This window comes from Puntigrus tetrazona, chromosome 22 (assembly GCF_018831695.1).
Source record: "Puntigrus tetrazona isolate hp1 chromosome 22, ASM1883169v1, whole genome shotgun sequence".
Lineage (NCBI taxonomy): Eukaryota > Metazoa > Chordata > Actinopteri > Cypriniformes > Cyprinidae > Puntigrus > Puntigrus tetrazona.
In genome coordinates, this window is record NC_056720.1 from 13,320,300 (window position 1) to 13,435,736 (window position 115,437).

Genomic DNA, 115,437 nt, shown 5'->3' on the forward strand with positions numbered 1-115,437 from the left:
TATTTATTATTATTTTACTCTAAATGTTAATATACTATTCTGTTTAACTAGGAATTATAATTGTTACTGATGATGGTGATGATAAGAATAATGTGTAATAAATATTTAGTTTTTATTATTGTTAATAGCAACAACAACAACAAACAATACAGTTAATATATAAATATTATAATAATTATTAAAATATAATAATCATTCTCACATCACAGTTCTTATGATTATTAATATAATAACCACCCCTACCACTACAAAAATCGTAACATGCAACACGCATATCCCACTGAAGAGCACATGCAAACCTTGTCAGCAGAAAAAAAAAATGTACAAGGGCAAGGGAGAGCGTGAGGGGAACAGACCATCAAGCACTGCGTTTGGCAGCACATACGGACTCTCAAAGTGTTCAATGAAGGATCTCATTTCAGACATTTCATAGTCATATTGACTACTGGCAAGCAGAAAGCCATGTGTGCGAGAATTCAAAGTCTCAATTTATGAGGCCAGTAGCACTGAGGTGTGAAGGGAAAATGGTTTGTTGATGTATACTGGCCAATCTGATTCATTTAACCCTCCATCAGTGCTTCATCCAAATGTACAGCGAGCGAATTACTCAATTGAAAGTGAAGGGTAAAGTCCCTCAACATTAAAGCATCTTTGTTTTAGTGTTCGCTATGAACGTCATCTTTGATTTCAAATGATCCTGGTGCTTCACCGACGCCTGTCTGTGCACCAGATTAATGGCCGACTCTTTCAGGAAGAGCTGACACATTTGGCCAACCCGACTGTCTTTATGTCACCATAAGGAAGAATCATTGGAACAAATTATCATCGACTCCTAAAAAGCATGTCGCTTCACCGCTAGGAATTACATGTACATCCAGACTGCAGGTCAAGGTTTCAACCACATCATTTGGACCCAAAAAACCATGTTTAACCATTGACATCCATTGAAAAGTAGCCATATATATTATTTTCTCTGCCCAAACCTACAGCATACGTCTTCATGAGGGACACCAAAGCCCGAGCATGTGTTTGCGAAGGGAGATGTTTTTCACTCATCCTGTTCGTCTCAAGAGGGAGTGTCATAATGAACAGACCAGATACTATCACAAGACATCAAGCTCAGTGAGCAAACCTTCAACAGGACACTTCTTTCAGGAACAGCGTGTACTGAGACGGAGGAAAGATGGAGAAAATTGATAACGTAAAACTGTAAAGACACAAAGCAAATCTTTTCAACAGAAACCTTCTGTTACTGCAGACACATCTGTCTGTAAAGTATCGGTCTTGTTTAGTCCCTTGAGAAAATAGGTATTGATAGTATTAATGTCCCTCAAATAAATTTAGACAAAATATCAGAGATGCACACAAGGTAATGGGGAAAAGTAAGAACAGGGGGAAGGCTCCACATGCATTTTATTTTATTATTATAATTTTTTTGCATCCCCAAAACTGCAATTTTCACACACACACACACACACACACACACATACATACATTTTACAAAATTTAAAGATTGAATATATTTGGTCAAAATCATTATATGTATATATATATATATATATATATATATATATATATATATATATATATATATATATATATATATATATATATAGCATTCTTTTTTTTACTTTGTCAGTAAGATGATAGTAAAATGCGATCTCTGTTACTATGTTGTGAATATATTTGGTCAACATCATATTATAAAAGTGCTATGCAGGCTATTTAAGAAAATAATGGCTGATTATATCTAAAATGCAAAATGTTTACGTTCTCTCTCTTCACCGATACAGCCTTTTACACCTCAAATGCATAAAATATCACCCTTTTTAGATAGTTTAGTAAAGAAAATACTATACAAAACTACAAAAATACAAATAAGACCAGCTATTCTATGAAGTTAGGTATTATTATGTTGTATTTTTACTTTGTTGGTAAGACAATATTTATATGTGAACCCTGTTACCATCATACCTTTGTCCTAAATTATTATTTAAATATAAAATAAAAAATAATAACACCATCATTGCTGCATAAAAAAAAAAGAAAAAACTTTCATTATTTAATTCTAAAAATGTTTACAAACAGTTAATTGTTATTTGGCTTGAAAATGCAATTTATTAGCACGATCTTCATCTCAAAAAATGCTTAAAGCCGCACGCAAAAATATGCAACCTTCTCAAACTAGAAAAGGCGACGTTTCATCACCCAACATATGTTTCTTCGGCTTGATTCTTTCCAAGGTACCGCAAGGCAAAACTTCCTTCCTGCTCCTCCTCCGTCCTTTTATCAGCTGCCAAAGAAAAGACGGGAGGACAGAGACAGAAAAACCTCAGTGAGCTGATTCAAATAATACTTTATACATATGCTAAGCCAGCACATTGTTAATTATGTACCTCGAGTTGATAGATACATTGGTTGTTTTTCCACTTGGCCAGCTGAATGTTTTTAACCAGGCCATTCAACCAAACACCTGCAGAATAAATTAGCTTTAAAAAGTGATATGCATTCATCGCCGTGTTTGTATATAGTGTTCGGATATGCAGCTACACCAACATGAATCAGCATTTTTACCGGCTGCACTGATTCAATTATGTTTTTAACTGCTCCAATTAAACACATCAATTTCGTTCTTAACGAACAAGTTCTGAATAACGAAGATACTGAAAAGACCCTAAAATGTATTTTTTACAGATTAATTTGGTCACTGGGACCTACAGTAGATGGAAAATAAACCGCATGGAAACTACATCTTACAATTGGCAAGAATATTAAAGCCTGGCAAAGGCAATATCGATTTCAAACTCAGAATGTACTTAATTATTAGCTATTTTAGTGAGTTAGCAGACACTTTCTTATCCAAACACTGGAATGAGAATATATCAGTCCCAGGCTTAATGCAGTATCTCTGTTACAGTAATATTGCAGTTCTGCCTCTGATATTAACCGGGTTTTCAGTAACTGCTATTGAGCTCTACTGTAAATTAGTGGCTAATATAGTAATACTAAATCAGATATCTTATAATTTCGTGAGAGAGTTCATTTTCAGCTTCTTGGTTGACCTCTGACTCGACATGCGACAAGGCTTACATCGAATAACATAAATTATGCTATTATTATGCTTTAGATTGTGCTAAATCGATCTTTTTTAGTGATATGCCATTTACACTAAGTCCTAATAGCTATAGATTCTATTATAATCTGTTAAAATAGAATTTTATTCTATTTATACTACTTATTGCAAATAGTGGCAATTATCTGCAAGTCAGTAATGCAGTAAATTATAAAACAGCATGCAATAATCCCTTATTGAGTGGAAATATTAATTTTAATTCAAATTTTTACTTTAATGCCACCTTAGTGCGACAACAAAGCCCTCTGTAAGCCTACCCTAACCCTACCTACCTACTTTATTTTCAACTTTTTAATTATTTCCTTCATTTTTATTGAAAATAAATGCTTTTCTGGTGTGATTAGAAATTTGAAAAGGTAGAAAAATGGATTATATGTTCATGTTTAAATTCACAGCTTTCATTTATACTGCAATGCTGAATGGCTATAATCAATGGTTAAATATTAGGGGAAAAAAATCTGTTTAATAAAGACACCGATATTAGTATCATACTCGCTTTTGATCATAAAATAGATGCCACTAAACAACTACAAAAACTATACTTTCTTTATGTATGCTGTTTCAGCATTCGTTTGAACATTGCATGTGGAATTAATGCAAAATAAATTGTATTTAAAAACTTCAAAATCTGTGAATAATCGGTTATTGTTTTTAATCGACTGACAATACTCAATACATTTTAAACAGCGTAGCTTGAAATCTGTATCCTGTAACATTTCCAAACTAACGCTGTCTGTAAACAAACGCTCTCGCAAAATTCAGACGCATAATGGAGCCCGAAACAAGAATATGTTTATGAAGTTTTATGAATGTTTACGAGTTTATGAAATACTCACCTCGACCACAGCACTATGGGGCTCCCGCAACCTCTGTGAACTTCGCCGAGCTGACATGGCCGTGAAGAATTGAAAACAGTCAGGATACAAGATGAAAGCAATTATAATCAGCATGGAATGAACCTCACGGTCATGGCAGGCAACAGTTGGAGAAAGCGGGCCAAACCCCGCCACAATTTCACCAAGAATTACTAAAAACCATCTCGACTTTGACAAGCCTGTCCAGTAATCAGACATTAGAACACATTGGACATGTGTTGTTTACAAAAGAATGACGTTATCTCGACCGAATAAGCTTTTTGGGTTCATTTTGATACTATAAATGACCCCTTAGCATTAGCGCTCTGTTTTTTCTGCTTCAGCTTCATATGTTTATACCTTTCAGAGTAGTTCTGCCGCAGAAACCACGCTGGCTTGGGTCCTGCCATCCGACTCTCTCCACATCGAGACTCTAGCTCATCAGAGCGCTTAGAAGGCATCGAATCGGACAGGAAAACTGTAAGACAAGAACCACAGTGTCATTGCTGGAACATCCAAAGTGTTTTGTGAAGACGAATAGGGTTTCCATTTGCATGTCAGGTACCAATCTTTGCAATTAATAGTTTTAAATGAATACGCTTTTAATCAGAGTCTTGATGTTGCGGGTTTGTTCTTGAGATCTCTCGAGACCACATTAATGTGACCGTGGCGTGGCTCTCATTACTCAGTGTCTTGGTCTGGATCTGGGTCTCGGCTTATGGTCTCGGACAAGACCGCAGGCTAATTCCAGCGTATTAAAGGTGAAAATTACCTCAACCGCAAGTCAGCGGGGTATCTTCATCATTCAGCAGGAGTCACTGAAGGTGTCTGGCACGCGGCCGTCCATTGTAAAAGCTAAAGTCCTCTTGATTTAAATCAGTGGTTCTCCATATTTTTTTTACTTTGTGACCCAGTTTTAGGCTCCAAAATTCTTATGCATCCTTCCTACTTTAAATTGCACACTTTAGGAACTCACGGGCACAAATTATGTCCTTAAGATTATTATTTATGATATTTTTTTGTAAACAATTTACTAAAATATAAACCAAAACAAAAAGTATTTGATATTATTTGATATATATATATATATATATATATATATATATATATATATATATATATATATATATATATATATATATATAAATAAATGTAAGACTTTTTAGCACAAGAGAAGCAGCTCATTAAGCAATTAACATTTCAGAATTACTAATAATAGTATTTTCAGATTGCAATAAAAAGTGTAAAATAAGAAATATGGGCAAATATTAACATACAGCATAATATACAACATTCAAAACTCAAATTATATATTTTGCAACACTAAGCAGGTTTCTTATTATTATTATTAGTATTATTATTACTTTTTCCATTTCAACCTTTATTAATTATTTTGTGTATGCTTTGTAATGTTAATTTTGTAATGAGAAATGTTTTAATTATAATACACATTATGTACAGTATCTTATATTTATTATACTACTGTTATTATATTATTATATTTTTATTATTACTATATTCCTTAAATATTAAATGTCAAAATTAAATATTAAATCAATTTTGCAGCAATTATCTTTAATATATGCTTAAATTATTATATTATATTGATATAGTGACTGTGAACATGGATTTTAAGATTTTATTTACATTATTTGGGTAAATTGCACCTATTGCACATTCATGTAAATGAAATGTGTACAATTTCAGCAGTCCAACACAAAAATATTAGTAAATATTCAAAAAAAAAAGAAAAATAAATGAATGTGTGAGTTTACAGTACAGCAGTTATTTTAAGTACAGAAAAAAACATTAATTGAAAATTAATGGGAGAGAAAAGGAACAACCTACGAAATGAACTGCTTTTTGTTTTACTTCAATAAAACTGACAGGTCTTGGTTTGGATCCGGTCCTTCAGTGTTTCAGTTCTGATATGGATCTGGGCCTCGAGGGCTCTAATATTGGTCTGGGTTTCGGAGGCTCCGCTTTTGGCTCCAACTTTGCTCTTTAGCCTACAGACGTCTCCAAAAAGCCCCTCAATGCACAGAGCGATGCTATCATGCTGGCTTGTGGCTAGTTTTACTCTCCTCAAGCTCTTACGCTATCAAAACCCACAGCTGTGTTGGGGTTTGACGGTAAGTTCATGCTGAAGGTGGGTTACGGTGGTCGGGCTGGCACAAGCTTTCTTCTTAAATACGCGGTTTACCTCAGAAAGCCTTCAGACGTATCAGATGAAAGTCTCAGCAGGGCTTCCTGGCCTCCTTAAAGATGACAAACACACCCTGGGGGATGAATAAAAAGAGAAGGAGGACATGGTTTGAGAAAGAGAGGAGTGAAAAACCACCTTTTCCTGTTTGCGGAGATAAATGGCCTGTCGACAGACGGCACTCTGGGAAAAACGTTGAGCTTTGCTGCTTACAGCATCGGCGAAAACAAACCTCTTTCGGTCCTTAAACGACCCTCTTAAATACGCTGTAAAAACTTATTTTTTTAAGTTGTAAATACAGATTATTGGAGTACGTTTTACGGGAAAATACTATTTCGGGTTTTCTGCTTCGAGACATCACGTTTAATTCAACGTGTCTTCGTAATTGTTTAGGAAATTTACTAGCCGTTTCTGAGCAAAAAAATTGATTCTGCGTCAATTTTTCTTTTTTTACAGCCCCTTCAGATTCAGCTTCGTTAGAGCAAAGCAAACGCCTCCAAATGTCTGTCATCTTTGTCGAGGTAACAAGCCCGAGTCTGTAAAAGAAGAAAGAGAGCCTCTCCAAAGCCATAAATTAACCAGGCAGATCTCAGAAGTCACATCAAATACGTCCCAAACAGCTAAAAAGTACCACCCCTGTTAAAAACAGTGACAAGCATCATAAACAAGTTTATACACTCGACGTACCTTCGGCCAAACAATGCAGGCAGCGTTTGCCACACCGGCCTCGTCTAATGAGGCATGCTGAATCAGGCTTTTATTACCAGGAGAAAACCTGGATGAAATATCATGTCCTTTTACCACAGCAATAGGCCTCTGAGACCCACGTAGGCCAAGGTAACTGGGAAAAAAACGTGGGCCTGAGGCTGTCCTGACCCTCCTGGTTTATGAGTACATTACTAGCTTGGCCTCAGACCCCATTCAAAACTCCTATAAATGAACAAACTGCTGCTATAACTTCATATGACTCGAACACCAGCAACGCCTCAAAATACGAAACCTCAAATGCTGGTTTTGTAATCGACATGTGATCCGCTGTCTGAGATTTTAGGGCTTAATCAGTGACATAAATGGAGTTTTTGGATAGGCTGTTATGGCTTTTTAATACTTGCTGGCTTTAATACTTTTTGTTTGGTCAGTTTAACTATACATTTTGAAATTATTATTATTATTATATTTTAAAATTAACATTTTATTTAACGATTCTTCATTAATGAGACTTTTTATAAAATTTAAATAATAATAACAGAACTCATTTATGTTTTTTTAATAAATTAAAATAGCTTTATACTCTTAATTGGACGCATCTTACGTGCTAAAAATAAAGATTTTAACAATATCATTTTCAAAAGTTTTGTGAAATGCTAAAACAATATCCTTTTATAAAGCTATTTTAATTTTATTTAAAAACTTAAAAATAAATATAAAAAAACATGAACAATTTGTAATAATATTTTAAGATATTTTTTATTTAAGATATTTTCTAAAGAGTTTTAAATAATTTATTTTAAATTGTTTATATGTTTTTCTATTTTTATATCGTTCAGATTACTATATTTTTTTAAAATAATATACTTAATATATACACTTAACTAGAACTTAATATGTACACATAATTAGAAAATTATACTTTTTACAATTTTACAACCTCACAAAAAAAATAATAAAAATACAATTCTGTACAAAATACAAACAAACATACACACACACACACACAAACGTATGTATGCAAGAATGTACATGCACTGGAACCCATTTTCCCTGCGGGCTCAGTTTGACAGATGCAGGATTGCAGTGGGGACCAGGAAATTAAACACCATCACTTGTCAGGTGGTTTTAGCCAAGGGAATCTCTCGGCTTTGGAGCCCTTCTCATCTTGCTGTGTTGATTAATACACAGCGAAACGCCGACTGACAAGATGCTAAACCAAACCAGAACACAAACAAAGCTCTAATTCTTCAGCTCCACCTGTAAATATCAGCGAGAACCAAAAGGAAACACAGCAAATGAAGTTAGAGCACTGTGATCCATTACTTTTCAGGAGCAGGAAATGAAATTAATTTCCAAGGCATGGTGAACCCTAGACCAGCTGTTACAGACGGGAAATGTCACTGCACGTGATATAATCCAGTGCTTCCCACCCTTTCTTCACTTATGGACCTCACAACCCTTCCAGTCTGGGAAAATAAATAAACATTTTTTTATTACACACACACACACACACATATATATATATATATATATATATATATATATATATATATCTGCTCACCAAGGCTGCATTTACTGCATTTAAGTTACAAATAAAAGATGAAATAACTGCTTTCTGGTTGAATTTACTTTTAAAATCAAGATCCTTTTTGCATTTTTAGCATCAGTACTCTAGTCTTCATTGTCACACGATCCTTCTGATTTGCCACTCAAGAAATAGTTATTATTATTATCAATGTTGAAATGCTAATGCTGCAAAATTTATTTAGTTTACATCGCTTTCTGTTTAGCCATGCCCACCGATTCTGTAGTGATTACGGGACAGATGAACATGCACGTCTACAAATCAACCAATCTATAAAGACAGCACAGACAACAACAAGCAAAGAAAAACTGATCCTTCTGATCCTAGTGTTAGGAAAGAGCAAATGAACTTGATTTCTGATGGAGACCCAGACTGCTTCAGTAAGAACCTAGTAAAAGAAATTTCTTTGCGTTTTACCATGGATTTGTTTGCAAACAAGGCACAATTTGATCAGGGATGCTGTGCTGAAAATCCTGATGTGTGAACAGAGTTGCCAGATTGTAAAATGTCCAAGTATCGTACCAAAAGGTCAAAACAAGAAAATTATCGTACGTGAGTCAAAAGCACCAATTGTCATAAGATTATGAAATGACTGCACATTATAGGATTTATTTCTGATCGTACTGAGGTCAAATTTATCAAACATGATAATTATTATATGTCTGGCATTGCTGAGTGTGACAAACTGTCTCCATTACGTGAACACTATTGCTTTGTCTCTTCTTACAGATTTTTTTGATATGCACTGCAGTTTTTTTAATGCATTTTTGACCTAAATCCATCTACATGCACTGTCAAACATACACAACTATTGGCTAATCATAGCAGTGGGCGTTTACTTCCTAGTCTGCACGCCTATTCAAACAAAGCAAAAAAAGAACAGAAAATGTATTTATTGCTTTGGTTCAATTTGCATGTACAGTAAATCAAAGCAAATGCTTAAGGTCAAAAATCTATAAATCCATTTCTGGGGAATTTGATTGCAAACACTGACCAGTACTTGATGTTATAGCCAAATTTACCCTGCCACCGAGACGTACCCCTGATCAGTGATGATTGATTGCGTTTAAACAGCACAACAACAGTCCTGGAGAACAGCTGTGTGCAATTATAGCAAATTGCTGCGTATCTACAGACCGATTCCTAGAATCACCTCCAACGTCCTTCAAGCTCGCAGGCACTACAAGAAAACAAGCAAACAACATTTATTACATTTTAATCTCCGACTCTCCCATCTTATTGCTTTACGAACAAATCAAAGCTAAATCTTTGCGCCCCGTCCAAAAAAACACAGAAAGATTGTGTCGGTTTCCAAAAGGGAAAAACTGAGAGAGAGAGAGGTTTATCATTAAGCTGAGCTAAGGAAACCTTCAGAGAGAAGAAGTATTGCTGCTCTCGGTTGATGGAGGAAGCAGAAATGCTGGCGGCAGGACGGTGTTGTGTGGTCTCGACTGTGGAGAAGGGCTTCGGAGCAAGGGGCGGCGTAGCATTACATCACATCCATAGGGAGCTCGTTCGCATCGCATCGTGAACAGAAGTGCTGACTATGTTTTGAAATTAGGAAGATGAGCCGCATGACGCCATATTCGCCTGTTTTTTGTTCAGACAATGGAAGTCAATAGGGTCTAAAACAACCCTAATGATCACATTTTGTCAAGCAAAAAATAAAAAAACAGCAAAGACATTTGCCAAAATATAATTATATAAATAATAATATAATATAAAGTGCTCGGCATAAATAGTTTAAGGCAAGGCATTATGCACAAAAAAAAATAATTTGGGAAAACGCTTTTTAACAACATTCTATTTGAATCTTTGGATTTTAGTGACAATACATGTATATTGTTTTATATAGCTTTTGTTTTTATGTGCTAATCACTCTCAAAATGTAAGCAAATTTATGTGACAGAATGCATATTTAATTATATAATGTCCCATTTTCTATTTGAAACCTAACATAATTAATTTAGAAAATAATGCTTAATATAATCAATCAACTAGGCAAGTGTAGTGAACTTAAATTATTATTATTATTTTTTTTCGTTTTAATGCTTAGTTTTTATTTATCCTTTGTAAAACGAAATTTTACTCTATTTATATGGGGTGTCTCGCCTAAAGGATGTTTGGGGAAAAAAACCACCAATGAAAAGAATGATTTCTGCGCAACCTCATTACAAAGACATGCTCTATGAGAGAAACATGTGTTTTGCAAACCCGGGTTTTGCGATCACATTTCATCATGTGGAATGCAGACGAAGAAATAATTACCTCCAAATAAATTTTACTTCTTCCCGTGACGAAGTACAACATAACATTTAGCTTAGGGCGCAGGTGACCTAGTCTGTTCATGTCAGGGGAAACCAGATGAAAGAGTGGACTAAACGTAGCTCTGCCAACAGATAAACAGGGCATAGGCTTCACACAATGCTACAGGTATCACGCGAACATAAACAGGTGGCTAATAACACATGCTAACTTGCTTTTACAACAAGAACAGACGGCCAGAACAATCCCACCTGCTGCCCATCTGGTAGAAAGGACCAGAAAAATTAAACAAGGCAATTTCGGTGTCTAAATTGTATATAGAACTGCATGGCTTCCAGAATATGATTGTTTTTTGAGTTATTATAGTTGATTCTTATGAAAAGATTCTGCAGAGACATTTGTAGTGTGCATTCGGGTCACTGCACATCGAGAACCACCGAGCGAGATGCCAGATTTTTGTGAAAAAACCCCCAAAAACAAACAAACAACGTTAGCATGCTACGATGCTAGCGATTCCACGCTGATTTCAAATACTTAACAGGTTACACAGCGTGTCTGCTAATGTGTCACACAAATTTCACTTCGAAAACTCATCTGACTCATCTTTACTGCCCGCCAAACTAGTCTTTAGAGGCTTTCTGAGCTGAAGAGCAGAAAACACAACCAGAGGTCTTATCAAGTGCACGCTCACATGTAGCGACAACGTGAGCTTCGTATGTTTGTTTTTCCTCGCATTGCCGTTGACATACACACAACTGAAGCAGCAGAAAAAAAGCTGAAAAACAGAAATCATGTACTGTGGTATGATGCTAGCGTTTAAATAGCTTTTTAATGTTTTACAATGTGTCTGGATCGTGTGCTACTGGAAGCGTCCTACTTCCCACTTCTTTAGTTTTAATTAGGAGTCTGTTGTGTTCAGCTGCTCTGTTGTTGGAAAGAACAGAAATCATGGTGGACAGTCTATGCCTGTTTCTTAGGAAAATGTTATTATAGCTAATAGGAATAGGGTTAGAAGATATTTAGTCAGTTTCCAACAGGTTTCGAGTAAAATGTAGCACGCATTCACTAATAAACATTCATAGATTTATTTAGATATTTACTGGCTGACGATTCCTAAATATCAATCAAGTAAATGCTATTTTGGCTGTTCAGTAGATGTGACAAATTAAAATTTTATGGATCGCCCAACTTGGAAACTCGGATATCAGAACCACTTCCGAAATAAACATTCGGTGTTAAATATTTGATTAAATATTGTTATAATATTGCTGTTAAATTGAGTTTCATGATTTTAATTAATTAGACATTATTTTAAATTAATTTCATAGAGAATCCTTACAGAGAGGACAACCGCACGATTAGCTGTGAAAACTCTGAGGTAATTCAGATGAATGAAAGAGCATTTGTTCTACCAAAAAAAGTCTATAAAACATGAAGAAGGCTATCTGTTAGCATTACCATTCATCTCTATGGCAGCTGCATGGCTGTTAATCAGCCATTTTTGCTTGTAGGACAACAAATCTTTGAGCCAATCATCTGAGCTGTAAATCCCATGTGATCATTCTGAAGCGGGAGAAAAATTACCTCATGACATTGATTTGCTGATGAGTACTAGATAATATAAATCAGCTTTTTTCTCTCTGACACACTTTTTGCTTTCTAAACAGAGATTTTCAGTTTCACATTTTTCCCTGTCTGACTGAAATACATCCACACATATATATGTATGAATTAATACAAATTTGCCTGATATTTAGGCCTATGTGCAGCGTATCATCACTGTGTATAATTGCTTTGCTGTTAGAAAACATCCAATGCCAGATTATGACGTTTAGAAAGCAATTTTGTTGCCAGTTTGGAAATTCACAATGATTATTCCCAAAATGCACATTCATTTAAGTCGTATTAGCTTCTGTAACAACTTTAAAAAGTCACGATTGCCTGGAAAGGAAATGTAGAAACTGAAGAATTGAATGCTTGCTTTATGGAATGCTCAACATAAAATAATCCTCGGAGATACTGTGCTCACTTCAAAATTACTGGCGAGCGACAGGGACGAAATCCAGATGGAAGCAGCTATACGACGAACAGGCTGAAGCTCCCTTGCGTCTTTTTCTACTTGCTCATCCATCTATATTTCCAACCTAATCCGCGGCTCTCCCCTGATGAACGATATGAACACATAAATATCACACAAACATCTGCTTTTCTGTGTCCGACTTCGGCATAACCAGCTAAAGCTTGGAAAATCTGCGTAGTCCTTAGGTTGACAGGAAAAGACGTCTGCGTTGTATCAAGGTTAGTAGTTTAATCCTCCCCTACATCATTTAACTAGAGCAAAATTGAATGGAAAACCTATTTCTGTCCTGGAGGCTTAAAGATAAAGATGTAAATAATAAAGTAATATGGATATATTATAGCCTATATGTGTCCATTATGGACAACATTCGTAGATTCGTAGATCTACGTAATAAACATCTTTTTAAAAAACTAAGCATATGAAAATACCAATCAATAGCAACATTTAACTAAATATTATTTCAGCTATTCAAAAGAGAAAACGCAAAACGCTGCCTGTCTGAATTAATTTTGTAAATTAGTTCGAATGAATCGATTCGCGACTTTCCAGTGCAACATATGCGGTAAAGGATGACTGATTATATGAAACCAGTTTGCAGTAATTAATTGATTCTTCCAATTAATTCCAAGATTCAACAAAAAAATTGCAAAACTTGTAGTTAGTAATATAATCTATTGGATTGGTCTGGAAATAAAGCTAAATATGAATTAATTAATTTAAAAAAAGGTAAATGTATTGTCTATCTGTGTAACATTTTTCTGCATAATTATAGTCATCTGACTGGTATATGCAGTTTCATAAAATTGGTCATTTCACAACAATTTGAGATTATATCTTGCAATTCTGAGTTAATTGAGTACCTCAGTATTGTGAAAAAAACTGAATTTTGGGATAAGTTGCAATTAGCCGTGGCTTAAACAAGCTTTAACATTCTGCATTTAAGATTTTTTTCCACTGATTTCAATATCAAATCGATCAAACCCGCCGTACCTTATTTGCTATTTTTCCGGTCATCATAATTATTAATATCTCTGGTAAATATAGTGATGTGATTGTGGTTGTTATCTGTAGATGATGTATACCTGTTCTGCAAGTCTTGGATTAGACCATCGGTCATTCATCATCTGCAAGACTGTCTGCCTCCGAGCTTCATGGAAAAAGCAAGAAAAAAATTGAGTTTCTGGCCGCTTCATCTATTTAAGTGAATACAATAAGACTCTGTGCCCGTTCATTGAAGCTTTTAGCAGTATCATAGAGAAAATGAGAGTGAAGTGAAGAGACTACAGGGCATGTATATGAGAAAACGAGAGAGATAAACAATACCTGCCAAGAATACTTTAACTCTTAGGAATCTTTTCCTTTAACCACAGAGAGCCGAGAGGACAGATTAATGGGCTTTATTTATTACCCAAAATTAACAACCCCCCTTTTTTTTAAATGCCAAGAGCACAGTACATCATTATTTATCCCTCACATCTCTCTTGTAGCTCTGTAGACCTGGATATATTTTTCTTCACTACACACCTGGATTATCTGCGAATGCTGACCTACTTCTGCTGGATGTCTCACATGATGCATCAAGAGCCAGTCTTCCGAAGGCCAATCTGGGTGTAAGGACAATGGTTTGCTTTCAAGACAGACACTTTTGAAGGATTCTGGGTCATGTTTTTTTTTTTTAATACCACTGTATTAATTAATATTTAGAAATACTTTTCTGATTTAATTTAATGTGTGTGAGTGTGTGTATGTGCGTGCACCTTTTTGCACCTTTATATATATATATATATATATATATATATATATATATATTTAGGTGGAACAATACATGTATACATATATATATATATATATATATATATATATATATATATATATATATATATATATATATAAATATAAATATATATCTAAATATATATATATATATATATATATATATATATATATATATATATATATATACTGTATATACATACACATGCATGTATGTTTGTGTGTATTAATTCATTAATTTATTTATTTTCCTACAGTCAATGTTTCTTATTTTTTTGCTTAACTATAAAAACGACAGTAGCCTCCTGGTCTTCATCCAAAATATCTTAAATTGTATTCCAAGGACGAACCAAGCTTTTATTGGTTTGCAACGACATGGAGGTAAGTGATTAATGACAAAATGTTCTTTTTGAGGTAGAGTAACCCTTTAACCTTATTCTTTTAAGAAATCCATCATCTGCGCAGCATTTCCTCAGATATAGACCTTGGAAATGCTGAGACGGCAATGTTTTGTCAGACACAGATGTTCTTTCACCTCTGCCACTTTGACACAACTCAGACCTCGAATATACACCACAACCTCAGGAGGAGACCACCGTGAGAAGGAAGACAAAGTTTATGGAGAATTTTGTTCCATCGGACTCACCATGGTAGTCTTGAGATTACGAAGGCAGGAAAGATCTATATTTCCTGTGGACCTGCATTCAGCTCTTACTACAGCGGCAAAAAAAGGTTACATTTTATCCCACATATGGCCGGCATGAGTCACGGATATTAAGAAAAGTGACTTTGAATCTACATTAAAACACATGTTAGAGCAACAATATCCCTCCAAATATTGTCAAAGCATAACAAAGTTGTCTGAACAGTTTCATATTGAGAGATGGTGTTGATTTGTAAAGGGTTTGCATTTTTCACTGCAGGTAAATTTCTTGAGTTGATAATAATTGCTCACAGACAAGTAATCTTAAAGCTAATTTCGGATTGATAATATTACTGGGGACAATACTCAAGATTGTTGTTGAAATTACAAAAAAAATGTAAATTTGCATTTTGAGCATTTTTGTCATCAGTTGATTTTGCATTGAGATCAATAGTAATAGTGCAATGGAGAGTCACTACAGATTGCATTGCATTTAATGGGAACATCGGGTGAGTCTATGAAATGTTTGCTGGTTAAAATTCCTCAGTGGTCTCAGACTGGATTCGTCAGAAATAAGAAAGTCACGTACACCTAGGATGCTTCAAAGGTGAGTAAAAGACGGAACAATTTTCATTTTTGAGTTAACTAACCCTTGTAAGGTCTTACTGGAAAAAAGCTCTCAGCTGTTTCTCAGCAGTTTAATTGTACTGTAAAATTGAGAAACAAAAATGTTGGAATACCTTATGCATTCAACTCTTGTAAAACTATTTGCCTCTATTTTTTAAAAACATCAAAGCCATATTTATAGACAGACTAGTAATATGGTTAAAAAAATAATTAAATTAAGAGTGCCAAAGAGGACCTCAATATTGCAACAATTCAAATAACTCAAAATTTCGCATCAAACTCGTTCAAGACCAAAGGAAGCTGATATCAACATTCACATGATAGTCATCATTTGCGACTATTTTTATATATCCTATAAAATGTAAGGAGAAACATTTAAAATGAAGTCACCTCTGAGCAGTAAAAGGTTCCTCTGGGCAACTCTTGTTGCAACTGCATCTTACTCTTCATTAAACACACTATATATTTGACCGGCAACCACAAATACACACTCTAACTATCGTTCGCATTTCATCACGGCTCAACACGACAAAGACGAGGCCATTAATCCACCTCACAGTGATGAAGCTCCTGCCGTCCAGCCCTACCTTTGTCAGGCACCCAACACAGTGGCCAGCCAAGTATTCGTTCACCTCATACCATATAATACATTCATGTCTAAAATAGCTTAACCAAACACATAAAAATAAACCTGAGCTTTAACCACAAAAGATGAGCTCAAGCAGGTGCAACAGAGTATCTGTGGCAACACATATATCTCTGCGCATAAACTAGCTTCTCGAATGTCTACGAGGCATTGAATAATGGAATATATTTTAAGAGACGTAGCATTTTTACTGAGCCAGAGCTTGTCTTTCACTGCACTGCACATGGCGTACTGAGTCCCAAAGGCTTTAACGTCAAATCAAGAGATGAAAATAAAGCGAGGGATGATCTATCATCTCAACAGTGCACAATGAAAGCACACCAAAGGGCTTAGAGAAGGCTAATATATGAAAATGGGCAGCAGTCCTTATCCGAAATACAACTGTCATACATTTCCACTTTTTTGGCCTTATGAGGTACTGTAAACCATGAGATTATGCTTTTCTTAAACAGACCTTGTCGAAGCTCACTGATCCTTGGAGGAGAGTCGCTCCTTCTACAGCCAGAGATGAAGATTTCTCTGTGTGTGGATTTGAATGAAAAGGCCAAAGATGGAGAATCAGCAGACTGTGAGAATTAACATTTTTGGTTATTTATCCTGCTAATGCAAATCAGTTGAGCAGTCATCCATCTCACAATGAGAAAAGTACCTTTTTTGTCTGTTCAATGGAAGAAAAAAACTCATACATATTTGCAACAACTTTAGGGTGAGTAAATGATAACAGAGTAGTTTAACTCCAAATGTTATCCAAAAATATATAGTCACGTTTTTTGTCATGAGATCATACTGTTGAGATCACATTGTTGCCATGAGACTGTTGTGCTTTTTGCACCGGATAAGCTTGATAGTTTTTTACAGAAGTGTCTGTTTTTGAGCATGAATGTGGCGACATCTATAACAGTCACAATCTGTAAAACCCAAAACATGCATGTTTTGTTTCACATTTCAGTGAATTGGTGCCAAAGAAACATCACAGCACTCAAAACAACTTTTAGAATCACAGCATGTCTGTGATATGGAGTTAATTTAAATTTCTTTTTTAATTCTTTAGGAATTAGGAATGCAGATGGTTAAAATTCTGTAAATACAGAAACAAAACTAGATCGCTCTTGGGAGGTCAGCGAATGTTCAGAACCAGAGTAAGCGTTCATTGTCATGTTTCGTGGAACTCAACAACTAAGAAGACCCAATTATCATGGCTTTCGGGGAATTATTATCAGTATTCAGACTCTAAGACTCCAGAGTCATATGGTTAATATCACTCCTCACTAGGCTGAGAGATCCGAGCAGTTTCTGTCTCTATCTTTCACTTTCTCCATTCCCTAATGTCTATCCGTGACATGCCATTCATCAGTCCATGCTCCGAGTGGAGGTCCGTTGGGACAGAAGCTCCAAACAGACCAAATGTATCACTATCTGGGACGAAGCAGGAGGACGTGTCAATCAGACCGTAGCCAATTGGGAATCAGCATGTGCTTGGCAACAGCATCCAATAATAACAAATCCAACACTTCATCATCTCTATTATTTTTAACATTTTATGTTTATGCGCAGAACAGCTGGTAAAACTGGAGTAAGCACGGGTGGTCTAATTTCAACGCGTGCAAAACGGAGAGCAGCAAACACTGCGTAAGTGGTGTTTTGGTTGCTTAAGACGCTAATGTTTTGCCTTCTCCACTAAGCTAGTTCGAACCAAGTTCTTCCTCAACCAATCAGCTTTGTAGAAACCAGTCTGAAAATGCATACTTGTCCAAGAAATTAGTCCATAAAAACTGGATAAAACATTAGCATTAGCATTGACATTCATCTCAATGGCAACTGAAGTTTTGCTCCAGGCCAGTTCCAACTTAAACTTTCATGAATATCTTATCAGTTCAAATCTCTCCCTCCCCCGGTGTCCAGACAGAGGTATGGTGGTCTCGCTCAGGCACGCACGTTTTGTCTCCTTAAGCACACGTGAGGTCATCTTCCCTCCACGTGCCGTCAACCTTTAACAAAGCTGTGTGCTACAAAAAGCGCTAAATGTCTGGGTCAAACCAAATTCCTTGGTAAACGTTTTCCTTTGCTATTTTACCACTCTTATTCTAATTTTAGCAAGAGGTTAGAAGTTGGTTGAAAGTAGAGAAAAGTACTGACAGATCAGGAAGTGGGAAGTAGTTGACCTGACAGCCTGAGGTAGGCCGCTTTAACAGTGAGGTAAACACACTTTGCCTGCTTAAATTACTCTAATATCAACTGCTAGCCACAGCTGAGACCTTTGCTTAGATTTCACTTGTACTACAATCTCGGGTCCATAACTTTGAGGTAAGAACCAAAGAGGGTGCAGCCAATAAACCACAATGATGCTCGTTTTATCATCTGGATGAGTTAATTTATGCAAAAGTGCATAAAAGACAGACTTTCATATATATATATATATATATATATATATATATATATATATATATATATATATATATATATATATATATATATGTGTGTGTGTGTGTGTGTGTGTGTGTGTGTGATTAACATGTAAACAAATCTGCACAAGACCTTTGCTTTTGGTTCTTTGACTCTTTAGTTTTTATCTTGGATCTTCATACTTGGAAACAAGTAGGAACGTCTCAACATGATGAGGAACATTGCGGAGATGTGGTCTGCTTCATCTAACTCTATGCAGACTGATGTCAAACAGCATCTGGCTGTTCCTGGCCTGTCATGAATTGTGACATGGGAAAAAGTGCACTGAATCATGGATTGTCAAACTTGCGGTTAACATACATTGCTTATTGAATAATTTATCAGATGGGAAAGGAGAAGAACAGCTAGGAAAAGAAAGACAACAAAGGTGGGGAACCTGAATAAATGCCAATATGGAACACTGCAGGAGAGTGTCTTCCCATACCTTCCCACTGATTCACAAGCTCGGTGGGCCACAAATCTCAGCAACAACATGCTGAACAACAGCCAAAACCACAAACACATGCATGCACGCAAACATATAGATCCAGACATTCCTGTAAACCCTAAATCTCACGATCTGGTTCTGAGCCCAGAACTGAACCCCCTGCTGAGCAACCAAAACAAACACTAGGATATTTGGCGAAGATGACTGAGTGACTCAGTTATGAAGACTTGTTCATTCTTTACACATGAACCATAGCAGACAAACGTAGCATTATTTATGCAGGTAAACGTAGCTTATGTACATGTGCGAAAACATGAATCTGAACTTCCATTAAATCCTCTTTCATTAAGCATATGAATGACTTGATTTGATATTGAATAATAAATTATAGCCATAAAATAAACCAAGTTCACTCACCTCTCATCCCCTCTGTTGCTATTGATTGGCTGAAACAATTTTTAAAGTTTTATTTTGACAAGTTGAGAGACTGCGAATTTTGCTTCTTTGGAGGGATTGACAGATTTATAGATTAAAGACTGTCAAAGCATCTCTGAACAAACCAGATCTAAAACAGACGTTTCCATCAATATTTCAGCAATAATTGAATTTGCATGATGATACAGACACCATAAGGGCTTTAATAAGGAACATGCCGATCATTATGTAACATAACCGGAAGTGACAAATTAAAATCAGCTGCAACTTCTGATCATCTGTGAAGTTTTAAAATCATATAATACATAATTCATAATAAAACCATTTTTAGCATGAAGCTATTTTCGTTTGGTTTTATTGTTAGAATGCCTTCTCTTAGTATTTTCACAGTTTAAAATATAAAGCATCTGTAGGCTGATTTACTCTCTAGAAGTGATCTATTTTGTTTGATTGGACCGGTCTAGCATAGACTAGCTCAGTGGCTCAGCCAATGACGTGCATTTACCGGAGCATCTCAATGAATAGTGGAAAAGTTAATTTATTTCAGTAATTCAACTCAAATTGTTAAACTTGTGTATTGAATTCAAAGTTCAAAGCACACAGACAGAAGTAGTTTAATTCTTTGATTCTTTTAATTTTGGCTCACATTTAACAAATGCCAATCAGCTAATCAACTCAAAATACCTGATTTCCTGAGCCTTCAAAATGGTCTCTCAGTTTGGTTCACTAGGCTACACAATCGTAGGGAAGACTGCTGATCTAACATGTGTCCAGAAGGCAATCATTAACGAGAAGCCTCAAATATTCATTGCCAAAGAAGCTGGCTGTTCAGAGTGCTGTATCTAAGCATGTTAACAGAAAGTTGAGTGGAAGAAAAAGATGCTCAACCAACCGAGAGAACTGCAGCCTTATGAGGGTTGTCAGGCAAAATTGATTAAAGAATTTGAGTAAACTTCACATGGACTGGACTGAGACTAGGGTCAAGGCATCAATAGCCACCACACACATATGTGTCAAGGAATTTGGCTACAGTTGTCATATTTTTAAGCCACTCCTGAACCACAGACAAAGTCAGAGGCGTTTTACCTGGGCTAAGAAGAAGAATTGACTGGCCTGTTGCCCAGTGATCCAAAGTCTCTTTTCAGATGAGAGCAAGTTTTGTATTTCATTTGGAAAGCAAGGTCCTAGAGAGCCGCATCCCTGCAGAGTGCAGCTCCAACCCTGATTAAAACTCACTTTTAATTTTAAGACCTTGATTAATTTGTTCAGGTGTGTTTGATTAGGGTTGAACAAAAACTCTGGGCTGCAGCTCTCCAGGACTGACATTGGACACCCCTGTCCTGGCCATCGACTGTCCTGCAAAATTTAAACTCTCATCAAATACAAATGCAATGTCATCTTGCTGGTATTGGTCCATTTTCTTTTTTTTTTTTTTTTTTTTTTGCTGATCAGCTCTTTGAAGATGCTGATTTCATTTTCCAGCAGGATTTGGCACCACTCCACACTGCCAAAAGCACCAAAAGTTGGTTAAAGGACCATTTCATCAGACCTGAACCCCATAGAAAGCAAAAGGAAAAACGAGATCAAAACATGCAGATGAGATAAAGGCCACTGTTAAAGAAATCTAGGCTTCCATACCACCTCAGCAGTGCCATAAACTGTTCCCCTTCATGTCATGCCAAGGCAGTAATTAAAGCAAAAGGAGCCCCTACCAAGTACTGAGTACATGTAAAATGAATGAATACACTTTCCAGAAGGCCAATAATTCACTAAAAATGTTTTTTTTTGGTATTATGAAGTATTCTAATTTGTTGAGATTTGTTGGGTTTTTGTTAAATGTGAGTCGAAAGCTAAAAGAACCAAAGACTTAAACTACTTCAGTCTGTGTGCATTAAATGTAATACACTAGTTTCACAATTTGAGTTGAATTACTGAAATAAATGAACTTTTTCTCAGCATTCAAATGTATTGAGATGCACCTGTACAGTTGTTTTTATAAAACTTTCTTTTCCAGTGTCCCAGTGTGCATACTATCCACCCTATCTGCCCTAAAAGGTATTGAAAATTACTAATAAAACATAGGATTTAGGTTTTTTTTAAATTACACAGAGTGTACAGTTGTACAGTTTGCCTACTTACCCTTCAAATATCAAGCTTAGAAATATTAATTTATGATAAAACCACGATTAGTTGTAAATAACTGCTAATGTGTTACTAATATCTAAGAAATAGTCATATGACCAGTCAGAATAACAATCTTTGTGACCCTAATCCAAGTCAGAATCATTAAAAAGACAGCCAAAAAGAACCACCATACTGACAGGAAATCCTCTGCCCTCTCATAAGCCGTCAAAATGTGTGCCAACACAAATCCCTCACACTGACAGAGGCCAGTATTTATTCAGACGAGCTGCACGTTTGACTGTTAAGCCTGAAACTAACGGGTCACTTACCGGCATCATTTGAGATCCCAGAGGCATACGATAGCCAGTAATTCCCAGAACACGATGCTCTCTTTCTGAGACACGTACGTTCACGAACGACACAGGACACAGAAATCTAATTACCTTTGCAGTAAATCGTGAAGTGTGAACAAAACAGGCCGAAAGTGAGTCGTCAGCTGTTTCTCGAAGCATTTTGGCAATATGCAGGCTACCCCAAAAGTGGTAAAACCAGTGGACCGGAACGGGGAACCGGTACTTTGTACTCACTTCCAGTCATCCTGAGCAGGATTTAATGCTAAACAAGTAGTACATAGAGTAATTGCCATTCTTAGCCAGTTGGCTCTTCAAAAAACAATCCTCAAAACTACAGGCTCGTGTGGCAGAAAAAAAAAGAGAAGGTCTGTTGTACGCAGTTTAAACTAAATGCATTTGTGTTTACCTGTTTATTCAGCATCACACCTGTGATGAATGTGTTCAAGTATTTATTTCATTTATATTATTTCTCCTTGTACTAGGTGCTGACTGAAAGGGAATGTGCGTGCCCTCTTGAGGCAAACGAGGGAAATACAATTGTTATAAAGTGACATTGTGACCAGGTCATTTCACCATTCACATTTTAACATACACATGCACAAGACTGAAGAGGTCAGAACCGCTACGATGGCAGCCATGAGGTCACCGTCTACAAAGGAAGAGAAAACGCCTTAGTCTTTGTGGACTACCAGCTATAAATATTGAATTATGAGTTGAACAGAACCATTTTATTTAAATGCTGAACTGTAGGACCGCGTTATATTCCAACGTGTGTCTATTTGAGGACAGAAAATAACAACCAGAGTGGTCTGGCACCTGCTCCAAAACCTCGCCACTTGCTAATAACAAAAATAACCTCACCATGTTTTTTCACCAGCATAGAATATTTGCATTTGGTAATGTTATTACGAATTTCTTTAGAACAAGGGTAATAAGGTCATCTTGTTTTGAATTTCTGTGGTCTCACATGCATTCAAGCTAATCTAACTTGTTTTACAGCTACATTTGAATAAATAAAAAGGTTGCAGGACTAAAGGATTAACCCTATATGTTTGACAGATCAAAGCAAAACAATATACAGATATTTATTTAATCCAAACTACAATTAATTACAGTTTTTGTATCTTCTACGTATCACAATTGTATTTTCTTGTAAATGGTTCCCCCTGGTGGAGACGCCCTGCTGACTTGGCTTTAGAAGTCTGGGGCCTTCTTTCAGAAATTAAATTTAATGACACGGTTAACACAGGATTCTGGATTTCAATTGAGTCATCAAATCAATCATTTAATTTTTATTTGTTAAGGAAATGTATAAACACATACATAAGATCTAGAAAATAAATTCAGACTTTATGTAATTTTATCAATGTTTAACATACATCAACAGTAAAATAAAAATGAAATTCAAACTCCTACAACTGGTGTGTTTACAGTACATTTATATTATTTTACAACAGAGCACAGTGAACAAGTCAGTGAACTTTCCAGTGCCCGAACTCGTGCACACCATCTACTTAAATTACGAACTCAGGAGCTGATTGAGACGCACACATAGTCTGAACATCTGATGAAAACATCACAATAATCCACAAGCAACGATGTTTTGAACAGCTGTTTGGATCTCTTTTTATGAAGAAATTAATTTCTTCGGTAGCCTAATGGTGAGCGAACACTGTAAATATTTTAGGGTGAACTCGAACTATGTGGCTTTAATTGTAATGCAGTCCTATAAAACAGTAAAAGTTAAAACCTAATTAGATTTGAGTGCAAGAAGCTTCTCAAGACAAGTGCACAGAACATAAAATTGAGCACAGTACTCAATCTGTACAAACACCAAGACCATTCTTAAAATATCTGACTCCATACGATATTCCTCCTCAGCTTTCACTGCATGATGTACATCTTTGCTGAGGTCAATGCAACAGTCTCACCAAACAATCCACACCGTCTCTGCAGAAGATTTGACAAGCAAAGGTCGGTTTGTGTATCGTATTTGTTTCGATATTATGGTCTTGGATGTATCATTACCTTTGATGGCCAGTCATGCTAAATCATCTGTGGATTTGTAGCTTTCTTTGCCTTCTGGCGCGTTGTTTTTCCATAAAAAAAACGATTTCTTGTGCAAGCCTATTTCCAGTCCATGCAGAGAGTTAAGAATAGCTGGATTCGAGTTTAAAAAAGGCCTCAGAGCAAATAAAATGAATATCTGAAGGCCCTTTGAAAATGGAAACAGAAAACTTGAATAAATGAATAAAGCAGAATTCGTGATTCCAGTTTTAATCCATTGGTAGGGCATTTTGGTGTAATGCGCATTAACCCACCTGTGTTGTGTTTAAGAGACAAAAAACCACACTGAGAATTAATCTGAGATTTTTTTCTTGGGTTATGAGCAAAATGTAGCCCGTGAGCCAAGACAAGCCAAGCATCACTGCGAGAGAGAAACTACTCAAAATCTTCTTCTTCAAAGGAGTTTTACGTGATCTAAACATCAACATTGTGTTATTGGTAAAATATATTCTTTTGTGCTGTCAAACAATTAATTGTGATTTATTGCATCTAAACTGGTATTTTTTGTTTACCTAATATGTGTATACTGTGTATTAATTAGGCATATATGTATAAATACAAACACATGCATGCATATATTTAAGAGAATATGTTGGGTTTGTATATTACATATATTTATATGCAATATAAAATCTGAACTTACATTGAAAAGGTTTCAATACAGTCAATCTTTTGTACCCTGTTTTTACATGGCTGTAGATATCAGATAGATAACGGATAGCAGCGTAATATACACATTCTGATTGGTCAGATCGCCTGTCAATCAAGCTCTTTGCGATACTGCTTTTCTGGTACTTACCTGTTTAAGTTAGGGTTGGTCCTGCAGATGTTGTAAGAGAAATGCAACAGTATTGCTGTGCTTGAGATTAGCATGAGCATTAACGGGAGAACAAATCCCCAAAGCATGGGTTTCTTTATACTGAACTTCTGTTTGTTGTCCAATAAAGCCAACCAGCAGCTGCAACAAAGAAGAGTGACAACTGAACCAGCATTTCCAAAGTGAAGTTAATCTTTAAATAAAGTTAAAAGTCAAAAATATTTGTTTCATACAACTCTTCTTGTCGATAACTTAAAGGCTCATCTACGCGGTAAGTGGAACCCAATGAGATAGCAACAATAACAGCAGGCAAACCTAAACAGGAAAAGCTTTTAGATACTGATGGCATTGAATAATGGAGACATTATTTCATTGTTAGGGTTTAGTCACGTTTGGACAAACTAAGTAATATTTTGCAATATTCCTAAAAATGTTATATAATAACAATTCACATTTTCTGAAAAGTAAATCATGAATTGCTTTTGTTTCAGTGTTTTTCCAGTGTTTTTGTGTTCAGTGTCTCCTACCCCATCCAACAGCCATGGAGACCTTTGGAAACCATGAAGGTGTTCCAGACACTGCAGAGTTTTTGAAGAGCAGGAACACATTAAGGCCATAGAGAGTGTTCCAAGTGAACGTAGCCAACACGAAGTACTGAAGCAGAGCTGTGAATGCCGTACAGGGCCCTTGATCTGGGTACTTGTGGTAGTCAGATTGAGGAATTATATTTTGGCCAGACACCTTTGCTACATTCGCATGTTGGACGGGGTTGTTTATGCCGAAGATGAAGAGAAGGTAGAAAACCATCATGCTTATGCAAACATTCACCACCAGCAGAGTGGGACTGAATCCTCTTGACTTCCTGTGACATGAGCATGAATATAAAAACTGCTTCACCACTGCAGAAAGCTGTACGCGTAAACTATAAACTTTTACCTGGTTATGATTTGGTACAATGCTGTGACACATAGTCCCACCACGGACATAGCACAGCCGGTGATGCTGAGCCAATGCAAGGCTTCAGAATACTGATAGTTGATATCATATGCCTGCAGAAAATGACACCTGCATTAAATTCTAGTGGAAATAATTCTGATTCTACTGATGCATTTCACTCACAAACACATCCTGATGCAAATATCATACCATCAGAATAGCAAAGTTTGCATTTTTTTGTCTTTCACACTTGCAAACTAAATGTCCCGAGGGGCTTTCGGTTTTAGTGCAACCTTCTGTGTTCCAGTCCTGTTTTTCATAACTCCAAAACACACATGCAAAGTCATTGATGGACAATGTGGAATCAGCCTGAAGGATCAACAATGTATTAGTCAACGTATATAACTATATATTCTCTGTACCTCTTGCAGAAATAAACACCAAGCACCCATTGCTGTGATTGGCATGTCAAGGCAGAAGAAATTAAAACATTACCACAATAACAACAAATGGCATTGTGTGAAGGGTTAATGATCATAACTAATAAGCTAATAAAATGTGCGACATAGTAAAAATATTCATCTCAAGCAAACATTCTGATATGGATATGGCCTGAGCTTATTATCAACATTTATAGGCTTTGGGTCTTTATCCATTTCTAGGAAGACTTGACGAGGAGTAAATCATAGGGTAGTTTTCATTTTTGGATGAACTATCTCTTTAAGGGGTGTCAAATCTGGGCGTTTCAGATGAGTAGAAACATATTTTAAACTGGGAAGTTGGTTAGTGGGTGCTGAAACATGCAATGTGTGTTTATTGTAGAGTATAACCTCCGATAATACATATGCAAATATTGATTCTCCATTTCGTGACCCTTTAAAAATACTTGGACTTGCTGCTTACCGAAGATGTGACTGCAAACTGAAACTGATCAGTTCCAGAACTTTCTTGAAGATTAGCTGATATCACTCTTCTCTTGGTATCCAGAGAAGGTTGAAAGCTTTTTGACTTGAAGAACTGATCGTTATCATAAAGGACAAACCCAACATCTTTATCAAATTCTACAGAAAAAGTGAAATATTAAAATGTCATTCTCAATTTGAGAAAAAATAGTTATGAAGCAGAATCTGAATCTAGCTTTACCTTTATTGAATGTGACATTCATTTCAAGGTCAACCACATTTTTGGAAACCTCACCTTCTGTTGTATAAAGTTTTATTCTGTCAGGTAAAAAAGTGTTACTGTAACCTGGAAAAATAAGGTCATCAAATAGTGATCATCAATATTGTATCAGCAATATTGTAAAATATTATACCAATATATAAAAGATGTTTTTTATTTTAATATAGTTTAAAATGAAATTTAAGCCTTTAATTTTAACCCTTCAGAAAATGTAATATGCTGAAGTGCTGCTTAAGAAACATTTCTCGTCACATTTTTCTCAACATTTCTCAACACTTGCCTTTAAAAGAGGTTAACTGCACTTGTTTTATTGGCGTTGCTCCCTTCAGTGACTGAACCGCCATATTCGGTTGCACTAACAGTGAATTTGGCATTTCACGCAGAGAGAGCTTCTGCAGAGTCTGTGTTAGTCTGATCAAACACAATCGTAAGTCAGACAAAAATACTGCTCGTGAATTTTGAATAATGTACTGTTGATGGTAATGTATGCATGTCAGTGGCGAGGCAGCGGGTTTGAAGCGTTTTCCTACTGAGAAGTTGCTTTATGGTCGACAGAAGAGTACTGCTCAGGACTTGCGCTCAGGAGCTGACTGACTATGGCGACGGCTGATATTGCAATATCCTGCAAAAAAAAAAAGAAAGAAAACGTTTCTCGAAGGCAACTGTGGAAATTATTTAGCATTGCATGACGTCACAATGTTCCATGCTATATCTGGATTAGTCAAATTAGTATATCTGTCTATTTCTGAAAGATTTGACACTGATATGCAGCGTTTACACTGCGTATGGAAATGACAGCATGCAAATTATAAAAAACATTTGGATATACGAGACGTGCGAAAAGAATGAAGACTAAATATTGACCTACTATATTTTCAAACTAATCATTTGCATTTAAAACCTATCCAATTCAGCAATATTACTGATGTATGGAGATATACGACTATAGAAAGTACAAATAAGTCTGCTGGATCAATGGCTAACCCATTAGCACCCGTGGGATCGGTGCCTATGATAACGATGACTTTACATGCATTCCACTTTCTGTGGACAAGTGTTTTACCAAACCTTAACACTCTTTATCACCTGTTAAGGGTTTTGTAGAGACAAGTTGAGCAAAACTTCCCATTAAAGATCGGGGTGTTAAAGGGTTACTCCACCCCAAAATGAAAATTTGGTCAGTAATTACTTTCCCCCGTACAAAAAGTATTCCTATCGCTTCATAGCGTTACAGTTGAACCAGTAGAAGTATTCTGACAATGTCTTTCACGTTTTTCTGCACTTGAAAGTCTTGCGAGTCAACAAGACACTCCAAAGCCTCATATCATATTTTGTTGGGAAAAGCTTTTACATGTTTGGGGTGTGATTAATGGCAAAACTTGGAGTAACTATTTAAGGAGCTCATACAGTTAAAGATGATGTTCAGATTAGTACACTTAAAGATATAGCAAAATAGTATACATCCGTTGAATGTAACCGAGGGTGTACTTATTTTTGCAACTGTTTTTTTAAACCAAATTGACTTATTGTATAGCTGTCATGACGCGTCTTTATCTTTTGTTATTTATATGTTTAATGCATTATCATCGTTCAGTTTTTTATAAATAGTAATATAAAATATGAATAATACAATTTTTACAAATGCGACCCTGGACCACTAAACCAGTCATAAGTCACAGTGGTTTTCTTTTGAGCCAAAAATGAATAAAATGTTAAGTCGGCATCATGTTATACTCATACGTCTATAGTATATATTGCATTTTTGTGCATTTTATATTTTGTATATTCGTATATAATTCTATTTTTATTATCTGTCTTGTCTGCACTGTAGAGCTTCTGGCACTAAAACAAATTCCTCGTACGTGTAAACATACCCGGCAGTAAAGTTGATTCCGATTCTGATTCTAAAGTTGATTCTGTTCCGTGAAGATATTTTGCGCTTCCTTAAATGTACCAAAACTTAATTTCGGATTACTAATCTGCATTACAGCTTCATTGGGATAACTTTAACTGTTATTTTCTCAATATCTAGATGTTTCGCACCCTCAAGATAGTAGATTTTCAAAAAGTTGCCAAAAATTCGAAATATCATGACTGGTTTTGCGGTCCATAAGCACAATGTGCTGGGTAGTAACTGGTTGCATGTAATATGGATTACATAAATTACTGAAATGAAGTATTCGTGATTATATTATGTTGTTTTTGAATGCTAATCTCTGATTAAGGTTAGTTAAGTACCATAGTTTGTGCAGTTTGTGTGTCAGTGAGCAGGGTGGTGGTTATCTGAGCTGCATGTGTTATATTGCTGGGTGTTAGCCGCTCCGTTATGGATGTGAGGATCTGGGTACTGGAGGCTAAGTTCTGTTTTTGTTCAGGGGTAGCTCCAGAAACCTTGATTTAAAAATAAACAAACAAAAATCTGATTACATACAGGAAATTAGTTATATATTACAATCATTAGGCATGGATCACATACCCATTCATTAATGGTGTCCAGGGTCAAACTACAATTCAGAATGTTTGGAGAACCAAAAAAGCGAGTATCTCTATTACAGAGAGCCGAAGCTTTGTGCATGCCAGCTAAAGAAAAAAACCAAAAAAACATTTATACTTTGAAAGCGTGTTGTCGTAAAAAGTAAGCAGGTATAGAGACTGGCGTACCATTCGCGGTTTCTGGTGGACATCGCTCTACGGAGGAAGCAAACTGGCCTAAGACGGTTTTGGGAAAGGTCAGCGTTAAAGTTGTTGTGACGGTCGCTTCAGGGCAGAAATTTGCTTTAAAAAAGAAACAAGAGTGTTAGGAAGCGCGGGAGCTTTCACAAGATTGTTCTGCTGCACGATGCAATGTTTTTAATGGGTTTTTACGAATGTTGCAGGCAGCTCCGGTCCAGTCATCTGGGCAGACGCAGATCCCGTTTTGTGTGAAACCGTTGTTTATGCACACCACATTGATCGGGGTCGCTGTACCGTTTTCGCTGTTGCTGGAATTATGTTGACACCAGGTCTGCTCAAAAACAGCTGTTTACGAAGACAAAACAGAGAGCGTGCGACGGTGACTTAAATAGCTTCGTGAAATTACGGTTGAATCACTCTTGTCACACTGATTATTTTAACGATGTCCTTGCTACGTTTCTCTACCTTGATCGTGTGAGGATCTTTGGAGGGTCAGAGAGCTCTCAGATTTCCAAAGTATCTTAATTTGATTCATACGTAAGTAGTTTTTGTTGATCAGTTATGTACTGTTACAGTTCATGCAAAATGTTCATTATTAGGAACAAGGAGACAGATGAGTTTTCAAATTTGAATGACATTTGGGATTTCATTCTATTTTATTTTTTTTTAGTTTAATAAAGTATCAATCAATCAATCACTCAATCACTTTTGTTTATATACGTGTATAACAATACATGTTGTAGTAAAGCACTGAACAGTATCAAATAGGAGAATAGAGTGGATATTAGAGATTAACACTTCATTGCTATTTTTTTAACGTTCTCCGTATGCCTAGAAATAAATGACCCCAACTAAGCAAGCCAGAGGCGACAGCAGCGAGGAATAAGCTAAAGTGAATTAATAAGAGCAAAGGAGCGTTGTGTGAACGATGTGCTTTATCTGATGCACATTATGTGCTGAGCTATTTATTATATATATATATATATATATATATATATATATATATATATATATATATATATATATATATATATATATATATATATATATTTCCTCACACTCATATCTTATCTCTCAGCTGAGTACTATTTTATAGTTGGTGCTGCTCGCATGTCGTTCAAAATTATTTGTTTTCAATGAAATGAATGTATAGTTTGATGTTTTTGTGTGTTTTTTTAGGTACTAAATTCTATTTATGTTATGAATAGTTATGAATTATTTATCATCTGTTTACCACCTTTTGAGCATAGGCCTGAAAATGACATTTCCAACTTAAGCCATGTTCCAAATTTGAGGTATACATTTGAGAAATATATATATAATAATATATATATACAGTATATATTATAAATATATATATATATATATATATATATATATATATATATATAACAAATGTAAGTTCAAATTCATAAGTAGTAAAAACTGTTAAATTATTAGTTTGGATGAGAGAGAATAACACTTTTTGACTTGTAAAGAATGTAAATAAAAAATAAATAAATAGAATGTTTTGTAAATGCAAGTACCAATTTCTTCATATACAATGAGAATTTTCATATGACACTACTGTTCTGGTAGTTCAGCGGTTACATGACATATTAAAAAATGTACATCTTCAGTGAGAAAATTGTGTATTTTTAAATAAATGTTTAGTTATGTTTTCCAAAGATTTTATTATTATCGCAAATTATAATTATCAATGCCGTTATCATCATCATCATTACATTATGGCACACTCTTTCCCCTATATAATGTTGATATGGATCTAGTAAATAACAAAAGAAAACAAAAAAGTTCCTTGCTGTACTCTGCCAACTATTTACATTATAGAAGCGCAACATTAAACTGACAATTTTAAACTTTTTTCAAAAATAAAAAGTTTTCATCTTCTTATTGTAAAGTACACTTTTTAAACAAGCGCGTTACTTTGTTTATTAGATAAAGTTACTAGCATTTTCCAAGACTTTAAAATAAATCCTACACCGATTTTGACACCTTACCTGAGGAAAAAATAAAGAGCGACAGATAGTAGTCCATTGCACGACATCTGGCTGCTCACTCACGAATCTATCTAGTTTGTAAAGCGGAGGCAGGGCTGGATCTTTGCCGGAGTGGGAAGTCCATCAGAAAAACAGCCATCCATTTACAGTACAATCAAACCAACGTCAATGAGAAACCAACAAGACAACAGCACTTAAAACGAATAGTATGTAACATATTTCCTTTAATTGAATTAATACAGCTCTGTAGGATACATTGTTATTATATGTTCCTCATATTCCATTGTCTGTAGACTCTAGTTTGTATATCAGTTGTGTTAAGGGTGAAATGTAAGACTTGTCAGCCTCCCAAAAGTGACCATTCGTGGGAGTTCGTTTAGCTGGAGAACCTGTAACATGTATTAAAATCAACGGCCTTCAATGTTCTGATTCTGGAAGGTTCTGACGTTCTGGAAGTTTAACTTGAGACAAAATGCGTCCAAACAACACATAGAGCCTCCGAGTGCCAGAAAACCCACAAGGTTTGCCTGAAAAATGGCGATTTCCACAGAAACTGAGCTCAGAGAACCTCACAAAGCAGACTGCTAAAACTATAAATCCAGTCGGGGCTCAACGTAAAACATGGTGATAAAACACCTGAGCAATTAATCGCGACTATTTCTCAGGTGTCTTCTCATCTATTTTGTGCAACCCCTGCATACCTTACTAACACGAAGGTTTTTTTTTAAATGACGATGAATTCGAGATTTGTAGGACTCGTCTTTGTTCCTTGACTTTTATTTGTTTATGTATTTTTGGGAAAGTGTAATACAGGAAGTACATTGAGAGGGGCTGGATCGGGAGAGGTCCTCAAACTCACGACTGGCGCCAAATCACTATTTATTTATTATCCTGATTACTCTGAAATGGTTCATTGTTTTCGAGTTTACTCATTTGAAGAGGATGAAAATAACATCGATATAAAAGGTGACGAACAGCGTGCCAGCAACTGTTTGTTCGCCAACATTTAACAAAATTTGTTATTAGTAGTAGAATTTGTATATCCTCTTTTTTTAGAAAAACCACCACCACCAGTCCTAATTCATTTAGCATAACAAATATGCATTCATACTTGGTAATTCTGATTACTAAAGATCTATCGTCACATAATGCTAAATTATAATAATATTATATTAGAATTTATTTCTGGCTTCTGCTACATGTCAGTGGATAAATAGATGAATGTACAATGTTTTATAATCGTAATGTATTATATTTATTTCATTAATTTAACATTTAATAGTAGGGGCATCCAAGTTTGCTATTTAAGTAACGCAATGGTTACTTTCCCTGGTAAGTTGTTACTTCAAAATTATGTAACTCAGTTAGTAACTATTTGTGAGAAGGAACTAGTAACTATAACTAATTATTTCTTCTAACTAATGTGCCCAACACTGACAAAAACCACATAAACAAAACTATGCAATTTACATTAAACTCAAATAATAAAAAAATGTCACAAGGCAAATGGTTTCCTATCACTAAAAATACAATTAATAATAATAATTATAATAATAATAATAAAGACTTATTCATCTTGTCTGTTGTCCTCTGCTTTTTGTGTCCATTTCTTAAGGCTCCGCCTTTGATTCAGTCTTAGAATCCAGTTTGTTTCTGGACCTTGTCTTTACAAAAGACAGCAGTGTGAAAAAAATAAAAATCTGAAGACCCTTTAAAAGGAGACAAAGCGACAAAGTGGTCAGTCGCCAACCAATTCAAGACACATAACATCTTAAAACATCGACTTGAAATCGTTTAACAAAATCTTTTCTGAATATGTCAGTGAATACAGTGTAATAACGCACCTGCGTCGTGTTGCAGAGACAGAAGACCACACTGAGAATGATGTAAAGTGTTTTCTCATGAGTAATAAGCACAAAATAGCCAACGACCCAGGACAAACCGAGCACCACGGCCAGAGAGAAACTGCTCAAAATCTTCTTCTTCATAGGAGTCCCCCGTGAGCTAAAGAATCCAAATTGTAACTATTACGGAAATGCTTCAAAGCTTCATTGCTTAGCGTTAAAGGAACGTTATCAACTGAATCAAATGCGTTTACATTATCCCTGAGTTTGTTTTAATCAAAGGTCGTTCGTTCAGTTGTACCTCTTGAGGTTGGGATTCGCACAGCAGATGGTTTGAGAGAAATAGACGAGCAGAGATGTGTTAAAACACAACATGACCGCTAGAGGGAGCAAGAAACCCCACAACATCGGCCGCTTCGGATCAAACCTTCCCGCCTTGTCCAGAGACGCCAACCAACAGCTACGACAATAAAGAGGAATGCGTGAGTAACGTTCTACGTTATATGTTTGCGGCTAATATTACAAATAAACATATTACATATTTTATTTTATTCATATTTTTATGTGGGGGTATTTTATACTTGAATGTGCGAGGCTTTCAGTGTTTAAACGGGTTTAAAATGACAAAGACAGTCCGTTATGCTGCTTGATGTATAACGACCTCGTATTTTAGCAAATTATCTTAATTCATTTTGGTAATCATAAACAATGTCGTATGTAGGTTTGTAGTGCAAACAGTTTTGCCATTTACTGCATGTGTTCATCTAGCCATTTAACTATAGCGGTTAATTAAGCGGAAGTCTCGCACATTCGCAGGAAATGGCTTACTAACGCGATGATAAGGGGGAGAAAGAGCAATATAAGATTTCTCACTTACAACGCCTCTTGTCGATAACCTAAAGGGTTCCTAAAGCTGTAGGTGGTGGACAGAGAGATACCAACAATAGCAGCAGGCAGACCTAGACATAGCAATATTTGATCAAACTTATTATTATTAAATGGTATTATTGTCCTCCTTAAGTCCTCCTTAAAGTTCATCTTTAATAATAAAAATAAATGAATAAATAGTTAAATGTCATCTTTAGCAAATTTCAAATAGAATATCCATTTCCATAGTATCACTGTATGACTGATTTCATAGTATCAGAATTTTACAATTAAATATAACATATGTAATACCGTATATTATTCATTCATGACTTTTAATATCAGTGTGTATATATGTACCCCAGCCGACAGTCATGGCGATGGTGCGGAAAGCTTTGGGCGGACCGTTGAGGGCATTTCTAATGAGGAAAAACACATGAGCCGCATACAAGATGTTCCAGGCAAACGTGGACAGCAGGAAGTACTGCAGCAGGGCTGTGATCGCCGTACAAGGACCCTGATCGACTGTCTCCTGCACATCTGAAGAAGGAATAACGTTCTTCTCTGAAACCGATGAGCTCTGGACCGGATTGTTGATCCCAAAAATGAAGAGAAGGTAGTAGGTGGTCATGCAGATACAGATGTTCACCAAGAGCATGGTGGAGATGGCTCCTCTTTGTTTCCTGTAGAAATTGTGAAAAAAATTTTTTAAATCTAAATACAATGTTGCCTGTTCCACAAACCAGCTCTATGAATTTAGCATTGGTTGCTGGACATCATGCAATAGAAATACATGATCTGCAAGAAATAAAAAAAACAGTATTGTATGTTTTCCAATTACTTGTTTTCCAATAAAAATATTACAAATACACAGATAATAAATTCTGGCTAGGATGGATACTGATAATTATTTTATTTTTATGGTCAATAACTCACACGTGCCTAATATTAATTTATTTATATTTTTTCCAAATAAATAAAAAAAGTTTAATAATTTTAAACGCTAAAGGTAAATTACATTACAATTATTATACTTAAAATATAAACAAATAAACAATGGACAAATATGCTTATTTTTCTATGAAAACATTTTATTCTGTTACATTTTACATTTTTATAATTTTTACATTTACTGTGATTAAGAATGTTTCAGTATTTTTACTGGAAAATAAGACAAAAATATTATTTAAAAGGTATATTTTGCTCAGCATATTAGTAGACGGAACTACCCTAAATATTGCAACATTTGAATATGGTTCATTTAACAGTATGAAACACTGCATAATGACATATTATTATTTTACCATGGTACAGTACAGTAAATGTCAATTTTTTCTTAAATATATCCATTACTGTTACCTGGTCTTAATTTGATAAACTGCAGTGAGGACCAAACCCACAATAGACAGACTGCATCCCACAATACTGATCCAGTTTAAAGCCTCAGAATAAGTGTAGTCTGCTCTAAAGCTCTGCAAAGAGAGAGACATCTTAAAAACAAATATGCTGTATACAGTTCACCTACGTTCACCAAGCATTAAAGTGCACAAAATCTTTACTAATGACCATATTAGGTAAGCTAACATAACAAATAAAGTTAGTTTAGCATCATGTTAATGGCAGATTTTCTTGAAATCAGTTAAAAGTCATGTTCTCTATGTCCTATAAGCAATTTACTGCATATATAGAGAGTTTCTACAGAAAATTATGTTGCATTATGCCGTCTATCTAGGCAGCTCTAGCGTTTAAAGCAGTTCTTGTTAAATATGTATGTGATACTAACCACAAGAACTGCAAAGTTGGTGGTGTGGTTACATTTGCAATGCACTCCATTGGCATCACGTATTTTGACGCAGCCCTCTGTTCTCCAGTCGCTATAAGCATAGTCCCAAAACACACATGCAAAGTCATAAGATGTTGAAATATTCTGAAAACATAAAGACATAACATATTACATACACAGAGCTTCGGAAAATCTGGCATTTCACAACATGGGAGACAGAACCTTGCTCCGATTACCAGACAAAACTTAGAGATGACTTAAAATTCCACACTAGAGAAATATTATAAAATCAAGTCATCAACCAAATCTATTAGTTCATTGGGTAGTTTAGATACAACAGCTTTTTGGTAACTATAAATAGTAAAAAAAAAAATAAAAGAGGGCCAAAGACAGAACCCTGAGGTACACCAGAACTTATGGAGTTGGTGGATGATTTGTGCTTCTGGTATGTAATTAATGGTTGCCTCCCTGTAAAATGACTGGAAAACCAGTCAACCAATTGCTGAAAAACCATGAGAGGAGTATCTCATGACAAATGGTGTCAAAAGCTGAGCTGAGGTCTAACAGAAGGAAAGATAGCCAGAATCAGGCAAAGAGAAGATAGCTAAGAACCTTAACCAAGGCTGTTTCAGTACTGTTTAATGGACAAAAGTCAGACTGGAATATGCTGTTAAGCAGTCCTTTAACTAGGAAGCAACAACTTTTTCTAATATCTTAAATAGAAAAGATCGTTTTGAAATTGGGGGTCAAAGTTAAATAATATGACAACTTGTCATACCTGATCCTCATGACCTTGACAGGGTTTATTTCGTATGTAGGTGTTTTATTGACTAATAACACGAGTGATTCAGGAGCTTCTGTATGTTATGTAATCATTACAAGATGATCATTTACCTCAGGCATGATGCTGAACTCCACGTTATCAAGCAAGCTTTTGTCCGTGAGGCTGGCAGACACCACTCTTCTCTTGGTATCGAGTTCACTCTTAAATTGTTTGGAGTTGAAAAATTGATCATTTTCATAAAGCACCACTCCAATACTGAGATTTCTGTTCCCTATGGGAAAAAAGAGGGGACAAAAAAACGTATATTCAAAACTTTGACTTTTAATTCTCTCCCGCAAAATGAGAACAGAAACACAAACGTTACCACTGTCGTTCTGGGAATCATTCTGCAGTTTGATATTTAACAGGAGATCATTGGAATTCTCTGACAGTCCTAGTGAAATGCATCTCAGTTTAGTTTAAGAAGTAGACAAGTGTTTCTAATATCAACAAATACGTAGAGTAATAACATTTGAAGCTTTACATGAGGTTTTGATACTGACCTGTTACATTGTAGAATTGCACTTGTTCATAGGTCCAGTTTGACAATTTGATGCTTTGCACCACTAGGTTTGGTTGCACTAGTACACCAGAGTTAATGTTAATCATGTTCAAAGCAAAATCCTCCAAAGTCTTTGTGAGACTACAGAAATAATACAAAAAGCAAACCTTAAACACATGTCCATGCTAACAGTAACGTTGAAGATGAACAACAATGATTAGAATTAGTGATTTAGTACTTTTCTCCAGTACAAAATCAAGAAGTAAAGTTTACCATGGTATCTATTTTTTCTGGAGCTGAAGTTGAGTTAATATATAAAAAATACAAATGTTATGGAAGGAAGAAATAAATAAATAATGCCCTCAGCCCGTACTTTTCGGTAACACTTTATTTTAAGGTGTCATAATACAAAGAAATTACCTAATTAGTTATTTAGTAGTAGCTGTGGTACTTACACGAAACATAACCATGTACTTACCATGTAACTAAGTTATGGAACAGTCTGTACTTACAGTTTGTAAGTATGTAGATGTAACAGGCAAAATATCTTACAGACCAAGTCTGTTAAACAGCTACTTTTACACTTAAGTACAAACTCTATACACTTTATTTTAAAGGCTCTTGTTGGTCACCATTGACTTCTATAGTATTTTTTTCCCTACTGTGGAAGTCAATGGTGAGCCAAAACAGTCTGGTTATGTACTTTCTTCAAAATATCTTCCTTTGTTGGTGTTCAGCAAAACAAAGAAATTCATTCAGGTTTGGAACTACTTGAGGGTGAGTACTCCTTTAAGTACAATCTTGATATACTTTAATTGAAGTAGCTTATGTTTGTGTACCTACATTTATAACTATGTTGTATTAAGTCTGCAACACACATGTGACGATCTTTTTGTTAAATAAGTAGCTGTGTAACAGACTTAGTTGCTTGCAGCTGTTTGTGAAATCTGCAGAGCTACAAAGCTCAAAGTCTTCCACATGACGATTTATTCTATATGAAAGACAATGCTGATCCAGACCCGGCTGAAATTCCTCATTAAAACAATATTTTTTTCCCTACTTTTTTGCTGTTACACCTGTCAGCTACACACACAGACACACGCACCCAATGTAAAAGCATTTCTTAAAGATCTCTTTATAATTAAGATATATATATTTTTTTTTTACATGTAATTGCTTTTGTTATTATAAGACATTTAGTGTTCAGTGTGGGACAGGTATGTTTGAAGTATAAATACCTCTCAAAAGCACCATAGGTGTCTTCAGAGTATTGGTTTTTATCAGTTTGCATGAGCTGACTGATGGTGCCCACCACTGATTCTGCAACTAACTGCAATAAAGATATATGTTTAATAATATTAGACTGATAGCACATTGCTACATCTACATTGGTTTATTCACACTGTAAGTTATACACACTAACAATTTTCTTGCCTGTACATTCTTACCTCATTTACCATGGTGCCAGACAGGAGATTAGTGATGATCGTAGCAGCTGAGGTGATGTTTTGGGACGTCAGCTGCTCGGGTTTGGACGCAATCATCTGGACACTGGAGGCAATGTTTATATTTTCTTCAAGAGTCCCCTAAACAAAACAATCATAGCCAATTTGTTCAAATCTATTGTCTTATCAAAGGCACTTTAAAATGCACTCAAAATGGCAGAGTTTAAACTGTTGACTCAATGATGACTCCAGCAAACCAAATAAAGTTGTAATAAGTTGTATGTATATATATATATATATATATATATATATATATATATATATATATATATATATATATATATATATATATAATATATATATGTATAATATGAATGTGATGTTAAATATGTCAGTCAATGCCTATATTAAACTTCATAGATGTAAATACGAACGTTAGCTTTGCTTTCAAACACTTCCAGATTCAAGCCACAGTCCAGAAGTTTAAGTCCGCCAAATGCATGGAAAAGTGTTAAGTTCAAACACTGAGCTGAACCCAAAGGAACACCAGCTACAGAAGACATAAAATACATAATTAAAGACATACCTAGACTCAAATAGTTGCAATTTGGCATATTCTAATATGTACTCCTGATGCAAATGAAGTTAAATAACTGTACTATAAATCCCTGCTACATTTCATTTGTGTATAGTTTAGCTATACAAGCTAGCTAAAGGATCTGAGATCTGATGGCTATATCCTTTTTTTATTACTTCCACCAATGCTTATATATAGTGTTTTTGTATTTATGATATGTTCATTTGTAATACTGCATACCACTGGCTGTTCCTGGAGGGCAAAGCTGAGTTGAAAAACTAATCTGACCGATCGCGGCGAGTGGGAAGGTCAAACCGTTGAGTGTTTCCTCTGGACAGGTATTACCTGCAACAAAGCTAATTTGTTAGCCGCATCCAAAACTTGAAAACTTCTTACTTATAGGCCAGAATTTAAGAAAACTCTTCTGAAATGCATACCTGTAGGTTGAGAAGTGGTTAAAAGTTGGTTAGGAGTGGTAGCTGATGCTGTCGAAGGGGTTAAAGTGGTAGTTGAGGGTGCTGGGGTGGTCATAGTACTTAATGCCGTGGTAGTAGGGATAATAGTAGTGGTAATAGGGGTGGTTGTAGACTGGGTATTAGTGGTCTGGGTAGTAGTGATAGTAGGGTTGGATGTGGTAACAGGGGTGGATATTGACTGGGTAGTAGTGGTAATAGTGGTAATAGTGGTAATAGTGGTGGGAATGGACTGGGTAGTAGTGGTAGTGGTAGCAGCGCCACCAGAGTTTAAACTCCCAAACAAAAGCTCATGTGTTAAATTTGTAAACACTGTAGCAGAAGAAATAAAATTAGTTTAGATGTGCACCGTATATATTTTTGTACAATATGACTTTGTATATTGTTTTTTAAACCACTTTAAATAATATGGGAAGCCCTTCCTCTCTATACTTCGTACAAAGGAAACGTTTCATATTACCTAGAATTATTATAAGTACCCACTTTTTTGCGGAACCCAGTAATGGTTTTAGTTCCCCCATTCGGACCATGCATTCCATCAGAAGGTCTTATCCCTCCAGAGCAAAAGCTTTGAATGGTTAAGGGGTGTACAGGACCAAACAACAAGTGTCTATCAGTTCTACCCTTCGATATCCTTTATTTCAAAGAGCACTTTATAGCGGCCAGTTTTGAGTTCTTCGGTTGGGAATGGTAGCAAATGGCAGCCATGATTGCTTTAATTTTGAAGTGCCTTTCGCAGAGCGATATATTCCATTTGAGTTCGGCAGAACTACCAGTGATGTAAGTGTACACTGATTGGCCAAATGCATATGACTCTGCATTTTTTAAAAGCCATGTAAAAATATTTACTGCATGAATATGGAAAGCAGCACTAACGGCATTTATTTGTTTTCTACAGCGTAGTGTTCTTTTCTAAGCATCCATGATATGTAACACTTAAAGTTGTTGAGATTTAGTCAGACTTCCATGTTTTTTTTTTTAATTCACATAAATTGTGCATTTAAATTTCATCTGTTATTACGAAACCCAAGACACACAATTAAAACAGCGCTGATCGCGTCCTCAATTCACTGGTTGTTGATATTTGTAAATGGTTTGAATAAAAACGTAGCTGTCGATCGCTTCTGAAAAGAATGGTTCTTAATTGATGCATTGATGGTTCAGTGAAGAACTTTTAACATCTCCAAAACCTTTTCATTGCACAAAAAGTTCTTTAAACTTTATATAAATGATAGGGACTACATATTTACACTCTTAAAAAATAACGGTTCCAAATAGAGGTTTTTGCAGCAATGCCATTATAGAACCTTTTTTGTTTCCGCAACCTTCAAAGAACATTTTTAGACTTTTTTTTTTATCTAAAGGATGGTCAAATATATATAAATTCATATCATCATATTGAAAAATTTATTTTACTACAAGGTTCACAAAAAAAAAAAACATAAGGATCGAAAACTATGTCTAAAGCTATATGTCTAATTAATTAAACAAACTAACAAAAAAACTCTGCCTTACATTTATTTTCCTGAAAGTTAATCTGTAATGTTACATTACCTGAAAGAAATATGAGCAGCAGCATGAAGTGATCCATCATCGTCCCATTAAAGATCCAGATCTTGTTCTCAAAAATGTCTGGTTATGACTTATGTAGGGGGATCTCAGATGTCGAAGTTGACATGACATATTTGCATTTTTAAGGGGGGAAAAAAAAGCTATGGAGACAGTAACACGCAATGTTTTGCAAAAACCAAAAATGACAAGAAACATGTTGGGTTGGGCAGGTTGTATCACTTTCCTGCACGTCTAATAAGTACATGTCTTGGCTTCATAACTAGTCTGAATAATGGTGTAGTTGTTATGGAAATGTAGGCTTTTAAAAAACAAGTGAATGTAACCCATAAAAATGGCTTTCTTTATTTAGATAAAAACACCTTCATACTTAGAAAGTCAATCTGTACATCCTTTGCATTTTAAGCCTTTCAATCTCTCAAATGTGCGTAGACGGATAATGATAGCATATGAATAATATGACATTTGTATACACAACCTAACATCTTTTTACATAAGAACAAATCTTTGTTGAATGTCCGGGAGAGATTCAAAGCAGGCACGCGCACTTGAATAATATCACAACGTGACTATGCGTGCTTGCACACTGTCATTGTGCCACTGTCAAACAAACTCATTTCAAGTCCAAATAAACACCGCATTGTGTAAAAGATTGGCGCGTGTCATCTATTTAAAGATAAAGTACTTTTCTCTCAACTTAATTTTGTTATTCAAAGCGAGCCTTTTATTAGATGCAAATAGCTTTACATCATCTCTACACGGTAATGCAATCTAATGGCCGAAAGCCCAAACTCCCAAAAGCAGAAAAACATTATGATTAAGAAATGCTTCTGCCTTTATATTGCAATATTTTAAGCAAAACTGTGCTACTACTCTGGTAATTACGCCTTCACGGTCTGCTCTTACTGGTGGAATGTTCAATCAATTTGAATCAATTCAAATGATTTTTTTAAAAAGGAGCAAATCAAATCAATCAATCAATCAATCATTTTTATTTATATAGCGCTTTTAACAACACAGGTTGCATCAAAGCACTGTACAGTATAATGTAGAAATGACTTTTGAGTGAATTAATGATTCAGATTCAGATTCAAAACAAAAACGGCATTCTTGACTATTAATGAGCTGAATTGGCTCAGACTTCTAGACATGAAGATTTATATGATACTCAACAGTGATGATAAATAATTTTTCATACTGGATTGCATGATTGTAGATATTCATACACTGCTTCTTGATGTCTGTGTGTGTTAAATATTTATATGCATTACATACATTTTAAATGAATTCATTCTAACTGTTAACCTGTTGGTTACATAAAACCTAAGCATACATACAAAAAATTTACTTTGATAGCACAGCTGATGATGGCTGCACTGATTTCTCTGCTTCTCAACAGAGAGAGGTCAAACATAATAAGTTTAAGGTTAAGAGTCTGTCACGAATGAGGGGTCTGAGGCGTGCGGATCCATGTGCAGGCTTTTATTGAGCAAAGGCATGGTCAAAACAGGCAGGCATCAAACAGGGCGAACAGGAGTATCAGAGGCAAGGCAACAACAAAATCCAAATACAGGCAGAGGTCGGGTCAAGCAGCAAACAATCACAGAATCAGAAGACAGGCAGGGTCAAAACCAAGGAATCTATAACTCGGGAAACACTCGGAAACTCAGGAACAACAATAGTACAGGCGAACAATGCAACCTGCAGGTGAGGGGCCTGCTACAGCATTTATAGTGTTCTAACAGGAAGTAGCAGCAGAGGGAGTGATCACAGATCACCCAGAGGTAAGAGCTTCCTCTGCTGGCTTGGTGACAGAGCCCAACTAAAACAAACACTGATCTCCATGATGGTGACATTATTTTAACCAAGAAAACATTATCGTCTGAACCAACAGGAGGTGTTCCTCACTAATAGACAATCATCATTTAATTAGTCACTTAATTATCTCATTAACTTTAAGTCTTTAACCTTTTAGAAGTCATCAGCAAAGTACTCAAAGGTAATAAGATGCTGTACTCATACCCAACACTGCAAGTTTAATGCAAGTGTCTAATGTGTCATTGACTGACTGGTTTCCGGTAATAAAGTGGATCTGGTAGTTTGTTGCCATTGTGGAGCTTGGTAATTTGAGCTGGCAGCAGAGTGAGAAGATACCTCCTTTCTGGAGTTGGTTGGGTGACACTCACCAGAGAATTCTTTGGACGAATTGGGCATGGCAAACGCATATGCCCACCAGCTGACAGGTGAATAAATCTTTCTGATCCATAACTGGAGAGACAGCTAAAATTTGGGGTTCCAAACCTTGTCGGTATGTCGTCATCAGCGACTTCTCAGTGAATATTCTTGGATTGTCATAGTACGTTGTGTGAGGTAGTACAGCTGTTCACCCACGACAGTATCCCCATCAGCTCTTCCAAACACCTCCTTGAAGTGAGAAATGATATTCTAAACAGATCATGTAGCCGGGCCAGCCTGGGCCTATATCATCCTTGCCTATTGGAATGCAGCTCCAGACAGTAGCGAGATCATATATACTTTCTTAGCTTGATCTGAAGGACACAGTTGAGATTGCATGGTGAAAACGAGCAAGCATTGCAGCGGAAACCCATTGCACTCATCCGCCTTACCAGAGTAGGGTGGCAGTTGGGCCATTGGACTGTTGAATGACGGTGGCAAAGAAGTGCTCAGTGCTGGCAGATTGCTGACAGGTGATTCCAGTGGTGATGTGGAGACTCGTGGATGCTGGAGCACTCTGCAAAGTAAATCCAAGCGTTCCTGGAATTAATCGACTGTACTCATACTGAGTCAGCATTGTTGGTCTGGTCTTCAGTTACAAAATGGACCTAGACACTGGTAGGTGAAATAATTAAAAGGTTTTATTGACACAGCTGAGAATAGTAGATGACGAGGAATGGACAGGAGGTGAGTATTGATGCTGAGAGTTAGTTTGTCTGGAGAATAATGAAACTTGACTTGGATATTTCTCATAACGGGATCATTGGAGCTTAGAACTGGACACGGATGATCTGGAGGATAAGGTAAGTTTTCAAGGCAAGAAGCAAACAGCTACTCAAACTCAATAGACCGTCAGCGAGGTCCACTTCCTGTATAATGAGACCAGACACTGAGGAAACTGTTGTGTGCTTGCATGCAGTGTCTTAATGATGATGTTATTCAGCTGTGGCTGGTTAGCACCCAGGTGACAGGGAGCATTGTGGTTGGCTGACAGTTGTGCTGGATGGTGGTTGGCTGGTGGAAGAGACTGGCAGATACCTAACAATGTCACAATACCGCGACTATTTTTGGCCAGGGACATGATGTTGTTGTCGGACCAATGTTTGCTGGTCCCTTACCATCCCTTCTGGATTATTAATTTTGTATATTATGTAAAACTTATCACGCAAATGAAATGTTAAAATTCTATACGTATTATAATTTTACGAACTAAATAATGCCAATTTGGCCAATCAGACTAAAGCAAGGTTTCATTTCTTATGCAAAGCAATGTTTTTTCTTTGGTTAAAATATGAAGACATTCTCCTGACATAATGTATTTGTGACTGTGAGGAGGAGAGACGTTCCAGATTGACTTCCAGATTAGCTGTTTATCAAAGGCTTTTAAAATGAGCACTTTACAAGTATATACTGTACTTAAATAGTGTTTTTGGACGCTTAATCGCATACTATTATGAAAATATATTATAAAATGTATAAAATGACATGTTACATGAGCTGAAAAAAGTCTTAAATAGAACTTAAAGGCATCATATTATTGCTTTTTTGTGTTTTTGAATATGGTTCAAGTGTGCTGCTAAATTTGATGACACTTTGGGTAAATTTACTATCTATTCTATTAAAACTTGAGTGTCATGTGTTTAAATACAATTGTTATAATATACTTAAGCATGACAGAAGATGTGGTATATATAATTAAGTTGAAAATTGGAAAACTCAATATAGCAATTTTAAGTAGTTAAGTTTTGACTTCCAGATTAAAGTCGGTCACCAATCGGCAAAGTCAATGCCTCGTCTTTACAAGAGTTCTTGCTCTCAACATCAGTGCATCTGCTGTTAAATGTTGCATATAGCATTTACTCTAGATTTTTGGCTTTATGGCTGATTGAATTCATTAAAATGTGAGTTTGGCAAGCAGTTTTGTTCTTATATAGTTTAGTAGAAACTGTACTTGCCTGGAAATGCATTTTCCTATCTGTCAGAAACTTTAAAATTGAAAGTTGCATTTATCCAAATGCTTGTTTTGCAGCAAAAATGTTGCATATTTGAAACAACGTCTTTATTTGTTACCACTTTTCAGGAACCTGGAATATTCGGCTGCTTACAAAGCTGCCCACAACATTGTTGAAAGATGGTGAAGAATGCATTGCAAATCTAGACAAAAGAAAATCGACGGATATTGGAGAAAGCGTTACAGCATCAGCTCTTTATTCTTCGAAAGTTAGAAACGAAAAGGTCAGTTAGAGGTAAGAACATTGTTTTATCTAAAGACATGCACACTGGCGAACGGGTTCACTCACTGTCGGTTTTTAGGCTTACGTATTTAAAAATGCTGTGTATTTACAGATATCCAGGGCATTTAGACTTCTTGTGGGAGAAAAACCCATGGTATGGCATTTGGTTCAGTTGTTTTGCACTTTACTCATTAACTGAGTGAATGTTTGTATTTTAAGCATTCCTCTTATTTGTTTTTTTAAATGAATATTTTTGAATTGTTTTCAATGTAAATGAACAACATGCGTTAATAAAGAGTTTTTAAAAATTAATAATTTTGTCTGGAACTCATGATCTCAAAATTTTAACGGCATATACCTCGCAAATAACATATTTTATACATTGTATTCACATCTGGATATTAAACTTAACAAATGTAATAAAGAAAAGGAGAAAAAAATCATCTAAATTACACGTTTAACAAAAAGTGGTACAAAACCAGACAAACCCCAATTTTTTCAACATAGATTTTATTACATTTATTAAAACAGGGACTTGCTGACACCTACTGGCAGTTTTACTGTCATATCTATTTATCAATGACAGACTTAAACCAGCACTAAAACACATTCAGTAAAATATCAGTTATCAGTATTGACCATGTATAAATAATAGTTCATTTAATAAGGCATATTGTTTTCATTGAATAGAAACCTTTTTGAAAAAAATTAGACAACAACATCCTCCTCCCTGAATTAAGTTTTACAATACGACCATTGATTACATCTGAAACTTTCTATCTACTTGTAAAATATAAGTACACAAGACACCAGACATAGAGTTTCCTTTCACTAAAAATACAGTGCTTTAAAATAAAACAAGAATTGATGTTCTTGTCTGTCGTCCTCTGCCTTCTGCTTCGGTTTTTAAGGTTCCCCCTTTGATTCAGTCTTAGAATCCAGTTTGTTTCTGGACCTTGTCTTTACAAAAGACAGCAGTGTGAAAAAAAGAAAAATCTGAAGACCCTTTAAAGGAGACAAAGCATAGTGGTCAGTCGCCAACCAATTCAAGACGTAATTTTTTAAAACATCGACTTGAAATCGTTTCACAAAATCTCTTCTGAATATGTCAGTGAATACAGTGTAATAACGCACCTGCGTCGTGTTGCAGAGACAGAAGACCACACTGAGAATGATGTAAAGTGTTTTCTCATGAGTAATAAGCACAAAATAGCCAACGACCCAGGACAAACCGAGCACCACGGCCAGAGAGAAACTGCTCAAAATCTTCTTCTTCATAGGAGTCCCCCGTGAGCTAAAGAATCAAAATTGTAACTATTACGGAAATGCTTCAAAGCTTCATTGCTTAGCGTTAAAGGAACGTTATCAACTGAATCAAACGCGTTTACATTATCCCAGAGTTTGTTTTAACCAAAGGTCGTTCGTTCAGTTGTACCTCTTGAGGTTGGGATTCGCACAGCAGATGGTTTGAGAGAAATAGACGAGAAGAGATGTGTTAAAACACAACATGACCGCTAGAGGGAGCAAGAAACCCCACAACATCGGCCGCTTCGGATCAAACCTTCCCGCCTTGTCCAGAGACGCCAACCAACAGCTACGACAATAAAGAGGAATGCGTGAGTAACGTTTCGCATTACAAATGAAATACCATTTATTTCGATTTATTACTGCAATCGTAAACAGTAGTTTTACCGCCTGTTATCTTTTAGCTATTTAACTATAGTAGATAACTGAGCGGAAGTCTCGCGCGTTCACAGGAAATAGCTTACTGATGAGGTGAAATATAAGGTGGATAAAGCAATGATAGTGATTTTATACTTACAACGCCTCTTGTCGATAACCTAAAGGGTCCCTAAAGCTGTAGGTGGTGGACAGAGAGATGCCAACAATAGCAGCAGGCAGACCTAGACATTTTATTATTATTATTATTATTATTATAAACGATACGATTATCCTCATGCTCATTTCCAATTAGTTAATTGTCATCTTTAGTAAATCTTAAAAAGAATATAAATTTCCATACTGTACATTATAATGTTGCGAAGATTAAATTAATATATCGCAATTAAAATGATTTATTCGCTTTTATAGAAGTTCACGACTAAATAGTAAACAATTAATATTAACGTACTACGACAATACATTAGTATCAGTCAGAGTTTTACTATTAAATACTAACGTCTGTTTTTTTTAATTTACTAGTTATGCAAACAGAATCAAACTGTGATGATTTCAGTATGTATAAATGTACCCCAGCCGACAGTCATGGCGATGGTGCGGAAAGCTTTGGGCGGACCGTTGAGGGCATTTCTAATGAGGAAAAACACATGAGCCGCATACAAGATGTTCCAGGCAAACGTGGACAGCAGGAAGTACTGCAGCAGGGCTGTGATCGCCGTACAAGGACCCTGATCGACTGTCTCCTGCACATCTGAAGAAGGAATAACATTCTTCTCTGAAACCGATGAGCTCTGGACCGGATTGTTGATCCCAAAAATGAAGAGAAGGTAGTAGGTGGTCATGCAGATACAGATGTTCACCAAGAGCATGGTGGAGAGGGCTCCTCTTTGTTTCCTGAAGAAATTGTGAAAAAATATATAAAAAATCAAGATGTTTAACCTAACACATTACTTAAAAATAAAACATTAAAAGTGAAATAATTTCACAGTATTATACTCTATAGTATGAATAATTTGCATTCATCGATTTGCTAAAAAAATGACATTTTACAGTGTTGTAAAATAGTATTTAAAAAAAAAAAAAAAAGTTCAATCATCCAGTATAGATAAGGTCCCAATATGCTTGATGAGGTCCCTAGAATACAGAATATATTTGTATTATTATAATTGTATTATGTAACTTTATCTTACACTATTACTCTACATATTTACCAGACAGCACGGTATATTAGAGGGATAGTTCACCTTCTTTTGGTCCCCACTGACTTGCATTTTTTTATTATTATTATTATTATGGAAAATGAGGACCAGTAAAACTGTGGGTGAATTATCCCTTTAAGATCCACTTATTCTTAAACACATCAATTACCTGGTCTTAATTTGATAAACCGCAGTGAGGACCAAACCCACGATAGACAGACTGCATCCCACAATACTGATCCAGTTTAAAGCCTCCGAATAAGTGTAGTCTGCTCTAAAGCTCTGCAAAGAGTAGAAACCAAGATTAACCGGTATGTTTTCTGAGAGTATGAAAGGTTTTAGACGCTGGGTTAATTAGAATAATGTAAAATAACAAACTGAATAATAAAAGACCACTAAAATCATTATCAAAATTGCTGTTTTCAAACCTACAGACCACTACAAGATATTTTTGATAGCTCACCCATAGAAATTGCTGTTTTAAGGCAAACCTGTATTGTTAAAATAGGATAGAAGAATTGTTGAATTTATTATCAAATCTTTAGTGAAATCCGAGAACTTTCTGGTCCTCCATTTCAGGGTGTTGATCATGAGACCCTTGCTGCAAGGCTACTATTACAAAAATATAAGGCAGCGAAAAATGTTACAGGTTTGGAACAACACGAGGGCAAGCTGTTTTTGTGTGAACAGCTAAAAATAGCTGGTAGCGAATGACAAGCTGTTTTGTACAGCTAAAAATAGACAAGTCGGGTTTGCAAATTGATGTTTGCAAATTGATGTGCCGCTCTTATTGGAAAAATAAGGTGGATAGGAAATCTCTAAGCAGCTCACTAGCTTTTAAAGTAGTTTATTGAAAACATGTATGTGATACTAACCACAAGAACTGCAAAGTTGGTGGTGTGGTTACATTTACATTGCACTCCATTGGGATTACGTATTTTGACGCAGCCCTCTGTTCTCCAGTCTCTACGAGCATAGTCCCAAAACACACATGCAAAGTCGGAAATGGAGCCAGACATATTCTGAAAACATACAGACAGCATGTATGGGTGTGTGTATATCCGTGCATGTTATTTTTACACACACACACACATATACCACAGTGCTGTTGAATGCTTGAATCTGATTGGCTGACGAACATTCTAAGTTCTGCAATTATTTTCCATAACAACGGAGCTGTTGGTGAAAACCAAACACTTTTGCACACACTCTCTTTCTTACTCTCTCTCACACACACACACACACACACACACACTCATAACTTAGCTATTAACTGCATTAGTCTGCTTATAAATGGCTCAAGTCTCCGTTACTAGGTCTACTAGCACTACTAGTACTACTACTAGGTTTTGAAATTAACAATGAAGGCGTTGAATGACATGCGCTTTCAAATAAACCAATTAAAATGAAAAACAAATACTGTCAGATTTTGTAATCTCATGCGAAACATGCATACAGACGCATCACTATTGAGGAGATGACCATTCAGCGTCGCTGATTTAATCTGACTAAACCAAAAAAAAGCACCAGTTTATCAAATTATTCAAATGTTAATGCAGTCTCCTTGCTGTTTTTGATGGACACATAATTATTACTTCCTCTGCCAGTGTGCTGTGGCAAGCTTTATGTGTCTACAAGTGTGATATTGCTTATATTAAAAATCTGAATAAGAAAATACAAAATGTCAATTATAATTAACTTGTTTTGCTCCAAATATTTTATGTCCTTATTACATATTTATTGCAATTATGATTTTAAATGTGTGTGCAGAATTTTTTCATTATTGCATATTAATTTATTTAAATATTCAGAAAAGTATATATATATATATATAGTTTTTATGATATTTATTATGTTGTGGTAATGACTGACTGTACGTTAATTCGTATGTAGGTGTTTTATTGACTAATAACACGAGTGATTCAGGAGCTTCTGTATGTTATGTAATCATTACAAGATGATCATTTACCTCAGGCATGATGCTGAACTCCACGTTATCAAGCAAGCTTTTGTCCGTGAGGCTGGCAGACACCACTCTTCTCTTGGTATCGAGTTCAGTCTTAAATTGTTTAGAGCTGAAAAAACGATCATTTTCATAAAGCACCACTCCAATACTGAGATTTCTGTTCCCTATGGGAAAAAAGAGGGGACAAAAAACGTATTCAAAACTTTGACTTTTAATTATGTGCCTCGAAATGAGAACAGAAACACAAACAGTACCCCAATCTTTCTGGGAATCATTCTGCAGTTTGATATTTAACAGGAGATCAGTGGGACTTCCTGAAGGGGATGTCATGTTAGCACCATCTGCAAGCAAACTGATTCTTTTGGGAGAATTCTCTGACAGTCCTAGTGAAATGCAGCTTAGTTTAGTTTTTCTGATATCATAAACAGATGTAACATCGTTACAGGTGAAGCATTTATATGTGAAGCATGTAAACGAGGTTTCGCTACGGACCTGTTATAGCGTAGAATTGCACTTGTGAGGTCCAGTTTGACAACCTGATGCTTTGCAGCGCTAGGTTTGGTTGCACCAGTACACTGGAGTTAATGCTACTCATGTTCAAAGCAAAATCCTCCAAAGCCTTTGTAAGACTACAGAAATGAGGCACGTGAAAAAGTATCCATATCATAATGCATCAACTAAATGCAATTGCTGTAAATGGACACATTAATTAATGCAGTCTGTCATTTTTTTTCAGTATGTTTTTAGCATAATAACATTTAATATTCATATTTTTTATATAAATAAAAACTACACAAAACGTTACACGATGTCATTTCTAAGTAATTAAAACATTTCTGTTGTTTATAACATTTAATAATTTAAAAAAAGAGTTTTTGTGCCTAAATAAAAATGTTTTGCACAAAAATATATATTTATTTATCATGGTAGGTACAGTTTATCTGACGTTTTGGTAAATAATTTGACAATAGAAAATTTAATTTAACACTGTAACTTTTTACATTTGTTTAAAAAAATATATATAATTAAATATTTATTTGTAACTGCCTTACCCAGAAATGTGTGATTTTTTTTGTTATTATAACACATTATAATGCGTGTTTGTGTGGGACAGGTATGTTTGAAGTATAAATACCTCTCAAAAGCATCATAGGTGTCTTCAGAGTATTGGTTTTTATCGGTTTGCATGAGTTGACTGATGGAAGCCACCACTGACTCTACAACCGACTGCAATGAAAATATATTATTAATATTAAAATATCAGTACATTTTTACGTTAATATGGTCTATTAATCCTGTCACATAAATATACCAGCGTATTTTACAGTCTGTGCATGCTTACCTCATTTAACACGGTGGCAGACAGCAGATTAGTGATGATCGTAGCAGCTGAGGTGATGTTGTAGGACGTCAGCTGCTCGGCTTTAGATGTAAGCATCTGGACACTGGAGGCAACGTCCATATTCCCTTCCAGGATTCCCTTTACAAAACAAAACCGTTGTGTCGAGTCTGTTTTCTAATCAAAAGCATGTTAAAATACACTCTAAAAGTTCACACCACGATGGCCTCAGTTAAACAGGATGTATATAATGTGCAGTTTTAATTATAAATTGATCACATAAAAATTTAAATGAAAATGGAATAATATAAACATCAAATATTCAAAATACTAATAAAAACTAAATAGTGCAAAGATGACACTCGCGTCAACATTGGTTTTTTGAAAGGGATAGTTCAGCCAAAAATGAAAATATGATGTTTATCTGCTTACCCCCAGGACATCCTGGGTGACTTTGTTTCTTCAGTAAAACACAAAGATTTTTAACTCAAACTTGTGCAGTCTGTCAGTAATATGATGGATGTCAGTGGGAAAAAAGCTAACAAACAAACACAGACGACAGTGTATGTTCACAAGCCGCAGGGTTTAATTTAGATTTTGTTTTGTGAGTCCCAGTGACTGCCATTATATGACTGACAGACTGCAACGGTTTGAGTTAAAAATCTGTTTGAAGAAACAAAGTCCACCGACATGATGGACGCCCTGGGGGTAAGCAGATAAACATCACATTTTCATTTTTGGCTGAACTATCCCTTTGTATATCAAAGATGTGAATACAGACATTGGCTTTGCTTTCGACCACCTCCAAGCCGCAGTCCAGCAATGTAATCCAATTAAATGTGGGAATGTGCAAAGTTGTTGAATTCAAACAATGAGCTGAGGCCATGGGAGTACCAGCTACAGAAGACATAAAGACACACAAGACCGGTTAGACGTGTTAACTTACAAAATACAAACCAAAACATGACATACCCAAACTCAAATAGTTGCTGAACGTATTTCTGACACAACTTAAGTTCAATTACTGCTCATTTATTTGTACGGTTTGTCAAGATAAAGGATCTATTTTGAAGCTACCTAGTTCCTCCTATTAATGCTTATGTCATGTTTTTGTATTTGTGAATGTTTGTATTTGTAATACTGCATACCACTGGCTGTTCCTGGAGGGCAAAGCTGTGTTGAATAACTAATCTGACCGATCGCAGCGAGTGGGAAGGTCAAACCGATGATTGTTTCCTCTGGACAGGTATTACCTGCAACAAAACCGTTTTTGGGAGCCGTCGTATCTTCAAGTCATTCTTCACCAAATCACAAAATGGTTTTACTTAAGCAAGCTAGAATTTAAGAGAACTCTTCAGAAATGCCTACCTGTAGATTGGGAAGCGGTTAAAAGTGGGTTAGGGCCAGAACTTGATTTTGACAAAGGAATCAAAGCAACTGTAGTGGAAGTAGGGGTGGTAGTGGTAGCAGCACTGGTGGTAGTAGAACTGGTAGTAGTAGAACTAGTAGTAGTTATAGTAGGGGTGGTAGTAGAACTGGTAGTAGTAGAACTAGTGGTAGTCATAATAGGGGTGGTAGTAGAACTGGTAGTAGCAGAACTAGTGGTAGTGATAATAGGGGTGGTAGTAGAACTGGTAGTAGTAGACTAGTGGTAGTTATAGGGGGTGGTAGTGATAATAGGGGTGGTAGTAGAACTGGTATTAGTAGAACTAGTGGTAGTGATAATAGGGGTGGTAGTAGAACTGGTAGTAGTAGAACTAGTGGTAGTTATAGTGGGGTGGTAGTGATAATAGGGGTGGTAGTAGAACTGGTATTAGTAGAACTAGTGGTAGTTATAATAGGGGTGGTAGTAGAACTGGTATTAGTAGAACTAGTGGTAGTGATAATAGGGGTGGTAGTAGAACTGGCAGTTGTGATATTAGGGTTGGTAATGAAGGTCCAAGTGGAAGGATCTCCATCAGGACTTGTTTGCAGTACCCCCTCATTTATAAATGCTGTTCAAACAGAAGGAAACAATTCCATTTAGATCAGTGCTATTTTAACCACTTCAAATAAATAAAAAGGGGCTTTGAAACGTCCATGAAATCTTTCCTTTTCACAAATGGTCCTTTATACCGGACAAGTGGAAATTATATCTGGAATATATCTGGAAAGTGCATAATTGAACCAAAAAAGTATATTCTAAGACTGTATTCTTTAGAGAAGACTGCATATTCTAAAACATCCTTTACACTAAGTGTGTGTGTGTGTGTGTGTGTGTATATATATATATATATATATATATATATATATATATATATATATATATATATATATATATATGTTCACTAGAGGATCTTCAGGAACCAAATAGTAAAAAATGAATAGTAATTGATTAACAAATTATGTAAAAACAAAACATAAAAGTGAAGTTATAAAGCCCCATATAAATCTGCTCATGCATGTAGAACTTGTTATATCTGAGTCACATTTAAGAACAAAATGGCTTCTGAAATGGTTTCCGAAACTGTCCTGGAGGAGCCCCTCATCTTATAGCCCTACATCTACATCAGTGGTCTAGTATCAGAGATACTACACAAATGTACCAGCAAATATTAAAAAAAAAAGTATGTAATTGAATGCAAAATTATCGCAATATAATTGTAAATGTAGTTTAAAACCGTGATTGATTTCAGAAAAAGAGATACATGCTTTTTTTCGATTAGTAACACTAATATATTAGTAATTAATAAAATAACGATTTCAAATAAATAAAGAGAATGGGGGGAGGGGTCACTGAAACTGCTTGAAAGTATAGACTGTGAAAGAAAAGTTAATCTGTAATAATCTCTTACCTGAAAGACATATGAGCAGCAGCATGAAGCGATCCATCATGACCCCACTGATGATCCAGATTTAGCTCTCATGAATGTCTGGTTATGACTTATGTATGATCTCAGATGTTGAGTTTGACATGACGTATTTGCATTTTTAAGTCGGAAAAGAGCTATGGACACGGTGATGCACAATGCTTTGCAAAAACCAAAAATGACTAGAAACATGTCGGGTCGGGCAGGTCATATAATTTTCCTACTTGGCATAACAGACAAATACACGCGTCTAGACTTTAATCACTAGTCTAAATGATAACAATATAGATTATTTTAAACGGTTAATCTACAAATTGGTGGCGTCCCAGATATAAACCGATTTCTTTATTAAAAAGGAAACAACCTTTGAATTTTTGGGGTGTTCTATGCCATTAATAATATCATAATAATAATAAAGAAAATACTTCAAGTCCAAATAAACACTGCATTGTGTGTAGGATTGGCGTGTGTCGCATGTTTAAAGATAAATTGCTTTTTTTCCTCGACTTCATTTTGTTATTCAAAGCGAGCCTTGTGTGAGATGCAAATAGCTGTCATTCACGCGTTTCAGACACACCATCGAAAAACAGGCAAATTAAGGCGGACTAATGGATAAAAGCCCGAACTCCATAGAGCAGAAAACCATTATGATAAAAAAAAAAACTATTCTGTATATTATATTAAATTAATATGTAGCAGCCTGTATGCAGCTGTGCACGTGTTGGACACTTGTTTACAATACAGACGGTCATTTGAAGGCTGGCAGGTCAGTGGGTTTTCCCTCCTGTCAGAACTGCTTAAGTCAAACGAAGCGTCGATTTCACTTTCTTCTTCTTCTTGTCGCTGCACTGTTAACGAGTTGACGCTGGTTCACGTCGAACCCAGGCGCTAACGTGAAATGGCGGTGACTGAAACGCACTGGAAGGTTATTAACGACCGTGTTTTTGGAACGAAGACGCAAACGTGCTGCGCAAGAACTTCCATAGGAAAGGAATAAAGCTGGGCGAGGAGCAAAAGGTTAAACACGTTAATCTTTGTAAGCTAATAAAGCTTTGGAACCCGATGAGAGTGATGGAGGATGCGCTTGACTAGAAACGTCTACTTCAGCTCAACCGTTTTGAACTGTCGTGCAATAACGGTTTTAATGTCTTTTACGCACTTTAATTTATGAGTTATTCTCTTAAAACGAGTACACTACAATGTAACGAAGCGTCTTAAAGATTCTTCTAAATAACTGACAACATCTATAGTTACGTATTGTGTCTTATAAGCAAACACACGTGGTAAAACCTGATGTCAGTCCTTAAAGGGATAGCTCACCTTACGCATTTTTTTTTCTGTTGAAAGAAAAATATTTTACATTTTTTGGCAAGCAAACACTCAACAGTGGCCATTGACCTCCATACATTTTCCCCATGTACTATGAGAGCAAATGGTTACCATCATTTTTTTTTCCGTTTGTGTCCAACAGAAGAACCCTTTTTGGGTGAACTGTTGCTTTAAGCAACTCACCAACCTTAAGTTAATTATCTGTGAAGCATTTCTATAAAACATCCCCCTTGGTTGCTTGATTCAGAGAAAGAAAAAGGAGGGGCATTATTACAAGCTTTAAAAAAAACTTTCTGTCTTTATGTTAAGCCAGACCAGAGAACTAATCCAAAGGGAATACAAAGGGACAGTGTTACATATTAACATATCAATTTACTTTATTATTATTAAATTATTTTTGGTTGTTTGATTTTGATGTACGTCGTTGCAAACAAACAAAAGCATGCTGATTTCATTCAAAACTGACAAAATAATTTCTGATAATTTTATTGAAAGCTGTTTAGTGGAAAAGAGCAGAATATCTGACGTACAATGTTTTAGTAAACAGACTCTTGCTTTGGCTCTTCACACATCGTCTGGTTCCTCATCGAGGTTACGATTCCCAGATGTGCCTTGTGAATACAACTTGAGATGTTAAACAGCACGTTGAATTGTGCTGGAGACATTACAAAGCCTGCAGTTCAAACCTAAGAGGAAACGGAAGATCAGTGACGTCTTGATCTGGGCAAAGAGCCAGTGGATGAGAAGATTGACACCGAACATCCTTTAACGAATCTGATCTCCTCATAAGCTCAAATTACTTAGTCAGGTAATCATAAAAACGTATGTGATCGAAGAGCCATCAGGAACAGAATAGAAAGACAAATAAGCAGCTGGGAAAAAAAAAACTATTATCCTCCAGCAGTCTCTTATTTCTTCTTTTTATCTTGCGTGTTGGTGAACCAGGCATCCAGCAGCTTTTTGCTATAGTAGATCTGCCAGCCATGAACTTGAAGCGAAATAATCAAAACTAAGTACATTATAGAGACAGCGGAAAAGCCAAAGATGAACCTATAAGCTTTGCCGTGCCGATAAAGCTGCTGAGCCACAGGGAACATCTCCATCCCTCCATAAAGAATAGGACCGACGCAAAAAAGCCCGGCGCTGATCATTGAGATGACCAGATAACTGATGTTGTTTTTTGGCAAAGACATGAAACTGAAGACCGTAGGTATGATGCTCAGAAGATAGGGGTATTCCCATTGGTACGGAGAGGCCACCACTTTATGGGAAACCAAGTTCAGCTGACTGACCACCACCTGGGCTGCTACAAGCAACCAGACCACTGCATGAGCGATGTTCAGCTTCTTGATCTCGGACTTCAGGGCCACACTGAGGAGATTGAGAAGGCTCAGTGCAACAGAATCAGACTTACTGCATTTGTAAAGTATCTTAAGGGGTTGTTTGCCATAATTTCTTAATATATTGCATATTTAGAAGGTGGTTTTTGTATTACAAGTTATAAGTCACTGTAAAACTAAGCAATGCTGCTGACGGGTCGCTGTATATATACAAGACACAAATATTATATTACTAATCATATTTTACATTAACATCAACACGCATACCTCATCTGATAGTGTGACGCCACGCGCTCGCGGTGCTGAAAGTCGCTTCCGTCTGTTCCCGTAGCTCGAGGTCCTGATCGTGATGCCATGGCAACCCTCCACCGTCTTAAACCTGAGGTAAAAAGCAAACTTAAACTTACCCGTGTTAAGTTACCTCAACTCTTCAGTGTAGAAAGTTATAGGAGGCAAACGGTAGCCTACAATTGCGTTAGGGTTCAACAAGCTTATATGATGTAAGTACATCAATTATAACCAACGCTTAGGTTATACACCGCTAGAAAGCAGAATAGTTAGCCTAAAACGAAAATCATGTCACAATTTACTCTCGCAAATAATGTAGAACTATACATATTTACTTCATCCAAACTACACCAAGCCAATCTATGAAGCCTCAATCTATTTTTTTTTTACTTTGCTGTATATTAGTTTTTGTTTGTTCACGACCTTGTACTAAAATGTAGTTACAGCTGGTTGATAATATAGTCACCGACCCGTAAAACGACTTAACTATTAGTTATTAGTTAATTTTTAGTTTACAATTAATCATTGACAATGTTTTTTTTTAATTCTAATGCAATTAATTTTCTTTTCACAGTAATAGTCACTCAATCCAACTTCTACGGCTTTTGCTGACTCCTACTACCGGTATAGTAACAGTACGATTTCTACTAGAGACAATACACGTTCATTCCCAATCGTAATTGACATAACAAATAAGAAGACGCGCATCATTATATATCATACTTATGAACGCTCATACTTTATACCTACCTTATTTCAACATGAACCAGCAAGCAACTTCTCACACATACAGTAGAAACGTGAGCAAAAGTAGCTCTTCTTCTACATGTGCGTTCGCATGGACATATTGCACTATCGCCCTCACTGGCGCGGAGTGGGAACAATGATTTGGAAACGAGTTCCTATAGATTTGATACAACGGATCAACATACTCGGTTATTAAATTGTGCATTATGTTTATTTTAGATTAATAGTATATTAAAAGTATTATTATTTTTATTATTATTAATCATTTGACATTGCTGCATAAACAACATAATAACATAAAGACTGAAAGCAGGGATTTTTATTTTTCGCGGAATTTCAAATCCACACAATTGTAGATGATTCAACAAATTTAAAAAAAAAACAACAATGACATGAGATACTTTACTTTATATTTGTAGAACAGTTTAGCACCATTGTCAAAATAACAAAGAATAAATTCCTTCTTTTTTGTGTCCCACCAACTTTTTGCACATATACAAATTTAGTCATTCAGTAGTAAAACTAAAAATAAATTACAGAGAGGTTCCTATTTGAATTTAACTTAGAGCAGGGGTGTCAAACTCAATTCCAGGAGGGCCGAAGCCCTGCAGAGTTTAGAGGCAACCCTAATTAAACACACCTGATCCAGCTAAACAAGTACTTCAATCATACATAGTATATGTGTTTTAGCAGGGTTGAACCTAAACTCTGCAGGGCTCCGGCCCTCCAGGAATTGAGTTTGACACCCCTGACTTAGAGTGTCCATGCGGCCTTATCAACTTGTGTATATACTGATATTGTACTTACTAACAATTACTCAGTACCCTTGAGTTTGTTTTGATAAGCAATGATCTGATCTACTCAAATGAGTTTGGTGTGAAAGAACTTAAATGTAAGATTCAGGACATTTCAGATACATATTTTACTGACATGTTTTAGTCAATAAGATCACTGAAAGCAAAATCGAAAAAACAACCATTATGTGCTCAAATACCTTTTTAAAGTTCATTAAAGATGGCACGATGAGAATCTAAGACAGCAGAAAAATAGTGCATATCCAACGATCTGAACATTCTTCATTATGTAAATATCACATCATTTTACATTGATATGTAGTCATTGTGACCTCATCTATATACAATCAATATACTGTCAAACAATAGGAAATATGCAAATAAATAATGTGATAGAACAAAGTGCTAACCATATGGATGAATGGATAATGTAAGATGCTGTAAGACTGTTTCAAATAATGTAATTATGTGTATGCATAAAACACAAAAACATTCTTTCCTATTCAAACTTGCTAAGTGGCTCTGTACTGATGGCACATACATATTACTTTAGAAAAACGTAGCATTGATTTTTATATGAGTGACCTTTTTTCACAAATTCACATGGGATATAACAAATATCCAGAGAAGGATGAGTGGACATATGGACCAGCATAAAGTCCTGCAGCTTGGTCTGATGGTAACTGGATATGAACAGTGTCCCCAACTTGTAAGGGCAGCACTGCACTCCCTGATGCCTGATCCAGGTAACTTTTTTTGTATTCATCATATGTATACATAACTGGCTCATTGTTCCTGTACAATGCCACCCATACATTGTTTCCTTTGCAGTTAACATGGTAGACAAAGTAATAAATTCCAGGTACTTTGCAAGTGAAGATGCCAGTTTGAGAGTTGTAATTCTGGTTGCCGTTATATAAAATCTTGTTGAAGACAACAGGTTGCCCAACTGGAGGAAATGGTGTTGTCAGCTGAGCTGTAAAAGCAGGCGTCTCTATGCCATTCCTACCAATAATGGCTCCTCCAGGCTTTTCTTTCTTATAACCACCTTTTGCCCCATCTAGCCCAGGACCTGTCTCAGGAAGGATTTGCCCAATAAACGGAGATTGAGCAGGAGGTCCTGGTAAGCCAGGTCGGCCAGGGGGACCAGGTATTCCAGGTTGACCTGGGGGCCCACCAGGTCCAGGTATACCAGGTGGCCCTATTGGGCCTGGAAGCCCAGGTTTTCCCTCGCCTGGCATTCCAGGCTTCCCTGGTGGTCCATATTCCCCTTTAGGGCCTGGTAGACCAGGTGGGCCTATTGGTCCTGCTGGACCCATTAAACCTGGGATTCCCATGGGCCCTGGATGACCTTTTTCTCCTGGGAATCCAACTTCTCCTTTCACACCAAGCTTTCCAGGGATTCCAGGTAGGCCAGGTAAGCCTTTATGTCCATTTTCACCTTTAGGACCTGTGGGGCCTGGTAAGCCTCTAGGTCCTGGTTGCCCCAATTCTCCTGGGAATCCTGGTTTGCCTGGAAGTCCTGGAGGCCCAGGTTCACCTTTTGGACCAAGTTGTCCTTTTGGTCCTACTGCACCTCCCTCTCCTTTTGGACCAGGAAACCCAATGCCTCCAGGTGGTCCCAAGTGACCTGGAGGGCCTGGAAGTCCACTTGGCCCTGGTTGTCCAATCATTCCAGGAAGACCACCATGACCCTTTTCACCTTTTGGGCCTTGGGGGCCAGGCAAACCACCATGCCCCGTTTCACCTTTAGGGCCAGGATATCCAGGTTTACCAAAACCAGGCAAGCCTGGGTTACCAGGTAAACCAGAGGGACCTGGCTCGCCCCTTCCACCTGGAAGACCTGGTTTCCCTGGCAAGCCATCCAGACCAGGTTTCCCAAAGCCTGGTAGTCCCTGTGACCCTGGTTGTCCTCTCTCCCCTGGGACTCCAGCCAGTCCTGGTTCTCCAGGTGCACCGGGTTTACCCTGCCCCCCAGGAGGCCCAGGCAGTCCATTTAGTCCTGGTTTGCCAACTCCTGGAAGTCCTACTTGACCCGGTGGTCCGGGAAGTCCAGGATGTCCCTTTACTCCTGGCAGTCCTGGGAGGCCATTCCCATTATCACCTTTTGGCCCTGGGACACCAGGGATCCCAGAGAAGCCCTTCTGTCCAGGTTCTCCACGAGGTCCAGGTTGTCCTGGAAGTCCTTGTGCACCTGGTTTTGACACGCCTGGTAAGCCATGTGGCCCGGGAAGACCTGGAGGTCCTGGCATTCCTATTGGTCCTTCACCACCAATTGGTCCCAACTCACCCCTTGGTCCTGGTAAACCTATGCCTCCAGGCTTTCCTGGTAAACCTGGCATTCCTGGCTTTCCAAATCCTGGAAGTCCTGGTGGACCTTGAGGACCAGGTTTACCTGTAGGTCCTGGGATACCATGACCAGGAAGTCCTGGAGGGCCCTGAGGCCCTGGAAGTCCCATTGGTCCAGACTCACCAGGAGGACCCTTTTCTCTTCTTGGAATGGTTTCACCTGAAAAAATTGTAAAATATAAAAAAGTAAATGAATGTATTTCTAGGTGTATTTCTTGGACCAAAATACATTTAATATGAATCAATTGTAACTATTTAACCTAAACAACACAAACACACAAATCTCTCTACAAAACCTCATTAAAATCTGTTAGCAGGTGTTTTCAAGAGTATAACTTATTAGACAGATTAAAATGCTTTCTATCAGCTTGCTTTTGTCAACATTGTAGCTTTAAGCCTAAGGTATACTTTGGCCATCCGTGTTCTGAACACGTGATTCTGTTCATGTGATGCACTTTCTATTATCAAAAGTGTCTGCAGATGTAAACACGCACTGTCCATGTCCAGCCCAATTTTTGTGACTGCATGGACGGTCCATGTACAGCAACACAGATGTCAACTGTGGTACACGGTGGTACTGCATGTGTCAAACTCATGAGTATCCTTTAAAAGCCGTGTGGACTGTGCATAAGACGCAACACAGAAAGTGAAGTATACCCAGGCCTTTACCTTTAATTTTAAACCTGTGGAGTGAATTGCAAGCAAATGAATAATTCATTAAGAAATTTGCTAAATAACAAACCTTTTCCTACAATAGGTTTACCCATATGCATGGGTATCTGTGGACGCTCTTTTGCATACTGTGGTAGCAAAGGCATCTCATTTCCATATGGTAAGTGCGGCTTGTCCTTTCCATGGTAATGGTGTTGGGTTATTTGTTGGGGTATCCCCTCATTGCCATGTGACAGAAGAGGTAACTGTGGCAAAGGCTGGTGCTGTTGGGGCAGTGGCTTGTGACCATAAAATGCCCCTGCATGGATATGTTGTAGCAGACAGAGGTGCTCCACCAGTACAAACAAGCAGGCAGAGAGGAGAGGCCCAGCCATGTCCTGTCAAACGGAGCACAGGAAAGAAGGTTAGTTGTCTTGGAAAAAGACAGGAAAGCTAACAGTGAACGTGTTTATATATATTAAGTACAAAAAAAACATATCCTTCTTCTAGCTGATATTGATTAGTCTAGAGACGTTTCCAAACAACTAGTAGGTGTTGTTAACAAAACTGCATAGTCATGTTTTCAGTCTGTTTCCACTAATGTTATGGAAGAACAAGCTGTTTTTGCAGCTGTTTTTCAGTAATTGGTCTTTTTTCACCTCAGCATTAACTAATATATGTTTTTATGATAAATAAAGTTTCATAACAATCATTTATTTCTGAAAACAAATTGTATTATTTTACCCTCTTACAGTGCTCATCCCACCCAATCTTTACTGAATCTTTCTCCAGTGTTATTGCAATCTACATTTTATATATGTGTGTGTCACTGACAGAAGAAAATTCTCCAGAAATATTACTATATATTACTTTCTCTTAGAAAAACAGTATAAATATATTAATTTACTGAAGACTTGAAATATCCATTTTCAGGTATAGATAGCGTCTTTTCATAATGATCAACTAATTGCACGTTAATCTATATTTTTTTCCAAATGGAGGCTAAAAATAATAATAATAATAATGAAAAAACTGCACACTGAAGTCAAACATTCAATTAAAAATAGTGATTTTGTTTGTAATAACGTAGACCTACTACACAAGTAATATACATAAGTAATACCTAAACATGACCATAAGAGGTCAGTAACTGCTCACATATGAATACTGTTTGGAAGTTTGTGTGTGGATCTTAACTACACATACACCATCTGCAAATAATCCTGAGCAAAAGCCTTTGAAATCAGTGAGAAAGTTAACAGTTTGCTTTCTCCAAAACAGAAGAAAAGGAAAGCTGTTACCATTTTTTCTTATCCCATTATTGAATGTTTTGTATTCACTGTTTTTTTGCAAACGTGATAAGCAGAAAATACCAAAATGTAGAGTAAAAAAAATGAGACTGCTATCACACGATGCCATCTTTACGAAACCTTACAATGTAAATAACACAGATGCACAAGCTTCACATATTATCATAACACCTAATTATCAAACAAGCAAAAAAGCCTATTTCTTACTTTTTTGCTCATTCTCTCTTCTCTTGAGAGCCACATCCTCTCAGGTCTGTCCCGAAACTGTGATGAATGGGAAACCTGTTTGCTTTTTAGAACCCAGCCAATAGCTGTTCTCAAATCCAAAACGTGAGCCTAAACCAAAGCCGACCCCTGATTGGAGGGGGCATCCTGCTTTGATTGAGCATGGAAAAATCTTAAAAGCTGGAATGCTTTTTAGGGAGTCAGTTTTGATTCTAATACACGCAGACATATTGGGATCAGTGTGTGGGTGGGATGCCAGAGCTTTGATTTCCTTTTGTGAGCTACTGTAAACGGAGATCTTGACTGATCTAGCACGAATAGTACAAAAATACAAAGTAACACATAAACCATTTTTCTTGGGATGCTGCCAGCCAGGTTGACTGTGACTCCAAAGATATTTTCACCTCTTTCAAATCTCTAAACCTACTCACGTATCATCTGTTCAATTCTTATTCTGTATTTATTTACTAAGGCAGAGTGTAGACCTTTTAAAGGTATTAATGTATGAATTTAAATAATAATAATAATGAAAAGAAAAAAAAAAACCTATCATGAAAGACCATTCACAGCATGTAATCATAATGATAAGAAAATAATTAGCTTTTTTTTCTTTTTTCTTTTGAAAAAATGGATTAAGCAAGCAACTAACCTAAGTTTTGTTTTTGTCGTTTGTAGTTAACCCCAAAATGAAAATTCTTATTTACTTACCTTCATGTTGTTCAAAACCTGTAAGACCTTTGTTCATCTTCAGAACACAAATTGAGTTATTTTTGATGAAATCAGAGAGCTACCTGACCCTCCACAGACAGGAACACAACTGAAATGATCCCAGGTCTGGAAACGTAGTAAATGCATAGATAAAACAGTCCATGTGTCATCAGTGGCTCAACAGCAATGCTATGAGAATACTTTTTTTTTTTTTAATGCAAAAAAAACAAAAATAACATCACTTACTCAACCTTACTCTTACTCATTTTTGTCCCCTGAGTTACGTCTTCCGCAATTTTGGAGATTACTTAAGAATGTATTTGATGCTTGGGGAGAAAGCGTTAATAATAATAATCATTATTTACACTTAGGAGAAAGTGTGCAAGTATGTGTTGTGATTCTCTCTAAAATGGCAAAAGATCAAATTCTGGGAAGAATTATATATATATAAAATTATATAAAATTATATTTGTGTAAAAAAAAGTATTCTCATAGCGTCACAACTAAAGTTGAGCCACTGATGTCACACAGACTATGTTACCTTTCTAGATCCGGTATAATTTCAATATCATAATTTGTGTTCTGAAGATGAACAAAGGTCTTAGAGGTTTGGAACGACATGAGGGTAAGCAATTAATGACGGGATTTTTATTTTGGGGTGAAGGGCATTGAAGGGCATTCTTTTCATATGCTACATTATATCCTTTGACATTCATTTATTATATCCCTCATTCATTGGGCACCGAACACAAACCAAACAATTCATTCCACAGAAATGAATTTCATTCCTCATGGCCTCCCTAATTTATGACTCCACCCAGAGATTTGTTTTCAGAGGATCTTGTGTCATTCTCAGTGCTGACTGTGTTCAGTCTAGAATTCTCTCACTTTGGAAAAACAACTCTTTCTCTGTTCGACTAGACTGGCAAGCCAAAGTGAACGTCCATCCAATGCTCTATATCCAAAAATCCTGTGGGCATCAAAACAGCCTCATTCCATTGGAACATTTCTCAATTACTGCTGGCCATGTCTGAAAAATATTAAGTGATACAGAATACCATAATCAATAGCTCTTATTTGCATTCATGGTACACACCCAGCATAAATCACCAAGGAGATGCCAAAACATTCTCAAGTGAAGCAGTTCAGGAGAGGTCATGGGAAAAAAAACATGGCTTCTACAAGCTTCCGTTTATTCTCAACCCAACAACTCACAACCTGGCCTGGTTGATTTTCCATGCTTATTTATCAGGCTCACGAGGCTCAAACAAGCTTGTTCCCCCCCGGCCTACATTTGGATGTTCAAGTATAGCTGAAAAAAAAATGCAGTACAGATTTCGGCGCTGAAGCCAAAGGTCAAACAAGAATTATGTTGACAGGCGAGGGTCAAAACCACAAGGACAAGCAACCGGCACAACAGCAACTCTACGCATCCAATGGAGAGAGCAGGAACCAATGTTTTCCTCCACTCTTTTGGCCAAAATTTATAACCACAGCGTTTGTCTGCTTGGTTTCATGCCACAGCTCTGTTATCGCCCTGCCCCGATTCTAATATAATCAAATTTCCATTCCTGCTTTTCTGACTGCTTCCAGATGTTTCAGTTCAATTCACAATAAACAAATAAAGAAGAGCATGCTGGGTGTCAACCATATAATCAATGCTGGGATGGTAAGTTTATATTCTCAGCCGTACATTATTTTGGAGCCTTTCTATGATTTTTGCTAGTAGTGTCTAATTAATTAAAAAGCGGAAACATAAGAATATAGAACATATCAAGTCTGGTAAATTAATACAAGTTAATTACTAAAACTTTTTATTTTGTGAATGTGTCTATAGAACAAACATTAATGTACTTCCCATGCTCTAAAATACTGAATTGTCTAAATATTGCTTATTGTAAAATGGGAAGAGTGTCAAACCCAACTGAAGGGATGAAAAAGTTAAACTGTCCATTAAGTCCCATTCCAGTATCAAGATGTTTGTCATATTTTTGGAGGGAAAAGTATAAATAAGTTTAAACTGACATATGATGGAAGTCACTTTAAAATGATCTAGTAGATTACAAATAAATAGAAAGGCCATGGAAAAGTCGTGTGAAATCCAGCCAAAAGGGAACCCTGCATTTTTTCCCCAGGTTGTTCAGGGGTGATAGTCATTGAAATAAAATGATCAGAAGACACTTTGGATAAAAAGCACCTGTAAGGTGCCAAGTGAAACCCAATGGGATGAAACGGACACAAAAGAAACCCTTTTCAAGTAGTAATGAACATTTTGTACAGATACATTCCTGTAGTTCAAACTGTAGATCATTGCAAAGCAAAATAAAAAGTCACGGGTTTCAATTCTCAGGTAATGTTTGAACTGATAAAATGCATCCCTAATGTAAATTGCTTTCGATGAACTTAATGTGTTGCTTTCCATTACGCTGCATTATTTTGGAGCCGCTGTTTTGCATTTGGCTACTGAATTTGAAGAACTTTACGGTTCTTTACGGTCAGTATGGCAGTGATAATAACGTGCCGACAGTAAACAGCAGAAGATGCCAAAATACACACACTCACCCACCCACGTACACCGCTCTGTGCTCCCACCCTACCAATTACTACAGGTCATGCTTTCTCTGGAAAGAGCAAGAGAAAGTTTTGAGATATTTCTCCCATGAAACAGATTCTCACACACCGATTCCAAGAGCATTTAACATCTATGGAACCTTTCAAACGAACAAAAGATTCTATACAGTGGAACAAACTGCTTTAGAATATTCAAATATACTTTATGCATTAAAAAAAATTATTTTAAGAACCGTTCACTGAATAGCTATTTAATGGCACAAAAAAGGTTCTACGGTATTGTTGTGAAAAGCCCTTTCCAAACCTTCACCCTCTCTTTTCCTTTCTGAGGAAATGAGCCGTCAATCTCCACCTGAAGTGCTGAGACCATCTTTCAAAAAAGCAGCTTAAGTCACACCTCTTCTGGAACGATCCACAAACTCTGCATTTCTTCTCTAGCTAGCTTCCTAATCTAGTTGTCAAATTGAACCTGGCATTGTATAAAATTAATATTGTTGGCTCACTTTGGATGAAAGCATCTACTGAATGCGCAATTGTAAATGTTTTGGAGTTTGGTGTGGTTCTTGCTGGTGCGATATTGCTGAAATACACCGAGGCTGAGTTGCAGTTATTCCACAGGACAGCGGAATGCAGAATCAGCTGACAGAACGGACCGCGAGCCAGAACTGCTGCCTGCTGTAAAACACATTCTCTCGCTCACTCAGTAACTCACACACTCGCTTTTCCCTATCAGGTCGAAGGGAAGTTTTTCATGTAACCATATGTTTTTGTCTGTGGGGAATAAGAGATTTTGGGCAGTATATAAACCATGATGAGGTAGCAGAGAGCCTTTCTGTCTGCTGTATAAAAATGGAATGGGTGTCATTTGTGTCTGGAAAGGTCAGGAAATAAAAAACAGTACCTTACAAAGGTTATGGCTGACCTTTCAAAGAAAATCAGATTTTCCATCTCAGCCAACTTGGTACTAAAATCTATTTTCATACATACTCAGGTAGTATCTTTAAGATCATCGTGTGCATTGTAATGAATAAAAAGCTATAATAAAATACATTTAATATAAATATTAAATATCTACTGTATATCAGGAATGTATGGGTTTTAATAATACACTACTATAGAATTTGTCAATATGTTTATAATGATATGGTTAATAGGTTTTGTTTTTATTACATTCTATTTATTTTTGCCGTTATATATATATATATATATATATATATATATATATATATATATATATATATATATATATATATATATATATATATATATATATATATATATATATATATATATATATATATATATATATATATATACACAAAAATAAGATACCTCAAAGTTATTTGTTTTTTGGTGTTAGTCTGGCACCTAGTCTGCTAATTTGTAATGATAATAATGATAATTTGTTACTTTTATACAGCACTTTTCTTGGCATTCAAACCACTCTACGTTATAAGAGGGGATCTTCTCATTCACCACCAGTGTGCAGAATACAACTTGAACCAGCTTACTGGTGAAGAGGAGACAGTGATGAATCAGTAGATAAGGGAATTGTTGGGAGGCCATAAGCTAGTGGGCAGTTTGGCCAAGATGCTGAGGTCACACCTGTACTCTTTTAGAAAGACATGGGATTTTTTGGTGACCACAGAGAGTCTGGACCTTGGTTTAATATCTCATCCAAACGATGCTGCAGTATAGTGTCACCGTCTCTCATTAGGACCCACTCATAACACAGGGTGAGCACACCCTGCTGGCTTCACTAACACCTAGGTTCTAGCATCAACCTAGTTTTTCCAGGAGATCTCCCATCTAAATATTGACCAGGCTCAACCCCGCTTAGCTTCAGTTGTCAACCAGTTTTGCGCTGAAGGGTAATACGACTGTAGCTTTAATTATATGACACACCCTATTAACAGGTCAGGTGACAAGGCTACTTTTACTCCGAAAAGATGCGCTAGCTGACGGGAGATTCATCAAAGTTGGCTAAAAGTCTTTGTCTGGCGTCTTTGAAACCGAATCTAAGAGACAAGCCAAACCTCTCTTTAACAGAGGATAACTGGTCCGCCACATTTCGGTGTTTCCGTTTCAGTATGATGCTGATTTGACATAAGAAAATACTGCCAGGGAAGACCTGTAATTCTATAGTTGACGATGAGGAGATTTGTACGGTACACAGCGTTTGGCCTTCAGATAGAGGTCAGGACAATAGCTGCATTCACGGGCCAAACTACAGTACGTGCTATTAAATAAAAAAATGTTTACGTTTTCCAAGTAAAACGTGTCACAAAACATTTCTAGGGATGTTGAAGCAAGCCAATCCACTCGGAATCCAACTAAATCCCAAGCAAGACTCGCCTTCCTTCGTTTTTCTTCGTTTCCTATTTGTATAAGAGTGCATGGCTTTCATTCAGATGAAAACACAGTTATAAAACACAGATCTGTTAATATCTGGAGGGAACCGAAGGAGGAACATTTACAGGTCGGTCTGCATCTGTGACACAGTTTAATGAATCAAGCTGCTCAGGAAAGATCCAAATAATAGAAGAAAGAGAGACAGCAGGGTTGCCAGGTTCATAAGGTTGTCGCCGAGAGATGCTCCAAAGCCTAAACAACTCAGAGAACGGAGAACTATAGTTCCAATTTTGATCAGGGTCCATTTGATTTCAAAATGAAAAAAAAAACCCAAAATAACACAACAAACCACTAGGAATGAATGCGTGTAATGATTTTATTCACTGACAGAATCAGAATCAGAATCAGTTAGAAAGGTTTTTCACTATAATTCGAAGTATATAATTGTGTTATTTGTATTTAAGGCTTATTTACATTGATGTTCATGTGCCAATGTATTAAATGAACTTGTTTAGAGCAGTATACAGTATATTATTATGAAGCTTGGGTAGGGGGTAAAGAAAACCTAATGTTCAAGAATATCAATAAAGCTGTTTAAGAGTAATTATTAATAACAAAAACACTTCTGATAACAAAACATCACCAAAATGGCTCTGGACAGAGTGCATTGAAAATGTAATCAATCAAGTTATCAATGTCTGGCCCGTAGTGGAAAGACATGCATTTTTTTCAAACCGTCTGGACTAGAGAAATGGATCAGGAAGAGGAACGAGAGAACAGAAGATGCCAAGCAACGCAGTTTTGTCTCAGAGCTGGTCATGTGCCCACATGAATAGATCCTCTGAACCCTGGAGACAAAACATCCAGCCCCCGAACGCTGTAGGATGCTGGGAAAATCACGCACAGCTGCCCTCTGGCTCGCAGTCATGCCCAGAGCCAGGGGAATCAAAGTGAAACTTAAGCGAATGTGGCTGTAGAAATATACAAAGAGAGCTGGATAAAGGCTCTAACACAACAGCAGCAGGTGTGCTAAGCAGCAGGATATGAATCAGCAAATCCAAAAACTGGTTTGGAAAGCCACTTGCATTCATTTAATACTAAAATAAATCAGAACTATATATATTAAATATTTAAAATAAAATGAACATAAAAACTAATTATCTGGTTTCACAACCTTTTAAATATTGTGCTTCTATGAATTGTACCAAACTTTTTTTTTTGTGACTAGAAAATATATTTTACAATAACTAGGGGAAAAAAAGGAAAATGAAGAGTTTATAATTTATCAAATTTTACTAAATACTCAAACATTTTCAGGCCTGGAAATCCCAATATTTAACTATTTTATTCAAAAAGTGTATACCAAAAATACATTTATTAATTTAGTGCACTAAAAATATAACCATTGTTTATTTTAGCTATTTATTTTTTTATTTTAAAAGGGAATAATGCAAGTTTCAATAATACTTTATTACAAACCCTATGCTTTATCACATTGTAAAATATTACATATAATATTATATAAATATTACAGTTTATAGCATACAGTTAGGACCTGTTATTGTTCAAATATTAAAAGAATAGTGATGAACTTATTAAAGAACTGGAGCTGGAATTGGAATGAATTGAATTATGAAAAAGCGATCATAATTAAAAAAAATCAACCTATATTGAAATGATCTCCAAAACATTTGAGCAGCTTCAAGCTTTCTGTTCTCCAAAATTGCTGGGAGATATTCATTAATATTTACATGTGTTTTCAGATTATGGGAACCCTGAAACAGCGTACACCTACTCCACAATACAGGCAAAACATTTTAAAGAAAGAAACAGGCTGCTTCGTCAAGGAACATCATCGTGTCCGTAATTAACGTCTAACATGATTTTCCTTTGCACTTACCATTCACGTCAATATCAATATTTAAAGCAACAGTCACTTATTTCATTTTTTTTTTCCTCCTGCAGCATACATTATGTATATGTACGGCACTCACCTCTCTCTCTCCTGGCCTCTCTCTGTCTCTGTCTTCGGGGTTATCTCTCTCTGAGTGAGAAGTGAAGGGAGAAGATCCAGAAGACAGAAGGAGAAATGTAGTTAAAGGCTTCAGGCAGCATGGTTTCCACTTTTATGGGCAGGTAGGAGGGGCAAGGCAACTCCTCAAAGGAGGTGGGCAGAAGGAAAAGAAAGGAAGGGAGAGAGAAAAGCGATCACGTAAGCCTCCACCCAGGGCATTTATGCGGTGGCTGTTAGCTTCCGTTACGACACTTAGCCACAGAAGCCTACAGTTCATTAATCAAGTCTTTTAAAAACTACGTTAAATAAATGAAAATAACTTGAAAAATTATTACTAAGCCGACTTGAGTCTTGAGTGTTTACTACCATAATTTACAAAATAACAGACTGAGATATTTACAAAGATATTTATAATATTAAAAACAAAAACCGGCTAAACCCGCATTATACTGTACCTTAGTCGGGTTAGAAGTCACAAAATGCAGATTCTGTCATTATTTAATAATTCTTCCAATCCTGTTAAGAGTTTCTTTCTTCTGTTGAACACAAAAGAAGTTATTTTGAAACACGTTAGTAATCAAACAGTCCCTGATCGTCACCGACACTCGAAAAAATGCTTTTTGAAAATGATTTTTGAAAACGATCTTTCATGCGGTGTGTAACGCGGCTGTAAGTGAATTAAAACATCCTGCAAAGTTTTCAACCTAAAAGTGGATAAAGCGTATTAAGTTACTGTCTCTCATAAGAAACAACTTCCTCTGAATCATTGAAATTAGTCTTTTTTTAAAACGAATCTGTTTTATGTTGGCGTTAACGTGAAACATTAGCATATCGTCCACCCACTTGTTGGTCTTTACACATTGGTCTGAATGAAAATGCATATTCATTCCGCTATTGTAGTGGTAAAAATATCGGTTTCCCCGATAACGCTCTACGCAAAGCAGAACCGAGCTCGCGAACGCTGCTTTATCAGGCATTACAGGCATGAGATGAAATTGAGAATTTGCCCACTTTTGCTTACGATAATATTTTTTGTTACTCACGTCGTGAGTAACAAAAGTAGTAGTAGTAGTAGTAAATGAAAATGGTGTTTTGAATAATATCGGTCAGTTTTGATATCGTGGCAGGTCACCACAAATACATAAATGTATGGAAAACATATCACACAGCACAGTAACCTGAGGCCAACTTCATTACTTATCATTAGCTGCATTTGTAGCTGGCGGCACTGACCAGACCGATAAATAAACACAGACCGGAAGTTAATTTAGGGCCAGGTTTGTGCGCCCGCTGAAAAATTTGTGGGTGCTTGTAACCATAAATTTTAAATACAAAATGTGATTAACTGCATTTTATTAGAGCTATATTTTAAAAGGACGGTAATCAAATCACAGTTATTTGTGAAATACCAAATACCGAACTGGTTTACTGAATTTTAATGAATAGGATAATGTATACATTTTCTTTAATCTGTTTTCCAGAAGACAAAATAAGTACAGTTTGATTATTGTGTGATATTGTGGAAAACTGATGTATTTAATTTCTAATGCAGCGAGTGTTTAAACAAATCGGTTGAGATTCGAATGATTTGTGACTTGGCTTAATTCGAACGAACACAGTGCCGTATTTAATAAGAGTAGAAGAACTGTTATGAGTTCAGTTAGCGATTTTTTTTTAGTTCCCGATCGAATCGGTATTCTTTCGGAAATCGTTCGTTTGCAAAATTGGTGACTCACTCATAAAAGTCGCCACCTACCGGTGCAGCTAAAGACGTACCCTAACAAAGCGTCATTACAAAATCCCCACATCCCTTTTGTGCTAATTTAAATATCACGGTTCTTACCTATATGTGCGTGCATGTCAATGCAGGTCTTGCCTGATCGGAGCTCCAGAGATTACGCTGTTTATTAATGTTCTGCTTCCTGCTGTGCGATGAAATGACTTTAATCTGTGAGATCGGCGGTTGAATCCGGTGACTCACGCCAGCAGGTGAATGCAAACCTTCAGCTATCCCTCTGTTCTTGCGCAGTTGGACAGTGTCAACGGACTGCTGAGAGGGCGTCTGGACTATTTCTGCCACACAACGGAACTTTTTTAAGAGGTCAAGGACAATTAGCGTGGCAAGAAACCTTGACATTTGTTCAAAAACAACTCAGACCGAAATTAAGCTTATTTATTTATCAATGCAAGAGCTGTTCGTCCTGGTCGTTTTTTTTTTTGCTCCCTCCATTCCTGAGACAAGAGAACACTGTTTCAAACACCAAACCATGTGTTTTCCAAAGCGTGGCAAAAATCGTCTTTTTGGCAAAACATAGCGCCAGATTTACAAGCAACAGCATTCCTTTTAAGCGGCTTATGCTATTGTGTTTTGGAATGTTGCCTTGTATGGCGGGATATTATTCTGCGTTGCCGCACACAGCCATACACAGCCAAACACCCACCACGTTAATCGTGTTGTTTGGATTCACAATGGCGTAAACGACGCAGTCTTGCACAGTGCTTCCATTAATACTTAACCGAACAAGTTATGAATCATTCTTATGTGCTGGAACCATTTTATGCTGACGTACAGTAAGGGTAGTCCGCATTCTCAAAATTCATAGAGAGCGCTGGCAATGCGACAAAACCGAGAAAAGTTTAACAGGTATATACGTAGAAAACCATGTTAGAAATTGTCGGAATTCAAGATACGATAGCTATGCATTTCTGGCGCAAAATGTTGATGACGTATTTTAGACTTGCCTGTTAATTTATCTATTTTGTCAGTAAAGATCATATTTTCCAATTACTCATCTCCACCCAAGAGTTGTTTAGTTTCTGTTTTGAACAAATCATCTGAGTAAATGAGAAAAGTTGAACAGAAAAAAACATATGTTAGAGAGAAAAGCATGTGAGAAATTCAAATTATGATCATTTGTATAAGCTATATACACACAGAATGTAGATTTTTAGTGGTGAGGAAAAATGATTCCTTGCTGAATTAGAATGATGTCTTCTTTTTAGCCATGCTGATTTAAATGTCAAAAGCTGTGTAGTCTACCAAAATTGCAAACTGGTTACATGTTGTGATGATTCCCTGTTGGATCTGAACAAATGTTCTCGTGCAATACTACGTTGAAAATATGAAAAAGAGTAGCTAATGAAACCGTAAAAAAAAAGGAACTGATCCTAAGGACCCGTCTATGCAGGTGTTCAGGCAAAAGCTGTTTATGAGAGTCTTGGAGGAGCAGCTAGGAGCCTCTGCCTGTGTTTTCATTCCAGTCTCACTCACTCATTTCCTTTCTGTCTTTTTATTGCTGATTCTTCATTTGGACACTTTTGAGAAAATAAAAATGGGTGTAATCACATATAATTAACAAAAAACGTCATTTAAAAGAATTTTTAAAAGGAAAACCAACAAACATAAAGTATTCCTAATTGAAAAATGACCCATCTAGTGTCAACCAACAACAATGCATCTTTACAGTTTGGCTGACCTACTGTACAGACACTTTCCGTTTACTCGTAAGTATACTTTTTATAAATGAAAACCGATTCCTTACCCCTTTCAAAGAGGCACACATTAGTCATATTTCCCAAACGCAGCCTCTTTCGGCTCAAAGGTCTCAGAATTGGAGTAAAAAGTCCAAGTATAAACAACTGCACAAAACCAGTCAGGAACAGTGTTCAGAAAACCTCTTTAAATCCATGCATGCAGTGCATATTATCTATATGTTATTAATAAAGTACTGGGATGGGCATTAAAATTCTTAACAGCCTTCATCTGCATCATGAAAAGAATTACTCAATGTGGTAACCCCCCCAAAAAAATCATGTTGTTTTCGGCACAGAGTCTCATTTCTGTTGAAAGGCCGTCGGTGTGAAAGCACAATGTGAGCCTGCTGTTGTAGTTACGCTGCAGGCCTTACTTTGGATACAGTGCAGCTGTGGAAATATTTGAGGTCATTTCCTAGTTCTAATTCTCGCAATTCTTGCTTTCTCAGCGCAAACACGGCACCTGAAGAAAGCCCATAAAACAGGCTCAGATAAAAACATCGTGACACTCTCAACTGGCTTTTCTGAAATATTGAGCCATATGTCTGAGACTGCAGCGGACTTTTCCAAGTCTGCAAGGCATTTGAATCTTTTCAAACGACTGTGAGAGTCACTCGTTCAAGACCTGGAGATGTAAACAGACAGCTATGAATGGGTAAGCTTAGCAGAAGAACAGCTGCTAGCAGCACAATATTACTCTGAGCAGTTGTTTTGTTTTGTTTTCCACGTACAGCCTTGTCACACTATTTCACTACTTTTTTTTTCGTGCTAGGACAGACCGCTTTAATGAAAAAGGAAAGAAACGCTTTGTTTTGTTTGTATTGAAAAAATAAACAAGATTAGTTAGCGTGGTCCCGTTAGCTTTTAACAGAGAGGTGCGCTTAAAAATATTAGCATTAGCATCCTCACATTTTTTTTTGTCCCTGGCTGGAGCTTGAGTGAATTAAAAAGTCCCCGTTTCGCAGCACGTGCAAAACAACATTCACTGTAAAAGTCCGACCAAAACAGGTAAATTGCAATTATGTTGTGATTATTTTCACCAACAGATGGCGCTGAGAGCTACATTGATTGTTGCTCAAGCTAATTTACTTTAGTCGTGAAAAAGGATGAGATCAGCTCTATTATCATCAATTATTAAAAAAAGAGGTACCAAGGTCAAAGTTACACTGTTCGTGTGCACTATATATCAAGGGGGAAAGGGTGTGGTACTGTTAAACATGAATAAAACAAAATAAAACTCAAAAAATAAAAATCGAAACAATTACGTTTTCTTCAATTACATTTGCAGAAAGTACATAGGCCTACTTCGTAGTAAAAAAGAGTAGTCAAAAATGAAAAATAAGAAGCCTAATTAGAGATAGAGTAGTAAAAATTCCATAAACATAAAATTACATTTAAAAAATAATTAATGTAGACTACACAAATAGAACATTTTAAATACCTTTAGAAAATGTTAAAATATTTGTTTTTGTAAGTGTTTTATCATACGTTCTCATATTTAATGTTCTATTATTGTTTATTAATGTTATATTAGAGTAATAATTTTGTTGCAATATTTAACTGTTAAGATACTAGGGTCAGTTTGGTCACAAGTGAGATTTTAATATTTTAACCAATGGTTTTCATTTCAGAAACTCTGTTGGGATATTATATATAGCGAAGGGATGGTCGTATTTATATCTAAAGGGAGATATTAAACAGATATTTTCCGCATTGTCCAACAATGTGTAAATACATCTATTTTAATGCTATAATGTATTTTTTGTTAGACCAGCATGCTAATGTCTTCACGTGACTGGCAAATGTCCACCACTTTTTATTTTAATCCAGTATATATTTCACAATTACAGCTAATGTTTTTTAAACAGCTTCAAATTATACTGCTGAAGAATGACGAAATAGGCTGAGACGGCGGCATTACATGACAAAGTGAGCAAAAGATGTAAAACAGGTCTCACTTTGTGAATGTGAAAAACCCATTTAGGCTTAATGTAACAAAGACAAGCTTTCATGCAGGTTTCCCTATTTATCCTAAGTCTGCAATTCTCTGAAGGCCAGTATTGGTTTTGTGGTGTTTGCTATCACGGTCAGCCTCTGGTTTACGTCCCAGCAGAGGATAAATCATGTGGAACATATTCAGGTGGTAATTTTAGTTTGAAAGGATGTGCCTGTCATCACCCTCTTACAGGCGACTCAAACTGTATGCTTATGATGTCATAGCAATGATTGACGGCTCTAAAAATCATACCGTGAACTACTGTACAAACATGACAGCATCGTTCTCGATTTGAGAAATAAATCAAATGCAATATTTGATATAATTACATTTAAAACATTTACGCTTACAGATTCAATTCAATCTGAGAACAAATAATAAAATTAATAAATAATATGCTAAAGCTAGTAAATATTAAATAGCCATCAATATGTACTACGCAAACACATGCTTAGTTTTTTAAGTAACATTTAAATTTGTTATTCGATTTTCTTTTTGAGGAGCAAAATTTGCACTCCACGCAAGGCCACAGACCGTGAATAATTACATTCTCACGGCAGACGGATTAATTTGTTATTTTTCGTTCGCTTATTCGGGTTCCAAAGCGCTCCTCCGAGACGAGCAATGTTGTGGGTGGACAATTCACGCTAGCCCAGCCTTAAGAATAATTCCATCTCAAATGCAAAAAGACACCCAAACTTCTCCCGAACACAAAACATGATGAGCGAACCTATTCTTCTTCTCCTCTCTGGGAAGTCATTCATCTCAGGAGGAGTTAAGACAGAGCAGCAGTCTTTTATCAAACCAAACATCCCTTGATGTCTAGATAGAAGTTTCCACACGATCCAGTTTGCAGAGCGAGAGGAGCATTCTTGCTGCGAAAAGACAGCCAGTAAACCACTAGGGGAGTCTTGGACAAGACTTGTCTGTGATGGAACAGGATCAGGGGCAGTTTGGGTTCGTCTGGGTCGGGCTGCACCTGACCGAACTTTCTTTACAAAAACAATTTCTCTCTGTGGTGGAGCACACGCGAATAAAGCTGCATCATTGATTAGTTCAATTAAAAGTGCGGTATGTAATATTGAGAACTAGCGGTTTAAAAGCGTACCGCAGTCCAAGTTCAAAATATCGCAGAGAGCCGTTTCTCCTGTCCTCTCCTCCACAAACTCACATTTGGGTTGCCAGATTGACATCCACGAACTTTTATTTATTTTCCTTCACTTTTGAGTGCCACGCCCACATCTCAAAATCCAATCGACAACCGATGCATTTGTCAATAATTAATAACAATTGGATCTATATCACAATACAGAAGAGCGTATTTGTCACTACTTACACTACATCATGAATTTAAAGGGTTTAAATGATGTTGCCATTATTTTGTGTATTTGGCGTAATGCGATGCGTTCATGGGGTTTAAGTTTCAAATATTATTTTCCGCAAACCGTACATTATTGTCGCTCCCCTAAACCCGGCTTCTAAAACTAATAGATTTGTACAAAGCTCATCATTCTGAGAAGTGAGGTGTGCTCTGATTGGCCGAGTATCCAGTGTGTCGTGATTGGCCGAATATCACAAGCACGCGACCGAAATGTTATGCCCCTTACTAAAGCGGACGCTATGACACAAAAACAATAAAAGCCACTATAAATGAGGCATTTGTTGCATCCAGTGAGGACATAATTGCTGAGGTGCGCTCAAATAAGACTTTTTATGGGGCTGTTGACAAGTCACAACTCTTAAAAAGAATATCTCTTCGGATTTGAAACTTTATTCTTTGCAGCTTTAGAGATCTTATCTATGCCCTAAACGCTTGTAACACCCCAAATAGAAAGGAAAACTTGACATCGCCTCATATGAACCCTTTAATTGGCAAAGTAATCGTTCCAGGTGTCTGAGATACAGAACAGGATAACCGTAGAAGGACCGTAACAAATCCTTACAAACGTAGCATGTCGCAAAAGCAAAAGTGGTATGACTGTAACATATGTAGCACCGAACATGATAGCCTCTGAGTAACGCTAGCCATGAACTTAGTTTAGCTGTAAATACTGTAAATCATTATTTTTTAAATCCCATTCGAAATTCCCCAGGAAAACAAGTCTGTTTTTCCAGACTTCACAGCTGTATTGAAGAGATGAAGCAGCAGCTTTGGAGAACACTGAATTATATTCAGATGTCATCAAACTGCAAAAATGTAATACTTCCACACAACCACCCAGCGTGAATGTGCTGTTTCAAATACGTCTCTTCTGAGATCGAAGACCTGTCTGACGGCTACAGAAAGTCTAGGATTTACGGGTCAAATAAATCACAGAGGCGTTCACATTCTGAATTCCTATAAATGCTCCCTTCCAGACGTCCACAACAAACATTAACGCGTCGGCGACAGGCCGTGTTTTTTCGTGAAAATGAGCTTAACTGCTTTCACAACATCCGTGTTTATTCTCCGTCGACCTGTCCGGCCTCTGAATCGCTCAGAGTAATAAAAGTCGTCACCACAGACCATTTCTGCTGAACTCATGAGCCGGTGCACGTGATGATAGACACGAAGGGTATAAAAACATTGCGAGATCACCGTGTTCAATTCATTAGCCACCGGAACGCCCTCCCTGCGGTGGATGAGGTTAGGAACGGGTGCAGGAAAGAATAAAACGGCATTTAAATCAAAGGAAACAGACTATTATCTAGCTATCAGCGGCGAACCGCAAATCTGTGGGGACTGCCGCCCCCTTTCTCATACTTTGAGACAGGCTCCACCCACAAGTAGCAATACTAAAGTCAGACAATTTTGTTATCATTTACTTTCCCTTTATCATTCCAAACCGATGACAAAACATGAAGATACTTTATGAAATGTTTTCCATACAATGACAAAATGACTTTGGACCCCATTGACTTTCATTGCGTGGACAAAAAAAGAGACACGATATATTTTGCATATGGACATTGTATTTGGATATTTTGGTACTTTCATCAATATTTTTGCATAAAGTGTACCCAGAACAGAAAATTACATTTGCCTTACCAAGCTTTTGGGAAATTTGACATTACCAATTGGAAATTAGTGGCTGTCAAAATGTTTTCTATTTTTCAAAATGATTTGTGTCCTGTTAAAGACAGGTAAAAGAAACCTGCATTGCGTGGATAAATGATGATGTATTTAATTTTTGGGTGAAGTCTCTAATGTGCTAGTTTTTCGCAAAGACGTAAATTTCCACATCTGCTGGAGCTAAGAAATTGACAGCTTGAAAACAGGTTTCTGTAAAATGAACGTTTGTGCAAATAAGCTTAAAAACATTTTCCAAGTTATGTAACGATTCCAGTTTAACTGCTTGTGGAGTAATTTCATTTTTAGCTGCGTTATACATATATCACGTAGAAGAAAATACTGATGTTTTTGGACATATACCAATCTAAATATTATAGGATATGAATATGGTAACATATTGCGGTACTAGGGTATATACAGTATCGATTACAACCTGATTTCATCACTGTATCGAAATACCACCAAAGTACTTTCTGTGAGTGATAGCCATGCATCGATCCAGACAGCACATTAGAACATGCCAAATGTTGTGCATAAAATTACTGTCGGAATCGTTTCTTTGTCTTGTTGCCGGGCAGAAGGACGTGTAAAGTCACGCTTATTTACGGAGGGAGAGTATTAAAACCGTTTTTTGTTCGAAACCCCTCGCTGAACCGAACTTTGCCAATTTTCTTGTCAGACACGCTTCAGTGGCTTTTGTCGGGAGAAAATTTTGGCCTGTTCCCCTCTGCTGTCATCCAACGCATAGTGAGCTGTTTGTAACCCAAAACAGGAAAACTTTTGGAAAACTACCGGTGACACATAATGGATTTTTAGAGAAGGTTCTCAATGGGCCATTATAAAAGCGAGTTGTAGCTTTCTTAGCATGAGGCCGCGTGGAGAAAACATGTAAGTAATGTCCACAGTGGCTCTCGTCCAAATTCGTCACAGATAATACGTCCATGTTTTTGTGCATTGTACTTTTTTCCATTCACTTTTCCCATAGCGATTTTTAAAAAGTCTTTAAAAAGGTTTTTTTTAAAAAAGCAAACCACCTGAGCAGTGAATCACAACAGTCCAAAATCTTTGGAAAATTAAACAAACGGGTTCTTAACAGCTTGAATGAAGCAAAGAACTACAATCCCATGAACCTTTACCAACTAAGAAGAAATATAAAACTATTAAGTTGATGATTGTAAACACAGAAACTATACATTTTAAGTTTATTGCAAAATATGGATGTATATTTTTGAATATTTAAATGTTTCGAGAGTTTCGAGAGGCGAGGTTTTTCACAGGAGTGGGCGGAGCTTATTCTCCTTTTGGCGCGATTCGCTCAATGCAGCTTTCTGATTGGTGGGATTTGGGTAATGTAGTTTCTCCCCAGACCTTCTGCTGTTAAACATGATTATTTAAATCATAAATTAAAACACAATATGAACTGATACGCAATTAAATAAAGCTTATCATTTAGTTTTGCTAAGCTGAGAACACGACACTAAGTACAATTCAACTTTCAATTCCAGTTAACTAATTTTTAATAAATATATTGTGCTAAATATATTTATAGCTAATCAACATTCAACTTTACTCACAGCCTTAGGTGGATTTTCACTGAGCGCAGCACAATGCTGAGGAGTCTTAGAAGTTAGCATAATGCAGATATTCCCCTTTAAGGCAGCTCACCAGGTTTTAAAACAGAGCCCATTTATGAGATCGCATATTTGCATAAACCTTCACAGGACACAGATCACCTCCACATTCACCAACCAGAACGTTATAGCTTTCTGTAGGTTTTTTTGTTGTACGCATCGGTTCCAAAACATGACTCGTAGTAGAATAAATGTCAACATTCCGGTAGTTTGTTTCATCGAGGATTGGAAGTTTGTGAAACAGAAGACGTTTTCACTCAAGAAGAAACATTTGCGGTTTCGTCGCAGCACCTGCGGGCCCTTCGGGTTGTTAAGTTAATGATAAAAGCAGACAAGGGCAGCGGGAGTGCAGGCATACGTCAGCTGTATACGATGAAGGTGAAATGAAAAATTATCTGGAAGATGCTGCGCTGCATCCAACCGAAGAAATACAACCAAAGCAGCAGCTCGCCTGGCTCGCGGTGAATGTACGGGGGTCGAGACAAGTCTATTACCGAAATGCACTCCCCTTTGGGCCTTTATATTTGAGATGGAGTGGCAGTTTAATGGCGGAAAGTCAACACAGATGGTGTTCAGAGAGTTGAGGGCGGCATCATTCAGGTCAGCCGACAGGAGAAGACGAGGAAGCGAGATATACAAGGACAAAGATAAAGTCATGAGGTCAGGCTGTCAGGTTCAACATGCTCGATCAAACCTGAGATATTTGATTTGAGAGTTAAACTATTAATTGTCAGTGTCACGTGTAAAAAAAACAGCATCTGTTACTAAGCTCAGAAACTCCCTCAGGCGTTTAGAAGCTCTTTTTGAAAGGGATAATTCAGTCAGACTTGATGTACTTTTTCTGACGTGGAACACAAAAAGAGATATTTTGCGGAATGTCCATGCTGCAATTTTCATACTGTGAAAGTGAATCTAAACTGGCATTTGATTAGCGCCATTATTTTATCTTAGTCCACATGACTACGCCAAAAACAAAACAGAACAAAACGTGCACACACACACACACACACACACACACACACACACACACACACAAAAGACAAAACAGAAAGCACAAAATGAAACGAAACAAATAAAGAACAAATAAACAAACAAAAAAACTAAACAAAGACAAAACACTAAATAAAGACATTTCTAGAATGTTTAAAATGCAATTGTCAGCAAACAGACAAACATATGGCAAAACAAAAAAACACAACAAAAATAAAAAATATTATTAAACTAAATTTTATATTATTAAACTAAATTCTACAAAACAAAAAAACAAACAAACACCCATAAGTAAACATAACGAAAAAGAGAACAAAAAACAATAGAACAAAAACAAAATGCTAAACAATAAAATAAACAAATATTTAAATAAAATATATAAAATAAAAAATGAAAAAGCACCATTTTAAGTTTAGAGTAGTGCATATGACTTGTCTAAAAGCAAACAGACAAACATACGGCAAAAAAAAAAAAAAAAAAAAACAAAAAAAGACACAAAACATAACTAAATTCTACAAAACAAAAACAAACAGACATAAGTAAACATAATGAAAAAAAGAACAAAAAACAACAGAACAAACAAAATGCCAAACAATAAAATAAACAAATATTTAAACAAAATATATAAAATAAAACATAGACTTGCAAGACAATATATTGTAGACCTGTAGTACAAAATATAGTCATACATATGATATTTTTTATATAAGCCAATTCATCTTTAGATGGATTAATATCATTTGACACCCAATTTATATAAATTATAAGCATAATATGCTCTTATAACAGTTAATAGCTTTGAATGATTAACAACCCTGAAGGTTAAATCTATATTTCAGATCACCGCTCGTCTTTGGCAATATATTATTTCCTCTGATTTGTGTGCTAAGGAAATAATTTATGGCAAATGCCATGGGAATATTGCCTTCATGCGATAATTGCAGTATTTATGCCAGACTACCATGGTATCCGTCAGGACTTTTCTCTATTAAATGTCTCTTATTTGTTTGGCTAGCTAATGCATGCTCGTCTCTTATTTCGCCGTGGTCTGGAAGCTGCAGCAGTGTGGGGTTATTTAGACTGGGGCTTCTTGTTCTTTAAAATCAAATGAATATTTGGAGGTGTTTGCTCCAGGACCCCATAAGGTCAACAGTCTCTGAGTCACTGTCTGGTCATTTTTGTGGCTGTCTGGCCAAGTGTCCTCAAATCATTTTGACCAACAGATTCGCACAGACAGTCACTTTTAAAGCAGGAAGAATTATCATTTCCATTCATTATCTTTTTTTTTTTTTTTTTTTTTTTTTACCTAATGTGTTTATGGTAATGAACATGATTGCTAGAGCAACTCTGAATGCAACAGGTTCTGAAATACAAGTGTTTCAGCTAAAATCCTTATTGTTGGGTTTTTTTATGTTGCATTTGACTTCAGTAAATGATTTTTTTGTCAAATATTTTTTAAAAAGTGTCACAATTCACATAATATTAAACCGCGCAATTTTTCAACTACTGTATTATATCTCACAGCTGTGAAGATTTGAGGTCCACAAGCTTTTTTCCTTTTATTAGGAAAAATGCATGAAATTAAATTTACTTCATTGTTGTATTTTAAATTTCGCTTTTTTTAATATATAAAAAAATATAAGCGTGTATGCTATATATAGATGTTTTTCATTAATCAATAAAACCTAAAAAGTATGAAGGTTTGCACAAAAATATTAAGCAGCACATTATTTCAACAATGATAATAAAAAGAAAATTCTTAGCATCTGATTTGCATAAAATATTACATTTGAACATAGAAATCTTGTAACAATTAAAAAAATATATTAAAAAAACATAGAAATGTAATTAACGATTAAATAACGTTTAAATAACATGAAATAAGCTAATACATTTTTTTTTAAATAGATGCTTTGACAAATGAAACATTAAAAACAATTCACAAACCACAAACTTTAGAATCATGATATATTATATTATTCCTTAAATGCTATGTTCAGTTTTTTCTCTTTGGTCCAAAAAAAAAAAACAACTAATTTAATTGCTGGTGCTAGAGGCACAGAAATTCAAAATTCATCTTTAAGTAGCTTGAGCCTTACCTCATCAATAAGCCATCAGCGATGAAGGCGTTTTCCAGCGCTGAACATGAGTTACAGCCGCAGCTCTTTAATCAGTCTGCAGCTTGCAAATGACCCTGTAAGCACACCTAAAACATCAGGCCCATCTGGAAACTTTCAGCAGACCAAATCAACCGAACCTACAATATCAAAGGTCAAAATATCTATGACGCGCCACAGGCCTGTAAACCTCTGCATGCATGCTTTTTTAACACGTCTCCTTTGCGAAAAAGAATTTATCATGGGTGGAAATTAAAACAAACTGCATCTGGATGAAGAACATACCTTAAAAAACATAATTGACTTTTATTAGAGCAAAGTACGCACTCTAATAAAACAACACTTTAGCGATCACCCAAAAAAACGAACATTTCTGGAATATAAGCTCTCCTTTACGTTTCTGTTGGCCTTGACTCAACTAATTTGCTCGTAATCACAGGAACTAGCTGTTTAAAGTAGTTTAGTGGAGGCTAGGACTTAACGCGATGTTATGCTCGAACTGATGGTGGGTTTCAGCTGGCAACGACTTCACAGAGATTGATAAGTATTTTCTTACTTCATCTGAATATCGCCGAGACGACGAAACGTTTATTTCTTTTATGCACTCGGGGCTCGGGCGTGTTTACGAACCACGAGCAGGATCCTTATCCTCGCGACATTCGCAGACAATTTCAAACATAAACACAAGCTTAACGTCTCCTCCAAAAAAACGAAACGCCAACCGCGTGCAGACTAATAAAAAACCGTGCGCAATTACTCTGCTTGTATCGATTGCGCAAACAAACCCTGTTTGAACCGGCCAAATACTGACGCCGAGCGGGGGGTTGCGTGTTTTCATACGCGTCAGTTCGTAAACCTCTGTTAAGTATCAGCCTTTTGAGCAAATGCGAGCGTTTAATGGTCCTAACAGATGTTGCTTTGATACCGAACCAAAGTCCTGTCACGTTGCCATGTAGAGTCGAGTTCCGAACGTCGGCCCAAAACTTCAAGCGCTTTTCGGTTCGGTATCACTGCCCGACTCCGTCTGAACAAATACGGCTCGTCGCGGTCCCAGTTTGACGATGTGTGTTTACACGAAATGTGGAAATTAGAGCGCTAATGCTCATTTCGCGGCCGGAGAAAGTGTAAGTGTGTTTATGTAGGAGTAAAAACAAGGGAGATGTCGTGAAAAAGGATCGCTGTCCACAAAAACGCAATGGCGAGCACTTTTTGGACCGTTGGTGTCCAAAACATGAAGGATGCCTCAGAAGCCGTGTGCTAAGGGAGTGCTGGTCATTTTCTAAGAAATCAAACATGGGATTTAAGACTGGCGAGCGAAATGTCTCCCAGCTGAGTCACTAGACCAGGCCGCACGTCATACAGAATTTTTTAATCATTGTTCAAATGGTATAATGAGGTGAAGTTCAAGATGTTGGCTTAAAATTGGATGAAAGGCTGTATCTTGGCGAAACTTTGATCTACTCAAACAAAACGATGTATTCTATGTATATTAGTATCGTAATCCCGCCAAATTTGGGAGCATTGCCACCTACTCGGTCAACACTAAATTTATTGCAAGTGCTGCAACTCAGTTTGAAGAACATTTCAAACAGAAATCGCTGTCACGGTTGTCGCCCTTATTTGGCCAGTAAAGCCCTAACCCTACTCAACACTTTATTTTCAACTTTTTGGTTATTTCCTTCATTATTATTGAACATAAATGCTTTTATGACGTGATTTAAAATTTAAAAAAGGAGAAAAACCTACGTTGATCGCCTCAAAATATAATGACCATATGTTTTACCATCTGAACCACTGAAAGCGGTATCAAACAGTCATCACATGATGGGCGGAGTTAATTAGCTACTGCCGACAAGGTGGGCTTTTATTAATTATATTTCATTGTTACAAATAAAGGACATTTATAGTGATGTTTAAAATGTTCTTCAATAAAACCAATATACAATAAAGTACTGTTTACTAAGATGCTTTAGGGAACCCAGAATGGTTAATCTATCAATGCAAAAAAAAAAGAGCGACTGCTCCTTTAAGAAAAGCGAAATTGTTGCTTAAACAATGCTAATCTTTTAAGTTCTATAAACAGAGGCAAATCCAAATAAACGTCTGTGTGAAAATAACATGGAATCAGCTTTTCACAATGACAATTAAACACTGTAAACATATGTTAACCGTCGTGTGAATGCATTCATATTCGTCCGAAGCTGGCTGAGAAATCGTGAAGGGAAAACGGATGATGTTAGCTTCTGCCTAGGAAGCTCTACGACACCCCAGGGACTCGTCTTCCATCATCGGGATCCTTCCCTCGTCCCAGACGAGCTTTGATTATCGTAAATCTCCCAGCCTGCAGCATAGCGCTCCTGCCAGGGTTGACAGATAGTAAGGAGCTGCACGGTGTGTACACTGGCACGCGGCTGCATGAGTATTTGTCCAATATGCGTTTGAAATATTTGCGGAGCTGTCTGAGACACTCATGGCCTTGGTATTCAAAAATAAACCGTTGTCAGAAGCGACCGAGCCGATAGGGGTGAGGGAATATTTGCATCTGTGACAGACTACGACATGTCTGGAAAGCCCACCAAAGATCCTCTGAAGGACTTTCAAGTCTGCTGATTGATGTGGCTGGAGGTTTGATTTGTCCGGATTGTGACCCTCCATGTTACGAAAATCGAAGCCTAATTCAGCTTCATCGGAAACTTGCTGTAATTCCTTGATTGAAATTTTTGGCAGTGTTTACATTGTTCACAGCTTGATTGAAAGACATTTCAGAATAATTAGGAGGTTATTTGGTTCTATAAAGTCTTAAATGGGAACTCGAAATAAAACGGGTTTGACATTGTGATCGTCTGCTTTTGCTTATAGTGTGTGTGTGTGTGTGTGTGATCTCCCAGTCGAGGCTGTCTGAGAGAAACACACATTCTGTCTCGTTCAAACTGCCAGGATAAACGTGTTGCATTGAGAGGTCGTGCAGGAAAAAAACCTAATGCATCACATGCCTCGTGTACTGTCTGATTCTAAAGCATTTCCTTCTGGAGACCACAGAAGGCAGTTCAGCTAAAATTACATTGCTGGAGTGTGATGACATCTGTGAGAGAGCATTCTTTTTTGAAATTGAAACAGTATATTTACAACTTTCACGCAAAATATTTTATTTGTATATTTTGTATATTTTATATAAAATACATTTAATATACAGTTGAGGTCAAAAGTTTACACCCCTTTCTGAATCAGCAAAATGTTAATTATTCCCAAATAAAGAGGGATCATACAAAATGCATGTTATTTTTATTTAGTCCTGACCCGAATAAGATATTTAACAAAAGATGTTGGCATATATATATATATATATATATATATATATATATATATATATATATATATCCACCACAAGAGAAAATAATAGTTGAATTTATAAAATGGCCCCATTCAAAAATGATCTAAATTTTGTGGAAAATTTTCTCTTGTGGACAATTTTCATTTTCTAAATTGACAAAAAAAAATCCCATGCACAATCGCATGCAAGTAAACAGTCAACTATAAACAGCTCTAATGGCTTATTGTTGGTTTTTTTGTTGCTATGGGCCAGGTGTGAAAGCAACCTGTTTTGGATCAGCAGTTCCAGAACTTAAAGTAGCTTTAAAATTATTTTACATTCTTTAACATAATTCATTGAATGTAATCCGCATGGCGCTGGTGATGATGCTAAAGCATTGGCACTAGAGATCCTAAAATTGATCAGATTACTATTCAAAACCACCACAATAAAGGTGCCAAATTTCACCATTTTTCCTCTATACGATTCATAGAGTTGACATACAATAAGTACACAAGGTAACACAGTATTTCCAAAACCCAGTGCATCGTGGGAGCACACCTCAGGACCACCAGTGCAGCGTCATCCAATATAGTTGACCACAACTATTGCATTCAAGTCCTCAGTTTACATCTGATATTAGGGTGATAAAGACTGCAGGGTTTGCAGATGATGCTTATTGAGTGTTCGTGATCCAATAGCCACCGAGGAACAATGTTTAATACAAACTAGTTTGTGTACCTCTAAAAGGCCAAGTGTTCAAATGTTTAGTCTGATAGCGGGTTTCAGGGCCTGGTATGTTACAATACATTTTTCCGGGAATAACTGGGAAGCAAATACTCCACAACACAACAAAACTCACCTCATGAATTTTCAAGCTGAGGATCTGAAGAATGCAGGGTCTCCGGGTTCCTCAGCTGGACCAGTTACTCCAGTCACCCTTTTCCTTCGCTGAACACCGTGTGTACTTAGACACTGTCCAAATGTTTAGTCTCGTGTGCTTTATTCTGCTGCCTTCCCTACAAATTGTTGCCAGTGCACATTCGACGCTTCGTTCAACACTCGTTTCCCCCTTCCTCCTGAAACCACTCTCTTCCTGAAAGCATTCCTCAAGGAGTAGTAAAACAAATGACTTCAGGCCTTTCCTGCTTCCTCGCTTTTAGGCCTTATATGCAAGCAAGCATAGATGAACATGATTTACTTACAATTTAAGTGGATAATTCACTCAAAAAGGCTCACCCAATTCTGCATTATTGTCTTTATTTAGTACAACCTGCAATGAGATGTTTGGGAGAATGTCCATGCTGCTCTTTTTCAACAAAAAAAGCACAATAAACATGATCCGTACATTTTCTAAAGCCACGCAACAGCTGAAAATCAACCTGAAAGGAAAAGGTGAGTAAATGATGGCAAAAAAGCTTATTTATGGGTGTACTATTCCTTTAAGTAAATAGTTATATAACTTAAAGCGTTTTATCATATTTTTTTGTGTGGATACAGTGTAAGTAATAAGTATTGTAAATGAAATATAATGATTTGTGATGGTGAGGAACATATAAACACTATTTCACATGTTCTCTATGGAGTATGTCATCATAAATGTGTTAGCCGTAGTGCTAGCTTCGTAACTCCCACAGCATAAAAACAGGGTTTATCTTGAAAAAGCAGATCTTTGTGTTGACATATCAGTAGGCCGGTTTCCTGTCATATAAATACTGGAGTTATAAATGTCCTGCAGGCTTACAATATTCCTTATAAACGCCTATTTTGATTTAAAGCAAAAATAAAACTCGCGCATGAGCAGCAATGAGAAAAATGTTTTCCATTGGTGGACTAGCCTGGATTTAAAGAGATAAGTTACCTTTCTGTTATTATACTCACCCCGTATTACTGGTTTTTGAAGAGTTCAGTGTGCTGAAAGTGGATGGAAATTGGTTCCAAAATTATTTGATACTTTTACGCGAGGAAACCAAATCAAATTTCACATCATGGAAGTCAATGGCTACTGGCAACTGTTTGGCTACCAGCATTATTATAAATATGCTCTTTTGTGTACAACAGAAGAAAGAAATTTATACAGGTTTGGGACCGCTTAAGAATGTGCAAATGGTGAGAGTTTTAATTTTTGTGTGAACTACCACTTTAAGATTGCACGATTCAGCTCGCTACCTTATTGATCCGGTAAAACATTTGCGAACAAGCGAGTCAAAGAAAACAATATCGTCAAGTTATTCTGCCTCACGGCACAAAGTCACTTGACTGTTTTGATCCATTTTGAGTATATTGCAAAATTCGTTTCCATCTCCCATTATCCGCATTAACCATTTTTCTCAGAAGTCAAAATCCACCTTAAGCAACTGTAAAAACTTATTAGAAATGTGGCATTTCCATCACTTGTTTCTCATGCGATACTTCAAAAAATGAGCATTAAGTCTTGGGTGATGGAAACAGGAGGTGGTAAACTCCTCTTTTAACATTGTCTCAATTTAACACCTGCAGTGTTTGGCTAGACTGAGACCATCAGAAGTCCATTCCAGTGGAATATTGCTTAGATTTTGGAGGAGAGTGTAAAAGACCATCAAATAGCGCCGTCGGACAGCTTCTCAAAACCAGGGCTTTCATTTCTGGGGTTGTATCAGGGCTGGCAGGGGCATCTGCATGGCTGGTTTCGCACTTCGCTTACTCGTAGAACCAGCTATGCATGCTTCACGCCGCCTGGCCAGACTTCACGCCACTGCCGCCACATTCTGAAGTTAAGCCCCTTCGTCCCGCTAATATGCTTTTATGAGATTTTTCTTGGCTTCGGGAGATGACTATAGATCGTCTCCAAACCAAACCAACAAACAGTACATGGGGAGACTGGCAGGCTTTTGCAGTGGTACGACTGGGCTAAAATGACGGGCATTGGCAAATCCGCCATCTTTAATGATAGCACAGATTTAAATTAACCTTTTAAGTGAACAAATTAAGAATTAACGTCAAGCAAAGTGAACACGCAAACTCCAAAATAAAGGAGGGGAAAATTATGTTGCTTAGCACTCTTTCTGGTAGGCTTTGTTCTGAGACTTATTTGTTAGAATTAGTTGAGAATGATTCATACCAATCAAAAACATGTCGTCCCCGAGAAATAGTCTCACAATCATAATATCTCTGAGAGAATTAAAATACATGATGAAGGCTCAGTTCTAATGTGTTTTTAGGCCAACCCAGAATTACCCTGGTTCCCTCAACTAAAAGCCAAAAGGATTTCCGTTTATTGTATATTATTGCAGAAAATAAGCTCTGTGATCTATAAGGCTTATGATTTGTACACATTTTGTTCATTAAGATTTTTTGATTTTTTAGAAGAATTTTAATTAATTCTGAAGCCTTAATACAATCAGAATTAAAAAGCTAAAAGTAGGCTAATAGACTATGACACAGTACTTTAATGTCATCACAATCTTTACTTAAAATCTACAAATTAGAAAGTTTGACTTAGAACAGTTTATAAGACTGCAATTATAAACATAGGCCGTACAAGTGAGTAGACATTTAATGTCTTCAGTAGCAACAGATGTCAACCTGTAGTCAAATTTAGTTATTTATTATTAACCGCCTACTTCAGGACCAGCAAAAGTTTTAAAAACAAATCATGAATGGGGCATTACTGATTTATTTTATGTTGTAGAATAAAATGTGGACATTTTTTGAGACCTTATTTCTGGCATTTATTTAAAACCCCACTGAAACAGCAGAAATAGCATAGCGTGCTAATCACTACAGAGACAGTAGGCAGGGAAAAATAGGTCTATTCCACATTTTTAAGAGGTCTCTAAAACAAATGGCACAATGGTAAAATGTAAGAGAGGGAAAACATCCACATCCCCAAATGCTAAATGTCTACTATTATAACAAAATAACAAATGTATGTTGCTTCCCAAAAATGTGCTTGCTTCTGAAAAATTCGACTTGGTGCTAACAGGGCAACTCTACCAAGCTGAACCTTGGCTGAATTATCAGACGTTTACACAGGTGCCATCTGGCACCACACTGACCTCTAGTGGTTGCAATGGGGTTTGGATAACTGGTTTGGATAACTAACATGTGAAATCCTTGAATGCAGTGAGTACAATTAAAGGATCGGTGTGTGTGTGTGTGATCAAAGTTGGGGTTGTTTTAATACAAGCGCCTATCTGTCTTGCTAGCCAAAACAAAGGAACATGCTTTATTTGGGCTGGAAGTAAATCACAGTCTGGCTGATTAATCAAGGACTGACCCTGAGTTCGTCGCCTCCATAATAAAGGAGTTAGTTTTAATGGCGCAATGGATTTTAAATGAGATCGGTGGTATCCTTTGGATCGGACGACACCCGGCTTTCTGAGGGCCTACAATCTCCTGCACTGACCTTGTTTAAGGACTCACCGCTAATACTAGGAAAACAGAAGCTAATCTCTTACACCAACATATGTGGCTTCCAGCTCGATGCATTTATCATCATAATAATAGGCTTTCATGAGGTCCTAGCATGCTAACAGCACCCTGAACCAGCTAGGCCTGATAAATGAAGTACTGTTGCAGACCAAAACAGACCGTTAAAGATATGAACGTACGCGGTGGTTCGCAATCACACGATTCCTCCATTTATTTCTCTTTGTCAATGAGCTAAATATGTTCCAGGTTCAACTGACTGGGAGCTAAAATTACATGAATAAAAAGCAAACATAAGGTCCTCCAGCTGAACGAGTCCAATACTGGCCATGTTTCAAGAATGTATTTATTTGTTCAGGTATTCCTCAGGTTCAGTACTAGGATAACGTGAAACCCACCAAGTAATGAAGTAATGAACTAAGCAGAAATCGAGAGCAAACCGTAAATCCTATTTTTCTCAAAATTGCTTGCAGCATATCTGCTCACCTATCAGCATTAAACGGTCATTTACACATTAACACTATAAAACTAACATTTTGGATATGCAAAAAATCCTGATTTTCGCAGCTACTGCCCAGAGAAAACTTTGTTATACACCAAACTTGTACTGGATCCTTGGAATTACAAAAAATCTTGAACTAGAACTTGTGTTTGATATAAACGACTATGACATACCAACCCCGAGAACTACAGCTGTGGTGGAGCCTTGGTTGCAGTATTTCAGGAAAGATGTCAGAGAAGTATTCTAATAACTTTTTATGAGGTTAAGCATAGATTTAAACAATGAAACCTGGGGAGGAAACAACAGATAAGTCACATTCACATCAGTGATATATTTACTACCTTCATGTATCTTAAATCTAGCAATACACCAATATAAAACAATAACATCACCTTAAGGTTAACTTGGATATTCAAAACGCTTGAGAAAGCCTAGCCAGAAAGTTGTAAAAGCTTTAGGTTTAGATTAGATTAGATAGATGTTGATAGCCTATACTGCTAGCATGATTTAATAAATTGCTAACATGACATTGCTGATGCAGCTAGCATTATTAGCATACTGCTTATGTTCTGGCATAATTGACGTCTTAACATGATAGCATATTGCTAGCATGTTTCTAACATGATTAACATGCCTTTAGCTATCATCATTAGCTGTTATTGCTAACGTGATTGAAAAAAAAAACGTAACCAGGTGATTTATCAAAAAAAACTGATTTAACACACACACACACACACAAATGGCAAGCCAACTTATGACAACAATTATCTAAAAAAATTTGTAGGAGTGTAAATTCCATATCCTGAATTTTTATGTGTTTGCTTTATTATGGGGAGCTGGATTTTATTACAGTAAGCCCCACACTGACCCTCAAGACCTGTCATAAACCCCAGGCTACGCTCTACACATGCAAAGACCGAGAATTCACCTTTTAACCGAGTCTGTCTTAACGCTCCATTGATGAAATCAGAGAAAGAATAGCAGATGGCTGTTCTCATGAAATCGAATGGGAACGGAATCTTTCCATCTTAACCATGAGGTCACGCGTGCCGCATTTGAGTTCGCTTTTGATTGAGACGTTGGCCAGAAGGAAACTTTGCAAAGACCACATCACCATGCTGGTTATATTAACGTGTGATTTAATGCCAGTGTGTTCCCACTGTCCCATCTCTATAAAGGCCGTGGATGAGTCTGGACAAAGGAAAACGCTTGTTGGTGCAGCTGGGCCGCTTGCATCTTTCACTTAAATATTTAAGAATCCTATCTTGGTCTGTCATGCAAAGGCTGTCTAATGTCTGTCTGTAAAAAGCAGACCAAGTAACCCCTTAAAGGTAAAGTGCATACATTTAGTATTAAAAAGATAAAAAGTTTGGCAATAATTACCCTTGTGCTGTTCATCTTTAGAACACAAAGCTACTTTTAATTAAACCTCAGGACTTTGACAGCTATGCAACTAACACTTTCAATACACAGAAAGGAAGTAAGAACATCATTAAAGTAGTTCATGTGATATCAGTTGTGGTTTATTGCGATTTTTTTATCATCTGTTCGGACTCTCATTTTGATAGCACCCATTCTCTGTAGATGATCTCTGTGATATAATGTATATATAAATAAATATTCTAAAAATACGTTCTGGCAAAGAAACTAACTCTTCTAAATCTTGGATGGCTTGATGGTGAGTAATTTTGATGGTTTATTACGATGGTTTATGTGCAAAAAAAATAAATAACTGATCAAAAGTGTTATGAAAAGTGGTTTGCAAAGTTTCATTTGGTAACATACTAATGGAATACAAACATGTCTTTACTCCGAAACACTGAAATAGTCTGAAACCAGTTAGGGTCTGGAAGACATTAGCGTTGTTGAGAAATCTTAAACAAAATTTCCAAAATCAACTGTTTTGAAAGTGTACCCAGCTTCAACACCGATTTTAACTGATCCAGCAGAAATCTGTTGATGTAAGCCCGGGGGAAGTTGTTCCTTGCTGTATGATATGTTAACCGCATTTGGACTCTCTCACGGTCTCTCATCCACTATTTCCAAGCCAACAATAACGGGTGACTCTAGTTGAGTCAGCGAAGCGTTAATGCGTTTCCTCTACAGACCTTCCATGTTCCAACCGTTCATGTGCATGTATGTATTATATTTGTGTAAAATTCCACTCTGTGGTAAAAAAAAGAATCACCACAAAATAATCAGTGTTAAATTATCTCCAACAACATTCATTTAAACCTAACTTTAGAAGAATGACTCAAGTTAGCACAAATCGAGGGGCTCTAACCTGATGAAAGCGGTTTCATGGCATGCTTTGCATTTGAGTCATTATTAGCAGTGTTTGCAAAGGGAATTTACTATCACCATTTTTCTAAACTTGTGCAACAAATGGTCAGATTTACTGTTTAAAGTTAAAATGGCTTGTACACGTAACTACACGTAAAACAAAAGGAATCACAAAGACTTGGCAATCATTTGGCAAAGTCCAAGAAACCACAAAGAATATAGCAGCAACCAAACAGTAACATGCTAACCCACTCAGAACCCATCCAAGTAATTAAATCACGTAGCGATGCACTGGCAAGTGGCAACCAGAAGAACCTAGAACATCCCATCAACGAAGACATGCCCAACATCAACCAACAAGAAAGCTTTAGCGATTGCATAGCAATGTCCCTGCACCCACACAGAACAGAAAATATATATTAAAAAAACATTGTTAATTGAAATATGTTATCATTTTCCAGATCCAAAAGGTTCTTTGTCTGACGACTATGTAGATAAACCAATAGTGGTAGACAAAGGCAGGCCCCTGCTGGAAAATCCAGTGTATCTGTGCCCCAAAAACCAGTACGAACGCTGTGAACTAGTATGTGTACTAGCTGTTTTTTGCAATTAGAGACTTGCCGAATGGAAATTTATCGGTGAGAGTCGTATGCAATATGACCAGTGTTGGGAAGGATACTTTGGTATTTAGTTATTTAAAATGTAACAAGTAGTAACTATTTCAGTTACTTTATTGATGTAACTGATTGATTTGAGTGCATTTATAATACATTTTTCTACTGTTATTATTTTGATACATTCAGAGCATGCAGGGTTAACCGTAGTATTTAACAGTAGTACTCAACACTGATTATTGTCAGATTTTTTATAAATCCTTCTTTACAAGATTATTATAATTTCATTTTTAATGCAACCACCCAAAAATCTTTAGTACCTTTTTTTACTTTGAAATTCATAAGAAATAGTAGCTATGATAGTTTCTGCATAGCTGTGAGAGGAAATACTGGCACTGACAACGCCTTGGGAAAAATAAAGTGCATTTGACCCTCTATATGAAAACCCTTTTTTTTCATTTTTTTTAGGACTTTTTTCTATAAAAGTAATCTTTGAAAAGCTAAAGAACATTCATTTGATCGAAACTGAAACTTAAGATAAATGTATCTCATTGCATTTTGAGACTTCAGCCTGAATTTCACAGGGAGGGCCACATATACTTAAATCAACCTAAACGGGAAATAAAACAGTTATCAAATAAGCATGTCCTAAACCCCTGAAATATTGGTGCGAATTTTATGAAGAATCGGGAAAGAAATCAATCAAATCTGTATGTGTGTGAAAATGTAACCTAACATTTTCTCAAGTAACTGAATTAGTTACATGTATTTTGTAAAACACTGATGTTTCTTCTACAACACACAACCCAGATAGTTTTATTAGCGGTTGAAAAAAATGTTTATTCATCTCCAAAGAAAAAAAAAAAAAACACTCTTAACGTGGAGTAATGGAAAAACTACATTAATGTGTAGTTTTACTATTAGACAGAATTGCATCTGATTTCCACCATTGAGTTTCCATTAATGCTCTAAATATCCACTAGAGGGTACCAAACTACTCCCTCCAAGTCTAAAAATCTACTGTAAACTACATCCTTGCAAATTAAAACTTTTTCAAAAAGAGATCTGTCCTAAATGAAACTGAGAACATATGAAGACAACGTCCTGAACTGGAAGAATGAACTGATCAGGAGCATTTCTGAGCAGATTCTTCACTATTTTTTTTTACCAGCAATTCTTTTAGAGCGCCGAAGCCCACTGACATCACCTTCCAGGGCTTCTGGGGTGGTGGTAGTTTTGGAGGCAGTCTGGGCTTTTAGGGTGGCAGGAGGTTTTGGCACAGAAGGAGCTTTGGAGGTTTTTGGAGCAGGAGGAGCTTTGGAGGTTTTTGGAGCAGGAGGAGCTTTGGAGGTTTTTGGAGCAGGAGGAGCTTTGGAGGTTTTTGGAGCAGGAGGAGCTTTGGAGGTTTTTGAAGCAGGAGGAGCTTTGGAGGTTTTTGGAGCAGGAGGAGCTTTGGAGGTTTTTGAAGCAGGAGGAGCTTTGGAGGTTTTTGCCGCAGGAGGGGAGGTAGGACGTTTGTGGTCTGAATGGGGTTTTGGGGATTTAGGAGCAGTAGAGGGTTGGGTGAATCTGTGGCCTTTTTGCCGTGGTTTATCTGACTGTGGCATCTCCTACACAAGTAAGAAAAAAATATATTTATTGACAAAAAAATCTGTAGGCCTGAATTAAAGGACTGTTCACACCAAAATCGATAACTATATTACCGTTCTCATAAACGGGATAATGTTTTGTTTATTATAAGCTGCCACTAGTTAAACAGTTTAAACTTTCAATGTTTTTTATTGTTTATTAGCTGGACAATAATATTCCACAAGTGTTTCCGACAGTATCAATTATGGTTGACAGTTACACTGTAGGGCTGGGAAAATAAATGGATGCACCGCGAAGATTCTGAGATTTTCCGAATGCGTCACTAATCTTTCTCGAGTCGAACCTGAGCTTAATTCTGAACAGCAGGTGGCGCAGCAGGCTTTAGAAACAGCCTTACTACGCTTGTTTCCAAATTCTTACATGCACTTGAACCTAAAATAAATATACATGAAATTCAAGAAAAAAAAACCCATCAGCAACATAGCAAACTATAACCAAAAGTGATCCACTAACCTCTTTAGCGGACAGCTGGGATTCCAGAGCAGATATTTCTGCTTTCATTGTATCTACGTTTACCTTCCCACACAAAAAAGGATCGCCTTAGGTGTGAAACTTTTAAACATTTCCAACAAAGACAGAGGATGTGCTCTTGCTAGCAGTTACCTTGATTTGCTTGATGTTCTCCTTATAGCTGTCAATGTCCTTAATGAGTTGCTCTTCCTTTCCTCTGCAAAAAACATTCATGTATATTAAATCACAAAAATGCACTGCTTTACAGACATACAACTCGGGACACAGAAGACTTGGAAACCACCCAGAACATCCTAGCAACCACATGGCAACATTTTAGCATCACGCTATTGGGTTTCGCATGAGTAAGTACCACTAGAAAAGCCCAACTTTCATTTTGTGCGAGCCGTCTGGTTAATACCTCGATACTTCTGCTTTTTTCAGCTCTGTCTTGAGTTTGCTGACCTCTGCCTTCTCCTCAGCAGTAGTGCAGAGCACATCAGCAACCTTTAGCTTGGCAACGAGAGCTTTAAGATCAAGCCCTTCCAGCTGACTAGAGCTCTGGGACCTCCTAAGTATTTCCATGGAAATCTGCTGTAAACTTTCACACGACGTGACCTCAAACACCAGAGCCACAAAGACTGAGATCAGACAGGTGTTTCACAGGCATTACATTATGAAAATGGTGCATGTCAAATGACAAAACGCATTATAAATGTGTCACGTCTTACCTTAGAAAGCTCCGTTTGTATTTTGTTGAGCGCAGCAAGACCCATGTCCCTCATTTGTTGCATGCTCTTCAAAGATTTCTGCAATTCGCTTAACTCTTGCTGTAAACCAAATTGTCATGAAAATGGTTCCATTTAATTCTCAAGATGATGTTAATGACATTTTTATGAGACGATAACTGGACACCCTTTGAAATAACTGGGATTGTTTAACACTATTTATATATGCATTCATTGACCTGCGCCTGTTGAACTCGCTTTTTCCATTTGGATTGATAGACAAACTCCAGGTCTGTGTCTGTCCATTTGTATCCCTGCATTCCCTGGATAAAGGTTTCAGGATCGGGATTCCCAAGGGCTGCTGGATAGTCATAAAAGTGACCATTAAAGCAATTAAATCATACTGAACAAGAAACAGTGATTATATGTTGCGTGGTACCATTACTTACAAAAAAAAGAACATAGAGAGGTGTGTGAACATGATTGCTTATGTCAGTGAGCATACGAAATCACCTGAAGCAGCTGTAGAACTAGACCCCCTGACCGACTTCCTCTCATCTTTAACTTTAGGGTGCAGGAGAACTTCATTTGATCCATTGCTAAGGGTTTTGGTTATTTCCTTGGAAACAGATTTGAGCTCATTAGGAACTTTTGTGAAGTGATTACTAAATATATGACAAATAAATTTTTAAAAAAACTAAGCAAAATTAATATGTTTACATTTTAGAAAGACCAGAGAGAGACGGAATTCTAGAGAGTGTCAAATTAATAAATTAAGTGAATTTGGTGGATTATTTGATTAATAATTAAACTCAATAATTCTTAAATTAAGTGAGAAATTTGTAGCCTAACAATTAAACAAGACCCCCAAAAATTGAAACGTTGAATAACATGAATAATTATGACTTTTAGTGCTGGGCAACGATTAATCGCAATGAATTGCATCCCAAATAAAAGTTGTTTATATAACATGTATGTACTTTGTATATTTATTCTGTATATACACATATGCATGTATAGATTTAAAAAATGTTAATACATTAAATTATTTATAATATAAATTATACAAATATAATTATATACGTAAATACTTTAAAAATATATACTGTAATGTGTGTCATTATATATATATATATATATATATATATATATATATATATATATATATATATATATATACACACACATTTTATTTAAAAACCACACACACATAAATATATACAGTACACACAACTACAAACAAAACTTTCATTTTGTAGATTAATCATGACTAAAATTACTAAATTAATATCAAATATTTAGACATAATATTTCTTTTCTTCTTCTTTTTTTTACCTCAGGTTCATTCATGACAGAATTTTGCTCATATGGGTTAAGCCTATCAATCCATTTGAGGCCAAAATATTCAGGACATTTGGACAGGCTAAAATATTCTCGTGATAAAAAGGGATAAACAAAAATAATTGTCTTTTCCACACATTTGCATTTGTATATTAACGACACGAATCACCCACTGCTAAAATACTACCATTGTTTGTTTGTTTGTTTGTTTACCTGGCCGCATGGCTCATCTTTGACCACTTGTTCTGATGTTGGAGAACCATCTGGTTTGCTGGGGGGCCTTGTTGTTACTCTTTCACTTTTAGATGGAGGTGTCCTCTCTAACTGTCGTCCGGCAGGTATAATATTTGGCTGCTCGTCGATTATTGATAGCGTTAGTGAAGGCGCATCACCAGACTCCAAATCTCGCACATTTTTGGTGCGTTTACTTCGGCTTCCCTTCGAGCTCATATGAGCTGCCGGTGATTTTTAACTCTTCGGTTGTTCAAAATATATTTTTTAAGGATAGTGCTACAATCTTGTCGCTCTCAAGCTGCAAACAATTTTAAAAGTGGCCTCAATCGAGGTGAAGCGGAGTCACTCCATGTGCTTGATCAGTTGTAATGGCATTTGGTGGCCACTAGGATAATAAACAGCAGTATAAGCTACTTGTAGCGCTCATTGAAGTTGTTAAACTCGTGACAGATGCAGTGCATCTTTTCGCTATTATAAAATGTATTTTCTCTGTGTTACATATACCTTCCATGCTCAATATAACAGTTCTGAATTGTAATGTTTCTTTAAACAGCTCAGACTGTTTCGGTGAAGGAAATGAACCGGCAGAGGGAGCTGTACCATTTCTCAGGTAAAAACTGACTGGCCACTCTTGAAATGTAAAATGCCGATCCAAATAGCCTGGCAAAATGGCATAAAAATTATTTTAGATACAGTATTTATAGATATTGTATCCTCTATTTTAATTGTGGCTTGCTGTGAGAGTTAGAATACATTGTGGGGCTATTTGTAGGCCTTGTATAAAAATAGTAGAAGAAGAATAGTAGAAGTCAACCCAAAATTTATCCTGACACGTTCAACGTTTCTCACATTATCACAATTTATTGGTAATGGTAATAAAATATGAATAGGATAAGGAGTTAAACTGTGTCAGAACAAATAATAACGTCAGGTAACTTTGATAGAAAGCTATGTAGTAATGAATTAGGTTAAATAGCTATCAGCGGTTACATTTAAGTACACAACTGGACCATACCACTTTCGGGTCAACCAGTCACTAAGCAATGCTAAATTTTTATTTAGTTTGTGATGTAAAAAGGTCGCATTAGCAATTGAAGAAACACTAGCAAAGCATGCTCAAGTCAAAGAGTTAATTTATAGCCCCAAATTTTAAAAAAAATCAATTTTACTGGTAGTGCACTGTATGAAGAACTGTTTGGGTGGCTATAATATGTCATATTTTTCTGTATTTTGCCATTCTCACTTATAATACACTGCAGTTTCCTGTACTCACTAGTGAAAAATATAAACAATTATATCTGGAGTGTGAATAATTTTTTGTTTGACTGTTTCTCTTAGTTGAAGTTAAAGGTTTTGTGTCATATGAAGAGCAGAAGTCATTTATATTCAGAACAAATGTAAAGTAAAACTTTATTGAAAACGTCAGAAAACACTTTATGAAAAAGTAAAGCACGAAACAATGTACAAATGATGTATTTAACTGTATAATAAGATAGATAACCACAGCAACAATACAGAAATATTACCATATCTGGTCGCTCAAACAAACTGATTAGGCCTATAAATTCTGTTTGTTGCCGCTAGCGGACAGGTAATTACATTCTACATCTTTAATATCTATATAAACCGTTCAAAACGAATACAGTATCATCTCACACTTTAATACTGACGTCCATGTACTGGATTGTAAAAGTTAAAAAGGCTCACGGGTGCTTCTTTCGATGCTGAAGGGAGTGCATCAAGAACTGATGGCTCCTAGATATCATCCAATCAGTTCCTGATGCAGTATCACCAACATCAGAAAGTTCTCACAGGTGAAGGGCTGGATTGTAGTTAAGGATTGGTGAACTAATAGTATTATAAATGGAAAAACAAACACTTCAAAAAGGGGCGTTTCAGCCTCGCCACGGATTCCAGAGCGAATCTGTTACACTTTGGCTTCTCTTCCACAGGTTGCTCTCTTCTGTCCGGTGGAGACCAGTGTCATTCGGTCACGGTGTGCGAGCGCTGTGTGCGACAGAACCCCAGCAGCGCCCGTGAGAGGGGTGACACTACTCACAGTTGCCAGCTGAGATTATGCCAAAACCCAGTCCTCCAGCAGGGGGCGCGCAGATGTTTGCGTCCCAGAGGTGGTAAATGCATTTTGCAAACTTCTTCAGCCCCTTCTCTACTGTATAAGATGCATCGCTCTCGTGTAAACAGCATATTCACATTTTAGCATTGAGAACAGTGCAGATGCGGTATTGAGATAAAAGGCATATTTGGCTGATGGCTGATAGTAGTTTTCTGTTTGGGGTGTAAACAGACTACTCAACCCCTACAGGTCAATGTGAGACTGTAATCACATCACAGTTGCCTGCAGAGATTACCCAGTCGGTCCATTGCGTCTTTGTTGCGATGCCGGTCGGTAACAAAGAGGTCGGGTTTAAACCGAGCATTATCGGTGGTTTTCAAATGGTGGATTGCGACCCAAAAGTGGGTCGCAGGTCAATTCTTATCAAACGTGGCAGAAACAAAACAAAACAAAACAACGCTAAATGCAAAATGCCGTATTTTTTTGGGAAGGAGAAGAAAAGGGCTTTGCATATCTTTTTTATGTTAAAGTCTCAGAAGTACAGGAACAGATCTTTTCTTCCTTTTTGTGCGCCGTCACGTTTAATAAACTAGAAAATACAGGGTTGGGGGAACTTGATATCCATCATTTGCTGATTGGACTGGAACTTGCCGAAGATTGTAAGAAAGAGACTGAATATAAGTGGACAGAATTTCTAATATTCTAATATTCACAATAATTGATAACATTTAAATAGAGTTAAAAGTCAAACTTAGCATTATTTCGGTAGGGATGCTAAAATGGACAGTTTGCATGAATTGCCCTCAATTTTCAAAAACCATTGATGAAATCTTTCAAGGTAAAATAAAAACATCGTAGAATATATTAAATATAGTCTGAGGATGAGAATCGTTTGCACAGGCTGTGTTACATTAAGCATGAATTATTAAATGTTGAGAGCGTGAAACTATCGAATTCATCAAATTCTTGTTCAGTTCGTGTCGTTATTGTCTAGGCTAATGTTGACGAATGTCAATGTTTGATTTTAAAGTCAGCATAAAATGTAAGTCGTTGACACAAACCCCCCAAAAAAGGTTTCTCAAATGAGAAAGAAAATGTTGATTTTGTCCATCGGGAACCAATTAGATCATCGTCGTTTGCAATCTCGTATGAATTACAGGTGGTCGGAATTACTGTTTCTCCCTTACAACAATAAATAAATTAATTTAATTTAATTTGGGGATTTTTTGGCATCTATTGATCCATAAGGAACCTTAACAGTCCATGGAATCTATCAATCTTTGGATTTTTAAAATGTTCTTTAAGTAAAAAAAAAAAAAGAAAAGCAAGCAAATTTTGCTAAAAGGTTCTTCGGGGAACCTAAAGGTTTTTTTTTTTTTAATTTTACTTAATATCGCATCACTGTGAAAGTCTTACTATTAAGAATGTAATAAGAGGTATTTATTAATAGTTTTATTTAATTTATAATAAAATACTTCAAGAACCATTTCGATTCGAGTGATAACTTTAAGAACATTTTTAATGTTTTTTTGTGTCACCGCGTCATATCTACTGTCAAATTTATCCTGTAACAAAACCGGCTGAAAAGTGTTATTTTATATTATTGTTGTTTTTGTGTTGGTGAGTGTATGATAGCCGGAGTGTGCCGTAAACAAACACGCTAATCCGTTAAGGCCAAAAACCGTCGCGTGAGGGGCAGTTTAGCCTCTCCCAGCTGGTGAGCTGAAGGGCGTCTCCCCAAGGCATCTGGCGTGTGTCCCCCAATAACCCCAAGCCCCCTTAACTACACACACACACATACACACCCTTCCTCTGCAAGACCGCGATCCCCGCTGCTGTCAGGGCCCACTGGTCGCCATGGCAAACTCACAGGAACCTGAGCCGGCATTGTCAGAGCGTCCGATGTGTATGTCCCACTCGCCGTCTCTTCTTTAGAGTCACAGCTCGGGTCCTTTGACACCCCTGAACACTGCAACAAATTGAGAAAGACGGAAGAAAGGAGTGAGCGAGAGGGAAAGAGGGAGGGAGAGAGAGAGTAGCCGTTGTGTGTTTGCTAGACTAAGTCGTGTAGGCCAGATCAAAGGCCAGTTCTTCCCAAACTAGCAGACCTTTTACAAAGCATGAGGGGGCTTAGCTTTTGTGGGAGTTGTATACTGACCATTTCGACTATTGCTGAGAAAGTGGTTTACTGACGAACACCTGATACCCACCAAAGAAATGGGAAAGGAAAACGTAAAAGCACTTCGGTATGATGCGGTTTATAGTTTTAATTCAACACGCCCCACAATGAATACAAACTAGGGTTGTAGATTAAAAATCAGTATCATTTTACTGTAGTTTTTAAGATATTGAAATAAATTAATAAAAATCTCCATCTATCTTTTAAGAAAGTGCATTGCCTGATTCGTGCTGTTCAACACAAATACTCAATTAATTAAATAATATATATGTATATATATATATATAATGTATATATATATATACACACAAAGAAATCTGATATGGCAAGTGTGTTGTTGTTGCAAAGTTCGCTCAGTCAATCCCAGTAAAAAAGCAACACATTTTAAATATATTTCTTTTATACTAAGTATATAGTTCATATCTGTTAACATGCTTACATATTGGTTGAGACTTGGTGATATAAAAATGATCATTAAACTTTACTTGTAGCGCTACTACTATTTCGTAATATTAAGCCTAAAATGTGTTTTAACATCAGTGTTAACGACGATCGTATAATCTTTGAATTGAAAGTATAATCTTTTAAGTGTACATGAAGTAAGCTTGCAATAGTTCCACACGCAATCAAATACACTTCAGTATTTCTTTAGCTGGACTTCAGTACTGCTTCTGCGAAATTAAAGAGCATTAAGTACAAAATTAGTTGATCCAATTTAACAGACATCAAGTACACTGGTTTAGTATATCAAAAGTATAGTTGCAGGGAATTTTTATTAAGCGCATAAATTTGTTTTTTGTTAATTTGTTTTAGTATATTTATGTTTCACTGGGGAAAACTCGCTCAACAATGCCGGAAATGAAAGGGTTAAAGGATGGAACGGCATTTGCCCTTGGCTAATAATTATGTTAGCAAAAAGCGAGATGATTTTTGTAGTTTTTATGTTTAACTGATAAGCTAAACGCCTGCTACATCGGTGAGTTACAAATGCCGCCTAAGGTTTTTTTTTTGTCGATCTGCTTTGTGCTCCGTGAATGTTTTCTGACAAAAAAGATTTCAAATAGGTGTGAAAATGACTCTTTTTTTATAAAATATTAAAAGAGCGCTAAAAAACATAACAGGTTCAGCCTTAACCATTAGCTTGTATCACGATGTATTTCGAAATAGGTCGTTTCAAAACAAAAACGTGCCCCTCCCATTAACTCTCTAGTGGCAAATGTTTTTTTTGATTATCGACGTTTTACGAAAACGCAGTTGTTTCAGTTTAAAAAAAAATACATTTTTTTAATTCTTTTTTTCACTATGCCAAATCAACGCAGTCCCATTTTTATTTTTTTAATTGTTACTTGTTTTTGTGTCACTTTTTTCCTGCCGCTTTCCTCCCCCTTTAAACTGAGATGAGATGTGTCAGTTGGCGGTGGTATTGAAAGGGCTTTTTACTGTACAATAGTGTTTCTCTGTGAATTCGTTTGAGCTCCGGGTTCGAGGGGACCCCCTGCTTGGCGAGTGGTATTGTTAAGGAAAGGCCAGCGGTGTTCCAGAACTTGGGCTTGACCGTAGGTGGCGTGTGAAGAGGACGGAGCCATTCCCAGCATCTCCTCTCACTGTAAGGCAACATCTCGAGACCTCCGAGCACCGGTTTGCCCACAAACAATCACAGCAGACTTGAGCAGGGATGACATTTTTATTTGTCACAGACCTAAAGTCCTAAATACTTTCCCACCAGGGGCAGAGGGCGAGAGGGGAAAAAAAACAATTGAAAAAGTGGAACAGCTTCTCTGGCGGTGGATGTGGCCTGGGACCCCCCTCTGTCATCATATTGTCTGGTAGAAAATTGAAAACAAAAAAAGACAATATGACCAGTCCTTGACAGAAGGATCCGTGGTGTTGCACTTGTCTCATTAATGAGGACTGCTATATTGTGTTCTCTGAAGTTTTCCTACTCCGGTACCCTGGACGTCTTGGACGTTTTCGTAATTAGAGCAATAGTCAACTTTAATTAGTGATAGCTTACGGACAAAAGAAGCCTTTCGTGAACGAGCCCTTACCTAAATTTAACCATTCTAGTATCAAACAAATGTTCCAACATTTAACACATAACCTATATTGTGTGCATTGCACACAGTAATACGTATCTGTACATTTACACACCATGTCTCGCAGCCGAAACGTGTATTACAGTCTAATTTACACAAATAAATGTGCATTTTAATGTATTCACAGAACTATATTTAATAACAAATAATACATTTTTAGAAAATAAAATATAACCTATAGCACGCTGTGGGCAGAATGAATTAATTTAATTTTTAGTTTAATATTTGAAAATAATAAAATATTAACATTTAGCAATATAATATTAAAATATATTAGTAGTAGTCGTTGAATATTATTATTATTATTATTATTATTGTTTTTGTTATTTCACAAAAAACATGTTCGTTTATATTTTATTCTGAAGTGAGCAAATGTGTTTGTACAGTTGTGGCTTCAGTGATCAATCAATGAATGCATTACTGCAATCAACTGAATTACTGGCGGTGCCATATGGGCCAGGGGCCCATGGTGACAAAGCATAATTTTTTTGCTGAAAAAAAAAAAAACGAAAAAAAAACAAAGCAAAGCATATCTGCAAAACGTACAGTTTGAGTAACATTGCAAAGCATGCTCTAAAGAATTTTTGCGTAGCACTTTTCGATTTCGAAATCTATAATTCAAGCCCTATCTGAACATACATGTGCAACAGTGGGATCATTTCAGGATATTATCTGAAAAGGCGTCTTACCTTGCCTTTTCCTCAAAAACGACAGTCCCAAGACGCCGTGGCCTTCTACTGCAAACACACATGTGTACTATACGTCTTTCAGCTCTCAGTGTGGTGAGAGCATGTGCTGCTAGCCTGTGAAATCCCACCCTATCTCTCTGACTGTACAGCAGCACACGGCTCTCCTTCTTCCAATGGCCCCCCTTCATTGATCTATCTCCAGCCTGCCTGATAGGCGTTCCACCCTGCAGGTCACTTCTTCCTGTTTAACCATTGCTTGGTTTTCTTGATAGAGCTGTGATCATCAGAATTTATTGAGATGGAAAGATATGAAAAAACACTTCCCTTTTCCCTCTTTCCCCTTGTTCTGTCCGGCGGGACAGGAGGAATGTAGTATGTGCGTGTTAAAGAGCACTGAGTGTGTCTGGCCTGGTAAAAGGGGTGACACTGTTCAGTAGGGTTATGTCTCCAGAAGCGTATCCCACATAGCCTGTATTATAATACAGATCTTCCAAAGTTTCCCTCAGTGATCCATAAGGAGTTAATGAGATAACGCATCTGTTTTGACAGCATAGTGTGCACATACCACGTGCATGTTAGCGTGTAAAGTACACTATTGTTTTTTTAGAATTCGTATTTAATTTTTGTAAAAAAAATTTTGAGGGGGGTGTGTGTTGGCTGTAAATTCGTCAACCTGTTTTTAACACTACGAACCGATCGAATGATTCTCGTGAATTCGCTTACTAGTTATGTCTGTGTTTTGGAGGGTTTTTGTCTTTTTTGGTAAAGTCTAGTATTGTATATTTAGTCAATCTGGCTTCAAGGCTACCAGATCAAAGGATACTTCGCTTATGTAAACAAACAATTAGAAAAACTTTCTAACCTTAAAAGAATCGAATCGTTTATTTGCCCAGTAAAAAAACGATCCTGACAGCATTTATCGAAACACGTAAAAATAAGATTGACATGGTATTCAGTTCATCGCATATGTTGTCTTTTCAAAATTTTGTGAGCAAACCGAATTGAATTCTTGACGTACAGTATTCAAACAATAATCGGCATAAATAGTTTGTGGGAAGGTTGCATGTACTACCGTAGCATTTTGGCATTACCATTTTTTTATCGCGCAAAAACTATGAATTTTAAATGAGATTTACAGCTGCATTTCCAATCACACTGCATGTACACGCCTTTCGGTTTTCATATATAGAGAACAGCGTATTCGTAAATTATTGTAGATTAAGAAATTTAACGTAACTTGGAAAAATTGAGTGTACACTTCATTAAAAAAAATGAAAATGAAAAACACCAGGGTTACTATCAGCATATGTAGGCTGGGTGACCAGAAGATGATTAGTACTGTAGTAAAATGGCTGACTCAGTGAAGATGGAGGCTCTTATCGTATTCAGTGGCCCAGCCGGTGACCTTCCCACACTACCATTTTTCGTACTTTCGTTCATGTTTAAACATTTAGTTGGTCTGTATCGCATTGGTATGGTGGACAAACACCAGCTGTCTTTCTCTCAGGACTTGTAAAGTCAAAATCCACAGCGAACCGCAGTGCATCTTAAGAATTTCTACTGATGTGTCTTTTTTGGATATGAAATTTTAACACTGATATTATATTTTATAAAAGTATTATCAGAATACTTATATAAAAATGAGGCTTAAGAATGAGATGTGCAGGTGCAGAAGCGCAGAGTGAATAATTTCCAGAAGGTTCACAAATCTGTCGGGTGGGTGTTGCCCTGCGCTGCCTCCAACAATTGGCTCGCTGCACCTAAGACGACACGAACATCTTTGAATTGCTTTAAAACCATTTTTTTGTAACAAGCCTTTGCAAAACATTTGACTTGAAACAAAAGGCATAGTACTTAAAATAAAACATTAACAAGGTATTTCAAGGAACATTTATAACGCCTTTAGTTCTCCACTTGGTGCTTGTTTATTACTTTTTAAGAATAAGGAAATAGACCTGCCCAGAATATGAGGAAGAGGATGGTGTGAGGGGAGTATTGATTAGGTTTCGTTGGAGTCACGCTATGAGTGACCTTGGCCCTATCAGGGTTAAACTTATTACCCTCTGACTTCTTATGACCCCCCTGACCTTTGGTGTGAAAGCAAATAACGCTGAAGGATGACCATCGGTCAGGCCTCAATGGCCTTCTATTGACCAAAAACACACACACACACACACACACACACAAATACAGCGAGGGGGCCAAAAAGGGCTAACGTCCAGAGAGGCACACTCCACAAATAATGCCATTAACCAATCAATACAAGAGACAGAAGAGGGGGTGGACACACTGGTTTTAGAAATGTGCAGCCTGGAAATGCGTTCTCCATTTGAGAGGCCATGCGTAAGTGTGCCATGCTGCTCTATACGGATATCTGGATATCAAAACTGAACTTTGTTTAGGCAGCGGTAGTAAAAACAGACCTTAAAAATGCTCTGCTGAGAAATAGTGAGAAAGTGCAGAAAATGAATTTGTGAATACATATCTGCGTAACGCTTATTTCATGCACATTTCTACAGCTATCACAAGAGATTTTTTTTATGAATAACAGGCTGCACATTATGTTAGAATATGCATTGAAATAGAAAAAGAGAAGTTGTACAATTGAATTCCATCAAGTTACAATCAAGTGTGAAAAGAAGGAACATTTTGCACCTCAGCACCTGCTGTTCATGATGGGGTCAATACATAAACGACTGTTTACTACTTTACAACCCAGAGAGCAAAATATATGCAAGGCAAAACTTAACCGATAAGAGCAGCATAATTAATTTAGGATGATCAGTTGCATTAAAAGTGGAGTGAAGATCTTTTTTTGCAATGAAATACATTGTCATTTCCAACACTAACAGGTTCTATTTCGTTTGGACCAACAGAGTAGTATCACCGACAGCATTGCATTGACCAAAAAGTTCTTTTGAACAATCTACGATAGCAACAAGCCAACGAGAATGTATGTGAGGGAGAGCCAAAGGAAGAGAGAAAGAAAATCAGATAGAGAGGGAGAGAGTACCTCGTGGATGCACTGCAGTGGTCAGCCAGGGTGGAGGAGAGAGGCGTGACGCCCAGGAGATGGAGGAATAGTACTCCATGCCTAGAGTGTTAGGAAAAGAGAAGGCAGAAGAGGAGAGGAGAAGAGAGGACCACTAGCTTTAGCCCTGCTACTGTTTTTGCCCTGCTGCCACTGGCTGAGAGCGAAGGGAGCGTCTGATTGGAGGGTGGGGGCTGAGGCCCCTCCTCGTCGTCCTCCTCCTCTCTGCAGTCTGCGTTCCCGCCTGTCAGGGTGAGTTAGCCGAGGGAAAGAGAGATGCAGCTCCCCACTCTACTCTTCTTTCACCCCCTCCATCATGGATGGATGGCAGGTGGGACAAGAGCTGCTGGAATGACCACAGCCACAAATCTCACCCTTCTCTTCTCTCTTCTTTTCCTTTCCAGACTCTTTTAACTTGTGGAGAAAGTAATAAATAGTAACGATACAATACAATATGCAAGGCTGCGAGACAGAAATATGGATGTAAAACCGAGAACGAACGACTGTGGGAGAGGCAACAAGAATTTCGGGGAGTTGGTGGATGAGTGTCAGCAGGTTGTCAGACAATAACAATAAGAACTGAGGAACACGTTACAGTTCACAAGAAAAGAAAAAGGGAAAAACAAAGGGAAGAGGAAGGAGAGAGTGGGGGCCTGACTCTTAGCCCAACTCATTCCCTGTATTTTTTATACTTGTTTTATTCTTCTCTCTCTCTCTCTCTCTCTCTCTCTCTCTCTCTCTCCCCACATTGGCCAACTGATCTTGGCGTCTTCAGTTGCTGCATTTGTCATCTGTATACGCCACTGGACACACAAAGTATTGATTTTTTCCTGTCCACCTTCTATTTGGCTCCTATTTGGCTCTGTTGCTGTGAGGACCAAACCATGAAAAGTACCCCTAAACTAAAGAGAAAGGGTCTGCACCCAAATGTTAATGTTAAACTGGTGACCAAAAAAAATCTATTTGTGTCCCACTAAAAAAATCAGTCATACGTGTCCTTTTCAGTGTCGAAGGTAAATTTCAGGGAAGTTTCTGGTCCTAGAGAGGGGCAACTGTAAACTCTGGCAAACCTTTGCTAAAATCTCCATAGGCCACACAATGCAATATAAGCAAAGATTCACCTACTTGGCATAAGAAGGCATATTCAAAAAAGAAACTAGCCAAACTGAGGGGGAAACAGGATTGTGAGTTAGTTGTCTATCAGATTAAATTGGTGGCGTGTGCCATCAGCTCCAAGGGTCATCACAGGGCCAGAAATTTTCTGAGGCGACCTCGGAACCGTGTCACCATAACCCTGTCCCAATCCGCTTTCAGTGTCCAGCGACCTTTAACCCACACGTGTCCCTACCCCCACACCCCAGGGGTCTTGCCCCGTAGAAGGGTCGCGTGTGCCAAAAGTCCCAAGAGACTTGAACCCTGTTGTCATGGAGATAACCTCAGGGAAACAAAAGTCCCTTAGCAGTTACATAACACTCATGACCAAGCAAAATCTTTGCCCGCATTTGCCATTTTTATAGAGAGTTCAGCTACAAAAAAGAACAAACCCTGGCGAAGAGAGAAGTTACACTAGTCAAAGCCTCTAGTGTATATAATTGTTTAACTTCTCACCTTGCTCAAGGTTTTTACAGCTCAACACTCTTGTACAAGCAGAGTCTTTGCCTGATGCATGACCTAGATCAGGTACGTAGCTATGGAGAAGAGCAGTCAATGACGAAAGCTCGGCAAAGGAACCAAACCAAAGAAGCTCAGTGGAAGCAATAGTAAGCGGTATTTGGTAACTTATGACTTTGTGCAACTATCAAATCAATAGCATGTTATTGAAAACATTCAGTTCTGCGACAAACTGTGACAGGCATTTAGGATGTTCCTATGATTCTGGCAATAGTTGGGGATCAAACCCGGTCAAGTGTGTCAGGAAAGTACTACAAACTCCAGTGGCCTTGATGCACAACCACTGGGATTAAAACGATTTTTCGGGTCCTGACAACCCTGTTAGGGCACCTGATTGCGGCGCCATGCATGAAGCCGAATTCTGCTTACAATAGGGCCAGGGCGGGTAGAAGCAGTGGGGAGGGCTGTTGTTGTCGCAGCCCCCTAACACTGCACGCACAGGGGCACAAAAGCTGTCGAGGGTGGGGGTGGAATGGAGGTTCGGAGGGAGGGTGAACTACGCCATCTGCCATAAAGCTGGTGCGTGTGGGTAGGGGTCGACAGGGAGGGGCCGCACTGGTAGGGGTGTGTTAGCCCTAGATGTGTTCATGCAAGAGATGGACTGGGTCTTCCCTCAAATTAGACACGACCCCCCGAAGTGTAAGCCGCAGGAGACGGCCAATTCCTGCTTGCTTGCCTCTGTTTGCTTAGCAGCTTGATAATTAGAGAAATTAGGGACTGTCTGGAGATTAAACAGCACAAGAAGCACACTCCTATTATTTTTCGCTTCCCTTGCTCTGGTTTTTTTTTTTCCTTTGCTGTCCTCTCCCTGCGGAAACAGACAAAACGTGCATCAGGAAACATATACGATGTCAAGCATTCAAGTCATTCATTCACATCATTGACTTGGACATTTTTCTTATGCACATCATAAACTATAATGAGTTTTTGGGGTTTGTAAAAGGACACTCCCTCCCTCACACACACCACAAACACACCAAGCACAATGGGCAGTGGTTCACGCTTTGTGGAAATTGGGGTGACACTTTTTCTTTAGAAAGGATAACTCTGCTTTGCGCCACTGATAATACATTTCTGATGATAGAATAAATGTATTCATGTCTACAGAGTTCGTTGAAATTATGAAACGTGTAAATGAAGAACAAAATATGGGTGCTGTTTTAAAGCATGTACGTACCACAGTGGTGTAGCAAGTTCCTTGGGTCTCACATATTCACGCAATCACAAGCAGTCTCAAACTTACAAAAAAATAAAAATGTGCGTGAAGGATAATGCCACATTACTTTGAGAAAAGCGATGAGCTACCGCACATGGCATGCAACCATGACCACAGGTTCACTGCGTCACGAAAAGAAGCGATGTTCCATCTCCTGGAAATGCTTCTTCATAGCGCCATCTAGTGAAAAAACAATAAAGTACATGATCTTGATTGTAATAAATACGTAATTTCCTTTTATCCACACCTATGGAAAGATTATTTTAATATATATTTTTACAGTTTCATAAAATAAAGTTATAAAAATATGTGAATATGTGGAATGCTGAAAATGTGTATATAGTAATCATAACATACCTTAAGAGTATTAAGGAGGATGCTGCAGGAACTTGCTGGCTGCCTATCTGACTTATCATCTAAAACACACACACACACACACACAATTTCTCTAAGTAGTAACTCTAAGAAGTAAATATAACTTGTATGCCTGCAAAACATTAGACTACATAAATCTGTCAATTAATACATAAAGCATCTAATTAATAAAAGGTTTTTAATGTCATGTGCGATTAATATAAATAAATATGTGATATAAAAAAACCCTTAATGTTTGGAATTGTTGATTTCAGTAATGATACTATAATATGTCAACATTATGCATTATTCCTTTTAAATTACTTAAAGCCTTCAGATGTTGTTTGGGTGTTTTTGGGACATTCGGGGACAAGTGTCATCTGGCGGTAGTCAAAAACACATCCCCTCCACCTGCCTCGCCCCAGACCAGACCATCCGTCACAACATACAACGCCCTGTCTGAAGCATGCACTAAATAAGGTCTGATGTCATACCCCCTGGTGACTGTCAAACTAGAACTGCACTTTCTGGCTCAGTTTTGTATTTTAAGGTGAAGTAACAAAGGACAGGTCCAGCCTGATCCTAGATCAGCAATGTGTTGTCCATATATTGACTAACAGGGTGCGGCCTTACTTTGTGGAGTGGTTAGGCATCTGTCATAACTGCTCTTGTCCAGTAGAGGACAGAACACACACACACACACACACACACACAAATGTAGTCACAAAAAACAAAGGTGCTGAAAAGAAACAGATTAAGTATGTCCTACATCCTGAACGATCTTTTGACAGCTTTTACTTTGGCAATTGCACTGGAATCTAGGATGTTCGTTCAACAGAGGCGGTTTTACAGCCAAATCCCGGTAAATCTGAGCAAAACATCATTAATCTGGAACGTACGGAACCTGCCATAACATTGTCCCCAACCTATCAATCATGGGTGCTCTGCAAGGTCAAGAAAGACGCTGAGAGAGAGGGAGAGAGATGGGAAAAGACAAAAGAAACAGAACAGAAAAAGAAATTAAAGGGTCTTTGCGAGCACTAAAATAGGATTCTATATACTTTGTGTAAGGGTTTGGGTGGTTGTAGCTTTTCAATTAGGGTTTTTGGTAAGAAAATGTGGTGCTGGGCCACCAGGGAGTTGCAGTCCCATTGTTAGGGTGTTTTAGGTGGTATCTCGGTGGCTTACTGGTAATAAGGTCACTAGGTATGGCTAGTCAAAATTG

General features: G+C 36.9%; 6 protein-coding genes and 1 long non-coding RNA gene across 12 annotated transcripts; all 7 read right to left on the reverse strand.

Annotated features, from left to right (window-relative positions):
* Positions 1-2,043: 2,043 nt before the first annotated feature.
* LOC122327053 lies at positions 2,044-6,267 on the reverse strand. Its single transcript, XR_006247563.1, has 5 exons — positions 6,191-6,267; positions 4,348-4,465; positions 3,970-4,019; positions 2,397-2,473; positions 2,044-2,293 (listed from the first exon to the last, which is right to left on the reverse strand). It is a non-coding gene; the product is annotated as an uncharacterized LOC122327053 (long non-coding RNA).
* A 17,589-nt stretch (positions 6,268-23,856) lies between these two features.
* Positions 23,857-32,126, reverse strand: LOC122327216 (adhesion G-protein coupled receptor G7-like). The gene is made up of 16 exons (XM_043222431.1): positions 31,998-32,126; positions 30,190-30,342; positions 29,986-30,099; positions 29,801-29,904; positions 29,563-29,715; positions 27,855-27,946; positions 27,605-27,735; positions 27,046-27,203; positions 26,353-26,511; positions 26,143-26,255; positions 25,734-26,068; positions 25,440-25,521; positions 25,189-25,347; positions 24,644-24,839; positions 24,351-24,537; positions 23,857-24,272 (listed from the first exon to the last, which is right to left on the reverse strand). The coding sequence occupies exons 1-15, from the start codon at positions 32,032-32,034 to the stop codon at positions 24,364-24,366; spliced, it is 2,160 nt and encodes a 719-aa protein (XP_043078366.1). The 5' UTR covers positions 32,035-32,126; the 3' UTR covers positions 23,857-24,272; positions 24,351-24,363.
* Positions 32,127-32,225: 99 nt separating this feature from the next.
* On the reverse strand, positions 32,226-41,967 carry LOC122327105 (adhesion G-protein coupled receptor G7-like). Its single transcript, XM_043222283.1, has 16 exons — positions 41,866-41,967; positions 40,276-40,623; positions 40,079-40,183; positions 39,696-39,811; positions 39,265-39,402; positions 39,055-39,146; positions 37,818-37,957; positions 37,640-37,708; positions 37,386-37,546; positions 36,492-36,635; positions 36,068-36,180; positions 35,069-35,391; positions 34,719-34,800; positions 34,143-34,301; positions 33,842-34,001; positions 32,226-33,706 (listed from the first exon to the last, which is right to left on the reverse strand). The coding sequence occupies exons 1-16, from the start codon at positions 41,903-41,905 to the stop codon at positions 33,608-33,610; spliced, it is 2,289 nt and encodes a 762-aa protein (XP_043078218.1). The 5' UTR covers positions 41,906-41,967; the 3' UTR covers positions 32,226-33,607.
* A 5,027-nt stretch (positions 41,968-46,994) lies between these two features.
* Positions 46,995-56,696, reverse strand: LOC122327106 (adhesion G-protein coupled receptor G7-like). Of its 3 annotated transcripts, XM_043222284.1 has the most exons (15): positions 55,368-56,696; positions 53,682-53,786; positions 53,315-53,430; positions 52,537-52,674; positions 52,330-52,421; positions 51,687-51,823; positions 51,449-51,577; positions 51,198-51,358; positions 50,104-50,250; positions 49,398-49,510; positions 48,601-48,923; positions 48,172-48,253; positions 47,785-47,943; positions 47,484-47,643; positions 46,995-47,354 (listed from the first exon to the last, which is right to left on the reverse strand). In XM_043222284.1, the coding sequence occupies exons 1-15, from the start codon at positions 55,405-55,407 to the stop codon at positions 47,256-47,258; spliced, it is 2,001 nt and encodes a 666-aa protein (XP_043078219.1). In that variant the 5' UTR covers positions 55,408-56,696; the 3' UTR covers positions 46,995-47,255. The 3 variants fall into 3 exon arrangements, with proteins under 3 accessions (XP_043078219.1, XP_043078220.1, XP_043078221.1); XM_043222285.1 differs by lacking the exons at positions 53,315-53,430; positions 55,368-56,696 and adding an exon at positions 53,902-53,926; XM_043222286.1 differs by lacking the exons at positions 53,315-53,430; positions 53,682-53,786.
* A 485-nt stretch (positions 56,697-57,181) lies between these two features.
* jagn1b (jagunal homolog 1b) lies at positions 57,182-59,201 on the reverse strand. The gene is made up of 3 exons (XM_043222255.1): positions 59,090-59,201; positions 58,319-58,430; positions 57,182-58,082 (listed from the first exon to the last, which is right to left on the reverse strand). The coding sequence occupies exons 2-3, from the start codon at positions 58,405-58,407 to the stop codon at positions 57,620-57,622; spliced, it is 552 nt and encodes a 183-aa protein (XP_043078190.1). The 5' UTR covers positions 58,408-58,430; positions 59,090-59,201; the 3' UTR covers positions 57,182-57,619.
* A 188-nt stretch (positions 59,202-59,389) lies between these two features.
* Positions 59,390-89,700, reverse strand: col8a1b (collagen, type VIII, alpha 1b). 4 transcript variants are annotated; one of them, XM_043222274.1, is made up of 7 exons: positions 89,553-89,700; positions 85,363-85,457; positions 73,904-74,133; positions 72,516-72,596; positions 72,041-72,169; positions 62,972-63,278; positions 59,390-62,389 (listed from the first exon to the last, which is right to left on the reverse strand). In XM_043222274.1, the coding sequence occupies exons 6-7, from the start codon at positions 63,273-63,275 to the stop codon at positions 60,480-60,482; spliced, it is 2,214 nt and encodes a 737-aa protein (XP_043078209.1). In that variant the 5' UTR covers positions 63,276-63,278; positions 72,041-72,169; positions 72,516-72,596; positions 73,904-74,133; positions 85,363-85,457; positions 89,553-89,700; the 3' UTR covers positions 59,390-60,479. The 4 variants fall into 4 exon arrangements, with proteins under 4 accessions (XP_043078209.1, XP_043078208.1, XP_043078210.1 ...); XM_043222273.1 differs by having other exon boundaries at positions 72,041-72,203; XM_043222275.1 differs by lacking the exons at positions 85,363-85,457; positions 89,553-89,700 and having other exon boundaries at positions 72,041-72,203; positions 73,904-74,257.
* Positions 89,701-97,327: 7,627 nt separating this feature from the next.
* si:dkeyp-34c12.1 (uncharacterized protein LOC570187 homolog) lies at positions 97,328-101,270 on the reverse strand. The gene is made up of 8 exons (XM_043222368.1): positions 100,882-101,270; positions 99,841-99,946; positions 99,567-99,688; positions 99,331-99,429; positions 99,021-99,217; positions 98,753-98,816; positions 98,603-98,665; positions 97,328-98,109 (listed from the first exon to the last, which is right to left on the reverse strand). The coding sequence occupies exons 1-8, from the start codon at positions 101,116-101,118 to the stop codon at positions 97,654-97,656; spliced, it is 1,344 nt and encodes a 447-aa protein (XP_043078303.1). The 5' UTR covers positions 101,119-101,270; the 3' UTR covers positions 97,328-97,653.
* Positions 101,271-115,437: the final 14,167 nt, after the last annotated feature.

Excerpts from the sequence above, each read along its gene's own strand:
- si:dkeyp-34c12.1 (XM_043222368.1), bottom strand. The coding sequence starts at position 101,118 with ATGAGCTCGAAGGGAAGCCGAAGTAAACGCACCAAAAATGTGCGAGAT. Across the intron at positions 99,947-100,881 it reads AAGATGAGCCATGCGGCCAG|GAAATAACCAAAACCCTTAG; the intron begins GTAAACAAACAA and ends TCTGTTTCCAAG. Across the intron at positions 99,430-99,566 it reads AGCGAGTTCAACAGGCGCAG|CAAGAGTTAAGCGAATTGCA; the intron begins GTCAATGAATGC and ends TTTGGTTTACAG.
- LOC122327216 (XM_043222431.1), bottom strand. The coding sequence starts at position 32,034 with ATGGACTACTATCTGTCGCTCTTTATTTTTTCCTCAG. Across the intron at positions 30,343-31,997 it reads GCTCTTTATTTTTTCCTCAG|CTGTTTTTGAGCAGACCTGG; the intron begins GTAAGGTGTCAA and ends CTTCGTAAACAG. Across the intron at positions 27,204-27,604 it reads GCAGTTAACCTCTTTTAAAG|AATTTGATAAAGATGTTGGG; the intron begins GCAAGTGTTGAG and ends CTTTTTCTGTAG.
- LOC122327106 (XM_043222284.1), bottom strand. The coding sequence starts at position 55,407 with ATGATGGATCGCTTCATGCTGCTGCTCATATGTCTTTCAG. Across the intron at positions 53,431-53,681 it reads CCCTCCAGGAACAGCCAGTG|CTGGTACTCCCATGGCCTCA; the intron begins GTATGCAGTATT and ends TGTCTTCTGTAG. Across the intron at positions 51,824-52,329 it reads ACCTATGATGCTTTTGAGAG|TCTTACAAAGGCTTTGGAGG; the intron begins GTATTTATACTT and ends TCATTTCTGTAG.
- LOC122327105 (XM_043222283.1), bottom strand. The coding sequence starts at position 41,905 with ATGATGGATCACTTCATGCTGCTGCTCATATTTCTTTCAG. Across the intron at positions 39,812-40,078 it reads CCCTCCAGGAACAGCCAGTG|CTGGTGTTCCTTTGGGTTCA; the intron begins GTATGCAGTATT and ends TGTCTTCTGTAG. Across the intron at positions 37,709-37,817 it reads GCAATTCTACAATGTAACAG|GACTGTCAGAGAATTCCAAT; the intron begins GTCAGTATCAAA and ends GCATTTCACTAG.
- jagn1b (XM_043222255.1), bottom strand. The coding sequence starts at position 58,407 with ATGGCATCACGATCAGGACCTCGAGCTACGGGAACAGACGGAAGCGAC. Across the intron at positions 58,083-58,318 it reads GCGTCACACTATCAGATGAG|TGTGGCCCTGAAGTCCGAGA; the intron begins GTATGCGTGTTG and ends CAATCTCCTCAG.
- col8a1b (XM_043222272.1), bottom strand. Across the intron at positions 62,390-62,971 it reads TAAACCTATTGTAGGAAAAG|GTGAAACCATTCCAAGAAGA; the intron begins GTTTGTTATTTA and ends CAATTTTTTCAG.